General features: G+C 33.6%; 1 protein-coding gene across 1 annotated transcript; it reads left to right on the top strand.

The window, feature by feature from the left end:
- The first annotated feature begins 36097 nt into the window (after nt 1-36097).
- On the top strand, nt 36098-129750 carry LOC133327798 (aquaporin). Its single transcript, XM_061536335.1, has 5 exons — nt 36098-36132; nt 100389-100582; nt 129020-129163; nt 129236-129448; nt 129524-129750. Exons 1-5 carry the CDS (start codon nt 36117-36119, stop codon nt 129710-129712), a joined length of 756 nt encoding a protein of 251 aa, XP_061392319.1. The 5' UTR covers nt 36098-36116; the 3' UTR covers nt 129713-129750.
- The last annotated feature ends 14429 nt before the right edge of the window (nt 129751-144179 follow it).

The following is a 144179-nucleotide window of genomic DNA, read 5'->3' as shown; positions in this document are numbered from 1 at the left end:
AAAGTGAACCTGGATTTTTTTTTTTGTTTTGTTCGTTCCCACGCCTTGAACACGTTCCCTCCCCTGCCGACCCAGGGGGCTACCTCCCTATTCGGAGGGAGCACGTTCACACCAAAGACCGGACTAAGGCGGGTTAGTAGTGGTTGCTCATATGCCAGGGTTTACTGTTTCCAAGCCCAGCATAGAATTTATACCATGCAATGGACTACATAGGCATATGCCATTACTTCTGCTATTATATATTAAACATAAGGACCTCATTGGTTTGTTTAGTTCATAATTAGTCCTCGCGATCGGCAATTTCAGCGGTTCAAAATTCCATGTTCTTCGAGAGGGAACATTACAAACTATTTCTCCCGTAAGAAAAGGTGAAGCAAGCAGGCCACGTATTAATTTAAAATAATGATCTTAACATAAAACGTCTTCTTTCTAGGCATAGCAAACTGAATTAAGTCTAGAATGAAGTTTGAAAAGTTTGTGAAAATCGTTTCCGATTTAGATATAGCTCCCATATATAGCTTCGCCCGATTTAATGTAAATAGTCCACTAAAGTCCCTGGAAATCTTTTGATTTGCACGAAATTTGGCACAGCGTAATGAATAAGATTTAGAATGATGTCTGCCAAGTTTCGTGAAAATCAGTTCAGATTTAGGTTTAGCTCTCATATATATCTTCGTCCGATTTAAGGAAAATTGTGCACCGAAGTCCCTATATATCTTTCGATTTGTACGAAATTTGGCACAGCGTACTAAATTACGTCTAGAATGATGTGTGCAAAGTTTCGTGAATATCGGTTCAGATTTAGATATAGCTCCCATATATAGCTTCGCCCGATTTTAGGTAAATAGTCCACTAAAGTCCCTGGAAATCTTTTGATTTGAACGAAATTTGACATAGTGTACTGAATTAAGTCTAGAATGATGTGTGCAAAGTTTCGTGACAATCGAATTATGTTGCTTAGCTTCGTGAAAAGATCCACAGCTAGGCCGATTGACACAACGTACTGATGCAATATAAATTAGTCTCTGGCAAGTTTCTCTGAAATCGGTTCAGATATAGATATATAACAAGAACGCGTCGTCTGTTAGGATACATATGTAGAATATACCCAAAGTGGTGAAGGGTATCATATAGTCGGCCCAGTCCGACTTTACTACTTTCCTTACTGGTTTCTAATCGCTCTAGATGACACAAATCAGTACATTTTTCGCGGGTCAAATGAACCATGATTTTAGTTCAATCCTGGGAAACAGTATCCGAAAAGTTACATAGATATAAGGTTTTCAGAGCAAGCAAACTGTCTAAACGTGGGGGATGGAAGATGAAATCATACGAAAATCGTTTTTTTTTTTTTGGGCGTTCGAAAATAAGAATTTTGGTACCGTTCCATAGTGTTCTGTACCGTACCAAGGTGGATAGGTACACTAAAATAACGTACTGTACCGGTACACAAACACTAACAATATTTTTAGCGTTACTGTTCCGGAGCACAACGAAAATCTTATCGTACCAGCTGCGGTACACTAAAAAATCGTAGTATACCGGCAGTGGTACACTAAAAATCGTAGTGTACCGACTGCGGTACATTAAAAATCGTTGTGTTCCACCCGTCGGAACACTAAAAATCGTAGTATTCCACTGGTCGAAACAATACAAATCGTAGCGTTCCACTTACTTGAACTGTACTTGTAGCGTACCAGACGTAATAAAAAATAAAAATGAATATAGCTTTATTTGCAATTACAAAAGGTAGGTATTTTGGCCAGTTTTTGTGACAAAATTATACAGCTTTGGATAAAATTTTCATTTATTTACACAACGAACATGATTTTTCCTATAATATCAATTTTTTTCTTAAAAAATATTGAAAATTTGGTGATGTTCACACAATCAACATAATTATTACCTGTTTATTCGTGAAAAGAAGTGTACAAATTAAGCGGATTTTGGGATAAATATATAAATAAATATTACAAAACCACATACAGGTACCATATAAAAAACGTATTTCATATATCCATTATTGGAATATTCTTCTTTTTATGATTTTTGGGCAGGTAGTCTTATGAAAAAGATTTTTCCGACCAGAGCAATCGATTATCAGCAAAAATGCAATCCAATGGGATTTTCATGTTAAACTGTTGATGCTAATATAATATTACTAATTTCCGCCCTCTAATGTGGTAATGGGATACTTAATAATATTTGAATACGTAAGCACCAGTAAATATTTGAGTGTAACTTCCAGATCCGAGTAGATACATAACTGTAGTTGGTATCAATTTAAAGACCAACCACTCCTCTTGGATATGCTATCAACTCCTCGGGTCTATATCCTTCAAGAGTAAATATATACGCTATAGAATACAAATTTTGTAATTTTTCACACAAAAGTCAGGGTCCATTTGACCCTCAAAATATTGACCGATCTTTATCAAAAACGGCCTTGCTTATTCTTTGGGCCGACCCCCTCCTCCATGCAAAATTTCGCGATGTTCGGGTAATAATTACGGCCTCTGGTGCGACCAGAAAAACCGACAAAAATTAAGTATTTGGTCCATTTCATCCCCTAAATATTAACCGATCTTTATCAAAAACAATAGGGGTCTTCATTGGGCATAACGCATGCTACATGCAAAATTTCATGTCCATAACTGTGGCCTGTATAGTGTTTACAAATTATAATGGACAGACGGACGGACGGACACACATGTCTAGATCGACACAGCTAGTCGAGATATGACGATCGGTATACTTAAAGGTATACCGATCTAGGACCCATATTTCGCGGCGTTACAAACTCTTGGGACTGCACAAAGCTATAATACCCTGACAACATAGTTGTGTAGGGTATAATTATCATAATTAACAGGCTTTAAAAAATAGAAGACCTTCCACGGAAAACATAATTTTATGAGAGTATAGTCGTTCTGTTTAGAAAAGACTTCTGGCAGATCTGCTATAGACATAAGGTATTTAATAGCCCTTCTATAAATTGAATAGGCAGATTTCCCATTGAAAATGTTTCAATACATATTTTTTAATAGTTAATTTTCCCTCGCAATATTTACATGTAATAATGATAATTTATTTACCTGCCTGGCGTTTATTTATTTTTAGATTTTCCGCATGGCTGTAATTATTTGTCATTGTATGTGTGTGTTTTTTTTTTCATTTCTGTTGGTTTTGTAAAACTACCGTTTAACTCGAGCATCTAAATGCTCGTTAATATATGAAAAAAAAAAAACAACAACAACACAAATGTTATATATAATTATAATAAATGTATTGTTTACACACTACTTTAAGTACTATTAACTTTTAATGTTTAATTAATTGCCAACAATTTATTCATATTTTTTTTGGTCTATACTCGTACTGGATGTTTTGTTTTTTGTTTTACTGTTGCTGCTGCTTGTCAATAACGACTCGCTTTAGCAAACAACAAAGCATCCTCGAAAATACGTTCGGTAACATTAATCATTTACTGTTTTCATTTCGAGATGTAGCCTAATTAGGTGAAGTATTAAGCGTTGGCTATTAATTGGATAGTTTTTTATACCCTCCACCATAGTATGGAGGGTATATTAATTTTATTTTTCCGTTTGTAACTCATCGAAATAATCATTTCCGATCCTATAAAGTATATATATTCTTGATCAGGGTAAAATTCTAATTCTAAAAATCTAGCCATGCCGTCTGTCTGTCTGTCCGTCTGTTGTAATCACTCTAGCGTCTAAACGAATTGAGATAGATCGCCAAAATTTTGCATAGAGTCAAGTTCGAAGAAGGGCTTTATTGGTCCACGTTTAGGCATAGCTCCCATATAAGGTTCCCCCAATTTTCGGTATTTTGAGGTTCTCTCCACTTGAAATTATGAATATGGGTCCATATTTTCGGATATCCCCCATATAAGGGTACCCCCAATTTTGCGGTATTTTGGGGGGTTTGATCGCATTTTTCGAAAATCGGTATTTTGAGTTCTTATTGGGTAGCAAATCTCTATACTAAAAATTATAAATGCAGGTCAATTTTTTCGGGTAGCTCCCCCAATTTTCGGTATTTTGGGTTTCTTGAGCGCGTTTTTCAGCCCAATTCGCCGAAATTTGCTACATTGGGTCCTAAATGTCTCCACAAAAAATTATAAATATAGGTCCACTTTTTCTGGTAGCCCCCATATAATGGTACCTCCCAATTTTCAGTATTTTGGAGGTTTTGATCGTATTTTTCCGGCGAATTAGCTGTAATTTAGTATTTTGAGTTGTTAATCTCTCCACAAAAAATTATGAATATAGGTCCATTTTTTCGAATAGCATCCATATAAGGGTACCCTAAATTTTCGGTATTTTGGGGTTCTTGAGCACGGTTTCAACCGAATTTGCTGCAATTTGGTATTTTGTAGTCGTATATGGTAACAAATCGTTCTACCAAAAATTATTAATATTTGGGGTAGTCCCCATATAACCCCCTTTTTATATTAAAATAGTTATCTGATTTGTTCCGCGTTTTGAGTTTGGTTCTAAGACTCTATGGTAATCATTTCACCAGCGGAGGATAGCGAGATAAAAAATTAGAACGTAAGGGTCGATAATGAACTATAGCCACAGTTAGACCTATTCCCATCTTCGAATTTGAATTATCAATAAAAATTTTTGAAATTTTTATTATGGTTTACATAATCCGTTTTTAGACATGTCGGTATAGGTCCACTTTTTGGTATGTTCCCTATATTTTCATTTCTAGTACCTGTCAGTATATCTATGGTGGAGGGTATCCAAAGTTCGGCCCGGCCGAACTTAACGCTTTTTCACTTGTTTTTTATGTCGTCCGCTATAAGGTGGAGGGTATATTAAATTTGTCATTCCGTTTGCAATATTTCGAAATGGAGGCCGAATAGAGAACATTGAAATAGCGGAACACTAGTTAGAACCGGGTACCAAAATTTTTCTTCGCCTTATAGATCACAGCACGATCCTACAAAAATTTTATTTAGTTTTTCAAATCTACACTAATACAAGAATGTCCCTACAAAATTTCGAATGAAAATATCAAGAACTCTTGAAGATGTAGCCGATTAATTGTGTTAGCATCAAGTGATGGCAAGAGGGCTTCTTAAACTTTAAACGCATTTTTCTCGAAGCAGTGCTTTACGAATGGCGGGCACTATAATTCAAAAACTAATAATCCAATAGGTTCCAAATTTTGACACGTTTCTCTGGGAGTGTATAGGATAATGAACTAGGATAATGCCAATCGGCGAAGAACTTCCTTATTTTGTAACTTAGTTCGTGGTCAAGAATAGGCGAATTAAAAAAAAATTGGAAAGGTCCGCCATTCTGTTATTTTTTTAGCGAAGTCAATAATCCTGGTTCATTCGAGAGCCAGACATGTACTCTTTCTAACACCCTTGGAATTTCCGGATTGCGATGTTCCATTGAGGAGTTATCATGCCCGCTATCAAAAATAAGAACTTTTCTTTAATCACCAAAAACAACAACAAAACCAAATTTTGCAAATTATTTTTTCTCTTTTAAATCTACAATTATATTTGTGTAATGAAAATGAAAATCTTGAAAAATTAAAATCGAGAATGGGGGAATGGAAAATACAACAAATATAATTACGGATAGCAAACAAGCTATAAATGGAATATCCTCCAAAACACCTAAAACCTAAACTGTACTGGAATGTATACATACCATTAATAATTTTTCACAACAAAGGTCTGTACGAATAATATGGGTACCGAGTCACGCAGGAGTCACAGGCAACGAGATAGCCAACCAACTAGCTAGAAGTGCCACTGTATACCCACAATGGATGTGAATACTGCCAAATCCTTCAGCGTAACAAGCCAAGAAATGAGAGCATGGGCGAATGAGACACACAAACTCTTTGGGATAATGAGGGGACAACAAAGATCACAAACATTTTATGGGGTCAACAAAATGAAGACAAAACTAAGCAAATCCTTACGCTAAAAAAACAAGCAGACTCAGCCTCAATGCACATCTACTTAAGATTGGATGCGAGGGTATCAGCAGGTGCAGAGCGTGTGGGTAGACAGTGAAATGCAGGAACATTTCCAGTGCCACTGCCCAGCATTTACATACCTTTGAAAACAATTCTTGGGATATGACCTATTCACGGACCAACCGATCTGAATGGGTGTGAATGGAGAAGATTGAAGAAATTCTCTAAAAACACAAAATTCCTAGAATCATAGGGAGATCAAACCCAAGATGCTTTATATAATTTTTTTTTTTCTAATTCTAACTTTCTTTTCAGTTCTAGAGCGCACAACAGGCCTTAACTGCTTTTAAGGGTATGTCCTTCTTATGGTGGTGATATCTAATATTTTTTCCATAAGCTATCTATAGGATTCAAATGCGGAGACTGAGAAGGTGTTTGAATCACTTTTCGAAAATTATAAAAATCTATTCTCGAACGATCTGAGACTTGTTTTTTGGGTTATTATCTTGATAAAATTGAAGTGTTGTCCCCAATCCGAATATTCCCCACTACATTTTAAATTATCTTTTAGAATGTTTAAATAATAAATCTTATCTGTAATTCCTTTAATAAAACTACTACCTACTCCGAAGTAAAGTCTTTTTTTCGTTCTCTTGATCGAACTCCAATCGGATTTTAAGGTTTTTGGGGTTTATGAATGACTTTTCCAGTGCAACTCTACCATTAAAATCATGCTTATGCAAATTCTTCGAATTGTTTCTGAGTTAGATTTAATTTCAACATATTTTTCTGCGTATTAATATTGCTTCTCTCTATTTAAAATATTTTAATCCCTGGTTTTCGGCTTGTTGCAAATTAGATTCTCGATTTTTGCCTCAATATAATTTTTGGGCAGCAGTTCGAGTAATATTAAGTATTTTCGGTTTCGGAGTATATTCGTTCCATTTGCATATTTTTATACCCTCCACCATAGTATGGAGGGTATATTAATTTTGTTTTTCCGTTTGTAACTCATCGAAATAGTCATCTCCGACCCTATAAAGTATATATATTCTTGATCAGCGTAATTCTATGACGATATAGCCATGTCCGTCTGTCTGTTGTAATCACTCTAGCGTCTAAACGAATGGAGATAGATCGCCAAAATTTTGCATAGAGTCGTCTTTTGTCTGCAGGCAGGTCAAGTTCGAAGATGGGATTTATCGGTCCATGTTTAGGCATAGCTCCCATATAACAGTACCCCCAATTTTCGGTATTTTGGGGTTCTTGAGCGTGGTTTTCAACCGAATACGCTGAAATTTGGTACATTGAGTTCTTATTAGGTACTAAGTGTCTCCACAAAAAAATTATAAATATAGGTCCACTTTTTCTTGTAGCCCCCATATAACGGTACCTCCTAATTTTCAGTATGTTGGGGATTTTAATCGTGCTTTTCTGCAGATTTAGCTGTAATTTAGTATTTTGAGTTCTTAATAGGTCCCTAAACTCTCCACAAAAAATTATGAATATAGGTCAATTTTTTCGGATAGCCCCCATATAAGGGTACCCCCAATTTTCGGTATTTTGGGTTTCTTGAGCGCGTTTTCAACCGAATTTGTTGCAAATTGGTATTTTGTAGTCGTATATGGTACCAAATCTCCAAATTTAGTATTTTGAGTTCTTAATAGGTCCCTAAACTCTCCACAAAAAATTATGAATATAGGTCCAATTTTCCCCAATTTTCGGTATTTTGGGGTTCTTGAGCGCGTTTTTCAACCGAATTTGTTGCAAATTGGTATTTTGTAGTCGTATATGGTACCAAATCTCCCTACCAAAAAATATTAATATTCGCCCCCATTTTGGGGTACTCCCCATATAACCCCCTTTTTTATATTAAAATGGTTATCTGATTTGTTCTGCGTTTTGAGTTTAGTTCTAAGACTCTGATGTAATCATTTCACCTGCGGAGGATATCGAGATAAGAAAAGTAGAACGTAAGGTTCGATAATGAACTATAACCCGCATTAAGACCTAGTCCCTGTATGGAGGTTCCAGACAAAGTAGACCGATATTCCCCATCTTCGAATTTGAACTAAGATTGGAAGAAATAATAAGATGGACAAAGTTTGGATGAAATCTAAATTTTTTGAAGCGCATTTGATCCAAAGATACATGGGGTCTAGAATCGATATTTCAATTAGCCACAGTGTATAATTATCCATTAAAAATTACTGAATTTTTATTATGGTTTACATAATCCCTTTTTAGAAATGTCGGTATAGGTCCACTTTTTGGTATGTTCCCATTATTTTCATTTCTAGTACCTGTCAGTATATCTATGGTGGAGGGTATCCAAAGTTCGGCCCGGCCGAACTTAACGCTTTTTCACTTGTTAAAGTTATAGAAGCATTTTCCCACTGAGGTTACTGTAATTGGAGAAATATATTTGCGGAATATTTCATTGGCCATCTTTCGACATAACCTCTATATAAAGTGGGACCTAATCCATTTTCGGTACATTGACTGTACAATGACTGTAATTTCAGGATTTAAAAATATGTTTGCCTAATATTTTCGTTGTCCATACAGCGTGACCGTTGCGCCACTAATGTAGCAATTTTGATACTTTTTTGTGGCCTTGCCACTCTTGTGCCACTTTTTTATTTTGATACCAAATGTGACACTTTTTGAAATTTTGTGCAACTTCTTCCTACCATTTGCCACTTTGTTTTAAAATGCTCGTACACGAAGATATTTCATGTGGTCCTCTTTTCAATTGGTTTATTGAAATCGTCTATTAGAATTTTTACATTCTGTGGTACTGGGAATTGTTATTGTGCATTTGATGACATACGGAAAGTATTTTTGTAACCCAAATGAAGGTAACATTAATTATCCGAATAAGATGCAATTTAGTACGTCTCGTTTCTTTAGCCTATCCAAATTGTTGAGAAGCGGTTAAGATATAGGTATAGCTCCCGTATACAAGATGACGCGCCTAAGACCCGACTTTTTCCCAATTGAGGCGAAGTTTTTCCATTGGGTATCGAATAGAGTCTACAATGACTTTTCATGGGATACAGGCTTGGGATGAAAAAAATGTGAATTTTGTTAAAATCGTCTCAAATATTGAAATATTTGAATAAAAGCCTTAGCTTTTGTCTGATTTTAAAATTTGTAAAATTGTAAATGTGCCACTTTTTTTAAAAATGATACTTTCTGTAATACTTTTCGAAAAATGTCAGCGGTCACGCTGTGTCCATATTTTGACATAAACTGTATAGAAAGTGGGACAATTATCGGTTCACAAACGTGATTCTAATTTCCGGATTTCTGGTAAATAAAAAACTTCTTTCCAAAAAGTTTTCAAAATCGCTCCCATATAGCGAGACGCCTAATTTTCGGTAAATTGCTTATTTAATTCAAAAGTATGCAAAAATAATTTTTTTGTAATGAATAAAAAAAAGAAAATCTGGAAGTTCCTGGGAAATCTGGGTCCCCCTTTGGTACGGTAAATCCAGCACAGACCTTTTTTTGGCTCTTTTTGAAAATCAATAAGGATTTAAATAAAGCTCCCATTTAAGTTTTGTCCGATTTTACAAAATTACACCACAGTCCCAATATATGTTCGATTGAGATTGAGATTGTTGTATTGGTTCTGGAATGATGTGTGTTAAGTTTCGTTCATATTTAGATATAGCTCCCATAAGTATTTTTGTCCGATGTTATTTAAATGGTGCCCCATATTTTTGATTTATATGGAATTCTACAATAGTGTGGAATTAAGAATCCATCGTTGTAGTCGGTTCAGATTGAGATATATACGAGTTCTTTTAAAAATTGAACCATGTAACTGAAAATTACATTCAAATGGTCCAATTGACATGAAATATTACGTAGATTTCGGAATGACATGTAGAGATGATACGTCTTGGCGTAAATTGGTATATACAAAAAGAATCATAGGACCCATGGTGGTGAAGGGTGTTATAGTATCGACCATGTCCGACTTTTGAACTTTCCTTACTGGTTGTGTTTGTTTTTCTATTCAGGACATTGACCTCAAATAATAACGATTTTTTTTTAACAAATGTAAGTATATATTTAAAAATCATTGTATTTTTATACAAACTATAATCACAACAAAAGGTTTTCACAGAATCTCTTCATAATACAGACATTAGCAGCAACAAAAACAACTATTAATTAATTAGCTACTGAATACATTTTCAATTTACACTTGACGAGCAAATTGGTATTCAAAAACGTTTTTTTCTAATTTCCAACAAAAAGTTGTAGGCGCAAAAAAGTTGCCACTACTTAAAATGTTTTTTTTTATTTGTTAATTTGTTTCTCTTTGTTAGATATTAATTTCTTTTTAATTGTGTAAATAGTTTTGTTTACTTTATTTGTTTTTTTTTTTCAAGAGTGATAATATATTGATTAAATGAATAAATATGTGTTAATTTTATGGAGTGTTTATTTTTTGAAAGGTATGTTAAAAAATAAAATAGTTTTAGATTTCTTGCGACAAAGATTTTAATTTCAATAATAATTACAAAAAATTATATCATTGTTGGAAACATTTTTTCTTCTTGTGATTTTGATAATTGATTAATTAAAGCATATCATATAATACAAGCCCTTGTCGAGTATATCAACAACCCGGAAGAAGAACCCTAAATTGTCGTACAGTTTTACTCTGATTAAGATAGGGACTAAACTTTAATTTATGTGTACTAGGGTGCAAGCTATAAACAATTATATGTATGTTAACCTGATACCACAACTTAATAATTTGAACAAATTTGTTTGAAAAGCGTTTCTAAAGTTCTCAAAATACCAAGATTTAGATTTATTTTATACCAGGAAAATATATATTTGCTAATATAGGTTTGATCAAAAAAAGTAAAATGGTTGTCAATGTAATCAGTCACCATGATTGAACAGCTACTATCAGAAGTGTTCAGAGTAGATGAATTACTGTGCGCTTTAAACCAAAACCTTTTAACCGATCAAAAGGTGGAATTGGTAGGTCATCTGCTATACAGCCCTAAAAGATCATCTTATCTTTATTCATTTCGTGGCCAGAAGATACTGCTGACGTTTCCGAATCCCACGTCAGAATAAATTTCGCAATATCTATGACAATTGACAATGGATGTATCGGTCGACATTTTATGTAGCCGTCATATAACCGTTTCGCCCAATTTTCATATCAATTTTGCAGTAAATTTATATTTTTGCCTCAATATCGATCAAACTTTACCGCCTCATTAAAGGTATTTTGATGAAGCGAATTTTCCAATATTTAACATTACGTGTTCTTGGTGGTACAATTTTTCGAAGAATATTTTCAATTAAGTTCCACTTGTTGCTATAGTCTTTATGGCAGTACTGTCCCATTTTGATGGCTTAATTTCATTTTCCAATCGAAGGGGATGTAATTTGGCATAGCTAATTCCTTTATGTTGAAAGATTTGTATGCAGAATTCTTTCTTTTTTGATGGGATAGCGTGCTCACAAGGTTGTCAGAGGTTGGGTGTAGGGAGATCGCTCTTTGGGAAAGTTATTTCCGGGATAGGAAGGCTTGTGTCGTGGGAGCCAGTACTTCGGTCTGGAGGGATGTGCAGTGGGGTTGCCCACAGGGTTTCATTTGTGGTCCATGCATATGGAATCTTATGATGGATCCCCTGTTGCGGGAGCTAGCCTTCAAGGTCTGTGCGTATGCGAATGACTTGCTCTTCATGATTGAAGGGGATAGTCGCCTTGAACTGGAAAATCGTGGTGAGCAAGCTATGCAGATTGTGCAGGCTTGGAGTGACCGATGCTGCTGAAAGGCAGATTGGCACGCAGTCGTCCTCCCTGCATTCGAGCTGGTGAACGCGCCATAAGGTATTCGTGTACTGTTAAATATCTCGGAAAAACGGTGTCAGAGCGTTTTCTTCCGCACTTCGATCGGTTGAAGGAGAAGCTGACAATGGTCGCTGGGACCATCAGGCGTGTTTTGCGGACTGATTGGGGCTTGAGTAGGCGTTCTGTGCGTATCATATATGGTGGGCTTTTTGTTGCTTGTGCAAGATATGGTGCATCTATATGGTACAGGACTGCCTGTTCTGTCTTTGGGCAGAAGAAGCTCCTTTCGTGTCAGCGGGTAGTCATGTTAGCGTACTTGCCAGTGTGCCGCACTGTTTCAACAGAGACGTTGCAGGTGCTGCTTGGTACCGCGCCGCTTGATCTTGAAGTGAGATGTAGGGCTATCATGTATAAGCTTAAGCGTGGTTTGCAGTTGGATGAGGATGATTGGCTCAGGCCTTCTGATTTGGTGGATGGGGTGAGTAGGCGGTACAGAACTATCCTTCGGGATTGTGTTGTTGATAGGTGGAGGACAAGGTGGACGAACAGTGACAAAGGGAGGGTGACGTACGAATGTATTCGTGACGCAACGTTCGTAGTGGACCGGCCAGACTTTCGCTTCGGCTTCAGTACTGGTTTCTTACTGACGGGGCATGGCTCTCTCAATGCTTTTCTGCATAAAAGAGGCCTGTCCCAGACGGATTTATGTGGGTGCGGGATGACTGAGGACTGGAAGCAATACTGACGGAATGTTGTTGCTATGATGGCATTAGAGATTTAGCAAGTATGGGTTATAGCGAATGGAGGGGCGGGGTGGGATTTCAGTAGGGCACTTGAAGACGATCGGACCTTTAGTTGTAGTTTTGCTCGTGAAGCATTTAGGAGAAGGTCAGTACTTAGTGGAGGTGGTCCTCGTACATAGCCCCCATGCAGTTCGGTTTGATCGGTTGCACCGAGTGGTGGTGGGTAGGTGCACCGGGTGGCGGTGCAGGTCTTGGTGCGGTTTCGGCGGTTGTTGGCAGTTGTAGGTGGTGTAGGTGCTGCCGTTTGTCTGTGCATCGTGGGTGGTTCGTGGTTTCCACTTCATGTGCTTCGCTCGTCCTGTGGATGTAGTGTAGGCTGGCAGTTTTGTTCATTGTTTGTGTTGTGATGTCCGATGCCGCGGTCCTTTGGGCCCTTGGGTCCGTGAGGACAGCATGTTAATTGTATGTGATTGGTGTATTTGTCACTGCTTGTGGCCGGGTTTTTCCTTGCCACTTGCGGTTATCGCCGTTGCTTATTGTTGTTTTGGGATACCAGCCCGTACGTGGGGAGCCCGGGAGAGGCTTCGGTCTCGAGCCTGAGCGGAGGTTTTCCGTACCGCGGGTGTCAGGTGCCCCTGGATCTATCTACATACCTCAATTCTACACTCCATCAGTAATCTTAATTTCAAATTTGCCAGCTCTAAATCCAAATTTAGTACCATTTAGTACCCACGAGTACATATTTCTAAAACTACATCCATACCCCCCATTCCTACACTCCAACAATAATCTTATTTGCAAATTTCAGTATACCAGCTCTATCGGTTTACCTAAAACCACATTGACCAGAGTTTGTACCATTTTGTACACATTAGTAGATATTTCCAAAACTTTCCTACATACCTCAAACGTGAACACCAACTGTGATCCTAACTCCCAAATCCAAAATCATTTTTGTACTACATTTTGTACACATAAGTACGTATTTCCCAAACATGTCTCTATTCTACAATGCAGTATTAAGCTTACTTCAAAATTTCAGTGTTACAGCTCTATCGGTTCACCCAATTCCAAATTGTACCAAATATAGTACAATTTTCAAATTGTACCAAATTTAGTAAAGTTTAGTACTTTTCGTATACATGAGTACACTTTTTTAAAACCATATTCTATTAATATAACCTATATATCAACATTAATTCGCATTCCAAATTTCAAAATTTTTAGCTCTATCCATTCATATGCTACAAGATTGATAAGTCTAAATGTTCGCCAAATACAAATGGTACCACATTTAGTACTTTTCATGCCGTTTCGTCTGGGCGTTGATGAACTGTATATTAATTTTGTCATTTCGTTTGTAATTTATCGAAATATTCATTTCCGTACCATTTCCGCGTTTTTCAGCCGAATATGCTGAAATTTGGTACATTGAGTTCTTATTGGGTACTAAATTTCTCCACAAAAAAATATTGGTCCACTTTTTCTGGTTTGCCCCATATAACGGTACCTCCTAATTTTTAGTATTTTGGGGGTTTTAATCGTATGTTTTCACCGAATTGGCTGTAATTTAGTATTTTGAGTTCTTAATAGGTACTAAATCTCTCAACAAAAAAAAATATATATAAATATATGTCAATTTTTTCGGATAGCCCCCATAAAAGGTACCCCTAATTTTCAGTATTTTGGGGTTCTTAAGCGCGTTTTTGGTAACAAATCTACCTACCAAATTTTTTTAATATTCGCTCCATTTCCCCATATATCGCCCCATTTTATATCCTTCACCACTCTGTGGTATAGGGTATTATGTCTTTGTGCATATGTTTGTAACAGGCAAAATGAATCGAGATAGACACATGGTTCCTTTTGAGAATATGCTTAGAATCACTTTCTGAGTCGATTTATGCATGTCCGTCAGTTGATGTTAAATTGTAAACAAAGTACAGGTCGCATTTATAATCCGATTGGGATGAAATTTGGCACAGCTCATTTGTTTGGCCCACTGACGGTCCCTATCGAAATTGGGAAAAATCGGCTCAGATTTAGATATAGCTCCCATATATATTTTCGTCCGATTTAAGGTAAAGGGTGTACCAAAGTCCCTATATATCTTTCGATTTGCACGAAATTTGGCACAGCGTAATGAATTAGGTCTAGAATGATGTGTGTTAAGTTTCGTGAAAATCCGTTCAGATTTGGATATAGCTCCCATATATATTTTCGTCCGATTTAAGGTAAATGGTGTACCAAAGTCTCTATATATACTTCGATTTGCACGAAATTTGGCATAGAATACTGAATTAAGTCTAGAACGATGTGAGTTAAATTTTGTAAAAATCGGTTCAGATTTAGATATAGCTCCCATATATATTTTCGTCCGATTTTATGTAAATGGAGCACCAATGTCCCTATATATCTTTCGATTTGCACGAAATTTAGTATAGCCCACTGAATTAAGTTTAGAATGATATGTGCTAAGTTTCGTGAAGATCGGTTCAGCTTTAGATATAGCTCCCATATATATTTTCGTCCGATTTTTTGTAAATGGTGCACCAAAGTCCCTGAAAATCATTCGATTTGCACTAATTTTGGCATAGCGTACTGAATTGAGTCTAAGATCATATGTGGTAAGTTTCGTGAAAATCGGTTCAGATTTACATATAGCTTCCATATATGTTTTCGTCCGATTTAAGGTAATAGTTGCACCAAAGACCATATATATCTTTCGATTTGGTATAGCGTACTGATTTAACTCGAGAATGATGTGTGTTAAGTTTGCTGAAAATCGGTTCAGATTTACATACACCTCCTATATATATTTACATACACCTCCTAAATATATTCGTCTGTTAGGATATTTAGGTAGAATGTACCCAAAGTGGTGAAGGGTATCATATAGTCGGCCCAGTCCGACTTTACTACTTTCCTTATTGTTTTATATTAAAATAGTTATATGATTTTTTCTGTGTTTGGTTTGGTTCTAAGACTCTGTTGTAATCATTTCATCTGCGGAAGAAAACTAAAACATAAGGTTCGATAATTAACATGTGTGGGAGGTACCAGAAGGAGTGTACCGATATTCCCCATGTTCTAACTTGAACTAATTTTAGTAGAAATAATAAGATGTGCAAAGTTTGGCTGAAATCAAAATTTTTTGAAACAAATTTGGTCCAAATAAACATCGGTTTGTAGAAATGTCGGTATAGGTACTCTTTTTGGTATGTTCCCATCTTTTTATTTCAAGAACTTAACGCTTTTTCACTTGTTTTTTTAATTGGTGCAGATGCCGACATAGCTTCCATATATTTATATTCGACCGACTTCATGTTAATTGTGCACCAACGGGTGTCTGGTTGAGATTAAATTTTGTATAGTGCAGCATACCGAATAGCGTGTGTCATGTTCGATTTGAACCGATTTACACAAATTTGTCACAATGACTCAAAATCTGTCCAATTGAAATAAAATTTGGCATAAATTGCAGAATGCTATGTGCATGGATTGATGTTAGTCGGTTCACATATAGATAAATATCACATATTTAACCAAAGTGGCGAAGGGTATCATATCGTCGGCCCTGTCCGACTTTACTACCTTCTTTTCTGTTGGACTTCTTCGATTCGCATTTAAATTTATTATTTAAATGCGAATTATAATATTTATTAAAATCGAATCAGGTTTAGGCTGAGATGTGTCATATTTGTTTCACACGACAGTAAGTGTAGAAATATAGGAAAATATACATATATAAAAATGTTCTGTATACATACATACATAACTCAATCAATTTATCGGCATGCCACGAAGCAACATTTATTTTATTATTTTACAACATTTAAACAGTTTTGTTAAGAATTTCTTATTATTTAAAGTATTTAATCTAAATAATTTATTTGCGTAGGAAGATTTTGCAAACAGAAAAAATTTAAAGGCGTCACAAAATATGTAAAAACTATTTATGAATTTTTTACACATTTGAACACGCCAGTGGACGGACGTGACGTGTTAGTAAATTATAGCAATTTCGATAAAAATGCAAACAACAATTACAACAACGACAACAACAATTGCTGTAAATTCTAATTACATTAACGTCGAATCCATTACAGGCGTGTTATATGGCCAACTTATCGTCCGAGATTATTACAAATGGTTCGGATGAATGGTTGTCGTCCACTCCTTGTGTGTGTGTTAGCTAATCGACAATAAAATTAAATACTCGACTCAAACTCAATTAAATAAAATATTTGCAATTAATTAAATGCTTCTGCACTGGCACAGACCATAAATCAATCACGAATTGTATCGAAGCACGGGATTCAAGTGGGAATAGATGAACGAAAAAAAAACATTGGTCTAATGAGTTCCTTGATGCAATGACAATGTGACCGACCAGCTTTGCTGGTTGTTGTGAAAGGATAATGAACTGTTTTATGCAATCAGGGAATTTAGAAAAAAAAAATCCCGCATGACAAATACCATGGAACATTGAAGCTAAACCAAAGGATTCGTCTGTTTTGTTGTTGTTTCTGGCTTACTTGACAGGTGATTTGTTACATTGTCTCTGGAAAGCAGTAAAATTTGTTTTCAACTGTTGCGTGCGGATAACGTTTATTCGTATTTGTGTTACGTGCAATGTCATTTCATGATGTATTCTGTGGTGGAATTTTAATTCTGTGGTTAATTAGTAAGCTCATTTTTTAAACCTTTCACAGCACTGTAGTTTAGGATATTATGCTATTGTGCATAGGTATGTAACAGGCAAAAGGAATCAAGATAGACCCATGGTTCCTTTTGAGAATATGTATAGAATCTCTTTCTTAGTTGATTTATACATGTCCGCCCGTCCGTCTGTCCATGTTAAATTTTAAACAAAGTACAGGTCGCATTTATGATCCGAATTGGATGAAATTTTGCACAGCTGAAAGTACAGGTCGCATTTATGATCCGAATTGGATGAAATTTGGCACAGCCCATCTATTTGGCCCAAGGACGAACCCTATTGAAGTTGGGAAAAATCTGCTCCGATTTACATATAGCTCCAATATATATTTTCCTCCGATTTAATGTAAATGGTGCCCAAAGTCCTCATATATCTTTCGAATTGAACAAAATTTGGCATTGCGTATTGAATTAAGTCTAGAATGATGTGTGTAACATTTCTTGAAAATCGGTTCAGATTTAGATATAGCTCCCAAGTCTAGAATGATGGGTGCTAAGTTTCGTGAAAATCGGCTCTGATTTAGATATAGCTGTCATATATACTTTCGTCCGATTTAAGTTAAATAGTGTACCAAAGTCCCTGTATATCTTTCGATGTGTACGAAATTTGGGACAGCGTACTGAATTAAGTCTAGAATGATGTGTGTTAAATTTCGTGAAAATCGGTTCAGATTTAGATACAGCTCCCATATATATTTTCGTTCTATTTATTGTAAATGGTGTACCGAAGTCCCTGTATATCTTTCGATGTGCGCGAAATTTGGCACAGCGTATTGAATTAAGTCCAGAATGAAGTGTGCTAAGTTTCGTGAATATCGGTTTTGATTTGGATATAGCTCCCATATATATTTTCTTCGGATTTTATATAAATTGTGCACTAAAGACCTAAAGTTTGTCCGATTGACACACAATTTTGTACAGTGTACTGAAGTTGATATAGATTGATTTGGTTGGCAAGTTTCGCTGAAATCGGTTCAGATTTAGATGTAGCTCTCACATATATATTTTCGTTTGATTTAATGTAAATGGTGTACCGTATATATCTTTCGATTTGCACCAAATTTGGCATAGCGTACGGAATTAAGACTAGAATGATCTGTGTTAATTTTCGGTTCAGATTTTGATATAGCTCCCATATATTTTTTCTTCCGATTTTATGTTATTTTATGCTTCCTTGGTAGGAAAACTGATATGAAATTGTTAGGATACATATGTAGAATATACCCAAAGTGGTGAAGGGTATCACATAGTCGGCCCAGTCCGACTTTACTACTTTCCTTACTTGTTTTTGTTTGAGGAAGGACATTTGCTGTAAAAACAGTTGAAACAAATGTTTCATGTTAATGTTTTCAAGTTTGGGAAATAATTTGAATGTTTGTTTTTGAATTAAAATTGAGGATTTATATCTCACATGAGATTCTTAATTTCCAAAGGGATTGAATGATATTTTAATACGATAGATGGAAAAAAAAACAAATTTATAAAAATAAAATTGAAAGCTTTTTGTGCGAAATGTAAAATCGGGTTAATATCAATATTAGTTATTGTTGTTGCCCTTCATTATTAACACAATGGACTACTGTGACATTCGTTGTTCAAGATAGACGCGGTTTGTTTCGGGTAGTAAATCCCACTGTCGTGGAAACAATACATATTATTAAATTGGTTTGATGGACGAAGTCATAATGATTTAGCTTTGCATCATTAGGTGAAGCAAAAACATAAAAATATATAAAGGGGTGTACTACGATTCTCACATGGTTCTATCAGAATTATACATTATTAAAAACTTCAAGGTAAGTAAACTAATCTAAAGAACAACATACGAAATAAGACAAGGGGAAATTTTCACATTGGAAACATGTTGGAAGCTATATACAGGGTTATTCTTTTCGTGGTTTTGAAAGTAAACGTAAGTAAAACACACCTGACCAATGAAGACCCCAATTTTTATTTTTATTGGTAATGACAGGAGATCAAATATTTATGGGATCAAATGGCAATTTTTGTCAGTTTTTCTGACCGATGAAGCCCCAAATTTTTATTGGTAATGATAGGAAATCAAATATTTATGGAATCAAATGGACCAAAACTTTATTTTCGTCTGTTTTGTCTCACCGCTCTACACGCCACAATTTTATGACGAAAACATCATGGAATTTTAGGCAGAGAAAGACCCCTTTCTCCATAGAATAAGCATGACTCTTCTGATGAGGATCAGTCAATATTTAGGAGGTCTATTGCACCAAATCTCTTCTGTGAAAACTGACAACATTTGTGTTCTATGGCGTATAAATTTACTCTTGAATGACATAGACCCAAGAAGTTGATCGTATATCAAAGAGGAGTGGTTGACCTTTAATTTGATACCAATAATAGTAATTTATCTACTTGGATGTGACCGTTATACTCAAATATTTAATAGAGGGCGGGAATATAGCGCTGATGACTTTGAATTTTTCCATAAAATTCCGGTTATGGTCAAGGAAAACGCCTATAATTTTCGGTGATGACCGGATAATCCTTTTTAAATGAAATGGACCGAAAAATTATTATACTCTTCACCATCAGGGTATTATGGCTTTATGCATATATTTGTAACAGGCAAAAAGAAACGAGATGGGCACATGATTCCTTTCCAGAATATACATAGAATCACTTTGTCACACTTTGAATTTGGCACATCTCATTTAGTTGGACCAAGGACGAACCATATTGAAATGAGAAAAATCGGTTCAGATTTAGATATAGCTTAAATATATATTTTCGTCCGATTTAATGTAAATAGTGTACCAAAATCCCTATATATCTTTCGATTTGCATTCAATTTGGCATAGCGCACTGAAATAAGTTTAGATTGATGTGTGTTAAGTTTCGTGAAAATCGGTTCAGATATAAATATAGCTCCCATATATATTTTCTTCCGATTTAATGTAAATAGTGTACTAAAGCCCCTACATTTCTTTTGATTTGCACGAAATTTCGCATAACGTCCTGAATTAAGTCTAGAATGATGTGTGCTAAGTTTCGTGAAAATTGGGATTGAATTTTGAACAGTGCTTTACATCGATTTTCATAAATATGTTGTACTCTAAATCTGCCCGAATGAAATTTTTTTAAGTTCGTTCAATTTAATGACAGTGTCCCTTTAAAAAGGCGGTGTCTGTTAGTATACATACACCATAGTGGAGAAGGGTATCATATAGTCGTCCCAGTCCGACTTTATAGGCCACATTTATAAGCCGAATTTTACTGTGGGTATGGAATCTTGCCAACTAATTACAAGGGATTTTGTAATCAAGTCAAATCAAACCCACTATGCAGTGGGTCAAGTTTACCAATACCTTTCAGTGTAAAATGAAATAAGTTGCATTTTATGGTATTAATGTTCACACCGAAAAAAGGATTCCTAAAATAGTGCATTGAAGAAGTGCTGTTGACCTCTAATTGGTGGGCAGTATCATATGGTCGGCCCCGTCCGACTATACTGCTCCGGTCACTGCTTTTTGTCTATTATTATTACTTTTTTATTTTTTGTATATAATTACTTTACATCCGTCTGATTTGATTTTATTAGACCTCGACAATGGTCATGGTCTGGGGTGGAATATTCTTATGGGGGATAAAAGACCTTAGTGAGTATATATAAACCCCAGACGGGGTTATAGCGCGATCGATCATTCCAATTATCACAAGATGCGTTTTTTCGTCCTCGCAATATTCTACAAAAATTTTGCTTATTCGATTTTTGGTGGGGTCATCAAAGACGAGAAATCAATATTTTAACGTTTTATTGGTTCTCAATTTTACCCGTTTCATGTAACTAAACCCCTATGTATTTCAATAAATTCTATATACATTCCCTATTATGTAGAACTGTCAAATTCGTCGAATGAGCTAAACAGTCAAAAAAATATATAGTAATACCGAATAGGTAAAAAAGGAATGAAGAACAATTTTCTAAATTTTATAACCGGATATTCAATAAATTTTAGAAGATTTGTTTACTATTTTGCTAATGATATGCATAGAAGGTATTGAACCCGTTACACACATTTAGAAAAGTATAGCTTTGAACTTTGACGTACGGCGAAATTTCATATACTCACCAAGATCAGAGATGGTCCGTCAGACACAGTGAAGTAAATGACCTACATATCCGACGTATAATACATACGTCAGAAACGTTGCAAACCTAATCAAAACCATTAGGCTTTTGACAAAATAGCTGTTTCCTTTAATAAAGTATCAAATTACGTATGCTTTACTCAAATCCATATCAAATTTCAAAATTTTCATCTCCAAAAAGTTTGGAATTGTTTATCAGTTCCAGTAAGGAATAGTTAGATATATATATATATATATATATAAATGATATATATTCTACAAAATACCTATATATGGTAATGATATTCAAATAAATAACGTTTACTACATTTTATACAGGTATATGACGTTTTCGACGTTTACACCTTTTTGACAGTCGAAAACCTAAAAATTCGTCGCACGGACCATCCCTGACCAAGATCCTTCATTCCCAATAGGAATTTTCTGCGCAGGTAAGTTAGAGAATTTTCGTTAGGAAAATGAGGCTAAAATCCTAAAAATAACGAACATTTGGGGGTAACTTCATTTATACCCCTTTTACAATACCAAACATCCTAAGAATAATATTAATGCAATATAATATTAATGCAATATATCCTAAGAGTCCATAAATCTCTATCTAAAATACGGCTATCTCTATAGTGATTGCATAGCTAAATCGACATAGAATTTTATTCTGATCATACATACGTATTAACACTAAATGGGATCTCCGACGAATCTTTGTAAACTGAATGACCAATTTGATATGCATTTCACCTTATGGCGGAGAATATAACTATAGCCACCCTATAAAAGTCAGTTATTAAAGGTTGGACCTGGGCACGTTTTGGTATTGTATGTCCTCTTATTACAATTACTTCCTGTAGTTTGGTATTACTGGTCCAAGCAGGAAAATACTACAATCATTTCACAGTGTTGTCTGTGAAATGATTGGCGCTTTGTTCTTTGGCGCGATATTCAAAATAATGTGTAATATATTTTATATTTCCTGTTTTATCTCAATATTCAATCAATTTAATTGGAATAGGGTTTTTTTCGAGCAATACCTTAATAGCTGTCTCAAGTAACATTGATAATAATTATGTATTCTACCAATGCCTTAGTTAAGTACTTTCCAGATAGATAAATAAAGGCAAATAAAATTAAAATAACAAAATCTACATGTCGACTAATCGAATTACAGATGAGCTCATCAATAGAACTCAAAATTAATCTATGACTACTTTCAAAGGCTGGCTTTATTTGTAGGTTAGTTTTGTATAACCCACATAATTATGGTCGTAGACACACCTTTAAATATGCCGATCATATTTAAACCAACGGGACTGATGCCGCTATGCCTGTACATCCGTCTCTTCATTTGGGAATCAATCCATATTTTGAATACAGGTTCGCTTCCGTCCAGTGATGACTTCTATAATATTTGTAAATGATATATTTAGGGGGTTGTTTTTCTAGTCCTAGTCCATATTTTGAATACAGGTTCGCTTCCGTCCAGTGATGACTTCTATAATATTTGTAAATGATATATTTAGGGGGTTGTTTTTCTAGTCCTTACAAACCCATCGACAAACTAATCACATTCTCTATAATATTCGCAGTGAGTGATACAATAATAAAAAGCAAATCTTTATTCGAAAATAAAAATATCACTTTTAAATAAAAATACCCAACAACAACAACAATGGGCAGTGATAGGAATTATTAAGTTAAAACGCGATGACATAACATTACGTTGAGCCGTTAGTCGCCGCCAGCCTTAGAAACCTTCATTGCACAAACAAAGAAAACCCACAGCAGAGGCAACAACAACGTCGCAAAAAAACATGTCAAAGGAGTGGTATCCTGTGTCAAGATTAATTCATTTAAAAATATCATCACCGTCATCATCATTCTCGTCATCGTCGTTATGTGAGCCAAGGAAAAGCCCAAGTGAAAAATGATTATGAATATAGAATAAAAAAAAAATGAAAAAAAACAAATGAATACAATGAAACAAACGAACAACGGGTGATGAAAGTCAAGAACAAAGAAAGTGGGAACAGGCAAATGAAAAGGCTTTAGCTTGAGTGTGTCACACTGCTGCAGTTGTTTTTTTATTTTTCTTCATAGACATTGACTGTGTGTCCTGCCCTGAATAATGAAATGATTTCACACTTTTTTTCTTGAAGTGAAGTTATTAAATCATCCTGACGGAATACTTCTGTCATTGGGTGATGGAAATTGAATTGACATTGACATGAGGTGTAGAATATGGAAACAAATGGTTATGGGAGTGTGTGTGTGTGAGGAAGTTTAGAAAATAATTGGAATTGTATTTGTGGGGATCAATATTTTAATCATTTAAAATGAAAGCAATTTGTATGTTGAGGAAAAATGTCATTTGATATCTGAAAGCAAAATGAAAACTCGAAAAGAGATGGACGTTTTGTTGTTTTCTGTAATTAAAATTAATGAAGTAATTAAGTTCTGAAACTGAAAAATCCAATGGGATTAAAGAGTTTATGTCTGACTCAGGTATGAAAAGGGAACGGTGAAATGTATATTAAATTTGTCATTCCGTTTGCAACGCCTCGAAATAATCACCGGACACCCCATAAAGTGTACATATTATTGATCGGAATAAAATTCTATGTCGATTTATGCGTGTTCATCACCTGAAATCACAATAGAGATCACAATATTTAAGATACACATTGCTAGTGCAACTAGGATGTCTATTCGTCAGCTGAAATCACGATAAAGATCGCAATATTTAAAATAGACATTGCTAGTGCATCTAGGATGTTTGGTACTGCAAATGGGATATATCGGTCCACGTTTTGGTGTTGACCCCATATAACGGTAGCCATCAATATTCGGTATAGTGTCTTTGGCAATATTACTGTAAAAATATCGAGGAATATTTTAGTATCAACTTTAACCCTCAACCGACTCATTGAAGTTTTCTTTTCGGTCCCCTTTTCCAGAAGTGATTGAAAACTCATTCATAATTCGAAAATTTTCAAAATTCTTGAAAAGGGAGAATATTGCCCCCCTTTTTAGGTTACCTCCCGACGTAAACTTTCAAAACGCCGATAAACGTGTCTCTTTTTTTAATCCCTCTTTCATAATCTGTTGGAATTTCCCGGTAATTATTTTTTGTGTTGCACAATGTTATTAATACTCATACGGACTCATGTTTTAGGTTAAACCCCATATAACGGTAGTCCCCAATATTCGGTATTTTAGGGATTTTGGACACATTTTTAAATCAAATTGGCTGTAGTTTTAAATTTTCAGTTCTCATATAACGATGTATGTACTGTACTGAAAATGATTTCTCTAACCAAAAGGATCAATATTGATCCACATTTTGATATAGCCCCATAAAATTGTAGCCCTCCCTATTAGGTAATCATTTCTATCTCACTTCTTTTTTTTCGGTATATTCAAATTCCTATCACAATATGAGTTTTCTCCTAGGAAGTCCCCATTAATTTCACATACATATTTTCAATTTCGTCCGCATGGTGAAAGGTATAAAAAGTTCGGCTGGATCGAACTTAACATTGGTTTAACTTTTTAATATATATAATTACTAGCGGGCCCGGCAAACGTTGTCTTGCCTAACAATATTGTTGATGTATAATTTTCGCCATTTTAGATTTGTTTTTATAACCTACACCATAAGGCGGAGTGTAAAGATCTTTGCAATATTTTTGCCTTCTAAAGTCTCGGTGGATATTAGTTTATTAATATTTTATATCTTGAAAAAAATAATTTAATAAATTTATATATTTATATATTTAAAAATTTTATAAATGCGGAGCTTTGAAATTTGCATACATGACTACTACTTCAAGGATATTTGGTATTGAAAATACTCAATATTAGTTCACTTTTTGGGGTAGCCCTCATATAACGGTACTTCGTAACATGAGGAACTTTTACGACCAATTTTACAGAATTGGTTGTAATTTTATATTTTGAATTTGTATTGAGCAGAAAGTCTCCGTACAAATAATTATTAATATTGGCCCATGTTTCGAGGTACCGCCCATATAATGGTAGCCCTCAATATTCGGAATTTGGAGAACTTGAGCACAGCCATCAACAGAATTGCTTCTAATTTAATTAATATTAATATAAGGGATACTTATTGTGCAGAAAATATCTCTACTCAAAAATATCAATATTGGCCCAAGTAACCGGTATCCCTCTAATAACGACATGCCTTAATATCCGGTATTTTACTGTAATTTTATATTTTGGATGATCATTGAGTAGAAAATGTTCTTAAAAATGTTGCTTAGGCTTCCCTCCACATTATACGATCCCTTGGGGATTTGGTACGCTTTCCAACCTAATCAGCTGTAGTTGGTTTTTTTTTTTTTTTGTATTTTTCGGTATTTGAAAAAAGACAAAATTTTCTCATAGTGTTGGCTATAATTAAGCATAAGGGATTCCTGCGAATAAATAACATTATCCCAAAAATTATGCACTATAGCTTAACGTTTTAAAAAATCGCCATAAATATTTCCCGACACGAATACGTAACATCATGAGAATCTTTGTTATAATAAATTTGGAGAGATTTTGATATAAAATTCACATTACATATTATGCCTTGGCTATGTAAAAATACTGGTTTTTTGTTAGTTGTTCTCTTTCCAGTTTAGCTTAATGATATATTTTTGCGAATAATATATCTCGTATATTAGTTTTCTCTTTGATGCACATTTTTGATATCGGATATATGCAGAACAGATCGCATATATACGATTATAAGTTCAAATATATTGACAAACGATTATACATCATCATGATTTGGTACTTTAAGGAACACCATGTTCCTATGGAAATATTATTATTACATATTTTCAAATATAATAATCCAGGGAATGAATCTTAGAATCAGAATTACCTGAATGTCTTCTGATTTTCCATCCTTGCATTTGCCCCAAATTTTACGTGCATTCTATGGAAAACGTGTGCATGCAATGATCACTTGTACATACTTTTCAATTCTTTTTTGTATTTTCACATAACATAGTTTCAATACAATGTCAATCTAATTGAAAAAAAATATTTTGAAATTTCTTTCAATAATTGGCAAATGTAGTCCTAAAGGAATGATTCGCTACCAATTTTCGCCCAAAATAACAACGACATGGTGCAATCTATTTTGATTACTAATTTCGTGGAAATGCAAATATGCTGCGTAATAATTTTTGCAATTTTTCCGCGATTTGCGATTTTTTAGCAATTCATTTTTATATACATATGTATGTATATTGAAGAATATGTGTAGATAGTTTTTCAAGGCAATGACAATCCAATTAATTGTAGAAAATAAACATACATATTTTGAGAATTTTACATAATTGACAATTACTTACAGATATACGCTGCCCATTTTCGCCCAAAATATGTCCAAAAAGAACTACGAAGAGATGACACCATAAAGGTTCGATATAAAATGTGTGGTAATGCTAATATCTTTGAAAATATATTTTGCAACATTTTCGCGGATTTTTCTCAAAATGTTCTTTCATTAAAACCTTTCCACTTCAATTACTGACTACTAACAGAACATTTAAGTCAAATCGGTCCATCCGTTTCTTTAAAATAATTTTCGAAAGATTTTCGCGGATTTTTCTCAAAATTTAGAAATTTCTAATAGAGATTTAAAGTTTTGATTTTTTTGGGATATATTGATTCACATGTTAGTTTGGTTCAAATCGCACATGTTATTCGCCTAATATTTAATTTATAAACATTGAAAATTCTGAATCTTTGTGGCTCAGGTACCAGAAGGAGTGGTCCAATTAGTCCCATCTTCGCACTTGATTTACGCTTTGTAAAGATAATACGTTGTACAAAGTCAGTTTCAATTGTCTGTTCGCATGATATAAGAAAATTATTTTTGGCACAATTTTGACCATTTTGTTGGGGAGGTACCAGAAGAAGTGGACCGATATTGCTACTTTTAAAGTTTGAATTAATTCGGGTTATAGAGCGCTCTAGTCAAACAGATGGATATTTGGAAATCTACTCTAAATTGTCTGAAGCGGACTTGGTCCAATGAAACATGGTTCTAAAATCAATATTTCGATAGGCACAAATCCTTCGGTCCATTTGCCCGAAAAATATTGACCAATTATAATCTAAGCAAGTGAAAAAGGCTTAAGTTCGGCCGGGCCCAACTTTGGATACCCTCCACCATAGGTATACTGACAGATACTTGAAATGACAATATAGGGAACAAACAAGTGATCCTATACCAATAATTCTACAAACCGGTGTATGTAAACCATTATGTACACCAAATACAAATTTCAGCAAATTGTAATGAAAACCCCAAAGTGTGGACTGATAATTTTAACGCATGTTAGAATATACAATCCTGAAACGACTGCAAAATCGGTCCAGATTTAGATATAGCTCCCATATATAGATTCGTCCGTTTCATGTAAATTGTGCACCAAAGTCCCTATATATCTTTCGATTTGCATAACGTACTTAATTGAGCCTAGAGTGATGTCTGCCAAGTTTCGTGAAAATCGGTCCCTATTCAGATATAGCTCCCATATATAGTTTCGTCCGATTTCATGTAAAATGTGCACCAAAGTCCCTATATATCTTTCGATTTGCACGAAATTTGGCATAACGTACTGAATTGAGCCTAGAGTGATGTCTGCCAAGTTTCGTGAAAATCGGTCCAGATTTAGATATAGCTTCCATATATATATTTTCGTCCGATTTCATGTAAATGGTGCACCAAAGTCCCATATATCTTTCGATTTGCACGAAATTTGGCATAACATACTGAATTGATGCTGGAATTATGTGTGCTGAGTTTCGTGAAAATCGATTCAGATTATGATATATATATATATATATATATATATATATTTTCGTCCGATTTAATCTAAATAATGTACCAAGTTCTTATGTTGCATAGCGTTTTGAATTTAATCCAGAATAATGTGTGCCAAGTTTAGTGAAAATCGGTTGAGATTTAGCTCCATTATATTATAGATTGATTTTAAGTAATTGACGCACCAAGGAACCAATATATGTCTGATAAGAACAAGACGTACTGAAATCAGTATAGCCTTACCTGTCACAAGTTTCGTTGAAATCGGTTCATATTTGGATATAGCATCTATATATAAGTATATTGTGCATCAAACTCCTCATATTTGTTAGATTGACATCAAATTTTGCACAACGTACAAAATTTAGTATAGAATAACGTAGTTGGGTTTTCTAGAAGTACAGACCTAGCCCAACGGATGACCTTTTTATATTTGTTTGAAGTCGATTTACATAATTTTGTCCCATTGTAACAAACGAATGACATGTTTATTTCATATTTATTTCATTTATTTATTTCATGATAATAGTCCTGTTTAATATACTCATAGTGGTGAAGGGTATCATATAGTCGGCCCCGTCCGACTTTACTACTTTCCTTACTGGTTTTACCATGATTTCCTTAGAAAGCGGAATAATTACAACCGATGGCTAAATCGTCTTAGAATTCCATAATTTGAAGGGGGTTACAAGGGAACTGCCTCTTAATGGGGTGAATACTAATCATTTTTAGTAGGAATATTTGTTACCAAATGCGGCTACAAAATACCAAATTACAACGAATTCGGTTGAAAAATGCGATTAAAACCCACAAAATACAGTAAACTGGGTGGGGGTACCGTTAAAAGGGGGCTACCAGAAAAAGTGTACCGATATATATAGTTTTTAGTGGAGACATTGGGTACCCAAAAAGAACCCATTGTACCAAATTTCAGCGAATTCGGTTGAAAACGCGCTCAAGAACCCCAATATATCGAAAATTGGGCGGTACCCTTATATGGGGACTATGCCTAAACATGGAACGATATAGCCCATCTTCGAACTTATCCTGCCTGCAGACAAAAGACTTTATGCAAAATGTTGGACATCTATCTTAATTTCTTCAGAAGGTAACGTGATTAAACAGACGGACGGATGGACGGACATGGATAGATCGTCTTAGAATTTTACCCTGATCTTTATAGGGTCGGAAATGAATATTTCGATGAGCTACAAACGGAATGACGAAATTAATATACCCTCCATACTATGGTGGAGGGTATAACAAGATATGTTTTTTTTTTGTTGGCAATTGCCGATATATCATTATTCCATGGCCTGATTAGATCCTCTTCTTCGTGTAAAATTGCCCAGAGTGCAAAATAAAAATCTATTTTTTTAACTGAGAATGAGGAGTCGCCCTAATTTCGGTTCTTAACTTTTTATATCATCCGTCATATATTTAAGACCAGAGAGCGGAGCAGTCTAGACGGACGGGACCGACCAAAGGTCCCCTAATTTTGGATCCGGTCGATCTTTTTATAGCATCCGTCATAAGGTCTGCATTTTAGATCAGTGAGCGGAGTTTTTTCCTGGAGAAAAAAATATTTCATAGGATTCAAATGTTTTGTTTTATACATTAACGCTAAATATTGGCCGTTTATGACAGCCATTTTGTCGATTTCATACCCAAAATATCATTTGATTGTCATCGACAATTATAGGTGTCGTCCTTGACTGGAACCTCATGCTAAATTCCATAGCCATCAGTTCGAAATTTATGATCTCTAATGTTGTAATGGTAATACTAAACAATATCAGAATACATAAAGACATGTAAATATTTTAGAAAAACTCCCACATCCGAGTAATTCAATTGGTATAAAATTAAAGTTTAACCTCTCCTCTTTGATATACAATCAACATATAGGGTTGATGTCCTTCAGGAGTAAGTATAGAATACAAATTTTGTAATTTTTCACACAAAAGTCTGAGTTCATTTGACCCGTTAAATATTGATCGATCTACATCTAAACTGCCTATACTGTGGTCATTGTCCTTTCTCTGTGAGATATTTCGTGATGTACAGAAAAACCGTAAAAAATCAAGTTTTTGGTCCATTTTATCCAAATAAAAACAATAAGGGTCTTCTTTGTCCAGAACCCGTCCTACATGAAATATTTCGTGATGATTGGTCCATTATTGTGGTCTGTATTGTGTTTACTGATTATAACGGACATACAGGTAGACACACAAGTCTAGATCGACTCAGCTGTTACTAAATATAGATGTATTGCAATTATAGACCTCTGTAATCCTTGTGCCGGCAGATAAATACAACAGCGACATTAACTTTTTTAGTTATGACACTAAACATAGATGCAGAGTAAATATCAATTACAATTAAGTTGGTTATTTTGAAAGTGGTTTATGTCCATTTTTTCTTATATTGAGATATTTGTCTGTGTGATAAATATCTAATGTAATATGTTTTTTAAACTTTAATAAAAAACAAAAATAAACGACTCATTTGTCTTTCTCTGTTAACTCCCCCACAAATTATTATAATTTTTATAATTATAAATCTTTTAAAATTGGAAATGAGTTCCCGGTCCCGACAAATGAACTCTGAACACCTAGATCTGCAAAAATTTGTTTAAAGAAATATCGAAATAGAAGTATGCTACATATATCACAAGTTGTGGGTTTATTTCTATCGGCAACCTTGACTGATACTTTGTAATTAGTTTTATTAACACTTCCAACACCGTGATGCAATAGCGTGCTATAAAAATACCACACTTGTGGCCATTGTATGCGAGTAACCCATATATTAGTGTGCAACAACTCGTCTTAAGCTCTTAAAAAATTGATTCCGTAACCGTAGTTAGGAACTATACAATAAACACTACAATACAAAAATAATAAGAATATTAATTTCCTTTTTCCGCACATGCTAGCAGTAAATCTTATCCTAAAACAGAAAGACCTTGTCCTAGCCCTAGGTATTTTGTATAGAACGTGGAATAAGCGGCAAGTACACTTTAAGGCGATACTGAAACAAACGAATAGGCAATGTGTATTGTAAATTGAAACTAAGTATAGGTGAAATAAATACAATACCGAAAAAGACTCCGCCTACCAAACCAGCTTTGCAATACTGTAAACAAATAAAAGATATCTGTGTTGCAAGGAGTTGTTAATGGACAATCATCGGACACTTGTTATACAGTGAGGTTAACAGATAAAATAAGGTAAACAGATGAAATACACATACTAAAATAAATAATTTATATTTTGGAAAATTAATATTGTATGCGAGCTCAGTCTATTACGTTTTTGGTCTATTTCATCTCCGAAATATAATCTGATCATCATCGACAATTATAGGCGTCGTCCCACATTTTCGTCCCCTGGTGTGGTAATGGTAACACTAAACAATACGAGGTGAATACGTATTGTTTTTCACACAATCCATTTGACCCGCTAAATAGGACCGATCTTCATCAAGACTGTTATTCTTTAACTATGGCCAGATTGCCTTCCCAATGTAAAATTTCGTGATGATCGGGCCATAATTGACCAGAAAAAAACAGAAAAAAAATTATTTTTTTGGCCCATTTCATGCCCTAAATATTAACTAAAATATGGGTCTTCTTTGGCCAGAACCCACATTACATGAAAAATTTTGTGACGATTGGTCCATAACTGTGGCCTGTATCTTGTGATTATAAAAATTAACTCTATTCTGAAGACATTCCACAATATTGGCCCCGCGGCCTTTATCTCACGAATAAATTTTGTCTTCTAAGGCGTCTATTGAAGTGAGTTTGACATAGCCCCACAAAAAGTTTAAAGGCGTATTTTGGGCAGTTACGAATCGCTGCATCTTTAAAGAATTACGGTCCAATGATGATAAGGGCATATAAACTACAAAAGAAACATATTTTTAAACTAAGGTTCCAAAAAATAAAAAATATAAGGAAAGTAGTAAAGTCGGACGGGGCCGACTATATTATACCCTTCACCACTATGGGTATATTAAATAGGACTATTAACATGAAATTGGAAGAAATAAAATATGCGATATTTATCTAAATGTGAATCTAGCAGATATATTCATAAAGTATGTAAATCGACTTCTAACAAATATAAATAGGTCATGCGTTTATGTCTTTACTTCTAGAAAACGCAACTACGTAATTCTATGCTCAATTTTGTACGTTGTGCAAAATTTGATGTCAATCTGTCTATGTCTGTACTTCTAGAAAACGCAACTACGTAATTCTATGCTCAATTTTGTACGTTGTGCAAAATTTGATGTCAATCTGACTAACACGAAGAGTATGATGCCCAATTTACTTGAAATCGGGCGAAAATATATATGGAAACTCTATCCAAATATTAAGCGATTTCAAACAAACTTGTCACAGGTTAGGTTGTACTAATTTCAGAACGTTTTGTTGCTATTGGTTCCTTGGTGCGTCAATTACTTAAAATCAATCTATAATAAAAGGGAGCTATATGTAAATCTGGACAGATTTTCACGAAACAAGGCAGACATCACTCTAGGCTCAATTCAGTACGTTATGCCAAATTTCGTGCAAATCGGAAGATATATAGTGACTTTGGTGCACCATTTACATGAAATCGGACGAACTATGTAGAAATCTGGACCGATTTTCTCGAAACTTGGCAGACATCACTCTATTCTCAATTCAGTACGTTATGCCAAGTTTCGTGCAAATCGAAGGATATATAGGGACTTTGGTGCACCATTTACATGAAATCGGACGAAACTATATATGGGAGCTATATCTAAATCTGGACCGATTTTCTCGAAACTGGGCAGACATCATTCTAGGCTCAGTTCAGTACGTTATGCCAAATTTCCTGCAAATCGAAAGATATATAGAGGACTTTGGGGCAACATTTACATGAAATCTGACGACACTATATATGGGAGCTATATCTGAATCTGGACCGATTTTCTCGAAACTTGGCACATATCACTCCAGGCTTAATTCAGTAGGTTGTGCCAAATTTCGTGCAAATCAAAAGATATATAGAGACTTTGGGGCACCATTTACATGAAATCGGACGAAAATGTATAGCTATATCTAAATCTGGACCGATTTTCACGAAACTTGGCAGACATCATTCTAGACCTAAATGATTAGGCTGTACCAAATTTCGTGCAAATCGAAAGTTATATAGGGACCGTTTACATTAAATCGGTTAAATATATTTATGGGAGCTATATCTAAATCTGAACCGATTTTTCCCAATTTCAATAGGGTTCGTCCTTGGGCCGAATAAGTGACCTATGCCAAATTTCATCCAATTCGGATCATAAATGCGACCTGTAGTTTGTTTACAATTTAACATGGACAGACAGACGGACGGACGCACATGCATAAATCGACTCAGAAAGTGATTCTATACATATTCTCAAAAGGAACCATGGGTCTATCTCGATTCCTTTTGCCTGTTACAAACATATGCACGAAGATATAATACCCTCTACCACAGTGTGGTGAAGGGTATAAAAATCAAAATCACTTACCCTTATCACAATTTTTTTATATAACAAGTAACCACGTCGTTAAGTTGCATTATATTAAGAATACTTAAAAACGTTCAGTTCATTTATATAGGGTCTATGGATCTTTAAGGGGAGGATCTTTATGTTACACCAACTCAGATTGGAAAATAAAATTGTTTAACTACCGAAAATGGTTTCATGTTTTTCATGAACACAGAATGTCCAATGACAGTCCCTTCGTTTCGTTTGGTTTATTCGCTTATGACCTAAAATCATAATATGCGGGCTATGAAAAGCATCGCCATATATTAACCTGTAAGGAAAGTAGTAATGTTTGACGGGTCTGACTATATGATACCCTTCACCAATTTGGGTATATTCAACAGATGTATTCTAACAGACATCGCATTTTCGAAGGACCATTGACATAAAATTAGATGAACTAAAATATTTGATCTGTATATAAATGTGAACCGGCTTAAATCAATCCATAAACATATCATTCTGTAAACTATACTCATTTGGATAGATAGAGAATGACACAAAATTATGCAAATCGATTTAAAGCAAATCTCAATCGGACACTCGTTGATTATTTGAAACCCAATAAACATGAAGTCGTTCGAATATATATGCCTGTATTTCTAAAAAAAGGAATTATTTCATTCCCTACTCAATTTTGTACGTTGTGCAAAAATTCCCGTCAATCTGACAAAACTTAGGAGTTTGGTCGTTATATCGACCCTTCTTCTCAACCTTAAATCGTATTCCAAATTTCAAGTTTTTAGGTCATCCATGCACATGTACTAAATTTGGTATAATTTCCCAAATTTAGTACATTTTAGTACTTTTCGGATACTTATAGTTCGAATTTCCAAAAAAAGATATTTTCCTACATCTATTCGACTATCCATCAGTAACCCTCGTTTCAAATTTGAGAGTTCGAGCTCTACCGATTCGCCAAAAATTTAGTACTTTTCGTACCGTTATAGTAAGAATTTCCAAAAATCCAGCATTATCTGACACCTTTGGACCAAGAGTGACCCTCACCTAAAATTTCAAGATTCTAGCTTCAGCCGTTTCGTCTGGGCGTTGATGAATCGTTAAATCAGTCAGTCAGTCAATCACTTTACTCATTTTTTAGTATAGATTACATTACGTTGGTAATGTCAGAACATAGAGCTACCATTCAAGACATTTTTAAGAGTTTATTAAAAAATTAAAACACATTTTCAGCTATTCCATTTGGAAATTGTCTTACATTTACTTTTGACACTCACTGTATAACTTACACTTTTGGCTAAAACAAACACATTTTTCTCGTACTTGTAGATCGTAACTTAAGTTACTAACATATAGCAGCCGTGGCCGTAACCGTACAAAATAAATGTCCACATACATACAAACAAACAGACAACCAGACATGTAAGTGTATACCAGTCAGACACAAGCAGACTGTGTGCCGGCTACTGAGACGTTGTATACAACGCTGATGTACAACACCTGCGTATTTATTTCGGTTAAACTTTAGCGCAGCAGGTGAATACGAACGTGTACGACAACGTCAGCAGCGCGACGCAAACAGCGAATTTATATCTCATCGCCAAAGGGGGGGAAATTTCGTTTGTTGTGGCGCTAAACAACATTAACAGCGCTGGCACAGCTCCGATAACGCTTGAACTTGGCAGTCAACGTCCAATGGCGTCAGGTATGCAGGCTGGCTGGATGGCTGGCAGTCAGACGGTATAGCTCTGTTTACGTTCGTTCGTATGAACGTACGTAGATTTGTAAAGTATTGTGTTTTTTTGCACACATTTCATATATCACCGCTTGTTGGTAGTAGGTTCATATCTAAGTTTCGGTTCAGACATAACTAACGTTTATTTACGCTCGAACACTGCAAGTGTTAGCAACAACTTGGCTAAAACGTCGCGAAATCAAACAACCAACCAACCAGCCGTCTAACTCGTGTCTAAGTGTCTGCGATTTTTTTCTTGAATTTTTTATTCGGTGAAAATTTGAATTTCTTCGTCTTCGTCTTTGCGTTGAATACAATACGGGAGTTCTTAAAGTGCGAAACTTTAAGTGAAGTTCAATTTTATTTCAAATAATATTTTTTTGAAGTACATAAGAAAAAAATCGAATTACAGGTGTGTGTTAATGTTTAAAGAAAAAAAAACATAAAGAAACCATGAAAATATGAATGACAACTTCTGTTAAATATTTAAAAAAGAAAAAATAATAAATTTTGTATAAATTTAAAAAAAATCCAACTTAAGTGTTATTTTGTTTCTCTATTTCAATTTTTTTAAGCCTTTACAAATACAGATAAATTTATCTAAATAAAAATGGTGGAAAAACTCGGTGAGTTTCGAAAAAATCTACAGATTTCGATACCTGCACTAACACCAGCTTCTTTCACTCAAACTTCCAAACTAATTGCATGCAAAACAATGTCCTATGCTTGAAAATATATTTTTTTGTAGTCCTGCTTTGTGTATAGAAAATGAAAAAAATTAATCATATGCATGCATATTTAAAAAAGTACCTTATTTTTTGTGACATTTTAGAAAATAAAAAAATTTCGGACTTAATTTTCTTAAAAAAAATAAATAATAAAAAAAATTTGAAGGCAAAATTGATTTTAATATCTATGTTTTTATTTTTGAACACCACAAGAATATCAAGAATGGGATTTTGTACACAACATCACCTGTTAAAATAGTTTAAAGAAAAAACTTAGCTTCCTGCTGATTCTGAAACAGGGAAAAGTGTTATTTAAAAATTTCGATATTTTTTCTGAAATTACACATATATTTTAAGTAAATATTCCTGGCCAAATATGGCTTAGATATTTGTTCATCATGTTTTGAAATCGGAATTTATAACATTAAATCTGAAATTAATTTGCAAAATTCGAATATACATAAAGTGAATTAATAACCGTGAAGATACATACAAATCTGCGTGTTTCAATATCAATTTATATTTTCACAATAAGATTTTTGTTTTAATTTTTAATAACTGTATTCAAGCGTTTCGTTGGTTATTCTCAAACACTTCAATTAAGATGTGAGATTTACATATTTATTTAAAATCAAATTATTTTGTAAATTAATTCAATATTTATTATTTAAATTTCTTATTTAAATTTAAATTAATTAATTTGAAATTCAAATTTTTGCAACTGTAATTCAATTAATCCGATACGTAAAAACAAATATTAACTATTGCGAATTTCAAATCAGGTAATTAATTAATTTGAATAACAAATATAATAGTTTTATTGCAAATGAACTAATTTATATTACAAATAATTTGCTTTTAATTAAAAATGTTAAATTCAAGTATTTATTGAAATGTTTGAGAATAACAAATGAAACTCTTAAATAAAATTATTATTTTAAAACAAAACTTTTATTCTCAAAATATAAATTAAAATTTAAACACACAGACTTGTATGTATTTCTATTTTTTATTTATAACTATTATTTATAATTTTAATTAATTGTTTTCCAAAATAATTCATTTGAAATTTATATTATTTCACTTGTAATACATCTAATTTCATCTGAAATTCAAAACATTTAATTCAAAATTAAATATATTATGTTTTAAAATAGGGTTGTAATAATAAAAATTAGAAATGGATTTATTTGAAATACAAATTGAATATTTTAATGATTCAAATTTCAAATAGAATATTTTGCAACACAAATGGAATACTCGAAATAATACTATTGCAATTAAAAACAAATTCAGTTGCAATTCCAATTACATTTGATTTGTAATTTGAGAATTCCAATCGACAATCAAATTGTTTCTGTTGAAATCTGAGGATTTCATTTGTAATTTTTAAAAATTCAACTGTTATTAAAATTCAATTTGTAATTCTATCAATTTTTCAATAATCAAATTATTTCAGTTTTAATTCGAAGGACTCCATGTAAAATTCCAAATTTGTAATTATTTGAATTACTATTGGAATTAGTTGAAATGCAAATTGAATTCATTTTAAATGAGATGATTTCAAATAGAATGTTATAAATCATGAATGGTTACTCGAAATACTAAAAATGTACTTCAAAATATTTCATTTGTAATTTCAATTACATTTGATTTGTACTTCAAGCATTCCATTTGAAGTTCAAATTGTTTTCTATTGAATTCAATTGTTATTAAAATTGCATTTGTAATTTAATTATTATTTTTTTATATTCAAATTATTTCATTTGTAATTCAAAGGAATTCAAATAGAATTCATTTCAAATAGAATAATTTAAATCACAAATGAAATAATCAAAATAATATTAAAATGTAGTGGAATTCAAATGAAATTCCCGAAATTATTTATGGTAAATTCCAATTGGAATTATTAAATTGGTTTGGGATTATTTTTTCGTCCAAAATGTCGATAAAACGGAGAGATAATCGATATTGACCGTCATGTTAACAGTTGTAACATTGCCGAGTAGCTAAAAATCGACAATATAACTGTTTTAAATCATTTAACCAAAGCTGGATTCAAAAAGAAGCTCGATTTTTGGTGCCCAACCAATTAACAAAAAAAAAGGATGGATCCAATTTCTATCTGCGAAGCCTTGGTAAACGCAATGAGATAGGCCCGTTTTTTTAAACGGATGGTGACTAGAGATGAGTAATGGATCACATACGATAACCCAACAAATGATCGGGGTCAAAGAGCGCTGAAGCACCTCAAACCAGGATTAATGGCCAAGTAGGTTCTGCTATGTATTTGGTGGGACTGGAAGGGGATTATTTATTATGAGTTGCTTCTATATGGCCAAAGGTAAATTCTGTGCCGTTTGAAGATAGTAATTGACCAGAAACGGCCAGAATTGGCCGAGAGGAGAGGTGTCGTGGTCCACCAGGACAACGCTAGGCCACACACATCTACAGTGACTCGCCAGAAACTTCGGGAGCTTGGTTGGGAAGTTTTAATGCATGCGCCATACTGTCCGGACTTGGCACCAAGTGATTATCATATTTTTCTTGCATTGCAAAATTTCTTTAATGATAATAAACTGGTATCTAGGGAGGATTGTGAAAATCGACTACTAGAGTTTTTTTGCAAATAGAGAGCAGGACTTCAATGAAAGAGGCATTATGAAGTTACCTTTAAATTGGCAACAAAATCGTAAATTCCGAAGCATGTTAAATAAAGTACTATAGTTCATATAAAAATAATGAATTTATTTTTCCCCAACCTAATATATTTGGGTATGCGAGGGCTACTATAAATATGTGTGGCCTAATTTGTTATTCTGCTTTATGTGCAGGAATAGAAATAAGTCATCCTGACTTTTTACGAATCCTCTACGAAAATTTCCCAATAAAATTGCCGCCAAATGTTCTGCTAAAATTTGGGGGGGGGGGGGGTGGAATATGACCTTGACCTAGTTCCTTTCTAGGTTAATACTTAACAGCATTTTCTTTCAAGTCTTTATAATTGTATCTAAAAAATGATTAAAAACGTCGTTTAGAATAATCGGATGGGATTTTTTCTAACATCCAGTATTGAGGTGGATATTAAATTGTAGAAACATTTATTGGTGGTCCGATCATGTAAAATTACAGCCATTTCGTAATGCTAATGCTACTTTGGCTGAAAAATACCGCTAGGCCCATAGTCTTCTTTATGTGGGGCTACATCGAAATTTCTTGTTAAGAAGATTTGCTATCCATGGAGAACATATAAGTTCCTTTCCAGAACGTAAAAGAATCTACTAATCTAACAAGTTTTGCAACTTTTTACTCGAAAACCGTTCCTGAACCCACAAAACTTTGAAAATTTAAATCAAATTTAAGAGAGCACAAAACAAAATGACTTTCTCTTTGTAAACTTTTTTACTCGAGAAATTTGGCCGAGTAAAAATGGTAAACAGGAATGCCTAATTCTGATTGGCTGTTATGTTGATTTTGAAGTATTGTCATCTAATTTTGGCATATTTATTAGATTTGCGTTCCCGAACTTTTCAAATTTTTTGTTTGTACTCTGAGAGCGATTTTGAAATGTTTCCCTTTTACTAGCTTTACTATAGTTACTAAAAATTATAAATATAGGTACATTTTTTCGTGTAGCTCCCATATAAGGGTACCCCCCATTTCGATATTTTGTCCACTTTTTCTGTTAGCCCCCATATTTGAGCGGTTTTGAGCGTATTTTCCGACCGAATTGACTGTATTTTAGTACTTTGACTTCTTATTACGTAGCAAATCTCTCTATTAAAAATTATAAATATAGGTCATTTTTTTCGGGTAGTCCTCAATTTTTGGCATTTTAGGGTTCTTGAATACATTTTTCATCGCAATTCGCTGTAATTTGATATTTTGTAGTCGTATTTGGTAACAAATCACCCTCCCAAAAATTTTTAATATTCGCACCTTGTTAGAGGTAGTCCCCATATAACCCCATTTTTATATTAAAATAGTTATCTGAATTGTTCCGCGTTAAACTTTCTCACTTGTTTATTCGGCAAATGCAATGTCATCAATGTACGGTATAGCTAACACCTTATAATGGAAGTTATAACAAGCTTTTCCAAAAAGTTTAATTTTTTCAGAACACTGTATCACTTTATTATTTGTTTATATATTATTAATAATTTCATAATTAGTTTATATTAATGTGCAATAAAATGTTTTGAGGTTAGTGTTCATAAAACACGAGTTTCAAACGTTTCCCCCTACTGTTTACTTATATATTTATTTATGTTAATTTCAATGCTAAAATATTATATATGTATAAATATACATAAATATACAAAAAAACCAGTGAGCGGAGCAGTATAGTCGGACGGGGCCGACCATACGATACCCTACACAACTACCACGAACTCTAACTTTCTGAGGATGTTTATTCCGAAAATGAGTAATATTTCGTGATATTTGCCCCCTCTTGTCCGATTAGAGGTTAACAACACCTCTTCCTTACTATTTTCGAATATTCAGTACAGTCCTTCTAATTACTTGTCCAGATTACCTTCACGGTGGGTTGTGTTGTGATTTTTGGATTATACTCTACTCGAAAACACACAAAAAATTATATTCTCCGTCCATTTCATCCCAAAATTTTAATCTGATCATCACCGAAAATTATAGGCGTTGTTCTTGACCATAACTGGAACCTCATGAACAATTTCAAAGCCATCACCGCGATATTTCTCCCTTTAATGTGGTAATGGATTACTATACAATATTTGAATACGTAAGCACATGTAAATATTTGACTGTAACTCCCACATCTGAGTAGATACATCACTATATTTGGTATCAATTTAAAGGCCAACCACTCCTCTTGGATATGCTATCAACTCCTGGGGTCTACATCCTCCAGGAGTAAATATATATGTCATAGAATACAAATTTTGTCGTTTTTCACACAAAAGTCAGGGTCCATTTGACCCGCTAAATATTGACCGATCTTTATCAAAACATGCATGCTTATTCTCTGGCCCGATCCCCTTCTCCGTGCAAAAATTCGCGGTGTTTGGGCCATAATTGCGGCCTCTGGAGCGACCAGAAAAACCGACAAAAATTAAGTATTTGGTCCATTTCATCCCCTAAATATTAACCGATCTTTTCCAAAAACAATAGGGGTCTTCATTGGCCAGAACCCATCCTACATGCAAAATTTCGTGAAGATTGGTCCATAACTGTGGCCTGTATCGTGTTTACAAATTATAATGGACAGACGGACGGACGGACGGACGGACGGACACACATGTCTAGATCGACTCAGCTAGTCGAGATATGACGATCGGTATACTTAAAGGTGGGTCTAGGACCAATATTTCGCGGCGTTACAAACATTTGGGGCTGCACAAAGCTATAATACCCTGACAACATAGTTGTGTAGGGTATAAAAACATGTGCTGCATTAAGTGAGACGGCGTACCTTTAAAGAATTTGCTACAAACTAAAAAAAACTGAACAAAATAAAATTGTTTAAGAAAAAAAAATAAATAAATGAAGATCTCAAAAATATATTATTAATCTCATAATTAACAATAATATTCGATATTAATTATTGTATTTTATGCCATCATATAAAGTAATTAAACTGCATTTAAGGAAAAAAACAAGAAAAAAATAAAACAACAAACAAATACCGCATTGTAAAATAATTTTAATTTTTATTTCTTCATTTTATCATAATTATAGTCACGACAACTGCTACCCACCCCGTACCTATCAATGTGACTAATTCAAAACATTTCTTCAATAGCTTCTTTATAGTCATGTATCAGCTGTCCGTCAGCTAATCCATTGTTTGGTCACAAATGTCTGTCCGTCTGTCTTAGCCAGAGTCTAAGTCTAAACTGGTTTGCATGAAATGCGATTTTGCACTTCCTCATTCATCGCTGATGATTATTCCGTTCGCTCGTCTTCGTTTGTCTCTTGTCTTATTAAAGCTTAGAGCAACACCATTGCTACCACCGATTTGCATAAATTCAGCACATGGTCCATTCAAGACTAATGTCAAGGGAATTCTAGGTGTATGACCGCCCCTCAACAACAAATGACAATAATTTTTTTTATTGTTAATAATTTATTATCAATAAAATTTGATTTCAAATTGGCCATAAGATGTGAAGCTGTCATCCTGAGAATGTCAACAATGGGGTTTAGTATCCCCCAGCAGCAAACAAACATCTGCCAAATAAAAGAATTACACGTGATGACAATATTTGTTATGTATATATACTTGTACATACATATATACAAATATTGTTGGTTTTGAGGTGTTAACTGTTGTTGGCTTTTTAGGCAATATTTTTTGTAGTTAAAATTAAAATAATTTTTTTTCTTGACCACTCCCAGAGTGGGCCGTTATTCAATGCCATTTCTGACGATGCTGATGATAAAGTCATTAAATTATGAATTGTTTGTTTTATTTTTAGTCTTGTTTTTATTGGTTAGTTAGTTAGTTTTCGATATTTAGCTGCAAATTGAATGTGACATCTTTATTGAAATAAGAATGATGTTAACTAATAAGGTTATTTATAATTGACGGAGTGTGTAAATAAAACAAATATTTACATATATACACAATGGACTGAAATATTTTGGACCTCCAACATACTGATTGCACATATAAATACCTTTGTTATTTTTTGTTTTCGATTTGATAAGAATCAATAAAATTGTTTTAAGAAGACCCCTACATTCCCAAATTTTCTATTTACTTCGAAAAGAAACTCAAGAATGTCTTAAAATTTCAAATTAGTGAAGATCTCCCTTATCTTTGACATGATGTGTGACTGAAAAATTCGATTTTTAAAAACTCAAATCATTGATCCGCTTTTTCGTACAAATTTAATGTATCTAATTCATACAATTGTCAAAAATTTTAAATATCGATAGGGAGGTCTCCATAAGTTCCAACAGACACGTTTATTCCTCAGAAATAATTCAAAATACCAGATATTGTAAAAACGTCGTTTGGATGGGTCCGTGTTAAATTGAAGCCAGCAAACATGGAAATGCCAGGCTACAGACCTCCAATTTGGAAGATTGAGCTAGTACCTTGAACATATCGTGAACATGTCGCGTGACTTTTGTATGGGCCGCTATATGGAATCATAGACTTAGATATATTAAAAATTTTCTGTGGAGAAGTTTTTTAAAATATTTTTCAAAATATCTATTTTATTTGCTGATTTGATCGTAGAGCGTACCCATACTTCCCAAAATGCCGAAGTACTGAAATTTAGGCAATTAGTTTGGTAAAAAAGAAATCCACATAAAAACTATAGGACATTATTTAAAATGCTTCGGAATGTCCGATTTGGGTCAAATATGTACTATATGATTTGTTGCCATTTTTTGAAGGTAACTTCATAAAGCCTGCTAAAGGGCTGCTATGAAAGCCCTGCTCTCTATTTGCGAAAAAAACTCCAGTAGTCGATTTTAACAATCCTCCCTGGATACCAATTTTTTGTCATTAAAGAAATTTTGCAATGCCCTTTGTACAGGGTATTATGTCTTTGTGCATATGTTTGTAACAGGCAAAATGAATCGAGATAGACCCATGGTTCCTTTTGAGAATATGTATAGAATCACTTTCTGAGTCGATTTACGCATGTCCGTCTGTCCATCCGTCCATGTATTTTTGTGAACAAAGTACAGGTCGCATTTATAATCCGATTTGGATGAAATTTGGCACAGTTCACTTATTTCGTCCAAGGACCGATTTAATGTGAATGATGCACGAAACTCCCAATATTTATCTGATTGGGACAAATTTAGCACAGAGTACAGACTGATGTCTGCGAAGTTTTTTTAAAATCGGTTCATATTTAGGTATAGCTCCCATATATAGTTTCGTCCGATTTTTTGTAAATTATACACCAAACTCCCAATATTTGTCCGATTGAGACAAAATTTTGCACAGAGTAGTAATTAGGTCCAGATTGATGTCTGCGAAGTTTTTTTAAAATTGGTTCAGATTTAGATATAGCTCCCATATATAGTTTCGTCCGATTTTATGCGAATGATGCACGAATCTCCCAATATTTATCTGATTGGGACAAAATTTAGCACAGAGTTCTGAATTAGGTTCAGACTGATGTCTGCGAAGTTTTGTTAAAATCGGTTCATATTTAGGTATAGCTCCTATATATAGTTTCGTCCGATTTTTTGTGAACTATGCAAACTCCCAATATTTGTCCGATTGAGACAAAATTTTGCACAGAGTAGTGATGTCTGCAAAGCTTTGTTAAAATCGGTTCATTTTTAGATATAGCTCAAATATATACTTTCGCCCGATTTTGTGTGAATGATGCACCAAGCTCCCAATATTTGTCCGATTGAACAAAATTTTGCATAGCGAATGCAATTGAGGAAAAAATTATGTGTAATATGGTTTGTTGAAATCGGTTCAGATTTTGATGTAGGTCTAATATATATTTACGTTCGATTGTATGTAAATGGTGCACCGAAGGGCCTATGTTTGTTCGATTTACACCAAATTTGGCACAGAATATTAAATTGAATATAGAGTGATAACAAAAAACAAATGGTGTATGCAACGTTTGCTCAATTAGGTCAATGTGTTTATGTATAGCCCTCATACATAACTTTACTCGATTTCATAAATAAAATGGTACACCAAAGAATCCAAGTCAGCCCGTTTGACATGCAATTTTTTATTTGATTTTAGAATGATACAATCGGTTCAAATATTAACATAACTTGTATGTACCCAAAGTGGTGAAGGGTATCATAGAGTCGACCCCGTCCGACTTTTGAACTTTCCTTACTAGTTTTTTTGTACGTCGATGTTCTAATCAATGAGGACCGAAACTACCAAATTACAGCCAATTTGATTGAAAAACGTGTCCGAAATCCCCAAAATACCGAATTCTGGGGGGGGGGGGGGGGGGGTATCGTTATATGGTGGCTACCCTGAAACTTAGGTCAATATAAATAATTATTGGTACGGATATGTGTTATTCAATGAGAACCCAAAATACCAAATTACATCCAATATGTCTAAACTATACCATGAGAACCCAAAATGCCAAATTACTGCCAATTCTGTTAGAAAACATTCCAAAATCCTCACAGGCCGAATATTGAGGAAATCCCCAAAGAAAGCGAGTATTTGGTGTACCGTTATATGGGGGCTATTCTGAAACTTGGGTCAATATTAATAATTTTTGGTACGGATATGTAATATAAGATGAGAACTCAAAATGCCAAACAATTCGGTTAGGAAACGTGTCCAAAATCCCCAAAATATCGAATATTGGCGCGTACCGTTATATGGGGGTTAAACTAAAACGTCGGCCGATATATGCCATTTGCAACAGCAAACATCCTAGGAGTACTACCCACGCCTGTGCAAAATTTCAGAGCTCTATCTTAAATATTGCGATCTCTATCTTGATTTCAACAGACATACGGACATGATAAATTTTATGTCGTATTTTTTTTATTTTTGACTCTAGAGCGGATCCTCTTCAAATTTGTGATAATCGATGCAGATATAAATATATCTCTCACATACATATATTCGATTTCGATACAGATCCTTTATATAATTTCACCAAAAATTAGCCTAATTGTCAGTATAATAACTGGTTGCAGTTCTAATATTTTTTATTTAATTCATTAACATCTTCCAAATTCCCACAAATTATCTAAAATACTTTCCTACTACCGCTAATTTTCTAATTTTTTCACTTTAAATTATAGATTTATATTTTCTGTTGACAAAATTAACACTCTCAAAATGTAACGAATTCATAAAAAATGCATTTTTAATTTTTTTAAAATAACAAATAGCTGTCATTTGTATGAATTAATTATTATTTTCAAAAAATACCTTTGACTTTGATGTTACACTAAGCGTTTTTTTTTTTTTTTTTTGGTTCTGATATGATTATTCATCGCCGGCATAACAATAGTAATTTGCATTTGATATTTAAATTCATTGTCGATTTGTAGGCATTTTGGGTCGCTAGCGAACTACAACAAAAACGAAATAAATTTTGCTTTTGTTTTTATTTTGAATTTATAATTTTGTGATGACAACTTGTTTTTTGTTGTTGTTGTATACTATCAATATTTATCAATATTTTTTAACAGAAATTTGTTTTTGTTTTTTAACAAGATATTTTAAATTCGGAACTAGCCATAAAATAAAAAAAACAAAACGTTTCAATTCGTAGCAACTGTTTTTGGAGTTTTTTTTTTTTCAATGAGACCAATTCAAAATATAACGGATTTTTATGAGGGTTTCTCGGTTACGTCTACAAATTAAATAATATTCTGCATTAATTATTAAATTAAATGTGGTGGATTTTAAATTGCCAGACATCCTCAAATTACCGCCTTCAATTGGTCGTTTAGACAGCGTCAAGTATGTGAAATGTTCTAAAAATATTGAGTGCAATGATACTTGTAATGTAAAGTGTTAAGCGCCAATATTTGAAGTGGTTTATTAAAGTGGCTGTTAATGCGGACTGGTGTAATTGACAATAAATTTTAAATCTCTGAAAATTGTCTAGTAGTATTTTTAAAATGTATGTCTATAAATATACCAATAAAAGTGTGGTTACAATTCCATTATCCCGGAATGACATATTACAGCCACTACAATTTAAAACTGCTGCTAAAACCTTCAAAATACTGTGCCGGTACCGTTAACGATTGAAAATCATGCTCAAAACCTCCAAATATGTCCCCATTATATGTCCCTAAAAGTCCTCAAAAAGTGGACCAATATTGATAATTTTTAATAGGTACATCTTATATTAATATTAGGTTGAAATACGCTTAAAAATACCAAGTAAAAATAATATTATGTTCGGCCCGGCCCAACATTTTATACCCTCCACCATGACAATTAAAATATTTGAAATTAATATGGGTTCCTAGGAGAAAACTCATGTTATGATAGGACCTTGAACATAACGAAAAATACATGAGTAAACGATGATTGCAATTCTCAAAATATCTAATAGTGGGGCAACCGTTATATGGGGCTATAATAAAATGGAGATCAATATTGTTACTTTTTTGTAGTGAGATTTCACAGCCAATGAGAATACAGAAAAGACGAAATTATAGCAAATTTACTTGAAAAACGTGTCCAAAATTCTCAAAATACCGACTTGGGTCAATATTAATAATTTTTAGTTCGGAGATGTGGTGATACCGTTATGAGAAACCATAATACCAAATTATAGGCATATTGTGGGGTGCCATATTACGGGGGCTAACATTTAACGTGGGTCATTTTTATAATGCAGATGTGTCCTACAATGAGAACCCAAAATACTAAATTACAGCCAGTTCGGATGGAAAACGTGTCCAACATACCGAATATTGGGAGGAACCGTTATATGGGGGGATACCTTGAAACATCGGAAAATGTTATTAATTTTTGTTACGGTTGTGAATTATTCAACGAAAACCCAACACCCAATGCAGTTGAAAAACGTGTCCAAAATCCCGAATGCTGTGGGGTACCATCATATAGGATCTGCCCTGAAATTTGCGTCAATATTATTAATTTTTGGTACGAAGATATGATATGCAATGAGAACCCCAAATGCCAAATTACAGGCAATTCGTTGAAATACATGTCCAAAATCCCCAATAATCGGGGGTAACATCATATGGGGTCTGCCCTGTAATTTTTAGTACGGTTGTGAGATATTTAATGATAACCCAAAGTACCTAATTACAGCAAATTCGGTTGGAAAACATCTCCAAAATCCCCAACATACCGAATATGGAGAATTACCGTTATATGGCGGCTACCCTGAAGCTTGGGTCAATATATCTCATTTACAATACCCAACGCCCTAGGAGTACTAGCAATGTCTGTGCAAAATTTCTCAGCTCTACTTTAAATATTGCGATATCTATGACGTGACGGACATACTTAAATCACCAAGAGTTGTATTCTGATCAAGACTATATATACTTTATGGGGTCTCTGATGAATATTTCGGAATGACAACTTTAAAAAGTGGTCCGATGTTACCCTTTAAATATCACCCTAGTAGTAGCAATGTATGGGCAACATGTTAATGCTCTCTCTTAAATATGACGATTTCTAACATGATTTCAACAGACAGATATACTTTATGTGGTCTCGGGTGTGGTTGTATCAACGGAATGTCAAAATTGTGGAAGGTGCAATTAACACTTTCTCCGTCCTTAATGTCCAGTTTCTTTAAACTCAATGCCCAGCTTTTTACGAAACGGAATCTGACAACCCTACATGGTTTCCATTCAGGGTTCTTGATGGGTATAAAATGTATTCGTATATAATTTTTAACGAGCTTCTATATAATTCCCGCACCATTTTAAGTATTTTGATGGCTGTAGCCTGATTCCATAATCTTTGAACATAAATAGGGGTTTTCTGGTCAAACTTGCGTCTGAATTAGGGTATTTCGTTTTCTCATTGCCTCCAAATAAAGGTCATTGCCTCCAAATACAGGTTCTCTCCAAATTTTAGGTATTTTCAATACCTCTATAAGTTGTTGAGCCTATAAATCTAAACCTCTAAATCTAAAACCTAAATCAATTCAAATAAATTTTGACACCATTCTGGACTCTTTTTACTATAACAAAATTTCTTGTCAATTCGACAAACGTGTGATCTTTGATTCCCCACTCTTTCGACAGCCAATGTAAAATTCGACTGGGTCTTTCGGTACCATTTTTAGACATTAGCAACATTAGACTCTACCAATTTCTGTTGGAACATTTTTCATCATAATTGTACTCAGTACTTAGAAAATACATCGACTAAAACCAAGGCCTTTTTGACCTAAAATATTTTGTCTAAAATGTGAGTTTAATGGGTCATCCCCCATACAGCCCTGACTTGGCAGCCAATGACCTCTTTTTATTGTCACATATTAAGAAAAAAGTGTCAAAGATTTTTGTCGCTAAAAGATGCTGAAGGGTTCAAAGCCATGATTTTTATACCCTACACAACTAAGTTGTCCGGGTATTATAGCTTTGTGCAGCCCCAAAAGTTTGTAACCCCGCGAAATATTGGTCCTAGACCCACCTTTAAGTATACCGATCATCATATCTCGACTAGTTGAGTCGATCTAGACATGTGTGTCCGTCCGTCCGTCTGTCCATTATAATTTGTAAACACGATACAGGTCACAGTTATGGACAAATCTTCACGTAATTTTGCATGTAGAATGGGTTCTGGCCAATGAGGGGATGAAATGGACCAAATACTAAATTTTTGTCGGTTTTTCTGGTCGCTCCAGAGGCCGCAATAATGGCCCAAACATCGTGAAATCCATGGAATCCATGGAGAAGGGGATCAGGCCAAAGAATAAACATGCCTGTTTTCATAAAGATCGGTCAATATTTAGCGGGTCAAATGGACCCTGACTTTTGTGTGAAAAATTACAAAATTTGTATTCTATAGCGTATATATTTAGCCCTGAAGGACATAGACCCGAGAAGTTTATATTATATCCAAGAGGAGTGGTTGACCTCTAAATTAATACTAATTATATTGTTGTATGTGCTCGGATGTGGGAGTTACGCCTAAATATTTACAGGTATCTCCGTATTCGTATATTATTTAGTAACCCATTATCACTCTAAAGAGCGGAACTATAGCGCTGATCGCTTTGAAATGTTCCATGAGGTTCCAGTTATGGTCAAGGACAACGCCTATAATTTTCAGTGATGATCAGATAATAATTTTGGAATGAAGTGGACCGCTGGAATGAAGAGGTGCTGTTTACCACTAATCGGGCAAGAGGATGCAAATATCACGAAATATTGCCCAGGCTCGGAATATACATCCGCAGAAAATTTGAGTTCCGTGGTTTTTTATAAATATAGTAGTCCCGTTTTGTCATTTTTCGGGGATTATTCTATTTCGTGTGCAACATGTTGGGCATGCCTATGTATTTTGAAAAAAAAACCATGTTTGTATTTTTTTAAGAACAAAATATTTTCAAATCAGTTATGGGTTATAAATTATTTTAATACAGTATATAATTTTATTTATGACCAGGAAATATCTGAAATATGCAATTATCTAATTGATAATTAAGTTAAAGGAAAGAAAATACAATTTTGAAATTTTTGATAAAAAAGTAACTGTAAATATCAAACTGAAACATATGATAATTTATTATCCCCAACAACGCCTGAAAACAAAGTTTGTTAATTTTGAACTGGCACAATCTATATGACACATGTTTTGTTTTGAAAATAAGCAGAACAAAAGTTATAGATTCTCCAACACCGAGCGCAATGCGATGACATGTTTATTTTTATTTTAGACGCCATGTTTAAATTTTGGTAATTTGATAATCACTGAAAAAATGTTTTAATCTATAAATTGTCAAGAGGTCATAAATTATATTAATACAGTGAATTAACTGAACTTGAAATTTATTTATAATATAACCTATGGGGTAATAAAAAAAATTTACAACATGTTTTCAAGTGGCTATTGCGGAACTACTAGAAAAATATTTTTTCAAACGACACGTGAAAAGAAAAATAACGATAAAAAATTAAATGAAATATGGTGGACGAGCTGCAGGCCAAACCTAAGAAAATTTGAAACCATTAAAAAATAATGACACCTCTTTATAATAACTAATTTATTTCAAACCTACGAAAAAAATTTAGTCTAAATTAATTATTTTTTATGATTTTAAAATATATATAGAAAAGTGTATGTATCTATATGTTATTATTTATCAATTGTCCTTTTAAGAAAGTCATATCTTATATTTTTCTAAACTATGTTAAAATACTACAAATTAAAATTGTTACGAAAAATCATTCACCCCATTCACCTAACATTCATTTTTTGTATAATCAATTAATTTATAATAAATTAAAATCTTCAACATTTAAATTACAATAAATTACAAAACTTCCCACAATCGTTCACACAACTAAAACCGCACAACGCAGTACCTTCCTCATTGCTTTACCTCCAACCATTAACAATTATCAAATGCGAATCTACTTGAAATTGTTTCCTTTGAAAAATTAATAGTATTAATTTGAACAAAAAACGCTCGCTTGGTTTTCCCTTTTTCCCACTGAATATATATTTAAATGCCATTAGGTATTTTTTCTTTATCTGTCATAAATAATTGAAATGTAATCTGACATAAAAAAGTTGATGTAATTTTACTAAATATGTACGTCATACGACGAATAGGTGAATCAACGATGTGATTAAAGGGTTATTGTGTGTTTTCTTTTTGCCTTAACCATTTTCAGAATTTACATGGTTTTTTTTTGCGTCTGGGAGAAATAAATTAAACTATTTTTTATTTTTAAGATTTTAAATGGGCTGGTAAATAATACCATGCTTGTTAAGGTTTGTAACTTGGCACATATATATTTGAAGATGTAAAAAGGAAGAAAAATAATTTACCAAAATTTGTTGTTGTTGTTTTGTTGTTGTTTTTTGGGTTCAAAGAAAAGTCCATATTTTCGATGGCGGGCATGATAACTCCTCACTGGAACATCGGAATCCGAAATTCCAACTGTGTTAGAAAGAGTACATGTCTGGCTCTCGTATGAACTAGGATTATTGACTTCGCACAACAATTAACAAAATGGCGGAACTTTTTTTTTTTTTTTTTTTTTTTTTGGAAAATCGCCTATTTTTTACCACAAACTAAGTTAAAAAATAAGGAAGATCTTCACCGATTGGCTTTATCCTAATAAATTACACACTCCCAGAGAAACGTGTCAAAATTTGAAACTGATTGGATTATTAGTTTCTGAGTTATCGTGCCCGCCATTCGCAATTTGAGAAGCCCTTTAGCCGTCACTTGATGCTGACACAATAAATCGGCTATATCTTCAAGAGTTCTTGAGATTTTCACTTGAAATTTTGTAGGGACATTCTTGAATTAGTGTAGATTCGAATTAAATCAAAAAAATTTTTGACACCGAGAATGGGGGGGGTCCCCTTAAACTAATTTGATGTTAAATTGCCTCAATTGTAGCGAGGTTTGGATATTTGTTAAGTAGTGAGGAAGGTTGCCATTATTTGGGTTGATTTTTGTTTTTCCGACCAAAAATTGCGGAATGTCTTGAAAAAAATGTTAAGTACAGCAATTTTAACTTACCTGCACAATGTTGAGTAAAAAAATTGCGACTGTTTTTAATTTGATATTCCCTGTGCAGCTAAATGCAAATGTACGACATCGATAATTTTTGGTAGGTTATTTTCTACCCAGTGAGAATTCCAAATACAAAATTTCATCCATTTTGGTTGAAAGACGTGGCCAAACACGTCGGTGTACCTTTATATAAGGCATATGCAAAGGATCAATATTATTTTTATACCCTACACAACTATGTTGTCAGGGTATTATAGCTTTGTGCAGCCCCAAAAGTTTGTAACGCCGCGAAATATTGGTCCTAGACCCACTTTTAAGTATACTGATCGTCATATCTCGACTAGCTGAGTCGATCTACACATGTGTCCGTCCGTCAGTCCGTCCATTATAATTTGTAAACACGATACAGGCCACAGTTATGGACCAATCTTCACGAAATTTTGCATGTAGGATGGGTTCTGGCCAATGAAGATCCCTATTGTTTTTGGTAAAGATCGGTTAATATTTAGGGGATCAAATGGACCAAATACTAAATTTTTGTTGGTTTTTCTAGTCGTTCCAGATGCCGCAATTATGGCCCGAACGTCGTGAAATTTTACATGGACCAAAGAATGAGCATGCCTTTTTTGATAAAGATTGGTCAATATTTAGCAGGTCAAATGGACTCTTACTTTTGTGAGAAAAATGACAAAATTTGTATTCTGTGGCGTATATATTTACTCCTGAAGAACATAGACCCGAGAAGGTGATAATATATCCAAAAGGAGTGGATGACCTTTAAATTGATACCAATTATGTGGTCGTATGTACTCAGATGTGGAAGTTACACTTAAATATTTATACACTTAAATATTTAAAATTTTCCATGATATTCCAGTTATGGTCAAGGACAATGCCTATAATTTTCGGTGACGATCAGATAATTATATTGTGATGAAGTGTACCGAAAACTTAATTTTTTGTGTTTTCGAGTCGATCTATAGGCTCCAATGGGAATAAGAAGATCACAACAAAAGGGAAGGGAATATGGACATGTAATTAGAAGGGCTGTACTGAACATTAGTTATAATTGTTGGTCTCTAGTTGGTCCAGATGGTTCAAATATCGCGAAATATTGCCCAAACTCAGAATATAGATCCACAGAAAGTTAGTTTTTCGTTGAAGTTGTGTAGGGTATCATATGGTCCTCACTGGTTTTTAATGTAGAAAGTAGTAGAAATCTTCATGCGCAATTTCAAAACATTATCTTATGTCGATATAGCCGTATTTAAGACATACCTTTGAAATTTTGCACAGACTTCTACAAAGCATAGAGCTTTCACAATACATCGCCACCTTATTCGATTGGTATTTGTGTTACTTTCTTTATAATCACTGTTATTTCTGTAAGTAGAGGATTTGTTTGCTGTAACCTGTTCTAGGTGACCAGACTGCCATCTATCGTTGCCTAGAAAAAGTCCTAGTTGAATTTTGCAGTGGTTGTTATCCTTGCTAATTTAGTGCTGCAATATTCATGAGGATGGCGCAATATCCTTCCATTTCAATGTTTGTGCTATCCTCTTTTGTTGATGTTGATGCCGCGGTTGGTTATTAGAATGTCAGGGGACTTCGGTTGTATTTTATCTAAATAGATTATTGGTTTGCTGTAACTTGGCATAGGAGACGGCGCTGCTATCTATCGATACCTAGAAACAAAGTATTCTTCAATTTTGTGCAGTGGTTGGGATCTTTGCTTATTTAGCACTGTCATTTCCCTCTGGGTGAAAGTATCTCCTGGCATTTCAATTTGTGTCCTATCCTAATGTGTTGATGTTTCATCTAAGTAGATAATTGGTCTGTTGTAACATGTTCGAGGTGATGGGACTGACATCTGTCGCTGTCTAGAAACAACGACTCCTTGAATTGTGTGCAGTAGTTACGGTCCTTGCTTATTTAGTGCTTCCATTTTTCGCTGGGTGTCGTTATCTCTAGTCATTCTCATGTGTGCGATGTCCTCATTTGTTAATCTGCATGCCGGGGTTGGTTATTGGACTGTCAGGGTTCTTTGTCTGTATTTGAACTAACAAGATGATGATTTAGTCTGCTGCAACAAAACCTTATTTTTTTTTTGTGCAGTGATTAGGGTCCCTAAGTAATATCAATTTTTGTGCTATGCTCATGTGTTGAGGTTGGTTATAGGAATGTCAGGAAGCATTGAATGTATTTCATCTAAATATATGATTGGTTTGCTGTAACCTGTCCTAGATTACGGTACTGCCATCTATCGCTGTCTAGAAAAAAAACACCTTGAATATATGTAGTGGTTGGAATTCTTGATATCATATCATTTTGTATTGTCATTTGTCCTCGATTCCATTTCTATTTTTATTATTCTCTTGTGGTGGTATTGGTGCGGCGTTTGGGTATTAGAATGTCGGAAGACATCGGGTGCATATAAATAGGGGGACTTCTTGCCTCTGTTTAAAAATTTGAAACCAACATTAAAAACATATTTCCTCCTGCGCTGGTATTTGAGCCTGGGTTTCATCGCTTTATAGTTATGTACTCTACCTACGGAACTATTTGAGTATATTTTCGGTACTTTGAGTTTTGCATTGCGAGTTCTTGGAGTGTGAAACATATTTTGGTGAATGTAATTTTTTCATGCTGGCTTCTTGTTAATATATGTTATGGGTCCATGTTTTGACATAATACCCATAAAAAAATGGTCCCGTCCCATTTTCAGCATTTTGAAGGCAAAAACATCTTAATAGAAAATGTTGAAAATAGGTACATGTTTTATACTCCGATACTACGGTCCCAAGTGGACCCCAGTTTTCCAACGGTCTAATATTTTGTATTTAATTTTCTTAAAACACAAACTACCTTCTAGACTATTTAGAATAACAAAGTAGACATATAATGGACCCCACCTTTTTAAGATATTTTAAATGCACACCACATTATTGGAACATTCATGGTCACAGTTTGCAACGGAATTGGCTGTAATTTCTTTTTAGTTTGTACAAAACTTATTTTTACTAAATATCCAAAACAATTCCATGTGTATTAATAGGGCCCCTTATAAAAGTGACGCCTCATTTTCCAATACATAATGCTGTAATGAGGCATTTCATTTTGAAGCATTTTCTCAAACCCTATTTTTTCAAGCTAGGTATTTATATTTTTGAATTTCACAATCCCTCAAATCTGTTATGTCAACCCTTAAATCTATTATAACATTCTGCTCGTCTCGTGTTTGTTTCATTTCATATATGTGTGGTTTGTTTGAATTGAATTGGCTGTTATAAAATATTTAACATTTCACACAGAATAAAAAAAAATATTTCCATTCCTGAAACTGGAAACAGTCATTCATCAATTCTGATTAAAGCATTAGCACGTAAGGGTACTTAAATAAAATGAGAAAAATAAATTAAAAATGTTATGAACAAAAAAAAAAAAAAAAACAATAACAATAAAACGCTAACAACCCTTTTTCTATTAGGAAATGTAGTTTATTTAGTGTAAAGAACAAAAAAAAAAATAATATTAACAACAATTGCCTGCCTAGATGTTCGAAGATTAATGGGTTCCAGTTTTCTCACAACTGTTGTAACATGAAATATTTTTACAAGTCATATTTATACGTAAAAAAACCTAGTTAATTATTTGTGTGGTTTTTTAGGTTTTATTATATCACTTTCTTTACAAAGTCATAGAGAGAGAAAATTTTAGAAAACAAATTGGTATAATTATTTTGCCAATATACATATCTTCTCATGTATTCCTCACTTTAAAATCCTCATATCGTATGACTTTACAAATAATACAAGTTATGATTTTTTTCAAAAACGCCCGTAGTTTTAAAGTAGATTTAATCTCTCCTGAGTATTTCGAATTTAAACCAAATTTTTACAAAAAAAAAAAATAAATAAAAAATAATGATAATATTAATTATAATAATTTGTATTGACTTGGGTATTTACTAAAAATGAATACCGGAAATTCTATTAAAGCTTCACGAAAAAAAATCCTTTTTCGTTCTTGAACTATATTTCAGCGATAAGCAATCAACAAAACGGCAGGATATTATTTTCCATCCTATTATTATATCGCATGTTTCAATGTCACGATAGCAAAACACAATAATTAGCATACCCAACATTTGCAAAAAAAAAAAAACAATATATAAATAAACAAATATGTACACAAAGGATTTGCATTTGTTTGAAATTATTACTATTTCCGCTTATAAATATTATAATTGGCAAAGAATATAGGAAATGAGGGAGTTATAGATAGATAGACTAATTTAATTACGAGTTTAGTGGGTACAGTGTTCCTTAATTATTGTGTAATTAAAAATAACTAAAATCGTGTCAAATAAGCCAATAAATGTTAATAACCTGATTCGAAGACTTCGATATATAGTCCTACTGCATATGTTTGTAACAGGCAAAAGGAAACGAGATAGATCCATTGTCCCTTTTGAGAATATACATAGAATCGCTTTCTGATTCGATTTATGTATGTTCGTCCGTTTGCATTTGCCCCAAGGATGAACCCAATTGTTCAGATTTTGATAGAGCTCCCATATATAATTTCGCCCGATTTAATGTAAATTGTGCATCAAAGACCCTATATATCTTTCGAAATTTGGTACGGCGTATTGTATTAAATTTGGTACGGCGTATTGTATTATGTCTATAATGATGTGTGCTAAGTTTCGTGGAAATCGGTTCAGATTTAGATATAGCTCCCATATATATTTTCGTCCAATTCCAGCAAATGGTGCACCAAAGAGCATCAAATTTAGGCCTATTGACAGAAAGTTTTGCAAAACGTACTGAAGTTAGTACAGCCAAACGTGTCTTATTAAAATCAGTTCAGATTTAGGTATAGCTTACATATATATTTTGTCCTATTTTTAGTAAATGGTACTACTTAGAGTGAAATTTAGTACGATTGACACTACGTTATGCTGGTAAGTTTCGATGAAATCGGTTCAAATTTGGATATATCTCACATATGCGAGTATATCTTCATGCGATTTTATATAAATGGTGCATCAAGTACCTAATGTTTCTCCGATTACGACGAATGTTTGTACAAGGTATTAAAATGAATCTAAAATATTGCAGGATGCATCTCTTGAATATACCCATAGAAGTAAAGGGTATCATATAGTAGGTTCCGCCAAACTTTACTACTTTCCTTTGGAAATTAGGCCAAAAACTTCAAAACGTCGACAAGACATGGACAGGGATATGACAGCCTCAAAAACCTCGAAATGTCAAATTATTTGGGGGCTATTTTAAAACACGGACCCCAAACGCTTCAAGATACCGAAAATTAGAGGAAGGATAAACCTATAATGATAATTTACTGCGCAGATTTATACCAGTCTCCAAAGCCCCGAAATGAAAAATAAAAGCCTTTGTGGGCTGGGTTATGCGACAAAAACCTTCAAACACCTCGAAAATTGGCGGGACCTTTATATGGATATTGGATCTATAATGATTATTTTCTGCTTAGGTGATTGTCAGTCTGCAAAAATCCGGAATGCCAAATTACAGGTAGGAAAACCTCAAAAAATACTGAAAATTGGCGGTACCATTATATGGGAATTTTACAAAAACCTGGACCGATATAACCTATTTGCAAGGAGTACTTACAATGTCAGTACCGAATTTAATTGCTCTATTTTAATTCAAAATGAAATATCCTGTGTGCAAAATTTCATAACGATCTCTATCGTGATTTGAAACACAAATTTTTACGCGTGTAATTTCAATAAATTGAAAGTAAGTGCTAAACGCACAAAATGAGGCGGGAACAGATGCATATATGGGCTAAAGGGGATACTCGCCGACACCTTTCTGCGACTACAACTGCTCACATATCGGTTCAGATTTACATATCAATATCATATATATTATTTCTGATTTCAAATAAATATTACATGAAAGTCTCTATGTTTGTGCGATTGCATAGGTTAGCGAATGTCGGTTATATACCTTTCTTCCATTATAAAATTTACCATAAAAAATCTCAAAATTTTCTTCTAAAAAAAAATTTCTGCAATTTTTGTCGAGACTAGTATTTTTGGTGAAAAAAATTGAAAAAAATGCGTTTAATACATTTATTCCATTTTATACAGGTATATGACGTTTTCGACGTTTCAAACTGGGTATTATGTACATGACAAAGTGCGATTTTGTTCCATTCATCCTGACTTCTTGATCGAATACTGAATATCGATTTTGCTTTGGTTCTTTGAAGTGCTATATTCTAAAAAAATCTACAGCAAATTTTTCCAAATTTTAAATTTATTTCACCCTCTAACTTCGTTCTTCATTGGTTGACATTAATTTTTAATTGTAAGCCTTTCAAAACAGCAAAAACAAAAAAGTCATAGGCATATCCCACCATTCGCTCATGATTTATGATACTCTGATGTTACTTGTCATAGGTTCTTGTTGTGTTGTATTTTTTTTTTCTTTTTGTCATAATTCATCAGCCGTTTACTAGCTAGCTCACAAAGCCATCACCATCATTATTTGAGGTGTGTTCTAGGTGAACAAATCAAGGCTGTCTTTTAGCTGTTGTTGTTTTTTATTTGGAATGTCAAACTCATTTTGCGGCAAACATTTCTTTTCTTAAAAATAACCAACAATATGTATTTTTGCTAAATGGTTGTTGCTTTAGATTGTTTACAATCAGGTAATGGAATAGCTTATAAATGGCAAACTGAAAAAAGGGTATACGCACTCTGCAAGACAGTGGCTACAAGCAATAAAAATAAAAACTTAAAAATATTGGCATTCCTTAAAATATTTAACAAAATATATATGAAATTTGACGGGGCCATTCCCCGAATCTAGCCAAACGATGTGGCTATAAGGTATTTTATATTTGGAAATATTTTGACACCAGGTATAAGGCACACCCCATGTTCGAAATACCTAAGGTGTTAGACGAATTTTTATAATCTAAGTGATTGTTATAAATAGTTTGTTTTCTCAGGGAATATCACCTGGCGAAGTATTTGCTTCGACTTTCCCCCCATGAAAATGTTCCGACCTATTTTAAGCATTTTGAATTGGGTGCGCATTCATTGGTGAAGGGTGTAAAATGTTCGGACCAGCCAAACTAATGGATGTTCTTGTTTAATTTAATACTACCGTTGCCACAAATCATGTTGAGCCACTGTATGTTAATAAATAATTAAGAAAAAAAGAATAAAAAACAAATTATGACGATGTTGTTTCATTTATTAGGTCGGCTTGTTTTTTGTATTCTTCTTTCTTTTTCGCTATAGGACATAAGCGTGTGATTGTGATGTTTTTTTTTTTCGTATATATGTCAATGTCAAACTTTATAACAAGAAAAAATAGGGTTGGGTTTGAAAGTATCTGACATCTTATACATACATGTTTGCATGTATGTTCTTCATTCTAGGCTAAATGGGTATAATGATTTCGTAGAAACTCCTTTTATTTATTTATTAAAATACGATACTTGTTAAACACACACCAACAACAACGACATCGGTGATGTTGTCGTTATCATAATAATCTCCACCCTCTTCAAATGGGAAATAGTTTTCGTTTTTGTGGATGTTGTTGTTGCGGTGTGGTTTTGATTAAAATCTTTAGGGAAACAAAAAACTATAACTAAACAATGCCAAATGCAGCAGGGTTCACACATGATTAGTAATTTTGAAGGATAGACATCAAAAGTGACATTTGATGAATTGATATGGTGTGCGAAAGGGCGAAGGGTGTGAGGAAGGAAGGGTACTCAACTGACGACCATAAATGTGTCATTTAGGCTTTTAGGCAGTTTTTTTATTAAGGCTTGAAGCAAAAAAGGAGTGGTTTGCCAAAAATCCAATCATTTTAAAAGGTTTCGGGTTTTTTTGTAGTCTAGAAAATGAGGGAAGTTTTAATAAATTCGATTATAATGTGGTAATGGAGAAGTTTTATTTCAATTATTTTATTTCAATTATTTATTTATTTTATTTCAATTAATAGATTAAGTAGATTTAAATTGGTATATAATTTGTAATATGTGGAATCGTAGTATTTAACCTTCCACAATGAGTTGGACATTCAAAACACATACATCAATAGATACTTATATACGAATGAAGACAATACCATTGGAAATTTTTTTGGTAGGAACATTTGCAACGCCAAGAAAATCTAAAATATGTCAATTTTTTTTTTTAAAAAAAGTACCGGAAATCCCCATAATACCGATTAATGGAGGGCACCGTTATATAGTATATAAAACTTAAATCAATGAGTATTCAAATAAAAAATTACATCCAATTTGTTTGAAAAGTGTGACCAATCTCCCCAAATACCGAAATAACCTTATACCCTTATATGGATGTTATATCATCCACCAACCTACACCTGGACCGGTATTAACCATTTCCAATACCAAACATTCTAGCAAACTTAAGTATTATGATACCTATCGTGATTTAAACAGAAGAACAGACATGTCAATATTTTATTCCGATCAAGTATATACTTAATAAGGTCTCAGGTCAGTTTTAAGGGGACATAACAAAAAAGAGAAAACCTACATTTTTCCAAGAAAATGTTGTAACCCTTTGAGCGCCACTTTTTTCGAAAAACTCTAACCAGGAACCTATTTTGATAGTTTTCTATGAAGAAATTCGCCACCCCATGGAATCCAAAGCCGGTCGGAAAATTCTCAAAATCCAACATACATACATTTGGAAGATTTGCCACCCAAATCAGAAAGAACAAATATCAAACTAAAAATTAATGTGTCACAAGATATGGAAATTAGGAAGATGCCTAATATAGAATATAATAATATTTTACAAATACTTTTCCGAAGCAGCAAGGACTGCAAAAGCTACCTTTCGGACAATCCATTTGGAAAATGTGTCAAATATATTCCAAGTGCCGATAATCAATCCCTTTGGAGTTTTGTGTGGCTTCGAATTGTTTTCGGTTGATTTCTGAACATTAAGACCTATGTACTATATGTACTATACCGATAATTGTACCGCGCTGTTGTGTAAACCATATGGTGCACCAATACAATTTTAAATGTAGATTTTTTCTAAAATTTATAAACGTGGACCGATATTGACAAGACATGTGTATAGAATCCTCAAAATACTGTAATTTAGATGTCCACGTTATATGAGACCATCACCAACGTATACAGAAATTTTTTCGGGGTGGGGCTGTTGAATGTATAAATTTACACCCAATAAGAACACAATGTTCCAAATTTCAGCTAATTTGATTGAAAAACGCTCTCAAGAATCCAAAGATTGGGGGTAATCATATATTGGAACTATGGTCCAGTTTAGTGTTCGTTATGACGAAGTTTCTAGCATATTTTTGCCACCTGAGTGTCTACAATTTACAAAGAAACAGTCCCCAAATCAGGGTACCGACTGATTTAAGGATCTAATTTTGAAGGCACACTACATGGCGAAGGGGAAAATCCCTAATTTAACAAATAAACAACTTCATATATGTTATCAAGAAATATTTGTACGCTTTCCAATACTTCGAAAAATTAAAAAAAAAGAATTGATAAATTTCAAATTTAATTTTGTATACCACCCGAATTTCAAAACTGCATTAAATGTCTATGATATTTAAATCTTGGAAACTTCCCTCTCCCATATTACACAATACGACAAAAGGAAAACATAGTATTCAATCTGTCGCCTAATGTCAATGCAACAAACACTTCTGGAAAAAATCTACATACATATCTACAATTTGTGTTCAAATTGTGTATTTCATTCAAACTGTCTGCCAGAGTTAAAGAGTAACACATTTCAATACCAAGAGAAAAAAACCTCTTCAACATTGTGCACTCATCCAAACATCCATCCATCAGTCTCCAGTTAATTAACAATGTTATCGTGATGTTTAAGTGTCTGTCTATCTGTTTGATGTCCTGAAAATAAAAGAAATGAAAATAAAAACGAAAAATACGCCCCAAAAAACAAACAAACAAAAAAAAAAAATGAAATCGAAACATGAAACGCCTAGAACATCATTGTGAAATCGTGATAAGAAACCAAGTAACGAAGGTATGATGAAAATTTTAACGATACTGATATGCCTGCTCATGTGGCGCGCAAACGAACACAGGAAATAGAAATTCCAATTATGTTTTGTTGTTCTTGTTGCTGCTGTTTTGTCGTATCTAACATCTGTGTAAATGTTTTGTAGAAAAAAATCAAGCGTCTAATGTCTTTCAGATGTTTTCTGTTTTGTCGATTTCTCCATATTCACGAAGGTACATCGATCGAAGTTGGGTTTCAGTCAGGTTGTCATTCAGTCAGTCAGTCAGGTGATAATTTCAATAAGCCTCAACGCCTCAAGAGGTGAAATAAAACAAATTGTAGTTATCAATATTTAAAATAAGCAAATATTGGGTAATTATGATATTTCCCAACTGGGGAATTGCTAGAATTTGTGTCAATATTAGCGTCGTTTCATAAGAACATGTGGTTAAGTAATGTAAGGTTTTATGATTTTTACGTCACAGGCGTGGGGAATCACCCCAAAATATTTTACCAAATATTTTATTAGATTGACGTAGACAAGTACTTATAATTGCCAAACCTTTTTTATAGCCTCTCCATTAAAATTTAGAACATATAAAATTATCTTTGTTTTATTAATTAATAAAATATTATTGGTTGATAGTTATATATTTTTGTTATTGACATACATACATATGTCATATGACGACGAACTAGAAGCGAAGTACAATTGTAAAAATGATACACCCTTTTTTATGATAATAAATAAACAGGTGTTAAATTTGTATTCTCTAAAAATCATATCAAAAACTGTCAGAAGAAAATGGGTGTAGAACAAGAAAAAACGCCGTTAAGATTGAACGAGGCAAATCCCACAAATGAGGTGCATATTCAAATTCGATCGGGATATTTATATGAAGGCTATTGTCTGTTATGACATTTGGAAAAAAAATAAAAGTCAAATTACGGACGGTTCGTATGGAAAATTTCAACAATTATGCCGGACCTTTACATGGGGACCTACAATGAAAATTTCTGCGATTTTTTTTCTAATAATCAAGAGTCTATAAAATGTGACTAAAAGCTTTAAAATATAGAATATGGGACTGAGAAATCCTTCAAAAATGCCGAAAATGTGAGCAATTTCTGCGAATTTTTTTTCAATAATCAAGAACATTTTAAAATATACAATATGCCCTTCAAAAATGCCAAAAATGTGAGCAATCAATATCGAACATTTTCGCCAACAAATCCAGGAACTTGGAATGTCAAATTACTATCATTTCGGTGAGGGTAAAACCTTCAAAATTTCACCTATATCGAAAAATTTCTGCAAAAAATGGTGTCCACTTTCCATATAACAGGAATACCAAATAAAGGCCAAAATAACGTTAAAAAACCTTGAAATTAAAAAAGAACGGAACCTAATCTAAATCTAAAATCTAAATCTTCCAAGAATCCAAAATGCCACGTTGGTGATGGAATTCGACTAAAACGAAACAAAACATCGAAAGGTCCTTTATTTATATGGAGGCTATGTAAAAATATGGGCATAAATCGAAGCATTTTTGAAAATATGTTCTTCACCCCGTACAAAATCCGGAATGCTAAATTCCAGCCGCGGCTAACAATTTCAAAATGCCTAAAATTAGAGGGTATTAAAATTTACTTTTTAGGCTTCAAGAACTCGGAACGTCCAATTACAGCAACTTCAGTGAAAAACCAGTAAGGAAAGTAGTAGAGTCGGACTGGGCCGACTATATGATACCCTTCACCACTTTGGGTATATTTTACATATGTATCCTAACAGACGAAGCGTTTTTGTAATATATATCTATATCTGAACCGATTTCAGAGAAACTTGCCAAAGACTAATTCATACTACATCAGTACGTTGTGTCAATCGGCCTAGCTATGGATCTTTTAGCAACATAATTCTAGACTTAATTCAGTACCCTCTACCAAAATTTGTGCAAACCGAAAGATATATATGGACTTTTTAGTGCACTAATTACATAAAATCGGACGAAAATATATATGGGAGCTATATCTATGTCAAAATTCGTTCAAATCAAAAGATTTCCAGTGACTTTAGTGGATTTTAGGTAAATAAAATCGGACGAAGCTATATATGGTAGCTATATCTAAATCTGAACCGATTTTAAAGAAATTCCACACACATCATTCTAGAGTTAATTTAGTACACTGTGCCAAATTTCCTGCAAATCGAAAGATATATAGTGGACTATTTACCTAAAATTGGGCGAAGCTATATATGGGAGCTATAGCTAAATCTGGACCGATTTTCACGAAACGTGGCAGACTTCATTCTAGACCTTATTCATTACACTATGCCAAAATTCGTGCAAATGAAAAGATTTCCAGGGACTTTGGTGCACCAATTGCCTAAAATCGGACGAAAATATATATGGGGGCTATATCTATATCTGAACCGATTTTTCCCAATTTCAATAGGGTTCGTCCCTGGCCTAAATAAATGAGCTGTGCCAAATTTCATCCAATTCGGATAATAAATGCGACCTGCACTTTGTTTACAATTTAACATGGACAGACGGACGGACAGACGGACATGCATAAATCGACTCAGAAAGTGATTCTATGCAGATTCTCAAAAGGTACCATGGGTCTATCTCGATTATTTTTGCCTCTTACAAACATATGCACAAAGACATAATACCCTGTACCACAGTGTGGTGAAGGGTATAAAAATCGACTAAACCCAAAAAATATAGTTATGGGACCTATTTTAAAATATCAGTCTACATTGATAATTTTCGGCATATTCGGACTAGAACTAGACTTGGTAAAGTTAATAGGCTGTGCAAAATTTGTTTTAAACCAGTCAATCCAGTTGGCTGGTTTAAACAGCCAAACAGTTGTGGGGATGAATAAGAAGGAGTGAACCAATAGGTCTCATCTTCAGACTTGATCTGGGCTTGGTAAACATAATAGGCTGTGCAATGTTTGAATCAAATCGGACATTCCATTAGATTAATATAGAATTTATAAATATTGAAAATATTGACCCTTTGCGGGGAAGGTACTAAAAGGAGTGGACCAATTCCAACATAGAATTTGATCTAGGCTTGGTAAAGATAATCGGATAGACCCCTTTGGAAATTAATTTTTTGCACAGTTTTGATCGTTTTGTGGGGGTGGAGTGAACCGATATTCCCCATCTTCAAACTTGAACTAAGTTTGGAAGAAATATTACGATTTGCAAAGTTTAGATTAAATCGCCCACCCCCTTATGAGAGTTATCATGCGTATCAGCCGGCCAGATAGGCAGACAAACGGACGGACATTTGTAAACCGACTCCAAATTGTCTGAAACGGATTTGGTCCAAAGAAACATAGGATCTTAAACAAATATTTCGATGAGACACATTTTTGCCAGAGCAATGTATATATGTCCTCATTAGTCATAAGACTGAGGGTATGAAAATCGACGCCAATGGTTCTTTGAAAAATGTTTAGAAAAACCCACAGATATGGTTGTGAAAATCTTTGACAAATATTCTTAAAAAATCCAGCCCTTGAAGAATACTCTTAAATAAATCCGCACCTATGGCTGTGGTAATCTTAAAAAAATATTCTTTAAGAAATCCAGGCTCTGAAGAATACTCTTAAATAAATCCGCACATATGGCTGTGGTAATCTTAAAAAAATATTCTTTAAGAAATCCGGGCTCTGAAGAATACTCTTAAATAAATCCGCAGCTATGTCTGTGGTAATCTTATAAAAATAATCTTTAAGAAATCCACGCCTCTAATAATCTTAAAAAAATAATCTTTAAGAAATCCACGCCTCTAATAATCTTAAAAAAATATTCTTTAAGAAATCCACGCCTCTAATAATCTTAAAAAATATTCTTTAAGAAATCCACGCCTCTAGTAAACTTAAAATAATATTTTTTTAAGAATTCACCCCTCTTAAAAAATATTCTTTATGAAAATATTTTTTTAAAGATCCTTTAAGGCATTACTTAAAATATTCTTCAAAAAATGTACGCCTCTGATATTATTCTTCAAGAAATCCACGCCTCTGACAATCCACGCATATAGTAGTGATAATACTTGAAAAAATTGTTTATCAAATTCAAGCCTATTGCTCCGATAATAATATGAATTTCATATTTCGATTTTTTTTTTTTGGAAACTATGATTCACCTTAAAACTTCTGGATTTTTTCACATATAGACATATAAACATTTAACCGATCAAAAAATATTGTTGATAATATTTTCAAAATTACAAAAAGTACCTTAACGAAAATGTCTAGCAAGCATTGAATTATTTAAGGTATTTCTTGCGTCATAGTTTGAGGCTATTTTTGGAAACCGATGGCTATTTTTAATTTTGTTATCGCAATAATTTTTTATTATAATCCCACCATTTATCATAAAATAAGTATAATGTCAATATACTAACTTAACTTTCCTTAGGAATAGATTTTTTAAATTACGTATACGAATTATATTTCTATTATAAAGTCATTCCATATGATCCCGAAAGAGCCTTTCAAAGACTGCATAATTCATAAAAAATACGTTATTTTAATTCTGGTTTCTTCCAGACGCGGAGTATGTACAGACGTATGTATGTGCGGTGCTTCGAACATTGTTTGCACTTCATTCATCTTAATGGCACAATCATGTGTGGTTGGCTGGTAGATAGGTGTTATCTGAATTGGAATTTAAAAAAATTTGTTTATTTTTTTTTTTAATTTAATATTTACACAAAACGAAATATTTCATGGCATTTTATTGTGGCATTCTGGTTCTTCGTTTTGTATTGCTTCTTTTTTATTGAAGTCGTATTGCTTGCAATATGTGATGAGTATTTTCAGGCAGCTATATCTTTTGTTTGTTTTTTTAAAGTGTTGTTAATTTTAACAGCTTTTTTGTTTTTATGTAGAAGCTATCATCTCACCCAAACTTTCCCGAAAAAAATCCACAATTAATGTTTGGTATAATGACTTTAGTTTTATAAAAAAACGAATAATTCTTGATCTTACCTCCACGTCACATTGCTTTCATGGAAATTGAGAAAAACACATTTTCGGTTATCTGCTAAATATAGGTTAAGTTGTTATTTTGTTTACATTTTATGGTAAGCGATTAAGATAACCAACATGATGGGATATTAATAAAATAAATACAATAACAATAATGTATATATGCATGAATAATGTTGTAATCGTTGTTGGCAATTATTGACGTTCTTTGTTTGAACAGTTTGGGTGTTTATTATTTGAGATGTAAATGTGGAGATTATATTGTTTACGATTTTTATCTCATTGAATTTAATTTAATTTGAAGGAAAAGATGCAAAGAGTACAGCATAAATTTTATTAACAAAATTAATTAATAAACCATTCAAAACAGCAAAGCTACGATAATACAAAAATTAACCATTTTGGACCTAAATTGTTATCTGATATTGGATTAAAAGATATTGGAATTGTTTACACTCTGTGGGGGATCTACCAGAAGGAGTGGGCCGATATTTCCCATCTTCAAACTTAAACTAAGTTTGGAAGAAATATTAAGAAGTGCAAAGTTGGATGAAATAGATTATCCCCTTCGAGAGTTATCGTGTGCACCAGCCACACAGACGGACAAAGGATGGACGAATGGACATGTGTAAATCGACTCCAAATTTTCTGAAACGGATTTGGTCCAAAGAAACATGGCGTCTAAAAAGTCAGGCGCCAACGAAAGGAGAATATCCAAAAAAAAAACTAAGGGAACTGATGAGGATCAGTGGCGAGATCCGAAACTATAGTCTTCCCTGCCTTACCCCTCGACGACAATGCCATACATTCCCCACTAATAAATAGTTGTTTTTTTATAAAAACAACAAACTTGGATTAAGCCTGACTATTTTGCAAAAACATCAATATAAAATCTATTTTCTTTATTTTCTCTTGGTTGCAATTGACCATAGTGTAAGCTCCATATAAAAGTCTCCATCGATTTTAACTAGTCTGAATGTCTGATTTATGGTGTAAGGTATACAAATTTAGACCCGGCCGAACTTAACGACAATATTAATTGTGATTTGATATTGAAAAAATATCACCTTACAAATGACCACCAATGGGGCAGAATCCATTTAAAGGCATATGCCAAAATAAAAAGACAGAATATACAATTCAAGGCATTTTGTTGGGAAGATGTGTCTTCAAAATAATGAAAATGGGACGTGGCGTTTATATGGGGCTGTCTCAAAGCATGGTCCTATATCTAAATGTATATTAATTCTTCAGCCTTTGAAATAACATGTGGACATATGATCATGATTTTCTACATATATCTATTTCGACCTTCAACAATTCGAAATACACCGTTATATGGGGTCCATACCAAAACTTGGACATATAGTGATAATTTCTATATATATGCCAGCCTGTAAAAATCCCAATGTCGAATTACTTTATGGTCTCCAGTGATAATCTAGACGTGTTCTAAAAAAATTATAATTCTTGTGAAAATTATTTTTTAAAAAATCCAGGCTTATTTATGGTTCTTATAATATTAAAAACAAATATTCTTAAAAATCCAGGCTTATGGTTCTGATAATCCTTGGAAAAATATTCTTTAAAAATCCGCGCTTATAGATCTGATAATATTAAAAAAAATATTCTTTAAAAATCTACGCTCATGGCTATATATATATATATATTAAAATCCAGGCTTTAGGTATTTGAAAAATATTATTTTAAAAATCCAGGCTAATGGGTATTTAAAAAATATCCATTAAAAACTCCACGCTTATGGGTATTTAAAGAAATATTCTTTAAAAATCCATGCTTGTGGGTCTTAGAATATTTAAAAAAAAATTCTTTAAAAAATCCACGCTTCAGGGCCTGATAAGTTTTCAAAAATATTCTTTAAAAATCCACGTTTCTGGGACTGATAATATTTAAAAAATAATCTAAAAAAAATTAACAACTATGGGTCTGACACTATTAAAGAATATTCTTAACGCTTATAGTTCAGATAATATTTCATAAAAAATCTAAAATTTTGGTCTGATACTATTTAAAAAATAAATAAATCTTGAATATAAATAAATAAATAGTTGTGGAAAATATCTTCTAAAAAAGCTCCGATAATATTCATTAAAAGAGCAAAGCATGAAGACGCGAAAATTTTTGTCAATACATGTTTTAAAAACTCCACGCTTAATGTCCTGATAATGAATATAAAATATTATTTGAAAAATTAGCGCTCTGAATAATCCCCGATTAAGGCTGAGAACATTTTGATAATTGTAGCTATTCCTCAAAAACCGAGTTTGAGTCTTTGACAATTTTGAAAAAATATTCTTTCAAAAGAAATTTACTCTTAATGTGTACTGCAGATTGAATATGTCAATCACAATGCATTTGCAAAAAAAATATAATAACAACAATAATAATAAATGTTGCCAAAAGGCAAACAAATTTGGTTTAATGGCCTTAATTTGTGCCAAATTAAGTAAAATTTAATGACCATTTCCATTAAATATTTAATACTAATTAATTTTTTTGTTTGTTCACATGAAATGTTTAACTTAGGACGATGAGGAGGTTTCACCGCAACGCCTACATCATTGAGTTTGCCAATAATAATTAGAAATGTTGTTGTTTTTGTATTCGAATTTATAAGGTAATTTGGCCAAGGGTGTTTTATTGCTTTTGGAAAGCAAACAAGGAAGAAGGCAAATTTGATTTATTTATTTTATTTCCTATTATTTTTTTTTTCAAAAAAAAAAAAAAAAATAAATAAAAATTTGTTTAACAAAAAATTTTAATTTTTTAAAGAAATTTAAAAAAATGCAATGCCTGTAATGAAGTCTATCTATAAGATTCTAAAATATAAATACAATTTGTTTTATTCCCATTAAATTTTCTTAATCACAACTGAAGGTCATTTGCCATGGCGCCCCCACCCGCACAACAATCTTATCATTTTAATTAATTTGAAGATAAATGGATTTTGGCGCCAGCCCATGAGGCCACGGAATTTATCTTTGAACACAATCACATGCATATTTACTCAGTTGTCTATGATATCCATTGATAATTTCTTCTCTGGCAAATATTAACAGAACGGTAATTTTAAAAACAAATATGCACCCACATTCATATCTGCATAGCAAATATTATCTCTCAATTAAAAAATAAATCACATAAATATTTTTTAATTAATGTGAACAACAATTAGTGGTTCCATGTGGGGTTCGGTAAATACCATATGCCAAAATATGTATGTATGTCTGTAGATTTGTGTTGTGATTGGTAATCGAATTGTAGCAGGGAAAAGTATGTTATCTTGTCAATTGTCATGTTTATAGTGCTCTTCAAACATGACAATTTAGAGTGCAAAAAACCAAAATTATGTCTTATTTTGACATTATTATCGAAACATAAAATTATTAATTGCTGGGTTTTTTTTTATCACCAATTCGAGTAATTTCTATTTGTACTTTCTTTTTTCTTAAATGATAAATGCAATAATTATTTAATAAAAATATTTTATATTGCGCTATTTTAGACACAGGTGTGGAGTTTATATGAATGTCTTTCCTAGTAATAATTACAGTTTTTTTTATCAAGATGCTTGAACATTTTTAAACCCTTGTTAAAACGGCATTGAAAATAAATTGAACATTAAACATATTTTTTCAAATTTAAAAAAAATATATATTTTTTGACATATTATCAGATCAATAAACTAAGGTTTTTAAATAATATATTTTTAAATATTATCAGACCTATAAACGTGGATTGTTTAAAGAATATTTTTTTATAATATTAGCGTGGATTTTTTAAAGACATTTGTTTATATTATCAGACCTATAAGCGTGGTTTTTTTAAAGATTGTGGCTTAAAAAATATATTTTTAATATTATCAGACCTAGATTTTTAAAGATTAAGGCGTAGATTTTTAAAGATTGTGGCTTAAAGAATTTTTTAAAGTATCATCGGACACGTAAAAGTCGATTTTTATACCCTTCACCACACTGTGGTACAGGGTATTATGTCTTTGTGCATATTTATGTAACAGACAAAAGGAATCGATATAGACCCATGGTTAAAAGGACGAACCCACTTGAAATTGGAGAAAATCGCTTTAGATATAGCTCCCATTTATACAGGGTGAGATAAAAAATCTGCATCAAAGTCAAGCGCCATAATTTTCATATTTGTTTTTATTTTATTGAATGAAAGCACAAATGTCGCAAATAGCGTTAAATTTTAGAATAAGTTTAGATTTGTTCGAATAGGTCACCATTGGCGCGAATTATTGCCTTCAAACGGCCAATGAAACCATCACACGCTGCCCGATTGTTGCTCTGCGGTATTTTGGCGAGGAACCTCATTTTGTAACCATTTTTGTGTGACACGTCCACCATCGCACTCAGGATGTTCCTGTTGGAATGTCCATGGTATGCGGCCAAAATATTTGCGTGCCCAAGGCTTTAATACACCCTCCAGAATATTATCGCAATAATATTCAGAATTTATTCTGATGATATTCGATTAATACGAGCGAAGAGCTACCATCGGCTGTTATGACGGCCCACACCATCACCATGGCCGGCGCGTGAATTTTGGTGGCCAACCGAAGGTTCACATTTTCAGCTGACCTCTTTGGCAAGTAAACACGATCAGTTTGTTTGTTTACAAACTGCTGGACAATGAATGTTTTCTCATCGAAGAAAGCCAAATTCGGCAGTTCACCACTTTCGGTCATGCTCTTTATGTCTTTTCAGTCTATTTTCTGTCTGTTCCATCACGAATAACTTTTTTTCTGGAAAATTCATACCAAAATGCTTTTGTACGCTTGTAAATAATACAATGAGCTGTCCAAAACAGCTTTCGGACGAGTGGCTTAGAAATGGCAGCAGTCTGAAGTTGGTTGCAGTTTTTGCATCACACCCTGTAGTTTCATAGTTTCCAATATTGGTCCGATTGAGACAAAATTTTGTACAGATTACTGAATTAGGCCTAGATTGATAAAAATTTTGTTGAAATCGGTTCAAATTTAGATATAGCTCTCATATACAGTTTCGTCTGATTTTATGTAAATGGAGCACCAGAGTCAATTTTAGGCCGATTGGCACAAAATTTTGAATATCGTTCTGAATTAATTCCGAGTTTATGTATGCGAAGTATTGTTGGAATCGGTTCAGATTTCGATATAGCTCCCATATATAGTTTCCTCCGATTTTATGTAAATGGTGAACCATACTGCCCATGTTTGTCCGATTGGGACAAAATTTTGCTTAGCGTATTGAAGTTACTACAGTTTGACGTATGTGAAGTTTTGTTGAAATCGGTTCAGATTTATATATAGCACCCATATATATATTTTCGTCCGATTTTATATAAATGGAGCACCATACCGCAAATATTTGTGCGATTGCGACAGAAATTTGCACAGCGTACTGAGTTATGTTTGGATTGATGTATGCGAAGTTTTGTTTGGAATCGGTTCAGATTTAGATATAGCTCCCATATATAGCTTCGTCCGATTTTATGTAAATGGAACACCAAACAATCAATGTATTCCGATTGAGACAAAATATTGAAGTTACAGCAGGTTGACATCCGTGAAGTTTTGTTGTATATATTTTCGTCAGATTGTTTGTAAATGGCACACCGAAGAGACTATGTTCGCTCTGTATTCACGAAATTAAGCAGCTGAAATAGACTTTAGTCTAGAAGGCATTTTGTTAAGTTTGAAATCGGTTCAGATTTAAATATAGCTCACATATTTACTTTTATTCGAATGGTACCCCATAGATCCTGTTGAATTTGCACGATATTTTGTTGTTGAAATCGGTTTAGATGTACCTCCCACCAGAGATGGTCCGTCAGAAATAGTGACGTAAATGACATACATTTCCGACGTATAATACATACGTCAGAAACGTCGGAAACCCACCAAAAACCATTAGGTTTTTGACAAAATAGCTATTTCCATTAATCAATTTGGAAATTACGTATGCTCTACTCAAATCCATATCAAATTTCAAAATTTTCTTCTCCAAAAAGTTTAGATTTTTTTATCAGTTCTAGTAAGGAATAGTCAGATATATGTAAAAATAATATATATTCATGAAAATAACAGTGTATTGTAATAATATTCAAATAAATGACGTTAACTACATTTTATACAGGTATATGACGTTCCCGACGTTTACACCTTTTTGACAGTCGAAAACCGAAAAATTCGGCACAACGACCATCCCCGGCTCCCATATTTTTTTTCAATTTTATGCAAATGGTGCAAATGGAGGAGCCTATGTCTGTTTTCTTTACAAGAAATATTAAATATTGGATTTGAAGACGTTTCAGGTTTAGATATAGCTTTCATATATCATATAATTCACGCAGTTAATTTCGTCCGATTCCATTTCAATGGTCCTCCAAATATGCTATGTCTATTCTATCTGAAGGATATTGTGCATATGAGCATATCTTGTATGTACCTAAAGTGGTGAAGGGTATTATATAGTCGGGCCCGCCCGACTTTTGATCTTTCTTTACTATTGGATCCATATTTGAAAATTTAAAGCACAGGCTTTGAAGTACTACCAGAGCCGCAAAGAGGAAGAAGTGAAGAAATCAAAACATAATCCTAAAAAGTTATTTAAAAAATATATAAATCACAATTCGTATACTTCTTGTACTTGAAAAAAAAGAATATCATTTAAACCCCCCTGTTAATATGACTCCACATACTTACTGATTGCTGACCCAGACGTTAGACACGTGCCAACTACAATTTGCGACAAAAGCATTTCAAGTAATCCTATTTTTAAATTGGTGTAATTTTTAGACACTTTGTAGAGGCCCAAACATATTATTTTTATATTTTTTAGTAACAATTTAAATTATCTACTTATTATTGACTTCAACAATCTTATCTTATCAGAAAATAGAACACTACACCATGCCTCCACCCTACGAAAACTATGCACTTTCCCTACACATTACATTTAAATAGCAATTGAAACAATTTATTTTCATAATTCTTTCAACATCCGACATTTGACCATGAACAAACATGACCTTGCCTGTCTTTCAATGCAAAACTTCTAGCTATCTTCTTATCATCTCAGGAGATCTTTTTGCTGTATTTGGAACAGACCAACTAACATGGTGGCCATGTCTGGCGGTCATTTTTTGTGTTTTACTATATAAAAAAGAAGTGTTGTTCCGCCTTCGGGTAACATATTATCAATAATATCATCAGAAAGTGTGTAGCATTGACATATACTACATACATATTTACATCTATTGTTTATTAGTTGGTATTTAGGGTAAAAATGTTATCGTGATGATACCTTTCGTTTGTAAAACAACTTCAGCCATACAAAGAAAAGGTAGTGTCTGCAAAGAGGGTTGTGAAAAAGGAATATAATTTTTTTGAAATTAATTAAAAAAATAAAAAAATAGGCTGATAATATTAAAATAATAAATTATTTATATATTTTTAAGAACTCAGATAATCCCTGTAGACATGGGATCGGTGAAATTCTGCAAATTCTATAGTTTTCGATTTTTTGAATATATTTAAAATTGAATATATTTAAATATTTAAAAGCATCGATTTCTAATTATGTACTATGATTTTTGGTATAAAAATTAATGCGAATTTTATTTTTAATAAAAATTTTAAATTTAATAAAAAATCTCATTACCCATTACCATTTTAACACATTTTTATCTTTCGGGATTCCATCTTTCTGGATCCCCTAGAAAAGATTATGCTTACATTTTTTATTACTATGATTTATGTTATAAAAAATATAACAATTTTTCTATTTAAAATAATTCCAAATTACCAAAATCTCTTTCTAATTTAATAACCCTTTACGACTGTTTTTTTTTTCAATTCTTCTTCACTAAACCGTTTATATTGAGTTAATACTTCAAGTAGTGATATGGTCATTTATCGTGACACTTTGACAAACTAATGGTACTTATTTCTTCGACTCTCACACACACTCACATGTACATGTATTCTCATAGAAATATAAACATGTAATTTATGACTTGTGTTCTATATACATACATCCATGCACACTTCTACAACAATTTTTGGCCAATACTTTTACTTGCAAAAAGACGACAAACCGCAAAGCAAAAAAAAAATGGAAATAGTCAGTCATCCACAAAAATATATTGTACTTCAGTCAGTCACATTTTCTGTTACCACTTTTGAACTCTTTCTTTCTTTTTTTTTGTATTCTTTCGTTGACGTCTAATGTTTGTATTGTCGACAAGTTTTAAGAGACCCATGAATGTACGTACTTCCACACATACTTAGACATACAATATTAGGCTCTATGTCTAACATAAAAAAATCGGCTATGACTATTATAAAATGGTACAAAGAAAAAAGTAACACATTTTGTTGCAATGTCATAAATACCCCGTGGCGGGTTATGCATTCATATACAGTGGGTCAAGGGAAGAAATTGTGTTTCTTTTTATAATTAATATAATATAAAAATATATTTGTACTACGGCTACTACATATATATATATATAAATACTTTTTGCCTTTACTACGGTCTGACGTACGAACATGTGCTGTGTCTTGAAAGTTAAAAAGGAAGATCTTCACCGATTGGCTTTATCCTAGTTCATACGATAGCTATACACTCACAGGGAAACGTGTAAAAATTTTGAATCGATTGGGTTATTAGTTTTTGAGTTATCGTGCCCGCCATTCGCAAAAGAGAAAAACGAGTTTAAAGTTTGAGAAGCCCTTTAGCCGTCACATGATGCTGACACAATAAATCGGCTATATCTCCAAGACTTCTTGAGATTTTCACATAAAATTTTGTAGGGAATTAGTGTAGATTCGAATTAAATAAAAAAAATTGACCCCGAGAATGGGGGTCCCCTTAAATCAAAAAAATTTTTGACCCCGAGAATGGGGGGGTCCCCTTAATACACAACGTACAAAATCGAACCTTGAACAACGTGTATTGGATTGTGTGTCGAGATAAATTTTGGTGGATGCCACAGTTGCTCAAATATATTGATATTATATATATATATATATATATACATATTTTGCTCGATGAATGACATTCAATTTTTTATACAATTTCAGATTGGTATGAGTATGGGTTGTTTTAATTTAGTTCAAATATCTATGTAAATCACACAGTTCATTTCGTCCCATTCCATTTCAATGGTCCTCCAAAGATGCTATTGGTATTCTATCCAAAGGATATTGTATATATGAGCATCTCTTGTATGTACCCAAAGTGGTGAAGGGTATTATATAGTCGGCCCCGTCCGACTTTTGATCTTTCCTTATTGGTTTACTATAACTTCATTGTAATGAAGTATTAAATTAATTTTCCTAATATTGGGCCACCTGGAGGTATCATTAATATTAATAGGTGCCACTTATCGTATTATTAACATAAATACGAAAAAGTCGTGTATACGTCATGTGGAACTGCAAGAAATATTTATGAGCATATTTTATCTAAAATATTAATATTTAGATTATAGATTGAATAATATTTTTTATTTAGTTTTGTTCTTATATTTTGTCATCAATAGAAAATGTTTTATTCAACAATTACCACACCTTGAACCACTGTCACTTTTATTTCTTTCTACAAGAAACCCATTTTTTCTTTACACACCAAAAAAAAAGAAAGTATTTGGTCATACGTGTGTATTTGATTTTTAGGTACATTTCATTGTATAGTTTTCTATTTCATATTCTTGTTTTTCGTGTTTTTTATTTCGGTTAACAAATTCTCACTCACTTTCACTAGAATGATATGATGAATGGAATAGAACATGAAACAAGCAAAAAAACTGGACACAAAAAACTGAACTACATTACATGGCGAAAAAATTCTGAAATAATAAAATTTTACGAGCAATTTTTGACGTTGGTTGACCTTCAAACCAAACGAATGAACGAACGAACGAAACAAATAGTGAAACACCACTAAAATACAAAGTGTCCTCTTTTATGTACGGACAACTAACTAACACATAATAGACACTTTGGTGAAATGTCAAAGTTTAAGTGAAACATTACAAGACATTCGAGTTTAAGGTCAATGATGAAAAATAGCCAGAGGTCTAATTTTTTATGTGCGAAAAGGATTTGTCATAAATAAAGTAAAATTCTATTTTTGTTTTTTATTTTCCATTAAGCAATTTTCTCATTGTAAAAAATGTTACTTATCCCATAAGCTATTATATTTGTCAAGTAATGAAACTCATATAGGTATTAAATATAGGTTATTAAGCAGTGCATTGACCATAACACCCACACATTATTATTATTATTTTTTGTTTTCATAAATTATCATTTGCAAATAAATTAATATCACGATGATATTTCCATCATAACACAATGACAGACTACTTTTGATGACTGCCGTTGACTTTAACTGTGACAAATATTAAAATTGTATATTCGATTAACTATTTTATTTGTAACACTGCATAGTAATAGGGATATACGTATTTTATGGAACTATAGAAAATTCTCTTGATTTTTTTCATGGTCAGACCAGGACTAGGTTTTATAAAAAACATTTGGAAATGCAAAGTTCGGATATGGGACAACCCATTCGACTGTTCACGTATGAAATTTATAAATTTTCAACCCTCCTGGCTAACCAGGACCAGTAGGCCCCACATTTAGAGTGATTTGATATAAACATATTTGGATCATATGGGATCAAGATCGTAAATTGGGTAAGGACATCCAGCATACCACAAATGGCACATGACCTGTGTATGGAGGCTATGTATAAACATGGACTGATATTGAAAATGTTCTGCGAACATGCTGTTTACCCAACAAAGCCCTGAAGGAACATTGACCTTTATGAGGCCCAATACGCAAAGTTCAACAGATTTTTATAATTATTGATATAGAGATTTGCCACCTAATGAGAACGAAAATTTTTCAAATTAAACCAAAGCATTTAAAACAGTAAGGAAAGTAGAAAAGTCGGGCTGGGCCGACTATATGATACCCTTCACCAATTTGTGTATATTCTACATATTGAAATTTTCAATTTTCTTTTAAATTTCATTAAAAAAATTAATTTGATTTTTATCAATAAATGAACCGACTAACATCAATCCATACACATGCCTTTCTGCAACCTATGCTAAATTTCAATGGGAAAAATTTATGTAAATCTATTTATAGCACACTTGATGCACACTATTCGGTAATATGAATTAAACACCCGTTCGAAATATATATGGAAGCCATGTTTGCATCTGCACCCATTAAAAAAAATTACGTAAAAATAACGTAATTCTAGTCTCAGTTGGACAAACTTCACACACATCATTCTAGACCTAATTCATTACACTATGCAAAATTTCGTGCAAATCGGAAAATATATAGGGACTTTGTACAGCATTTACATTAAATCGGACGAAAATATATATAGGAGCTATATCTAAATCTGAATAGATTTTCACGGAACTTAGCACACATAATTCTATGCTTAATTCAGAACACTAAGCCAAATTTCGTGCAAATCGAAAGATATCTAGGGACTTTGGTACACCATATACATAAAATCGGACGAAAATGTATATGGGAGCTATATCTGAATCTGAACCGATTTTCATAAAACTCAGCACACATCACTTTAGACATAATTCCGTACGCTGTGCCAAATTTCGTGCAAATTGAAAGATATATAGGATCTTTGGGCACGATTTACCTATAATCGGACGAAAAAATATATGGGAGCTATGTCTAAATCGAAACTTAGCACACATCACTCTAGACATAATTCCGTACGCTGTGCCAAATTTCGTGCAAATTGAAAGATATATAGGATCTTTGGGGCACAATTTACCTAAAATCGGACGAAAAAATAAATGGGAGCTATATCAAAATCTGAATCGATTTTCACGAAACTTAGCACACATTATTCTGTGCTTAATTCAGAACGCTAATCCAAATTTCATGCACATCGAAAGATATCTAGGGACTTTGTACAGCATTTACATCAAATCGGACGAAAATATATATAGGAGCTAAATCTGAACCGATTTTCATAAAACTTAGCACACATCACTCTAGACATAATTCCGTACGCTGTGCCAAATTTCGTGCAAATCGAAAGATATATAGGGACTTTGGGGCACTATTTACCTAAAATCGGACGAACCGATTTTCACGAAACTTAGCACACATTACTCTAGTCTTAATTCCGTACTATGTGCTAAATTTCGTGCAAATCGAATGATATATAGAGACTTTGGGGCACTATTTACTTATATGAGATGTATATCTAAATCTGAACCGTTTTTTCCCTGATTTCATCGAATTCGAAACAAAAATGTGACTGTACTTTGTTTACAATTTAACATCGACAGACGGACATACGGGTGGACGGGCGGACGGACATGCAAAATCCGAATAAAAAGGGATTCTATGCATATTGTCAAAAGGAACCATGTGTCTATCTTGTCTCGCCTGTTACGAACATACGTACAACGACATAATACCCTATACCACAGTGTGGTGAAGGGTATAAAAATTCACGTCTTTTATAGTGTTCCAAAGAATTTAATAAAAAAGTCCATGCCTTTAAAGTCTTTGATAGACCTTAAAAAAATATTTTAAAAATCGATGATTTATTAAATCATTAAGAAACATGTTTAAAAATCAACATATTTCACACCACACTGTGGTACACGGTATTATGTCTTTGTGCATATGATGTGTGCAAAGTTTCGTGAAAATCAGTTCAGATTTAGATATAGCTCCCATATATAGTATCGCCCGATTTTAGGTAAATAGCAGGGTTTCGTGAAAATCGGTTCAGATTTAGATATAGCTACCATATATATATTTGTCCGATTTAAGGTAAATGGTGTACCAAAGTCCCTATATATCTTTCGATTTGCGCGAAATTTGGCATAGCGTACTGCATTAAGTGTAGAATGATGTGTGCAGGGTTTCGTGAAAATCGGTTCAGATTTAGATATAGCTCACATATATTCATCCGATTTAAGGTAATTTGTGCATCAAAGACCCTATATATCTTTCGATTTGCACGAAATTTGGCAAAGCGTACCGAATTCCGTCGATTTCATGAAAATCGGTTAAGATTTAGATGTAGTTCTTATATATATTTTCGTCCGATTTTATGTAATTGGTGCACCAAAGTCCCTATATATGTTTCGATTTACACGAATTTTAGTATAGGGTACTGAATTAAGTAAGAATTAAGTAATATAAATTAGTGTCTGGCAAGTTTCCCTGAAATCGGTTCAGATATAGATATATAACAAACACGTACGTCTGCTATGAAAAATATGTAGAATATACCCAAAGTTGTGAAGGGTATCATATAGTCGGCCCAGTCCGACTTTACTACTTTCCTTACTGGTTTCATATTGCTCATGTAAAAATATTTTTAAAATAACCAGGCTTCTAATAGTCCTTCAAAATGTGTTATTAAATTACACCTCCTATAGTTTAAAAAAAAATCCACGCTTCGTATAGCCCTAAAACATTTAAAAACGTAAATAATTCAAACTTCATATAATACCCCAACAATATTTTTAAGAAATCCACATCTTATTTAGTCCTCGTAAAAATATTTTTAAAGGATAGTCATCGATTTAGTTATAGAAAAAAATTAAAAAAAATCCACGCATTTTATAGACCTCTGAAAAAAATTAAAAACAACGACGCCTCTTATAACCGTCCAAAAATGTTTAAACCATCCAAGCTTAGTATAGTCCTCGAAAAACTTTTTTAAGAAATCACGTCTCTTATGGTCCTCGAAATAGATCTTTAAACAAATTTCTACCGTGTAAACATATTGTTAAAACCCGATGCTAAAAAAAGTCCTTGAAAACATATTTTGTAAAAATCCACTCCCCTTATAATCCGCATAAAAATATACTGTTAAAAAAATCTAATTCTATATTACGCCTTAAAAAAACTATATTTCTAGGGTACATTCGATTCGTTCAATAAGAAAATCCTACCTCCTGAGTTAATTGTTTATTTTGATTTTATTCGACATTACGACTGTTTGCTTGTTCGAAAAAAAAAAAACAGTAAACAAAATGCTCATTAAAAATAAATGCAAGCCTGCAAAAAAAATCACAACAAATACAAGCTCAGCAATTATACGCTCAATTATGAATTGGCTGAAAGCATTTTGACATGATACAACAACTACAACAGCTGCATCAAGAACAGCAACAACAAAATACACTAATAATATATGAAACAAATTTAAAGTGTAATTTGTATGAATAACGAATTTAAGAACTGGCAATAATTTGTTTAATGCAAACATTTTTTTTAATAATTTGAAGATACAAATAAATGATAATTATTTACGTATTTTAACTGTAGATAATTACGATAAATTTGTATAACATTAAACTTCTTCAAATATGAACACTTAAAATTTTTCTAAAAATAACTTCGGGAGTCTTTGTTTATTTACAAAGGAATATTAAAAACCGGCTATAATTATTTTCAATTTTATGGATTAATATTGATAATTATGGCAATGTTTTGATAAGTTTCAATATAATCGAAATTAAACCCAGTAAGGAAAGTAGTAAAGTCGGACGGGGCCGACTATAAGATACCCTTCACCACTTTAGGTATATTCAACAGATGAATCCTAACGGACGTCGCATTATTGAAGGACCAGTAAAATGACGTTGAATCCATAAACATGCCATTCTGCAACCTACACTAAATTTTTTCATTTTTTTCATTTGGTCAGATATAGAGTTGCTCCTTACAATAGAACAAAATTATGTAAATTAATTTAAAGCAAATATCAATTGGACACCCGCCGATTATATGGATAAACATCCGATAAAAATGAGGAGTTTGGTGCAACTATATCTAAAACTGAATCGATTTCAACGAGACTTGCCAGAAATTAATTTATATTAACTACAGTTCATTATACAGAATCGTGTGGCAATCGGGCAAACCTTGGGTCTTTAGTGCACAATTTACATAAAATCGGAAAAAATAATATATAGGAGCTATATCAAAATCTGAACCGATTTCCAACTTAAAAAACATCATTCTAGACGTAATTCAGCACGCCATGCCCAATATTGTGCAAATCGAAAGATACATAGGGTCTTTGGTGCACCATTTATCATAAAATCGATGCAGGTTGGAACAAAAAATATATATGCAAGCTATATCTAAATCTAAACCGATTTTTCCGTCATCATTGTAGACCAAATTCAGTACACCATGCCAAATTTCGTGAAAATCGGAGGATATATAGGGACTTTGGTGCACAATTTACCATAAAATTGAACGATCGTCCTTGTACAAAATAAGTGACCTGTGCCAAATTTCATCCAATTCGGATCATAAATGCGACCTGTACATTGTTTACAATTTAACATGGACAGACAGACAGACGGACGGACAGACGAATGGACAGACGGACGGACGTACATGCATAAATCGACTCAGAAAGAGATTCTATGCATATTCTCAAAAGGAACTATGTGTCTATCTCGTTTCCTTTTGCCTGTTACAAACACATGCACAAAGACATAATACCCTGTACCACAGTGTGGTGAAGGGTATAAAAAAATAATTCTCCAAATTTTAACAAAAAAAAAATCACATTGTATATCTGCTATTGTGGAAACATGAAAAATCCAACTTCATACAATTCCCTCTGTATTCTGTAACATCATCACATTACCTACTCCATTCATTCAAAATATCCCTCAATTAATATGTAAACTAAGAGTAACGGGAAATTTCATTGTAACATCATTGGCATTATATTCAAATCCAATAGCTCATCAAATGCAAAGGAAAATTGTGCATAAAATTACACAAATCTTACCGGTACCGGCAAATGGTGGCGTATACTAATGCCAACTTAATAAATATGATTGACATGCGATCCGAAGCGATGCTGCCAACTACCTTCATAATTTCAAATCTAAATGTCTGCTTACCGTTATGTATTACAACATTGCACGGCCATAATCAATACAAGTTGAAATTTAAGCGCATCTAATAAATATGCATTCGTTTGGTCTATTCGTTTATATGTCTGTTTGAGACTGTGATCGGAGCTTGATTCATTCACACTGGAAGTAGCAGTGCAAAGCGGTTATCAGATTCCCGCCACAACTAAGCAATAGTTGGTTGGTGTGGTTGCTGCTGCTGTTTAACCATTCATAGCCCACCCAAACGTGTATAATCAATCCACCAACAACAACAGAAAAAAATCATTACTCAGTTCATCCATCGGAAAACAATCCAATCAGCAGCACCCCCCAATCGCCGGAATGAATGACACTAGCTAGCATGGGGTAATAGTAACACGGATTGGTATTAAATTGTTTGCACAGGGGGTTTTGAAAATATAAATACGGTAGACCTTCAAAAAATAGTTTTAAACCAGTGAGCGGAGCAGTATAGTGGGACGGGATGATCATATGATACCCTACACAACTACCACGAAAAGCCAACTTTCTGCGCTTCTATATTCTGAGCCTGGGCAATATTTCGTGATATTTTCACCCTTTTTACCGATTATAGATCATCAACTCCTCCATGGCATATTTTCCAAATTTGTATACCCTTCACCGCACTGCGGTACGGGGTATTATGTCTTTGTGCATATGTTTGTAACAGGCAGGAAACGAGATAGGCCCATAGTTCCTTTTGAGAAAATGCATAGAATCACTTTCTGAGTCGATTTATGCATGTCCGTCCGTCTGTCCGTCTGTTGGTGTTAAATTGTAAACAAAGTACAGGTCGCATTTATAAACCGATTTGGATGAATTTGGCACAGCTCATTTGTTTGGCCCAAGGACGAACCCTATTGAAATTGAGAAAAATCGGTTCAGATTTAGATTTAGCTCCCATATATATTTTTGTCTGATTTAATGTAAATAGTGACCAAAGTCCCTATATGTACTTCTATTGGCACGATATTTGGTATTTAGACCAAAGTCCCTATATATCCTTCGATTTTCACGAAATTTGGGATAACGTACTGAATTGAACCTAGAGTGATGTCTGCCAAGATTCATGAAAATCGGTCCAGATTTAGATATACCTTCCATATATAGTTTCGTCCGATTTCATGTAAATGGTTCACCAAAGCCCCTATATAATTTTCGATTTTCACGGAATTTGGCATAACGTACTGAATTGAGCCTAGAGTGATGTCTGCCAAGTTTCATGAAAATCGATCCAGATTTACATATAGATCCCATATATAGTTTCGTCTGATTTCAGTTAATGGTTCACCAAAATCCCTATATATCTTTCGATTTTCACGAAATTTGGCATAACGTACTGAATTGAACCTAGAGTGATTTCTGTAAAGATTCATGAAAATCGGTCCACATTTAGATATAGCTCCCATATATAGTTTCGTCCGATTTCATGTACATGGTACACCAAAGTCCCTACACATTTTTCGATTTTCACGGAATTTGACATGGAGTACTGAATTGAGCATAGAGTGATGTTTGCGAAGTTTCGTGAAAATCGGTCCAGATTTAGATATAGCTCCCATATATAGTTTCGTCCGATTTCATGTAAATGGTGCCCCAAAGTCCCTACTGAATTAAGTCTAGAATGATGTGTGTTAAGTTTCCTGAAAATTGATTCAGATTTAGATATAGCTCCCATATATAGTTCCTTCGATTTCATGTAGATGGTGGAACAAAGTCCCTATATATCTTTCGATTTACACGAAATTTGACATAACGTACTGAATTGAGCCTTGAATGATGTCTGCCAAGTTTCGTGAATATCGGTCGAGATTTAGATATAGCTCCCATATATAGTTTCGTCCGATTTCATGTAAATGGTACACCAATGTCCCTATATATCATTCGATTTGCACGAAATTTGACATAACGTACTGAATTGAGCCTAGAATGATGTCTGCCAAGCTTCGTGAAAATCGGTCAAGATTTAGGGAGCTATAGCTCCCATATATAGTTTCGTCCGATTTTAAGTAAATTGGGTATCATATAGTCGGCCCCGTCCGACTTTACTACTTTCCTTACTGGTTGCTTTTTTTCTTGAAGTTAATTTTTACGCCATAAAAAAATTGGTCGCTTTAGGTTTTGGTTGATTTGACCCTCGGAATATTGACCGATCATCATCTAAACAGCCGCTCTAAGTATTTGGTCAGATCCCTTTCACCTTGTAAAATATATGATATTCTGCACAAAATTAAAGTTTTCGGTTCATTGCACCCGTTGAAAGAAATCTAAACTTCACCGAAAACTTTAGGCGTCATTCTTGACCATAATCGGAACTTTATGTCACCTTTTCTTAATTACGTATAACTCCCACATCAGAGTACATACAGCCATACAATTGGTATCAATTTGAAGGTTAACAACTCCTCTTGGGTATACTATCAACTTCTCGGGTATATGTCCTTCAGGAACAAGTATATATGCCCCAGAATAAACATTTTTTAATTTTTCTCACAAAAGTCAGAGTCCATTTGACCGATCTATATCATCTTCATGTAAAATTTCACGATGTTCGAACCATAACTCAGCCTCTGGAGCGACCAGAAAAACTGACAAAAATTACGTATTTGGTCCATTTCTTCCCCTAAATATTACCCGATCTTTACCAAAAACAGTAGGGGTCTTCATAGGCCATAACCCATCCTGCAGGCAAATTTTCGTGAAGATTGGCCCATAACTGTGGCCTGTATCGTGTTTACAAATTATAATGGACGGACGGACACACATGTCTAGATCAACTCGGCTAGTCGAGATATGACGATCGGTATACTTGAAGGTGGGTCTAGGGCCAATATTTCGCGGGGTTATAAACTCTTGGGGCTGCACAAAACTATAATACCCTGACAACATAGTTGTGTAGGTTATAAAAATCCACGCCTTATGTTAGGGCTTGAAAACAGATATATTTTTTTAAATCGACGGCCTAATTTTTTCCACAATAAATTTTATAAAAATCCACGCCGTATGTTAGTGCTTGAAAACATGGTCCTCGATTTTTTATTTTATGTCAATCTTCCTTATATTTCTGAAAAAAAATATTTTTTAAAAATCTGTTTCTTCGAACCCACTGTATTTTTCACCATAGCATCATTACTGGCCACACCAGCTCATATTCATAATAACAGACCAAGCGTGCGAGCCAGACGAACGACCGACAGACCATCATCTAACCATCGGCACAGCCACACCATGTCATTATTATTTTGTTACTAATGATGATGTTGTTATTGTTGTTGCTGCCGTTGAATTTATAAACAATTTGAGTGCAAATAACAAATCCGCAAAAGACGAACAGCAACAATAACAAAAACAACAAAGAAAAAACGTGAGATTTCATTGAACTTGAATATTAGTTTACACATCTTTGTTTATATCCGACCGCAAGCTTCGTTCGTTTCGCCGATTTTTTTTTTTCCAATTTACTTGGCTTGTTTTGTGGATTTAACATCACTTAAAAAAAAAACAACAACAACTAATTATAATAAAAACAACAAAATAATAATCATAATAATTAAGTTATTATTACCTGTTTATTGTTTGGTGGCCACACAACAACAACCCATAACTATCGATAATATACGTTTAAATAACACTTCCCACTTATAAAGAAGCTACAGCTATAGCAACAGCAACAACAACATCATTAATGCCGACACCTTATTGAGTAATTCACATAATCGTTCAATGCTGCTGAACAATTTTCACATGAAAACGATAATGTGTAACAGTTGTTGTTGTTTTTGCTACTTTTTTTCAATTTCCACTTGTCGTCCGTCGCATATCGATTTCAATGTTTGTTTTTCCCCATTTTTGATGGGCAAATAGTAACCGCTGGCTGTTTCTTCTATTTGTTTATTTATTTTTAATTTTGTTTCAATGTTTAATATTTTCTCATTGTTTTGAATTTTGTTTTTTTTTTTTTTTTTTTTTTGTTAATAAATGTTTGTGTATTTTGTTAATCGTGTATCAAATGCAAATAATGTGGTTGTGACTTCAAGGACAATGCCATTTGAAATTGATGAGATATTAGATAATGATTATAACGGTTATTAGCAATAATAGTTTAGGTGAGAGTGTGTGTGGATTGTTTCCGTTTGTATGATGATGGGGGTTATTATGAAGAAAATCGTCAATATAATAGAAGACCTATAGAAAGTCTTATATATAGAAGATCTTCTATACATAAAAGACTATAGAAAAGCCTCTATCCACAGAAGACCTTCTATGTATAGGTAACCTCTAAAAGCTCTTCGAAAAGATTTTCTATTCACAGAAGACCAAAAGAGGATTTTCAATTCATAGAAACTCCAAATAAAGTCTTCTTTCTATTAAAGACCTATAGAGGATCCTCTATCAATATATGACCTATCGAGGGTTTTCTACCTATGGAGAATCTTCTATATCTATACTAATAAAAAAGTAAAGTGATTGACTGACTGACTGATTTAACGATTCATCAACGCCCAGACGAAACGGCTGAAGCTAGAATCTTGAAATTTTGGGTGAGGGTCACTCTTGGCCCAAATGTGACAGATAAGGCTGGGTTTTTGGGAAATTCGTACTAGAAGGGTACGAAAAGTACTAAATATGATATCATTTGTATTTGGCGAACCAGTAGAGCTAGAACTCTGAAATTTGGATTGAGGGTCACTGATGGAGTTCAGAATAGATGTAGCAAAGAGCTTTTTGGAAATTCGAACTATAAGTATCCGAAAAGTACTGAAATGTACTAAATTTGGTACAATTTCGTAGCATGTGAATGGATTGAGCTAAAAACTTGAAATTTGGAATGCAAATTAAGGTTGATAAGTAGGGTCGATATGAGAAGAGTTTGGAAAGAGTGTACTTATGTGTACGAAAGGTACTATATGACACTATATTTGGTACAAATTTGATTTGGAGTTACAAATCGAGCTGGAATCCTGAAAATTTAAAGTACATTACCGTCGGAGTGTAGGATTGGGATATGTACGTAGTTTTGAAAATATTTTATTTATGTGTACGAAAAGTACTAAATCGTACTACAATTGGTACATCTAGGATTTAGGTGAACCGATAGAGCTGGAACAATGAAATTTGGAGTTAGGATCATTGTAGGAATGCAGGATTAGGGTCAGGATCCAGTTTAACAAATTAATACTTATGGGTACCAAATGGTACTAAATTTGGTACAATTGAATTTTAGATGAACCAATAGAGCTAGAATCATGAAATTTGTAGTCAGGATCGCTGTGGATGTGTAAGATTGAAATATGTAGGAAGTTTCAGAAATTTGTACTAAGTTTCAGAAATTTGTACTAAATTTGGTGCATTTTAAATTGTGGATTTTGTGCATTTTAAATGGTAATAAATTTTAATTTATGGTCGATATTAATGTGTGGATTGGATTGACATATGCAGTGTGCTGTGAAAATAAAATAATATGTTAATACATATTTAAATATTTTCTACATTCGCTAAATATATATATTGTAGAGAATTATCTATCTATAGAAGTCCTATGGAGGATACATAATATTTAGAAGACCTATATAAGATATTTTGTCTATAAAAGACACGCAGGGGCTCATCTATCAATAGAAGGCCTGTCGAGGGTCAAAACCCAACTTCAGACTGTTGGCATCTCTAAACCACTCGTCCGACAGGAAGTGGATGGAAGAAAACAGCAACATCAACAGAAATGGTTCCAAAAGTAAATATGGTTCCATTCGGCAAATATTGAAAAATGAGCTCGGGGTAAAGCCACTGAAATTCCAAAAAGTGCTAGAACTTACGCGGCACCGAAAAAAATAAACTCAAAAGCGCTAAAGAGTTGCTCCGCTTGACCGAAAGTGGTGAACTTCCGAATTTGGTTTTCTCCGATGATAAAACATTCGTTGTGTAGCAGTTTGTAAATAAACAAAATGAAAATGTGTACCTTCGGTTGGCCACCAGAACTCAAGCTCCAGCCATGGTGATGGTGTGGGCCGCCATAACAGCGATGGTCGCTCTCCGCTCGTATTAATCCACCGTGGCATCAGAATAAATGCCGAATATTATCGCGAAAATATTCTGGAGGTTGTATTAAATCTTTGTGCACGCAAACATTTTGGCCGCAGACCTTGGACATTCCAACAGGACTCAGCAACATAGCACTCACCATGCGCCACCCAAGAATGGTTACAAAATGAGGTTCCTCACAAAATACCGCAGAGCAACATTCGGGCAGCGTGTGACGGTTTCATTGGCCGTTTGAAGGCCATAATTCGTACCAAAGTCGACCAATTCGAACAAATCTAAACTTATTCTAAAATTTTATGCTATTTTCGACATTTGTTGCTTTCATTCAATAAAATTTAAAAACCAGTGAGTGGAGCAGTATAGTCGGACGGGGCCGACCATACAATACCCTACACAACTACCACGTTGCAGTTTTTATTCCGAGCTTATTTCTGCACCCTGTGTGAGGTCAAAAGCACCTCTTCCTTAGACTGACATATTTTCCAAATATTACTAATGTTCAGTATAGTCCTTCTAATTACTTGTCCATATTCCCTTCACCGTGGGTTGTGTTGTGATATTCGGCTTATAGATCGACTCGGAAAAAAACACAAAAAAAAAAACATAAAATCTTCGGTCCAGTTCATCCCAAAATTATTGTCTGATCATCACCGAAAATTATAAGCGTTGTCCTTGACCATACATGGGTCCTCATGGGACATTTCAAAGCGATCAGCTCTATATTTTCGACCTCTAGTGTGGTAATGGGTTACTAAACAATATATGAATACATAAGCACCTGTAAATATTTAAGTGTAACTCCTACATCCGAGTACATACGACAATATAATAAGAGTCAATTTAAAGGCTAACCACTCCTCTTGGATACATGAACATCTTCTAGGGTCTATGTCCTTCAAGAGTAAATATATACGCTATAGAATACAAATTTTGTCATTTTTCACACAAAAGTCAGGGTCCATTTGACCCGCTAAATATTGACAGATCTTTATCAAAACAGGCATACTTATTCTTTGGACCACTCCCCTTTTTAATTAAAAATTAGCGATTTTTGGGCCATAATTGCGGCCACTGGAGCGACCAGAAAAAGTGACAAAAATTAAGTATTTGGACCATTTCATTCCCTAAATGTTAGCCTATCTTCATTGGGCAGAACCCATCCTACATGCAGAATTTCGTGAAGATTGGTCCATAACTGTGGCCTGTATCGTGTCTACAAATTATAATGGACAGACGGACAGTCGGACGCACATGTCTAGATCGACTCAGCTAGACGAGATATGACGATCGGTATACATAAAAGTGGGTCTAGGACCAATATTTCTCGGCGTTACAAACTTTTTGGACTACACAAAGCTATAATACCCTGACAACATAGTTGTGGTAATTATGACGTTTGACTTTGTTTGCAGTTTTTTATCTCACCCTGTGTGGAAGGGCTTCTATTTATAAAATACCTCTAGAGGGTTCTATATCTATGGAATAATTGTAGAGGACCTTATATATAGAACACCGATAATAGGCCGTCCATGTATAATAGAACTATAGGGGGTCATCTATCCATAGAAGATCTTTAGAGGGTCAAATTTTAAAGCAACTAGACTTATTTTACAAAACTAAAAACCCTCCATATAAATTTCTCGCACTATTTCCGATGTTGTTATGGTCCAACCAATGTTTCGGTATGAAAACCCTCCTTAGCCCTTTGTGGCCCAATGTTGCGCACAGGAAACAAAATGTTTTAGAGCTTATATTTAATATGCAGCTGGTAGATATATATTGTTTGGATGTCATTTGTTAAGACAAAGAAAAATCAAAAAAATTCGAAATGTTGGTAAAGTTAAATGCTTTTCAATATAGAGAAGATGGTAAATTTGTATAAATCGCTTCGTATTGAAATTGTATGAATACTGTCATTAGAATTATTTATGATTATTGTAAAAACTGATATAGAGAATAATTTAAAGTGGTTTTTCGATTTTGCATTTGGTTTTCTTGATATTGGACTTTAATTTTTCAGAAAGAATGTACTGTATCTCCCGAATACAAGGGTGTAGCGATGTCAAATTTCGTGCATATCCTATTTAGGAAAGTTGCATTGCACTAAATCTGGTAACAGAAATTTGTTCAAAGATTGCGGAAAAATTCGGGGCTCAAAGGGTTAGGGAAAGTGTTCAATGTAGGCCTTTGTTTTCTAGCCAAGATGCTGTATTTTGGTATTTCATTTGCCCCGAAGATAAACGGCTACCTTAAAAAGATATATGTAAAAATCCTTTTATAGAGTTTTAATTGCATTTTCCATATATTTTGATTCCGAATCTACTCAAATTGACAAAATTTTCAAGAAATTATACTTGTATATACTGCCATATTCCTTTGCCATCTCCACCCAACAAAAATTACCAAAAAATATTAATAACCCAAATTATTTGTTATACTGGACCTACCAACACCAACAAAAACAATTTATCATACTTCAAAATATATGTTTTTATAATAAGTCCCCACTTGTCATTTAATTGACATATATAAAAATAGATGGTGGTGTGCTAGGCGATCAAAAATTTGTTCGATAACATTTCACTTTCACATAACTGTCGATCTGAGTCAGCAACACCACTAGTGGTCGGCCCGGTTATTATGTCAAAGTCAGTATAAAAAAAAATAAATAATTATGGTTGCTGCTGAAACATGTTAGCCAAACGTCAAGTGTAATCTTAAATTATTGTGTGTTGAACATCAATATCAATATGCTGTCATTGGCTTCAATTTATTTATTAATTTTTTTTTATCAAATGTGGTTTGTTTGAGGGTGAATTTGAATTTTTGGTGGTCTTTTTGTTTTTGTTTTTTTTTTTTAATTCCCTACATTTTTGCTTTCGATATGGGTTAATAAGTTGATGGATGGAGTTGATGGATGATCATTGTGTATAATATTTCCAAAAGCGGAGCCTATATATGTATATAGAATGTATACATTTATTGAAGTCCTACCTCTTGGGTCCTTCCAGTGGTCCAGTTATTTGTTAATACTGCCTCAGAGCAATATCTCTCCTTTTATGATATATCTATATGGCAATTGCATTAATGTTTGTTTTCTTTAAAATCTCAATTTTATAATTTGTTAATGAAAGTTTCAATAAACTGCTGAAAACAAAACCACACCTACATACCTACATACACATATGTTCAAGGGAACACTTGTTTAAATAAAGAGATAACCAAACATGTATTCTTTGTGGCAATTCCATAACAATGGCCCAATTTTCAATAATGATTTATTAATGGATCCAATAAACGTTTTGTTCATGTGTAACTATTTTGGCTATTGATTTCGAAAACAAAAGCAAAGAATTAAAAAAATGTTTCTTTTTTCAAAATTTGCTTACTTGAAGTTTATTGTTTTTCTGTTAAAATAACATTGCAAAAAATCACACACTCGCAAGCGTTTGGCATTTCCTAACTAGGTTATCTAAAATCTTGACGCTGTATGTTTGTGTCTTAAGTGTTTTTTTTTAAGTTGAAAGTGTCATATTGTAAAATGTATTTTCAAAACGCACATTATTCATTATTATTAATACATTCATTCAATTGTTGTTATGGTCCTAGCCACTCTGCATACATATATGGTCAATTGCAGAGTCCGCCACACAACAAAAATAATAAATTTGGAATCGTTTGTCAAGGCAAATGTTGGCTTTAGCTATGACGTTGACGTCAAACACACTAATTTGTTTATGACAGTTCATTAATTTGAGATGCTTTGTTTATCCAGACATTAACTGTTTTTTCCGATGAATTTAGAAGTGTCGTTGGCCATGTCAAACGAAATTATTTCCAATAATAGAATATTGTCACTGAAAAGGTGTGTGGGCTTAAGATTGGAAAAGGTGAACATTAAGCAAAAAATCTACTCTGTGATACTCTACACAACTTAATAGTTTCCAAGAACTAAATACGATTTTATGCTTAAGGCGTGTTCTTTCAAAACACCGAAATTTGTGACGGAACCTTATATGGCGCCCAACCTAAAGAGTACGTCAATCATTTTTAGTGGAAGATTTGCTACCTAATCAACTTAAAATTATAAATTGCAATTGATTGGGGATAAAATGGGTTTAAAATATCGAATTTTTGGGGTACCGTCGAAACAGGCTACCGCCGAAACATTGACCAATATGAACTATTTTTGTAGGCAGCTTTCGTGCTCAATAGGGTAGAATCCTTAAAGTTCCTTAAAAGTGATCATGATTTTTTTTAAAATCTTCAAAATACCGAACTTTGTGACGGATCCCTTTATGGCTCCTAACCTAAACAGTACGCCAATCATTTTTAGTGGAAGATTTTATACCTAATCAGAACTTAGGATGATAAATTGCGGTTGATTGGGTTTAAAAATGTGTTTAAAATATCGGTACGTTGTTTGGAGGCTACCCCAAAACATTGACCAATATACACTTTTTTGGTAGACAGCTTTCGAGGTAGAATCCAAAATATTTAATATTTATGGTAAAATATGTTTAAAACTTTACCCAAAAAGGACCCCAAATACCCAATAAACAAATGTGGATGCCTTTTACAGACCCAAAAACCTATTCTTTAAAATCCTATGCCTACTACAGACCTAAACCAGTAAGGAAAGTAGTAAAGTTGGACGGGGCCGAGAATATGATACCCTTCACCACTATGGGTATATTAAATAGGACTATTAACATGAAATTGAATAAACTAAAATATGTGAATCGACTCTGATCAATCCATAAACATGTCATTCGTCGGGGACAAAAGTATGTAAATCGCAAAATTGCATGTCAATATGACAAACATTAGGAGTTTGATGCACCATTTACTTAAAATCCGACGAAAATATATACGGAAGCTATATCCAAATATGAACCGATTTCAACGAAACTTATCACAGGTTAGTTTATACTGATTTCAGTACGTTTTGTTCCTATCAACCATATATTTGTTCTTTGGTGCGTCAATTACTTAAAATCAATCGATAATATATAAGGATAATATAAATCTCAACCGATTTTCACGAAACTTGGCAGACATTATTCTACGTTCAATTCAGTATGTTATGCCAATTTTCGTGCAAATCGAAAGATATATAGGTATTTTGGTGCACCATTTACCTTAAATCGGATGAAAATATATATGGAAGCTACATCTAAATCTGAACCGATTTTCACGAAACTTGGCACACGTCATTCTAGACTCAATTCAGTACCCTATGTCAAATTTCGTACAAATAGAAAGGTATAGATGGACTTTCGTGCCCTATTTACCTAAAATCGGACGAAAATATATATGGGAGCTATATTACTCTGGGCCAAATTTCGTGCAAATAGAAATATATATAGGGACTTTAGTGGACAATTTACCTAAACTCGGGCGAAACTATATATGGGAGCCAGGGACGTACGCAGGGGGGAGCACTGGGGGCACCGACTCCCCCCCCCACAGTAAATTTATGTTTGCAACAGCGAATTTTTTCATTTTGTAAAACCAATCGGTGAAGATCTTCCTTATTTTTTAACTTGGTTTTTGGTAAAAAATCGGCGATTTTCCAAAGGTCCACCATTTTGCTAATTTTAGAGCAAAGTCAATAATCCTAGTTCATACGAGAGCCAGACATGTACTCTTTCTAACACCGTTGGAATTTTCGGATTCCGATGTTCCAGTGAGGAGATATCATGCCGCCATCAAAAATAAGGAGTTTTCTTTAATTACAAAAAACAACAACAAAACAATAACAAAAATTTTTTGTAAATTATTTTTCTTCTCTTTTAAATCTTCAATTATGTATGTGCAAAGTTACAAACCTTAACAAGCATTTGTATTAATTTACCAGCCCATTGAAAATCTTGAAACATTAAAATCGGGAAGGGGGTTCCCTTAAAAATCCACGCCCATAATTGACCCTGAAAAAGATATTCTTTAAAAACCCACGACTATTATTGTCCTCTATTTTTTAAAACTCCACGCCCATCCATCCAGGCCTTAAGAAAATATTCTTTAAAAATCCACGCTTACAAAAGATCATAACACATATTCTTTAAAAAAAATGTCTACTCTTTGTTCCCTTGGATTGGCATGATTCACCTTAGCTTGATTGTATTACGTAGCTGTTAGATATAAGTGACTCTAATGTCCATCCATCTAAAGTTTATCGACAAATTTATTTGTATTCGAAATGATAGAATAGATTATAAAATAAAAATGCCGGAAGATTTATTACATTTATATCACATCAAATGTTTAAAATATGTAAATTTTATGGAGAGTAAAAAACAATTTTCTACCAAATAGGAATATATAGGTGATTCCAACATAAGTTTACAATGCTTCAAAATATTAATCATAAATCCTATTGTCTCATATCGACTAAAGAATCGATCTATGGATTTTTAAGTTCACCCATTCCATTTTGTCCCTATAGTTTTGCTACTGACATCTTTATTTTTATAGGTATATATAGAAATACCGATATGTTCATATTCCCCCAAAGGCGATATGTAATTATTATTAGTCTACACGGTTTTGTAAACCATACGTAAATCCATTCGTTGTTGAAGATACAACATTTTGATTTGAGTTTAGTGTAGTTGTTGTTATTGGTATTCTAGGCAATAGTACATTTCCACGTCAATTACCATTAAGTTAGTATTCGATAATAAATTTAAATAATATTTGCTTGTTAAATTTTAATTAGAATTAAACAAAAGAAGAGCTCTAATTAAGTAGTCCGGTATAACAATTGTGTTAGACAATTACATGAGAGCACTATGACATGCAGTTATTACAAGAGAGTAATAATAGTAGTATTGAAATAAAAGCATTGTTTATTGTAATTTGTACATACATTGTAATTGTAATATGGAGAGGCCCTAAAGGCTTTTTAATATAAATTTATTTACTATATATGAATTTAAAATTGAGCCACTCACAATTTGCTCTAAATATAAAAATTCCATAAAAAAATAATCCTCTGATCATTGTTATCAACAAATGGCTCCTACATATCTACATAGTCGTATGTACTTGAGTTAAATACCATGATTTATTTTTTATTTGATTGGCAATCAAATTGAGTCTGAAATTCTTAAACAGTCTTAACGGCCTTTGCCAATTATAAGTCATTTTATTGCCCGGTCTAATTATGGACAACATTGTTTAGTTATTGTTGGTTGATTGCTATAGTTTTTTATATTTCTTTTTATTATCAAAACATTTAGCGATTGCAGTATAAAAGCTGGGTTATCTATTGAATGTTTCGTTTACTGAATGGCGACTGACTACCTAAGAAGATATGTTTATTTCAGATCGTAAACACAATTTACTATTGCATTTAGATAAAGAAATTACGGTCAGTTGTATAGCACAAATGTTGTGAATAATCTAGAAAGGAACCAATTTCATTAGCTATCAACCAAATTTTATTAATAAAATTTGTGAGGTAACTTAAAAAGTTTGAAGCAAACGGTTTAAATTTTGGAGAAAAAAATGTTTCGATGATAATTAAACTAGTCAAATTATTCCTAGAAACTAAAATCAAATAGTTATCGAATAAATCCAAATCATCGAATAAACCCAAAAATGCCCTAGACTTAAAAATATTTTTAAAAAATTTAAATCCCCGTCCTCCAAGCAGTCATAAAAACATTTAAAAAACCCCTCTGCCCTCTAATTAGTGCTTCAAAAGACCTTAAAAAGATTTCTGGCCCCATATCTAAATCTCAAACGATTCCAATAAAATTCCGGCCTCCAGACCTAAAAATATCCCTTAAAAAGGCCAGCCTCCAAATTGTGGTAAAAAACCAGCCCTTAAAATTATCCAAAAAATCCAGCCTCAAAATTGTCCAAATAATCCAGGCCTGCAAATAGTCATAAAAATCCAGGCCTCCAACAAATTTAAGTCTTTAAGTAGTCCTTAAAAAATCCTTTAAAAATACATGCCTTCATGTAGTCCTTAACAATTCCTGGAAAAATCCACTCATATTACATATCTCAAAAAATATTTTCTTAAAAAATTCATGCCTTCAAGAAGTCCCTGAAAAATCCACGCCTTCAAGTAGTCCTTAAAAAAAATCCATGCCAATTACATATCTCAAAAAATATATTATTAAATAATCCACGCCTTCAAGAAGTCCCTGAAAAATCCACGCCTTCAAGAAGTCCCTGAAAAATCCACGCCTTCAAGTCTTTAAAAATAATTTGAAAAATCCACGCCTTCAAAAGTCCTTGAAAAATCCACGCCTTCAAGAAGTCCTTGAAAAATCCACGCCTTCAAGAAGTACTTGAAAAATCCACGCCTTCAAGAAGTCCTTGAAAAATCCACGCCTTCAAGAAGTCCTTGAAAAATCCACGCCTGCAAGAAGTCCTCGAAAAATCCACGCCTTCAAGTCTTTAAAAATACCTTGAAAAATCCACGCCTTCAAGTCTTTAAAAATACCTTGAAAAATCCACGCCTTCAAGTCTTTAAAAATACCATGAAAACCCCACGCCTTCAAGTCTTTAAAAATTCCTTGAAAAACTCACGCCTATTATAGATCATAAAAAAATGCTTTCAAAATCCACGCCTAGTATAGATTTTAAAAAAATGCTTTAAAAATCCACGCTTTCCGCAGACCTGGAAAAAATCCACCCGAAAAAATATTCTTTAAAAATCTTCGCATATTTCTGAAAAACACCCCCTGTTGCAGATCTTAAAAATATATACTTTAAAAATCTACGCCTCGGAAGGGTCTCAAAATATATACTTTAAAAATCTACGCCTCGGAAGGATCTCAAAATATATACTTTAAAAATCCACGCCTATTACAGATCTTAAAAATATATACTTTAAAAATCCACGCCTATTACAGATCTTAAAAATATATACTTTAAAAATCCACGCCTATTACAGATCTTAAAAATATACACTTTAAAAATCCACGCCTATTACAGACCTTAAAAAACTATACCTTAAGAAGTCCACGCCTATCAGACACTTTATGACAGACTCAAAAAATAATATTCTTTAAAATCCACGTCTACTATATATTTAATCCTGACTATTTTACAAAAACAAAATCAAAAATTATACTTAAAAAAATAAATGACAATTGCCGACCCAGAAAAAATATTCTTTAAAAATCTAAAAAAAATCTAAAAATATTTATTTATTTTTTTAGGAATAGTTTTTCAATGGCCATTCGTATGTGTGAATTTTTACGAATATTTTTTCTGTGACCATTATAAGATGCGGATTTTTAAGTATGTTTTACCAAGACCAAGGCTTTGATTTTTAAAATATTTTTTCAACGCCAATTAACAACTGTGGTTGCCTTTAAAATAGTTTTCAATCCCTGAATTTTTCAAGAATAATATTTTTTCCACAGCCCTTAACATTTTTGCATTTTTTATTAATCCCCCTAAGATAAAATCACTTGCAAGCCCGCACAATATTTTTTAGCTCTGCTTCTTTTTTTTAAACATCCGCAATTAACAGTAGTTCTGCTTCATTACATTTTTAATTTGGCTTATCAAATAAACGAAAGACAACAATGTTTATTTAACTTTTTTTTCAAATTTTATCACCTTCATTCACGCAATCATAAGCGTTAATTCAATAAACAGAAAAACAAGAAGAAGAAAAAACTAAAAAAAATAAATATATGTCAGCGTGCCATATATGTGCATGTGTATGTTTTTAATCGCTGATAATAACGTGTTTACATTGTCCGCTTGTTGTCAGACAGACGACATTCGTATAACGTGTTAATGGTCTAAACGCTTTATCTTGACACAATATCAGTAATAATTTACACTTTTTTCGAAAGTGAAATTTCTTTTTCGGAAGTTATTCTTCTATGTTTTTTACTAAGCAGGAGAAAAAGGAAGATTAAAGAATAAAGTAGGGTGTGAGATATTTTTAGAAAATAAATGAACAAATAGGACTTTTAATAATGAATAGTAATGAGGGCAAGGGACGTGAATGGAGAATGGAGACGAGCTGAAGGGTGTCTTTCATAGACGAGCTGAAGGGAGACTTTCATAGACGAGCTGAAGGGAGTCTTTCATAGACGAGCTGAAGGGAGTCTTTCATAGACGAGCTGAAGGGAGTCTTTCATAGACGAGCTGAAGGGAGTCTTTCATAGATGAGCTGAAGGGAGTCTTTCATAGACGAGCTGAAGGGAGTCTTTCATAGACGAGCTGAAGGGAGTCTTTCATAGACGAGCTGAAGGGAGTCTTTCATAGACGAGCTGAAGGGAGTCTTTCATAGACGAGCTGAAGGGAGTCTTTCATAGACGAGCTGAAGGGAGTCTTTCACAGACGAGCTGAAGGGATTCTTTCATAGACGAGCTGAAGGGAGTCTTTCATAGACGAGCTGAAGGGAGTCCTTCATAGACGAGCTGAAACAGGGAGTCCTTCATAGACGGGCTGAAACGGGGAGTCCTTCAGCAGATACAAAGAATTTTTCATAGACGAGCTGAAGGTAGTCTTTCACAGATGAGCTGAAGGGAGTATTTCATAAACTGGCTGCATAAAGTCTTTATAAACGAGCTGAAGCTAAAGGTATCGAGCTGAATATCAGGAGACTATATAGAAGAAGTGAAGACTATTTTATAGACATGCTGAACGTTGAAGGAATTTTTTTTATAGGTGGTCTCGAACTCTTTTGACGATATATTTTTGATGCTTTGAAATATACCGGATGGAATTTTATATGTAGCATGAATATGTTGAATGCAGCATGCTTTTAATTTTTCCCAAATATACCCCTAGCACTGCTTGCTTCCTCCCTCCCTTATGCTTATAATTTAATCAAATTTATCGGTTCTCTTATTTATAATTTATATTTATTTATTTTTTTATAATTTCAGACATGTCAGCCGTAGTTGGTGTTAAGGATATCACAGACAACAAAAAGATCTGGCGACAATTGTTGGCCGAATTAATCGGTACCTTCTTTTTGGTGGTAATTGGTGTTGGCAGTTGTACTGGTGGTTCAGAATGGAGTCCATCTATACCACAAATCGCCTTCACTTTCGGTTTGACAGTGGCAACATTGGCTCAGGTATGTACCATACAAAAAAAAATAACCTTTACAAAATCTGACAAAACGATGGGTGAGAACCTATGGAAATAAATCCTCTTTTTTGTTAGGTTGAGGAACGTCACATGTCTTCTCTATGATCCCATAAACATTTTATTTTTTGGAATTAAAAAAAAATCAAATTTTCATTAAATGATAAAAACCATTTATTGTTCGAAATAAATTTATCAAAAACAAAAATATACTTAAAACAATATATAATTAACTTGTCATCGTCGTTATTTTAAATGTCATCCATTTGCAAGACCCCCAAAGAGTTCAAATTGACAGTTGGCTGGTCGACTGGTTCTCTGGTTGATTGTTTAGGTGATTTAGATTTAATCAGTAAATTTTGAGTTGAGTTGGTTTTGATTTGTTTCATTCATGCAGTGAAGTTAATTTATTGATCGTCGCCGTTGTTGTTGTCGTTGTTGTTGTTTTCTTAATTTTAGAATTGTTTATTTTGCCACTAAACACCATCATCAACATTATTGTTCTGTTAATTATACCTCGGCCAACCGGTTCGGCCTATAGGCTTTTCAAATTTGCCATTGTTGTTGTGATTGTGTTTTTGTTTTGGGTTTTTCACAATTCGTTCTAGAATTTGGCGTAAAGTTGTGCATTCCTTTTCGAAGTAGCAGTCGAATGCCGTAACTAGTATTAAGAATGCGTATGTTTTTTTATGCTCAACAGATACATTCTGTTCTTATGAGAATAGGGTTACCGGATCAATTTATGGACGACCAGAAGGGAGCTTAATAGGCGACATGGAGTGCGTCTCTTTATCGACGAGCTGACGGGAGTCCTTATAGACGAGCTGAAGGGAGTGTTTATAGACGAGCTGAAGGGAGTCTTTATAGACGAGCTGAAGGGAGTGTTTATAGACGAGCTGAAGGGAGTCTTTATAGACGAGCTGAAGGGAGTCTTTATATACGAGCTGAAGGGAGTCTTTATAGACGAGCTGAAGGGAGTCTTTATAGACGAGCTGAAGGGAGTCTTTATAGACGAGCTGAAGGGAGTCTTTATAGACGAGCTGAAGGGAGTCTTTATAGACGAGCTGAAGGGAGTCTTTATAGACGAGCTGAAGGGAGTCTTTATAGACGAGCTGAAGGGAGTCTTTATAGACGAGCTGAAGGGAGTCTTTATAGACGAGCTGAAGGGAGTCTTTATAGACGAGCTGAAGGGAGTCTTTATAGACGAGCTGCAGGAAACTTTTGTAGACGAGCCAAAGAGTGTCTTTATAGACCAGCTGAAATTTGGCTTTATGGACGAGCTGAAATTAGTCCACACAGATGTGCTTTAAAGACTAGATAAACATTCGTCTGTCATTATAGGTAAGCTCCAGGTTAAGAATCTATATCGGTGGTGTGAAACCGGGTGAGTGCTCAGAGCATTTTCTAAAGGATTTGATTTAACTTCAAATCAAATCCTTTAGAAAAAGCTCTGAGCACTCACCCGGAGGATTCTTTGAAGACAAGCTTAAGGTCAAGGATTGATATAGAGATGATTATTGACGAGATGACAATCAGGAACCCGGGAATTTTTATAGATGTATCAAGGATCTGGGATTCTTTACAGACCAGCTGCATTACAAAGAATTTTTACAGACGAAGTGAGGGAGTCAATCTGAATATAAGAGAGTTTTTACAGAGTAGTTAAATCTGAGGGAATTTTTATAGACGATCTGGAGATCAAGGACGCTTTTTAGATGAAGATGAAGCTTAGGCAGTATTTACAGATCAGCTGAAGGCTAGCGATTTCTTAGAATCCTCAAGACCAACGAGTTTGTATGGATGAAAAGGCCAGAAGGATCATAATATATCCGAGCTGAGGCCCAAATAATTATGGCCAGCTGAATACTACTCATTTGTTGCTGACGAGATAAAGACCGTGGAGTGTTTGGAGAAGGTCAGAATGCCAAGGAGTCTTAGTCCTACCCAGATGACTAAAATTTATTATTTCAAGATTTTTCAAAACAAAATATTTCTGGGCAAAAGAAAGTTTCAATTTAGATCCATATATAAGACTTATATTTTGGTTTTGCTTTCATGTAATAGTTCCGATTGAGTCTAGAAAGGTTCTGGACCCATTTTCCTAACGATGTGCCTGTAATTGGGCATTTCGATTCCCCAGAGCATAAAAGACATCTTAACAGAAAATTTTACATTTTTAAAATGTTTGTATGTCTTGGACACTTCGGAGCATTTCGGTTTCGTTTTTTTAGAAAATTTCCTGCAAAGGTCCAATCCCATATGTCCGGGCTGATACACATATTTTGAAGTTTTTGCACCCACTCTCTAACCGAAGTAGCTATAACAAAGCAGTTCAGTTTCTCAGAGAATAAAGAAACGCCTTGGCAAAACAAACGTCTTGGCATACATGTTCGAACCGTTTATTAATATTTTAAAGATCCTGGCATAAGTGTCGAAACAAGGAATCTATTCTTTGATCTGATATATATACCGCGATTAGGGATTCGTACTGATTTTAGATATTTCAAGGTCCTGACGTCAATTTCCCGATGCATTTTCCATATTTTAATGGCGCCTTTATCAAATCTAATTTTCCGAACTATGGGTTCTCGAAGATTTTATTCTCCTAGCAGAAATTTGTAGATAACTTTGCAAAAAAGTGCCGACTTATTATCCGCGTACAGGGATCCCAATTGATTTTAGGTATTTTGAAGTTCCTAAAATCAATTTCCAATCAAAGTGACTCTAAAAGGCCCTTCCTGTCCAATATTTCCAATCACAGTTACTCTAAAATGTCCTTCTCAGAAATAAAAGACCTGCAGACCAAAAATATAGGGATTCCGACGAACAACAGATTTCGAAAAAAAATTGAAATGAAGATAAATTTTCGATATTTTAAGGGTACTAGCATCATTATCCAAAAATCCCGACATATTATCGCCGTTTTAAAGATACTATCCACATTTTCTCAGAGGATAACAACCTCTTGGTAGAAAATTGTTAACATATTTATCATATAATCCGGGTATAGGAATCCCGATAGATTTTAAGTATTTTCAAGGACATGACCTCAATTTCCAAACACAGTGACCTTAATATTTCATTCAGGCTTCTTAGAGTATAACAAACCTCCAGACAAAAATATGAGGATCCCGACTGATTTTAGGAATTTTAACGTCCTGACCTTAATTTCTAATTGCAGGGACTCTAGTATGTCCTTTAGGCTTTTCAGAGTACAAATTTGTCGATAAATATTGAAACAAATCTCCCGACCAATTGTCGGTATTTTAATGACACTAGCCTTAATTTTTTAGAGGATAAAAATTTCCTGGAAGAAATTTGCATGTTGTGACATAGCCTACACCTAGCCATTTCATGTAGCTGCCAGTATACCTTTGATGTAATATATAAAAATCAGGCACCAAATTAACGTCGTTTACATTAATTTCTTTTTGTTGGTCGAACAAATAAAACCTCTCAACTCTGGCAACCCTCTCAACAACTATGCACTGCGCATATGCGTAGAACAAATGTCAGGCAAACGACGCATTTATGCAATTAGTGCAAATGTTCGATTTTTCCACTCAATTTTCGTTCTACGTGTAGTTGTTGTAATTGTTATGCTGTGGTTCCTAACATTTTCTTAAGAATTGTTTTGCTTTTGTAAAAATAAAGTCTGTTAAGATTTTAATTTATACGATTCATTTGTAATACGAGTTTAATTTGAGATTTGACAGATATAATTTTAACGCTTAATTATGTGTATCCGTCCGTTAATTTTTGCGTTGCTCTATTCTCTTTGGAAATTCTTTTGGCCACCGGTTGCTGTTTGTGCGTGTGTTGGTGTGTGTTCGTTTTTAACCAATCACTTATTTGGTCGATACGATCGCGTTCAATCTAAGCCATTCATGTGAATTACCTACCTCATTGACCGTCGAACATCTATGTACTTACAAACAGCGATACATGTGCATGAATGTATGTATGTGGTTGGTGCGTACGGCATGTGCTGCTGTGATTAGATTTCTTAGCAAATTGTTTCACTTTTGTGCGTAAATCCGTTTCTTTCTTTTTTTGCCTTTCTGCTCTCATAGCTCTTAACGAGTTAGTTTTTTGTTTTGTCGGTCTCAATGTTGCATTTTGGCATTATGTTTTTTTGTTTTTGCTACAATGAGACCTTGAAGTTTTTTCTTGAGTTTGGTTGTTGTTGTTGCTGTATTTTTAAGAGTGGATTATGTGGGTTAAGCTTAAGGGTTTTTGATATTTACCAATATCAAATTTTGTTGTTAATTACGCAAAGTAATTGTTGAATTGTATGATTGAGTTGATTTGTCAAGTGTTTCAAACTCTTTATACCCTACACAACTATGTTGTCAGGGTATTATAGCTTTGTGCAGCCCCAAATGTTTGTAACGCCGCGAAATATTGGTCCTAGACCCACCTTTAAGTATACCGATCGTCATATCTCGACTAGCTGAGTCGATCTAGACATGTGTGTCCGTCCGTCCGTCCGTCCGTCCGTCTGTCCATTATAATTTGTAAACACGATACAGGCCACAGTTATGGACCAATCTTCACGAAATTTTGCATGTAGGATGGGTTCTGGCCAATGAAGACCCCTATTGTTTTTGGAAAAGATCGGTTAATATTTAGGGGGTGAAATGGACCAAATACTAAATTTTTGTCGGGTTTTCTGGTCGCTCCAGAGGCCGCAATTATGGCCCAAATACCGCGAATTTTTGCATGGAGAAGGGGATCGGGCCAGAGAATAAGCATGCATGTTTTGATAAAGATCGGTCTATATTTAGCGGGTCAAATGGACCCTGACTTTTGTGTGAAAAATGACAAAATGTGTATTCTATGGCATATATATTTACTCCTGGAGGATGTAGACCCCAGGAGTTGATAGCATATCCAAGAGGAGTGGTTGGCCTTTAAATTGATACCAAATATAGTGATGTATCTACTCAGATGTGGGAGTTACAGTCAAATATTTACAGGTGCTTACGTATTCAGATATTATTTAGTAACCCATTACCACATTAGAGGGAGAAATATCGCGCTGATGGCTTTGAAATTGTTCATGAGGTTCCAGTTATGGTCAAGAACAACGCCTATAATTTTCGGTGATGATCAGATTAAAATTTTGGGATGAAATGGACGGAGAATATAATTTTTTGTGTGTTTTCGAAAATCACAACACAATCCACCGTGAAGGTAATCTGGACAAGTAATTAGAAGGACTGTACTGAATATTCGAAAATAGTAAGGAAGAGGTGTTGTTAACCTCTAATCGGACAAGAGGGGGCAAATATCACGAAATATTACTCAGACTCGGAATAAACATCCTCAGAAAGTTAGAGTTCGTGGTAGTTGTGTAGGGTATCGTATGGTCGGCCCCGTCCGACTATACTGCTCCGCTCACTGGTTTTTGTTTGTAATAGTTTAAAAATAATAATTACTGCTGATGAAATCGATTATTATCAATCAAACATAATAGTAATATTAGGTTAGATTGATAAAGTAGCAATATTTTTTTTTATAAACGTAAAAGTGGAAGATATTGTAGGACAATCCAACAATACGTATTTGGACTGGGCCGAGTATATGATACCGTTCACCACTTTGGGTATTTTGTACATATGTATCCTTACAATTGTATGTCAATGTTCCCTCGAAGGAACATGAAATTAAATATAGCATAGGGTGCAGAAAGGCATCCCCATGCTAAATTTAATTCTGAAACGATTTTCACGAAACATAGCACACATCATTCAAGGCTTAAATCAGTACGCTGTGCCAAATTTCGTGCAAATCGAAAGATATATAGGGACTTTGGTGCACCATTTACAGTAAATCGGACGAAAATATATATGGGAGCTATATCTAAATTTGAACCGGTTTTCACGAAACTTGGCACACATCATTTTAGGCTTAATTCAGTACGCTGTGCCAAGTTTCGTGCAAATCGGAGGATATATAGGGACATAGGTACTCCATTTACCTTAAATCGGACTAAAATATATATGGGAGCAATATCTAAATCTGAACAGATTTTCACGAAACTTAGCACACATCAATCAAGGCTTAAATCAGTACGCTGTGCCAAATTTCGTGGAAATCGAAAGTTATATAGGGACTTTGGTGCACCATTTACATAAAATCGGACGAAACTATATATGGGAGCTATATCTAAATATCAACCGATTTTACCCAATTTCAATAGGGTCCATCCTTGGGCCAAACAAATGAGCTGTGCCAAATTTCATCCAATTCGAATCATAAATGCAACCTGTACTTTGATTACAATTTAACATGGGCAGACAGTCGGACGGACGGACATGCATAAATCGACTTAGAAAGTGATTCTATGCATATTCTCAAAAGGAAGCATGTGTCTATGTCGTTTCCTTTTGCCTGTTACAAATATATGCACAAAGACATAATACCCTGTACCACATTGTCGTGAAGGGTATAAAAACATATCTACATTATGAAGAACTGTCGGATTCGTCTGAAATATTTTACATACCAACATTTCACTATGAATTTGACATTGGTAAAATTTATTCGCGAGGAAAATATCCGGATTCTCAAATGTTTACACCCGATTTTCTGATCAGGGACTTTCATCCCAAAATAGTATTTTTTCACACCCTATTGGAATTAAAATAAGTTGTGTGCAGGCCGAAACTTTTCATGTGGCGTGCATTCAAAATTCAACATGGACCGTACCTTTTATACAAACTATGTTATTGTCACTTTCCAAAATTTGGATAGGCACTTCAATGTACCGAAAATTAAGCGAAGATTTTAATGTGAGCCATGTATCAAGCAAAAGTTTCTGAAAAACCTTTTAAATACCGGAAATGGTTTGGGTTCTTAATAATATTTGGGCTATGTTTCAATGTGGACATACATCGAAAATCTTCTAGAAAGATATTTTCACTCCCGTATAACCCGGAATGCCATGATAATACCATTGAAGTAGCGAAAATATGTCGGTTCCTTTTTTATATGTGCTCTATGCCAAAAGGTTACTCTACATTGTATATATTCAGCACTCGGAATGCCAAATTACAGCCATTGCTATTGGTAAGTGGGATTGACACTTTCAAAATATCAAAAATAAGGTGGGGATCTTAATATTGGGGCTATGTCAAATCATGGACGCTCATCGAAAATTTTCGAGCGGATTCTTTATATGGATGCTTAGTATATTTCTGTTATAGCTCCACATATGAGTTCAATTGGCCCTCCGACTACCTACCGTCCTTAGAGAGGTCCACAACCGGCCAATCAGCATTGAGCCTGACAATAACTTCATTTGAAATGTTCAAATACAACACATAATTTTTACAACAACACACACGGAGAATCATTATGATGATTCTGGGTCTTTGGTGGCCAGACTCTTACCCAGTCATACCTTCCTTTTTCCATAGCCCTTCAGAAGCATTTATATGGACATATATGGAAAATTTTTGACAAATTATAGCCACATTGATGGGAAATTATAGCCACATAGAATGCCCCGATCTTTATATGGGGCTACTCAATCAATGATCTCATATCACTAAATGCTACTAAAAACCTTAACAATACAGTAAAAAGTTGGAACCTTTATAGCGAGGTTTAGACAATTTCTGCTACGGTCCCACATGATTTGGATTGGCTTCGAACTAACTATCGGCGGCAGGGAGGTCTACAACCCGCCAATCAACTAACCAAACGTATTTTTGAACACAAAAATTAAGGCTACACACACGGAGAATTATTGTGATGGTTATGGGTTCTTGGTGCCCAGACTCTTACCCAGTCATCCCTTCTGGTGTACAGGCACTGTGAAGCATTTATATGGACATTAGAAGGTCGGAAACTTTAGATGGGGGCTATATCCAAGTTTGATCCTATATTGAGTCAATTTTGTTGAAAACTGCAGATAAAACCATCAAAATATTTAAAATGGAGTGGTACCATTATAGTCTATTATTGATCAATTTTGGTAGAAAGATTTCACACCCCGTGAAAACCCATGAAACATTAATGTAGAGTCAATACACACTAATAACGAAAAATGGGGACGTACCGTTGTGTGGGGGATACCCTGAAACTGTAGAGAACCACAACACATTACAGTCATTTCTATTGAAAATATGCCCAAAAAAGCGTACATTGTTGTACCGTTATATGGGGCTTATACCATAACTTGTACCGATATATCCCATTCTAGGCGTATTAGCATTCTACAAAAATTCTATGTGTAGAAGCAATCGACATTGAATATTATTCTGATCAATCAATGTTGGTACAATCACTTCTATTGATGTACTTTTTTAGCTTAAATCCATATATATCATATCGCCAAATTTTGGAATTTTTAGTCATATGGGGAGCTACAAAAATTTCTGACCCAATAATGAAAATTCGAATTTTTATCTTTTTCAACGGATTTTCAACCTACTACAGCAACTTCTGACGAAGAAAACTACTGACTACGGAATTGTTTCGATGTATGTGTGAATAAAACGTCTACGGTGTAATACTCCGAATTGACCTCCTATGTTGCTCAAACGAAATAGTGCTTCGATGTGATTCTTTCACGAACAACATTTGTTCTAATTTATTCCACTTGGAAGGCCCACACGGTCGAATGCTGTTTTGCTTTGGGCTCATATACATGCATCTATGCTACCTGTTATGATCTTAACAATATTTTATTAAAGCAACGAGATCGAATTTTTCACTCTAAAGAACACAACAAATGGTCGTACGCTATATCGCAGTGAATATGTTTATCCTAAAAATATGCCATATTTTCTAAGGTAACTGTCGGACGTATATACGTACTATGCTAAAACATGGTCCTACATAGAACATTTCAACACAAATGATTTGTATGTCCTTCAATTTCTTAGAATTTTTTAACCTACAAGTAAAAAAGTGTCAGTCGGTGTTGCCGACAGATATATACCCCCAGCCTATGGTTTGCGGAGGTCTTCGGAATAAGGCACAGATTTTATTATTAGCTTTATATAAGAAATATTTTATCAAAGAGGCTTCGGATTTAATGTTGATAAAATTTTATTAAAATTTTGGCCATTTCTTAGGGAGGTACCGGAAGGAGTGGACTACTAGGTCCCATCTTCGGACTTCATCTAGACTTCGTAATGATAATGGGTTGTGCAAAGTTTGGTTCAAAACGGACATTCCATTAGATTGATATTGGTATTACAAATATTGAAATTTTTGACCCTCTGTGGAGGAGGTACCAGAAAGAGTGGACCAGTGGGTCCCATCTTCAAACTTGATCTAGGCTTGGTAAAGATAATAGGCTGTACAAAGTTTCCTAAAAATCGGATAGTCCGTTAACATGATATTATAAAATTAATTTTTAGCACAATTTTGACCATTTTGTGGGGGAGGTACCCAAAGGAGTGGACCGATATTCACCATCTTCGAACTTAAACTAAGTTTGGACGAAATATTAAGATTGACAAAGTTTGAATAAAATTGGTTGCTGCCTTCGAGAGTTATCGTGCGCACCAGCCAGACAGACGGACAACACACGAACGGAAGGACATGGCTAAATCGACTCAAATTTTCTCAAAGGGATTTGGTCCAAAGAAACATGGGGTCTAAAACCAATATTTCGATGAGCCATATTTTCACCGTATCAAAGTGTATAGGAAGAGGAACCTTTATATGAGGCTATGTCCAAACATGGGCCTACATTGATTATTCAAGCCCGAATTGTCTTAACGATTGAAAAATGAATGTATATTGAAAATGTCCCGCAAATACATTTATAAACTTCAATAACCCGAAATGCCACATAAACGATTCGATATATCTGCTTGCAGGTATCAAGAGGTTGTTTTCAAAATCCCTCTGAATTATGGGAACGAATCGAGTAAAATAATAACCATAAGATTATTGGAAAACAATGTCTTTTCAAATAGTCGATATCTTCATCTTGGACCTCATATAATATAAATTGTGTTTGCATTTTCAAATCACCACAGACCATTGAAGTTGGAACTTTTTTATATGGTTTTCAATTTAAAAAATGTCCTGACATATCGAATAATAAATCGGACACCTTTCGTAGAAAACCCTTCAAAAACCAATATTTATAAAATCATTTAATTCCCCTGTGACTTTCATTTTCTCATAAAAACAACCACCACAAAAAAATCAACTTTGCAACTAAATGTCTTGGCACAGACACAGGGACTTTAGACAAAATTGTTGCATTTAATGGAAAACGTGCAAAAATGCTAATGATAGGATTAATTATGCTATTCTTCTAGATTTCTACACATGTGTGTATTGCAATTTAATACAGATAAGTAGAGTTCTATGCCTATGCCAACAAACTGCATTGTATCCGATTTACACAAAATAAATACCAGAATCAATGGCCAAACTCGATCGATGCATTATTGTGTTCGATGGAAATGTAGTTTAACAGACAAACTGTAAACGGATGTTACACGACGACTAGGCTGCATAACAATTTTGCTAACGCACAAATATACAATGTATTTATGTATGTGCGTATGGATTGGATATTGAAAGGCCCAAACGCCAAATAACCGATGGAATAGACTCAAAAGTTTGCACTTGTCTGTGATTTGTAGATGATTGTTTGTATGCATTTGTGCCTACATCAAACGCATTCGTGGAAAACTGTTTAAATATGTAGAGAGTTCGAGCTATATGCGTTGACTTTCTAGAATATTTTGTTCTGGGATTATTACTGTTATAGACGTGATTTTCCCCAAAAATTATCGCATACACTGGCGTGGAATTTTGTAATACGGTGGAGTATATGTTTCCATTTGCAACATCTCGAGATATTCGTCGCAGACCCCTCATTTTTAGTCAGAATATAATCTATGCTGATTACGCCTTGTTTGACCATCTATCGAGATTTCAACAGAGAAATCTCGATAGTGATCGCAATATTTACCACTGTGGAAATTCTAAAGGTTGGTATTAATAATGGGATATACCTGTCCACATTTTGGTATAAAACCCATTTACGAGGGCTGCCATATATATTTCAGGCCTAATAATAGTAATGGTACACATTTCCATGTGTTAATACCAATTGTCGAACTCCGATTGAGACCCGTCCAAAACAAAATTTTGTTATTGCTTCTTTTGGCGATGAAAATCATTGACATCGATTTTCCCTTCATGCCGGGAATAATGAGAAGTCATTGGGTGACAAGACAAAACGTGTGAGACAGATGACCCATCAATTCCACACATTGATCGGTCAAGAGGATCTAGTTTAAGTCGATATACGGGATTTGGAATTTCCGGGAGAATAATTATTTCTTTTCTCTTGTCTCTTTTTTTGTGAATTTCTTCGAAAACTTTAATCAAACAAATTGTGGTGTACTGCTCAAAAACGAACTCCCTATGTTGCTCAAACGGACAAATCGCAAAATTATCAGTTGTTCCCTATAATTTGGGAATCATCTTCATCTACGAATAACTGTTGTGGTATTAGGCTTGTCATTGAAGCGTATACTTACATACAATTTTGGGGTGATATGACTCCATATTTAAAGGTCTTGCCACATTTTCGGTCTTTAGAAGCTTCTAACCACCGAAGTGGGTGTAATTAAGCATTCCGGGTTCGATGTAGGTCCATGTTTTGGCATTGTCCCCATATAAAGATATCGCCCTCTTTACGGTATGATTGATGATCCTATGCACATTTTCCAACTGAATTTTGAATTTCAGGTTTATGGTGGGTAATAACATTCGCAAAAAAAGAGGTCAATATAGGGTCAGGCAATGATTCCTTACAGAATATTTTTGAGGGACCTACAAGGCGTAGATTTTTTAAAGGCATAATTTTTTTAAAGAATATTTTTTGAGGGGCTATTAAGGCGAAGATTTTCCTTAAAATATGATTATAATTATTTTTGGAGGTACTCTCAAGTTGTAGATTTTTACAGAATATTGTTTAAATATTGTATTGTTTACAGAGGCCTTTCTGAGGCCTGGCTTTTTTACAGAATATTTTTTGAGGCCTTAACAAGGTATTTTTGGAAGACCAATAAGGCGTAGATTATTTACAGAACAAAGAATATTTTTTGAGGTACCCTCAGGCGAAGATTTTCCTAAGAATTTTCTTGACGTACTTTTAAGGAGTAGATTTTCCTAAGAATATTATTGACGTACTCTCAAGGCGTAGATTTTCCAAAGAATATTTTCTGAGGTACTCTCAAGGCGTAGATTTTCCTAAGAATATTTTTGACGTACTCTCAAGGCGTAGATTTTCCAAAGAATATTTTCTGAGGTACTCTCAAGGCGTAGATTTTCAAAAAATATTTTCTGAGGTACTCTCGAGGCGTAGATTTTACAAAGAATTTTTTTCTAAAGTACTCTCGAGGCGTAGATTTTACAAAGAATTTTTTTCTGAGGTACTCTCGAGGCGTAGATTTTACAAAGAATATTTTCTGAGGTACTCTCGAGGACGTAGATTTTCCAAAAAATACTTTCTGAGGTACTCTCAAGGCATAGATTTTTCCAATAATATTTTCTGAGGTTCTCTCGAGGACGTAGATTTTTCAAATAATATTTTCCGAGGTACTCTCGAAGACGTAGATTTTCCAAAGAATATTTTTTAGATTTTTAAGCATAAATTTTAAAACTATTGTTGAGCCTACATTCTTCATCACCAATCTGATCTTTATTTGCCTTTTTATTTTTTTATTCTTCAGTTTTTTTCTCACGCTAACTAAATAAAGTGTTAATTATTTAACGACTTGAAATAATCCTCCATATATCGATATTTTCTGCAAATTGTTAATAATTTTTTGTTCAAATAGACGAGACAACATTGTCACGTCTAATTTGATGAGTTCCACCTACAACTTCGACTATTCATTTGTAACGAACTAATAATACGCCTCTGATGACGACGACGACGCTGACAACAACAAATACAAATAACACTTTAACAAGCACTTGTGATATTGGCTTACATGCTTATGATACCACCAACCAAAGTACAATAACAACAACTCCAAATTGCCAACAAAATAGTAATAGCAACAACAACAACAAGAGCAACAAACATTTGAACAGTAGCACAAGTTCATTATTAAAAATAAATGACCAGAGCAGATCCGAGCCGAGTTGAAAAACCATGGCAATGGCAAGAGGCAACATTGATGATTGTGATCTCAGGCAACAACAGCTACAACAACAACAACCTGGGAGGCACTTTTGTGCGAATGGCTAGCCACGAAAACCCCCTCAACACAAAATAGGCCCATACATATCTGCATATATGTAGGTATGTATGGTGGGGGTAAATATGTGCGTCATTCCATTCAGACACATTAGCGGTAAGCTCAGACAAATAGCCATTACCGACCGGTATCTGTCACATCGCTGTCCGATATTAATGCGCAGCTTTACTGCTCAGCTAGCTCGCCAGCAAAGCTAAGCTAATGTCGACGCGAAGCTAGCGATTTTTTTTGGTGGTGCTTGGTTGGTTTGTTTTGTTTTCGGTTTTCAGAAAATGTGGGCCAAAAATTTTTGTTTTAGCCAAACGTGTGAATTTGAATGTTTGTTGGCTTTTGTTTTGTTGGGGCTGCTGTTGTTGGTGGTTGTGGTGTTCTTCGAAGTACATACGATCAATAGCTTAAGATACGCGCTAAATTTTTGCTCTTGAACGGCGACAGCCGTCAGACAGATTTGTGAGTCTGTGCGTCGTTTAACGTTTTTAGATTGTTGTTGTGGGTTTATTGTTGGTGTTGTTGTTGTTGCTATTAGCTAGACAAAATACATTCATTCATTGATGCGGGTTGAAAGCAACATGGGTAAATTTTTTTGCAAAGCACAACAATAACAAACACAGAAGTATGAAGGTGCGTAAGTTTGAAATGTTTCAATACAGTGACTTTAAAACTGTAATAAGATTTTGTAAAGAACATATTTTTAAAAAAATAATTTTTGAGGTGCTCTCAAGGCGTACATTTTTTTAAAGAATATTTTTTGAGATGCTCTCAAGGTGTAGATTTTTTAAAAAATATTTTTTGAGGTGATTTCAAGGAATAGATTTTTTTAAAGATTATTTTTGAGGTGCTCTCGAGGGTTACATTTTTTAAAGAAGATTTTTATAGGTACCAACAAGGCGTAGATTTTTATACCCTTCACCACACTGTGGTACAGGGTATTATATCTTTGTACATATGTTTGTAACAGGCAAAAGGAAACGAGATAGACACATGGTTCCTTTTGAGAATATGCATAAAATCACTTTTTAAGTCGATTTATGCATGTCCGTCCGTCCGCCTGTCCGTTTGTAGATGTTAAATTGTAAACAATGTACAGGTGGCATTTATGATCCGATTTGGATGAAATTTGGCACAGCTTACTTAATTGGCCCAAGGACGTGCCCTATTGAAATTGGGAAAAATCGGGTTAGATGTAGATATAGCTCCCATATATATTTTCGTCCGATTTAATGTAAATGGGGCACAAAAGTCCTTATATATCTATCGATTTGGACGAAATTTGTCACAGAGTACTGAGTTAGGTCCAGAATGATGTGTGCTAAGTTTCGTGAAAATCGGTTCAGATTTAGATATAGCTCCCATATATAGTTTTATCCGATTTTGTATAAATGGTGCACCAAAGTCCGTATATATCACTCGATTTGCACGAAATTTGGTACAGGATACTGAAATGAGTCTAGAACGACGTGTGCCAAATTTCGAGAAAATCGTGTCAGATTTATATATATATATAGCCCCCATATATATTTTCGTCCGATTTAAGGTAAACGGGGCACCAAAGTCCCTACATATCTTTCGATTTGCATGAAATTCGGCACAGCGTAATAAATTAGGTATAGAATGATGTGTGTTAAGTTTCCTGAAAATCGGGTCAGAGTTAGACATAGCTCCCCTATATATTTTCGTTCGATTTAATGTAAATGGTCCACCAAAGTCAATTAATATCTTTCGATTTGCACGACATTTGGCACAGCGTAATGAATTAGGTCCAGAATGATTTGTGTTAAGTTTCAAGAAAATCGGTTCAGATTTAGATATATCTCCCATATATAGCATTTCCAGATTAAATGAAACCTTTTCCAAATTAAATGAAACCTTTTCCAAATTAAATGAAACCTTTTCCAAATTAAATGAAACCTTTTCCAAATTAAATTAAACCTTTTCCAAATTAAATGAAACCTTTTCCACTTGAAATTAAACCTTTTACAAATAGAATGAAACCTTTTCCAATTGAAATGAAACCTTTTACAAATAGAATGAAACTTTTTCCAAATTAAATGAAACCTTTATTCTTATCTAAGGAAATATAATATTTGCAGTAATTTTAAATCAATATTTGAAAATTAAATCAAAGAATATTAACAAATATAGTTGTATGGCTATGTAATTAACTTAAATATTCTTTAATTCGGTGTGATTTCATTTAATATCTTAACTACATAAAACTAAATAAATAGTAATACAAACTGGGATATTTCTTGACGTTTTAATAAATAAATATTTAAGAACAAGAATTGAATACCCGGTCCTAAATGCGAAATACATATTTGACTTAATAAATTGTTGATGATAAGGTAACTGCTTATCTTAATGAAGGGGTTCCCGACTTGCAGCTTGTGGGATTTTCAAAACCATGTCTATAACGTAGTTAGAACAATCTTGCCGAGTAAGCTTTTGGATACTTCGCTCGATTACATCAACAATGTTATGTTCCATTGAAACGTCACCCAGCTCATCTCTTGCACATATTTTTATTTTTGAAAATGCATTTTCGATTGGATTTAGCATTGGAGAATAAGGCGGTAGGAATTTAAGGTTGCATCTTTTGGATTCGATCAAATTTTTTATGTCATGTCGCTTGTTTTTTTGAGCGTTATCCATTATCAAGAACGAATTTTCCAACTCTAAATTGATTTTCTCCAAAAGACTTTCTATAAATAATTTAAATCTGTCTGCATTGACACTGGAATTAGAAACTATTGTGTGATGTACAACTCCCGCGTTGTTTATTGATGCAATTAGAGTGACATTACGACCTCTGACCGTAGGCAACACAATGTGTGCTCCTGTTCCTTGTCTTGAACGGGCTTGGGTTCTTCGTATGTGAAGATTAAATCCACACTCATCAATGAATATTAATTTTTCTCCTTTTTGGGGTATCCATTTTGTAAAGTCTTGAGCATATTTTTGTCTCAAGCCTAATGTTCTGGAGCCATTCATTAGTTCTATTTCAATAGAGGCCATCTTCAACGTAATTTTTAATTTCCGTAATCCATTTTCTATGCAGCCTGTGGAAATATTTATATCATTTTCTCTCAACAGTTTAGTTTTTATGGCTTTGAGGGTAATTCCAGGTTGACTTTCTATATAGAACTCGATCAGACTTAAAACTTGTGGTGTCAACAACTTAGTTCTATTTCCTCCACGCTTATTTTCCTTCAATGTCCCAAACTGTTTTGGATGTTCACATTATCGAGAGTTCACTGTATTTAAAAATAGCAACGATTAAAATAAATGCGAACCTGATTTTAGCTCGGGAAGCTCTGATAATTGGGCAAGTCGGGAACCCCTTCATTAAGATAAGCAGTTACCTTATCATCAACAATTTATTAAGTCAAATATGTATTTCGCATTTAGGACCGGGTATTCAATTCTTGTTCTTAAATATTTATTTATTAAAATGTCAAGAAATATCCCAGTTTGTATTACTATTTATTTAGTTTTATGTAGTAAAGATATTAAATGAAATCACACCGAATTAAAGAATATTTATGTTAATTACATAGCCATACAACTATATTTGTTAATATTCTTTGATTTAATTTTCAAATATTGGTTTAAAATTACTGCAAATATTATATTTCCTTAGATAAGAATAAAGGTTTCATTTAATTTAGAAAAGGTTTCATTTAATTTGTAAAAGGTTTCATTTAATCTGGAAATGCTATATATTTTCGTCCGATTTAAGTAAATGGTGTACCAAAGTCCCTTAATATCTTTCGGTTTGCACGAAATTTGGCACAGCGTAATTAATTAGGTCTAGAATGATGTGTGTTAAGTTTCCTGAAATCGGTTTCGTCTGTTGAATATACCCGAAGTGGTGAAGGGTATCATATAGTCGGTCCTTTCCTTACTGGTTTAAAGAAGATTTTTTGATGAACCCACAAGGCGTAGATTTTTTAAGAAGATTTTTTGATGAACCCACAAGGCGTAGATTTTTTAAAGAAGATTTTTTGATGAACCCACAGGGCGTAGATTTTTAAATGAAGATTTTTCGATGAACCCACAAGGCGTAGAGTTTTCGATGAACCCACAAGGCGTAGAGTTTTTGAAGAACCCACAAGGCGTAGATTTTTTTAAAGAATATTATTTAAGGTGCTCTCAAGGCATAGATTTTTTAAAAAAGATTTCAAGGCGTAGATTTTTTAAAGCTCCATAAAATTTCCCCTACAACCCCACTGTTTTATTTCCATTACTTATCTAAATCATACATACACTGCAAGTAACCAAGAATTTATGTATGATTTGTGGCGTTCGTTTGTCTGGCAGCGTTAATATATACAACCACACAAGAATAGCAAAAACACGCTGAAAAACATTCAACTTGTTCGCTTGTAATGCGTAAAATATGTAAACATTGTCAATAAACTGGTCTTGTTTTTTATATTTGGTCAATACGGTTTTTGTTCACAGTCGTCAATATATTTTTTTCTCTACAAATGTTTATTTCTTCGCTTTTTAATGGTTGGGGGTTAGTTGGTTGACCAGGCTGCGTCGTAGTTCAACTAACTATCCAACCAAACGCAATGTTGCGACTCTTTTTGCAAACCCGTTTATCTGGCCATAGCAGCTCCGCTTCTATCTACGCTTGCAATGCATCAAAGTTTTGTTTATATTTTGTTCGTCTTTCTCTATTTTTTTTTTTTTTGTTTACATTCTGCTGGTGTGTTTTTTTTTTAATATTATTTTGTTGTATTTTTTATTTAGTTACTAAATGGTTGCTCGCTCTAATGCCAAGCTAAATAACTAACTAACTATGTGTGTACGCAGCTCATCAAGATGGTTTAGTTTTAATTAGTTACAATTAGAATATTTAGTTTTGGAATAAAAAAAACAAAATGCCAAGAACAGGGGGACGTCAAATGGGGAGTGATAGATTTTTTCTGCAAATTTCAACAAGAGTACCTTTTTAAATAATCGATTTTTTCGTGGGACCAACAAGTCGTAGGTTTCTTACAAATATATATGTTAGGGATCGACGAGTCTTAGATTATTTAAAAAATATTTTTTGGGACCAACAAGGCGTTGATTTTTAGAGAATATTTTTGTAGTATCAAAAAGTACCAAAAATCGAAATCGCTCGATTCCGGTTTTTTGGCCACACTACAATTTTATTTCTTGATAGCTTTGATTTCTTATCCATATGTTCTGCTTGGTTCAAAATTCACTCACATTTGGTAGATTCCACTTTTGGCTTTTTCTAGATTTGAATGAATAATATTGTACATAAAAAATTTTCAAAATTTTGTGTCGTGTATTTTTGGTTGGTTGTTTTTTCGTGAAATTGAAAGAAAGTTTTGAATGTTTATTTATTTTTTTTTTAATTAAATTCTAAAACGAATTTCAAGGTCGTAATCAGTGACCTGTAATCTTTTACGTACACCACTTAATTACAAGGCAATAAAATGTGAAAATATATTACAAATTTTACTTGAATAAGAATAACATTTGAATTTTTGTAAATTACAAATTAAAACAATTAACATTCATACATGTATTTGAATTTGTTGTTATTATAATATTTCAAACTGGTTGCCGTAATAAATGTAAAGTAATTCATTATAAGAACTTTCATTCTCAATTTTGTTTGCGTAAAACATTTTATGGGTGGGGTTTATGAACGTTCTAAATTAATTCCAAATATCAAATTCTAAGAAAATTCTGACGCAAAACATTAGCCAGTTAAAATTGCGTTGTACAAAAAAAACTTTTAAAAGCATTTATAAAAAATATCTGCACCCTGAAAACATTTATTTGAAAAAATCTACAACTGTATGGCCCCTTCATTTTTTTTATACCCTTCACCACTCTGTGGTACAGGGTATTATGTATTTGTATATATGTTTGTAACAGGCAAAAGGAAACGAGATAGACACATGGTTCCTTTTGAGAATATGCATAGAATCAATTTCTGAGTCGATTTACGAATTTCCGTCGGTCCGTCCATGTATTTTTGTGAACAAAGTACAGGTCGCATGTATGATCCGATTTGGATGAAATTTAGCATAGGTCACTTATTTGGCCCAAGGGCGAACCCTATTGAAATTAAGAAAAATAGGTTCAGATTTAGATATAGCTCCCATATATATTTTCGTCCGATTTAATGTAAATGGTGCACCAAAGTCCCTATATATATTTCGATTTTCACGAAATTTGGCAAAGGGTAATGAATTAGGTCTAGAATGATGTGTGTTAAGTTTCCTGAAAATCGGTTCAGATATAGTTATAGCTCCCATATATATTCGTCCGATTTAATGTAAATGGTGCACCAAAGTTGAATTGACCCAAAGTGGTGAAGGGTATCATATAGTCGGCCCCGTCCGACTTTACTACTTACTGGTTTAAAAATATACGCCTCAAAAAAAAATCTTCACCTTCAAAAAATATTCTTTAAATAATTTAGGCCTTGAGAGTCTCTCAAAAAATATTTTTTAAAAAATATATGGGAAATTACAAAATTCTTTTAAAATGCCATAAAAAACTGAAAAAAAAATTTTGCGAGCACATACATTATTTTTGGTACATAGGTTAAGGAAAATATGCTGTTTCGAAATTAGTTCGCGTTCGCAAATTCGGATGCTGCGCACAAAAGTTATAGCGGTTTTAAATCTTGTATTTCAAACATAAAAAAACCAGTGAGCGGAGCAGTATAGTAGGACGGGGCCGACCATACGATACCCTACACAACTTCCATGAAAATCTAACTTTCTGTGGTTCTATATTCTGAGATTGGGCAATATTTCACGATATTTGCACACTTTTGACTGGCTAGAGGTCAGAAAATGTTACAATAATCAGTACAGCCCCTCTAATTATTTGTCCAGATTTCCTTCACCGTGGGTTGTGTTGTGATGTTCCGCTTTCGACACGAAAAGTACACATAATTAAGTTTTCGGTCCATTTCATCCGAAAAATTATTATCTGATCATCACCTAACAGTGTAGGCGTTGTCCTTGACCATGACTGGAACCTCATGGAACATTTCAAAGCGATCAGAGCTATATTTCCGCCATCCAGTGTGGTAATAGGTTACTAAATAATATATGAATACGTAAGCACCTGTAAATATTTAAGTGTAACTCCCGCATCCGAGTACCTACGACTATATAATTGGTATCAATTTAAAGGTCAACCACTCCTCTTGGATATACTATAAACTTCTCGGGTCTATGTCTTTCAGTGGTAAATATATACGCTATAGAATACAAATTTTGTCATTTTTCACACAAAAGTTAGGGTCTATTTGACCCGCTAAATATTGACCGATCATTATCAAAACAGGCATGCTTATTCTTTGGCCCGATCCCCTTTTCCATGCAAAAATTCGCGGTGTTTGGGCCATAATAGCGGCCTCTGAGCGACCAGAAAAACCGACAAAAATAAAGTTTTTGGTCCATTTCATCCCCTAAATATTAACCGATCTTTTCCAAAAACAATAGGGGTCTTCATTGGACTAAACCCATCCTACATGCAAAATTTTGTGAAGATTGGTCCATAACTGTGGCCTGTATCGTGTTTACAAATTATAATGGACAGACGGACGGACGGACACACATGTCTAGATCGACTAGATCGAGATATTATGATCGGTATACTTAAAGGTAGGTCTAGGACCAATATTTCGCGGCGTTACAAACTTTTGGGGCTGCACAAAGCTATAATACCCTGACAACATAGTTGTGTATGGTATAAAAATTAAAATTAATTTTTTGAATTAAAACAAAACGTTTTTTTTTCGACGCTTTGTTCTTCAAATTCTTTTAAGTGATTGTTAAATATGTGTAGATTCCTCTGTTAAGAGTTTTGACTTTAAAATTTACCAAATATATAGCAGTTAAAGTATATGAAAATGATCAACATTAAAAAGGATATATCCGCCGTTTTATTGGGCGGTATTGAACATATCTGGGCTCATTAGATTCGGCTCGTAAAAAAACTAAAATCACGCGGGGTTCCCCGGTATTTGAATGGACTTTCTTAAATTTAGACTCAAAAATATGTTTTTTATTTCAAATGTACGCACCAAATTGTTGTCTTTGGAACCCGTTTGCAACGAAGCTACGGTGAGCATATTCATCACGAGTTCTACAATCATATAATCAGTTTAGTCCATTATCTAGATGGGCGTCTCAATTATAAGAAAATTAAAAAAACACCGAAAATCCGGCTTCAAAATGTCAGCATCCTTTTTGGGTGGATGCAATGATTATATAGAAAAATCATATATTAGAACCATATTGTCCATCGGTGTATTCTGCAACTTAGACACTGATCACATATGCGTGCGTTGTGTAGTTTAGCCACAAATCAGGAAGGACACATAAAAACTTGTTGGCTTCAATCCATTTTTACCCATTTTTCTACATTACCACCATCACAGCGTCCACCCAACTTATTATTTATTACCAATATTTAAAGATTTTGACAAGAACACTTCACTTTATAGAAATTAATTTAAATTATATGCAATATGTTCATATTTCGTGAGTAAACCGCAGTTTCACGGAATTTAAAAGATTTTTGTAATTTCCCATATGTCTTTTCGGTCGTTCAAAAAATATTCTTTAAAAAATCTACGCGTTGTTGGTACCTCAAAAAATATTTTAAAAAAGTTCAGGCCTTTAAATCTCCAACCCCATTTCCCACCACATAATTTTCTTGCAAATAACATATCCTTGTTTGGTGTTCGTTCACCTTGACCAAAAAAAAAAAAAGAAAACAACCACAACAAAATTGCTCTACGTCAACATGTCTCTTAAAGGTGAAGGAATCAATGCATTAGACCCCATGGCAATGTTCATGTTTGACTATTTTGGTCCATAAGACAGGGTTAGCCAGGTATGTTGCAGTCGTATGTTTGCTCCAATTGTTGGTATTTCTTTTGTTGTTGCGTGTGTAAACACATATCCTCTGACACGACGTCGAATGGCTACTAGAAATCATAGCCAACATGCAACAAGTGGTCCAATCTATATAATAATGTCATTCGTACTATCTCTTCGTCAGCATAGCACGACGACCAAACCTTAAGCTTGAGCGACTGGCTAGCTCTCGATTTAATCTCCGACTTTTGCAAATACCCCAACAAACCAAAAATTCAATGAATCTAAAAATCGACATGCAATGCACGTTTCTGTTAAGATCAACGGCGACAAAACAACCGAGTTGGTCAAAACGCTTTCGGTTAGTAGTCAGTTAGTCGGTCGCACTTTTAACACACGTTTATGGCAGAATGACAGCCATTCATTCCCATATTTATGTGAAATGTGTAATGCGTTTGTAGGCAGGCTATGATAACCGTCCAAAGACAAACGTTCAATGAACTTGTCATTTCAAGCTGAACATGAACACAAAAACTACAACAAAAACGCAAAAAAAAACGAAAGCTGTAACAGTCACGGGTATGGGATTGCCAATTTTTTATTTTGCCAACTAAGTAAATTAGATGGTTGGTTTTATTGCAACTACATTTCGTATGAATATGAATACTGTTTGAAAGTCTTTAAATGGAAAACTGTCATACTAGGTTTTTCAAAAAGAAGCGTATTTTTTGAGGGACCCGCAAAGGTAATATTTTTTACAAAGGCGAATATTTTTTGAAAGATCAAAAAGGCGTAGTTTTTTATACCCTTCACCACACTGTGGTACAGGGTATTATGTCTGTGTGCATATGTTTGTAACAGGCAAAAGGAAACGAGATAGACCCATGGTTCCTTTTGAGAATATGTATAGAATCACTTTCTGAGTCGATTTATGTATGTCCGTCCGTCCGTCTGTTGATGTTAAATTATAAACAAGGTACAGGTCGCATTTATAATCCGATTTGGATGAAATTTGGCACAGCTCATTTGATTGGCCCAAGGACGAACTCTATTGAAATTGGGAAAAATCGGTTCAGATTTAAATACAGCTCCCATATATATTTTCATCCGATTTAAGGTAAATGGTGCACCAAAGACCCTATATATCTGTCGATTTGCACGAAATTTAGTATAACGTACTTAATTGATCCTAGAATGATGTCTGCCAATTTTCGTGAAAATCGGTCCAGATTTAGGTATAGCTCCCATATATAGTTTTGTTCGATTTCATGTAAATGGTGCACCAAAGTCCCTATATATCTTTCGATTTGCACCAAATTTGGCATAACGTACTGAATTGAGCCTAGAGTGATGTCTGCCAAGTTTCGAGAAAATCGGTCCAGATTTAGATATAGCTCCCATATATAGTTTCGTCCGATATAGTGTAAATTTAGTCCAGAATGATGTGTGCCAAGTTTCGTGAAAATCGGTTGAGATGTAGATATAGCTTCCTTTTATTATAGATTGATTTTAAGTAATTGACGCACTAAGAAATCAATAGGCTGATAGGAAGAAAACGTACTGAAATTAGTATAACCTCACCTGTGACAAAATTCGTTGAAATCGCATCATATTTGGATATAGCTTCCGTATATATTTTCACCCGATTTTAAGTAAATTGGGCATCAAACTCCTCATGTTAATCAGATTGACATCAAATTTTGCACAACGTACAAAATTGAGCATAGAATTACGTAGTTGCGTTTTCTAGAAGTACAGACATAGCCCAACGGTAACCTATTTATATTTGTTTGAAGTCGATTTACACACTTGTGTCCCATTGTAACAAACGAATGATATGTTTATGGATATATCTAGGTAGATTTACATTTAGATAAATATCACATATTTTATTTCATCCAATTTCATGTTAATAGTCTTCTTTAATATACCCATAGTGGTGAAGGGTATCATATAGTCGGCCCCGTTCGACTTTACTACTTTACTTACTGGTTTAAAGATTATTTTTTTATCTACCAACAATGCGTAGAATTTTTAAAGAATATTTTTGAGCTACCAACAAGGCTTAGATTCTCTAAAGAATATTTTTTGAGGTATCAACAAGGCGTGGAATTTTTAAAGAATATTTTTGGAGGTATCAACAAGGCGTAAATTTTTTAAAGAATATTTTGACTTTAAAAAGTAACTTATATTACTGACATTGGCAGGGATGCATATTAAAGGTTAATTATAAATTGTTCATAACTAACAATTGATCGGCGTATTGTTTGTTCTTGCCTACTTCTCATTTATTTTTCGTACATTTCTTTAATGATTTATGCAGATTTATAAAAAGTAAAACAAAATAAATTATAATTCTTGGAACGCATAAATTTTTGACCCACATTCAATGAGTAAAAATACCTTGTGTTCGTTGTTGTCACTGATCCAGTACTCGAATATTTTTTCGAACAATGCGCAAAGTGCATGAATTTGAATTTTTATGTACCGCCTCACAGTTCTGGTTCATTACGTATGCAAACAACATTTACTTTTAACGCGCCTCTTCGCAAAAAAATTCTTAAGTGCCGATCGTCCATTCACCCTCTCCCCCTCTTCGGTTGTTTTGTCAAGCAAAAAAATGTTTTTGAATGTAAACAAAATTAAAAAATATCACCAATTCGGAATGAATGTTAATTTTAGTGTACGGTTATGTTTTTTTTTTCGTTTTTGGATTTGGTTTGGAGGTGGAATTCCGTAGCGGTGGGTGTGAGTAATTTATTTTGGGGTATTTTTGCGTCAAAATATTTTTTGCTCTGTTCTATTTTTTGCAACCAATTAGCGTCAGTGTGGTTTTAAAACTTTCTTATTTTTCCGCTATAAATTATTTAGTTATATATATGGAGTTAATTTTAGTTATTTGTTTATAAATATTTACTCAGATGTTTAGTTTATTAAATAAAAAGTGTATTCCCATTGTTTTGTATGATGTTAATATACAAAAAAAAACACTTTTTAAGTATCTGAGACAAAAGTTTATTATTTTGGGTAAAACCAAAAATACGTCAATGGTGTGGAGTATGGAATAAATTTCAATTTATATATATATATATATATATATATATATTATAGTCATTATATTATTAATCTCGAAAGCATTTTATTAAATTTTATAATTATTTAAAACTGAAATATCTTAAAAATATAATAATAATTTTACAATGGATACTTGATCCGAAATCTTCTCCTCATGTTGGAATACCTCAAGTAATTAGTCTAAAAAAAAATGATTCATAAATTCATGACCAATATTTTTTTAAACACACTCCCCACATAGTTGATTGAAAAAAAAAACATATTATAAGTTATTTGTAAACCAAAATATCCCATTAATTATAAATTGAAATTTTAATTCAAATTAACATCGAAATAAAAAAGGTGTAAATCTTTTCACAAAAATACCATAGCTAATTGATAAATACGAAATTCAAAATTCATTGACCTGCATAAACAATCTTAATTTGTGAATATTTCTTAAAATATGATTTATAAGCAAAAAAAATGGAAATTAATATTGAATATTATATTTTAATTAATATTGAAATTTGTTGAAAATATGATGAATTTGGTTTGTATTGATAATTTAGCATCTTAAATACTGAATTTGTTATTGATGTCGAAAAAAATACAGTGGCGCCAAGTCAATCGTAGGAAACCCTTATAAAATGTATGTCATATAGAAAAAAAGCCAGAAAGCGAATAAAATTCAATAAACATCTTTATTAAAATGCGTTTATAGAAAATAGTTATTCTAAAAATATATATTGACCCCTTAATCTTATAACAAATTTTCAAGTTCAAGGTATTTTATGTACCCTGGTTAACATAAAATTTGTATGTTCGACTATTTATTATCTATAATAATTAATGTTTTTATATACACGATGCTAATTAATTAATGGCTTACAAGAGGTTTTTGAATGATACCTTCACTAAGACTATGTTTTCATCAATCAAAATATTGTTGACTTTTATTTCAAACATTTATGTACATAAATTTCTAGATTAGCATAGCAGCTATAAAAAATATTCTTTCATTAAAAATTCTTAGCCTTAAAAGTACCTCACAAATATTATTTAAAAAAATCGAAGCCTTCAAACAAAATCTAAGCCTCAAAAAATATTCTTAAAGAAATCTAATGCTTAAAAGTACTTACACTTTTATGGACCCTCAAAGAATATATTTTAAAACTAATGAGCGGAGCAGTAGAGTCAGACGGAATTTTACTAATGTTTAGTACAGTCCTTCTAATTACTTGTCCATATTATATTCACCGTGGCTTGTCTTGTGATGTTCGGCTTATAATTGTGGCATATAGATCGACTCGAAAAAAAAAAACAAAAAATAAGTTTTCGGTCCACTTTATCCTAATATTATTATCTGATCATCGACGAAAATTATGGGCATTGACCTTGACCATAACTGGAACTTCATGGAACAGTTCAAAGCGATCAGCGCTATATTTCCGCCCTCTAGTGTGGTAATGGGTTACTAAATATTATATGAATACGTAAGCACCTATAAATATTTACGTGTAACTCCCGCATCCGAGTACATACGACAATATAATTGGTATCAATTTAAAGGACAACCACTCCTCTTGGATATACTACTTCTCGACTTCTCGGGTCTTTGTCCTTCAGGGGTAAACATATACGATATAGAATACAAATTTTATAATATTTCAGACAAAAGTCAGGGCCCATTTGACCCGCTAAATATTGGGCCGATCACCTTCTCCATGTAAAAATTTGCGATATTTGGGCCAAAATTGCGGCCTCTGAAACGACCAGAAAATCAGACAAAAATAAAGTTTTAGGTCCATTTCATCTCCTAAATATTAACCGATCACTACCATAAACAATAGGGGTCTTAATTGGCCATAACCCATCCTACATGCAAAATTTCGTGATGATTGGTCCATAACTGTGGCCTGTATCGTGTTTACAAATTATAATGTACAGACGGACGGACGGACGGACACACATGTCTAGATCGACTCAGCTAGTCGAGATATGACGATCGGTATACTTAAAGGTGGGTCTAGGAGCAATATTTCGCGGCGTTACAAACTCTTGGGGCTGCACAAAGCTATAATACCCTGACCACATAATTGTGTAGGGTATAAAAATCTACACCTTAATGGACCATCAAAAAAATTTAAAAATCCACTCCTTGAGAGTGCCTCAAAAAATATTCCTTAAAAAAATTTACACCTTAAAAAATCTTCGACTTTTTAAGGGTTCCTCAAAAATATTTATTCAAAAAAATACGAATTCTTGAGAGTACCTCAAAAAATATTCCTTAAAAAAATTTACACCTTAAAAAATCTTCGACTTTTTAAGGGTTCCTCAAAAATATTTATTCAAAAAAATACGAATTCTTGAGAGTACCTCAAAAAAATATTCTTTGAAAAATCTACGACTTATTAAGAAGCCTCAAAAAATATTCTTTAAAAAATCCACGCCTTGAGAGTGCCTCAAAAAATATTCTTTAAAAATCCACGCCTTGAGAGTGCCTCAAAAATATTCTTTAAAAAATCCACGCCTTGAGAGTGCCTCAATAAATATTCTTTAAAAAATCCACGCTTTGAGAGTGCCTCAAAAAATATTCTTTAAAAAATTCCACGCCTTGATAGGCCTCAATAAATATTCTTTAAAAAATTCCACGCCTTGATTGGCCTCAAAAATATTCTTTAAAAAATCCACGCCTTGAGAGGCCTCAATAAATATTCTTTAAAAAATCCACGCCTTGAGAGTGCCTCAAAAAATATTCTTTAAAAAATCCACACCTTGAGAGGCCTCAAAAAATATTCTTTAAAAAATCCACGCCTTGAGAGGCCTCAAAAAATATTCTTTAACAAATCCACGCCTTGAGAGTGCCTCAAAAAATATTCTTTAAAAAATCCACACCTTGAGAGGCCTCAAAAAATATTCTTTAAAAAATCCACGCCTTGTTGGTCTCTCTAAAAATGTATTCTTTAAAAAATTCACGCCTTGAAAGTGCATACAAAAATATTCATTTAAAAATCTACGCCTTGAGAGTGCCTCAAAAATATTCTTTAAACAATCTTCAAAAAATATTTTTTTATAAAATTTTCACCTTTGATAATTTCTCAAAAAAAATATTTTTTTAATTTTTTCTTTAAATAAAAAATGTACTCCTCCTCTATTGGACATTGAACAAATAATACAAAAAATATATTTTTAATTGTTTAGACATCTAAATAATAACTTTTCTCTTCTTCTTTCCAGGCCATCGGACACATTAGTGGTTGCCACATTAATCCCGCTGTTACCCTTGGCTTCCTGATTGTTGGTGAAATGAGCATTCTGAAGAGTGTCCTCTATATGGCTGTACAATGTGTGGGAGCTATTGCCGGTGCTGCTGTTATTAAGGTAATTAATTATTCATTCAAAAAATACAAAATAACAAATATTGGAAAAATACAAAATGTCCGTCCTTTACAGGTTGGTGTATCTGAAGTTGTTTCCGGTGCTAGCTTGGGTGTTTCTGGCTACTCCGCCACCTTGACCGTTGGCCAGGCAGTATTAATTGAAGCTTTGATTACCTTCATTTTGGTCATTGTTGTCAAGGGTGTTTCTGATCCCGGTCGCAGTGATATCAAGGGTTCGGCTCCCTTGGCGGTGGGTCTGTCCATTGCTGCTGGTCATTTGTGTGCTGTAAGTGAAAAGGAGGATTTTTGATTTTTTAATAAAAAATAAAAATTGATTTAATTTTTTGTTTTATTATTTTAGATTAATCTAACCGGTGCCAGCATGAATCCAGCCCGTTCCTTCGGCCCCGCCGTTGTCCAAAACATCTGGACCGATCACTGGGTCTATTGGGTGGGACCATTTGTCGGTGCCATTGTTGCCGCTGTTATATACAAACTCGTTTTCAAAGTCCGCAAGGGTGACGATGAAGCCAATTCTTACGACTTCTAAACGAATTTAGTGAATTTTTCAGTGGCAACAAAAAATAACATCCGTTCGATATTTGAAAAAAAAAACAACCGGCAATTTCAAACACCAAATTATCCTCAATGTTATTTATTCGCTTTCTTTATAAGAAAACCCAAATTCCAAAGCTACAAAAAATACAATTCTAAAAAAATTTTAATTTCATATGAGACCGATAATGTATTGCCAGCTAAATTTTCAATTATTGTTTTACGAAAAAAATGTTATTTCATTGAAAAAAGAAACATCACATTACAACATGTTTATTATATGCAGTGCAAAAAACGGTTATAAGGAACTAGGATTTGGAATATTAATTCCAGGTATGTTATAAAATTATGAGGATGTACAAAAACATTCCGAACCCTGGGTTAAAATATAAAGGGAATAAATTGACATTGTTTCTTATAACCGAATAAGACGGTTATATGAAACTGCCAACAAAAAATTTTTTATATATTTTCTCCCACACCAATAAACTTCCAAAATCCCCCCGTTCACAATTCATAGTTTCTTATAAGCATAGTTCCCTATAACCGTTTTTTCTTCAACTGTACACACACACAAAAATTGTTTGTAATTTTGTCATTAAACGTCGTTGTCGTTATTTATTGTTAAATTTATTTAGTTTTAAAACGAAAACATAAAATACAAAAGCAAAAAACATAACTTTCTTTCCTACCAATTCTCCTAACCCCTTCCACAAACACACACACACATTGTATTAATAAAATTTGCTTTTATGAATTATATGTTTAAGATATATAACAAATTGTAAAATTTAATTATATAGAAAAAAATATTAAAAATAAAATTGTTATTTGAAATTTTATTGAAAATGGTGAAGAATTTAAAATTCTCGAAAACGAAATATATATTTTGCTAAGAATATTTGCTTTAATGAAAAATTAAATGTTTAACCTCCGTATGGTATTTAAATAAAGATGATAATCACTAAGGAATAATATAAAAATAAATGTGTTAATTATTTTCGAAAAAAGTTCAGGGGTTATTGAAAAAAATAATTATATATATTTATTCTTTCAAAAATCCGCGCCTCATAGGGCCCATGAAAAAATATTCTTTAAAAAAAATATTCTTTAAAAAATCCACGCCTTATATAGGTCGCTGAAAAAATATTCTTTAAAAAATCCACGCCTTATATAGGTCGCTGAAAAAATATTCTTTAAAAAATCCACGCCTTATATAGGTCGCTGAAAAAATATTCTTTAAAAAATCCACGCCTTATATAGGTCGCTGAAAAAATATTCTTTAAAAAATCCACGCCTTATATAGGTCGCTGAAAAAATATTCTTTAAAAAATCCACGCCTTATATAGGTCGCTGAAAAAATATTCTTTAAAAAATCCACGCCTTATATAGGTCGCTGAAAAAATATTCTTTAAAAAATCCACGCCTTATATAGGTCGCTGAAAAAATATTCCCTTAAAAATCCACGCCTTATATAGGTCGCTGAAAAAATATTCTTTAAAAAATCCACGCCTTATATAGGTCGCTGAAAAAATATTCTTTAAAAAATCCACGCCTTATATAGGTCGCTGAAAAAATATTCTTTAAAAAATCCACGCCTTATATAGGTCGCTGAAAAAATATTCTTTAAAAAATCCACGCCTTATATAGGTCGCTGAAAAAATATTCTTTAAAAAATCCACGCCTTATATAGGTCGCTGAAAAAATATTCTTTAAAAAATCCACGCCTTATATAGGTCGCTGAAAAAATATTCTTTAAAAAATCCACGCCTTATATAGGTCGCTGAAAAAATATTCTTTAAAAAATCCACGCCTTATATAGGTCGCTGAAAAAATATTCTTTAAAAAATCCACGCCTTATATAGGTCGCTGAAAAAATATTCTTTAAAAAATCCACGCCTTATATAGGTCGCTGAAAAAAATATTTCAAAAAATCCACGCCTTATAGGTCGCTGAAAAAATATTCTTTAAAAAATCCACGCCTTATATAGGTCGCTGAAAAAATATTCTTTAAAAAATCCACGCCTTATATAGGTCGCGGAAAATTTAAAAATTAAAAAAAATATTCAGACACCCGTTCGAAATACATCGACATCAATTTCAACCAAACGCAATAATGTCATTCAAGTCTTAATCGATTTTCCTGAAACGTGCCACACAGCAAGTACGAAAGTATATATGGGAGCTATACCGAAATATCTCAATTCAGTGCGCTGTGCCAAATTTCGTACAACTCGAAAGATATATAGAGGCTTTGATGTACCATTTACATTAAATGGGACGAAAATATATATGGGAACTATATTTAAATCTGAACCGATTTTCAGGAAATGTAACACACATCATTCTAGACCTAATTCATTACGCTGTGCCAAATTTCGTGCAAATCGAGAGATATTCAGGGACATTTGTGCACCATTTACCTTAAATCGGACAAAAATATATATGGGAGCTATATCAAAATCTGACCCGATTTTCAGGAAACTTAACACACATCATTCTAGACCTAATACATTACGCTGTACCAAATTTGGTGGAAATCGAAAGATATATTGGGACTTTGGTGCACCATTTACATATCTAAATCTGAACCGATTTTCAGGAAACTTAACACACATCATTGTAGACCTAAATCATTACGCTGTGCCAAATTTCGTGCAAATCGAGAGATATGTAGGGATTTTGGTGCTCCATTTATATTAAATCGGACGAAAATATATATGGTAGCTTTGTCTAAATCTGAACCGATTTTTCCCAATTTCAATAGGGTTCGTCCGTGGGCCAAATAAGTGACCTATGCCGAATTTCATCCAAATCGGATCCCAAATGCGACCTTATTTTGTTCACAAAAATACATGGACGGACGGACATGCGTAAATCAACTCAGAAAGTGATTCTATGTATATTCTCAAAAGTAACAATGTATCTATCTCGTTTAATTTTGCCTGTTACAAACATATACATAAAGACATAATACCCTGTACCACAGTGTGGTGAAGGGTATAAATATTCTCCAATATATATTCTTAGAAAATCCCCTATTAATGCGGTTAATCTACAATAGAAATCCCGGCATAGATGGTAAATTGATAAATACGGCATCATTACATTTCAGTAGTTTGTTCATTTTAGTTATTTGACTGTTCATCCCTAAAGTATGCTACAGTTTTTCATTAATTGTGTAATAACGGCTACTGTTTTGTAGAAGGCAAACAATATGCTCTTCAATAAATTAGAATTTTAAATAAATCGCTAAAATTCGTTCAGTTTAAAGAATTTAAGCTTCGTTTACATGGACTTATTGGATTTAATGTAAATATTTGGTACTAGTCCGCTAAAGAAATTCGAATTATCGCAATATTTAGGATAGATGGAGAGCAGTATGGCTTAGATGGACATGCCTGTTATTTTCTTAACTGCTGATGATTGTGAAATAATTAATATGTTTACTACCAGATAGTGAAAAGAAAATAACAACAGTCTGTCCTGGTCATGGTCAAGCAGACGTGAACTGCACAACAACAATAATAATCTGCAAGGCTTTGTATTAATTAATAGTAAAAAGAAGAGCTCCAATGCGATAAAGAATAAATAAAAAATTAAAGGAATCAATATATTGCGAAATCCTGGAATATATTGAAAATACAGGGAAATTATTTTCCCAATGAATAAATGTCTATGTATTTCCCTACGGGTTTCTATGCAAAGAGACATTTACATAGAAACCCGTAGCGTCTTTAATTCATGGTTTATATTTGCGAGTGATTCAATTTCACAGCTGTTTGTATTTTAATATACACATTTTGTTTGAAAATAAATATTCAGTCATGAATAATAATAATAAATATTTTGGAATACGACGTCACAGGAAATTGCCATTATTGAGTCATCATTTGAACTCAGCTAGAAATTGAAAATACAATTGTGGAAGCTTGCCTTTTTCATTTTTTTCAAACTGCTAACAACGACTTCTATGAATATTCGTCATAATATTTACACTTTCGTTTTAAAAAGTCTGTATTAAACTGATAATAATTTGTTTGTATTATTTATTTAATTATACAATTTATTCGCAGAATACTAATCTCTATTCGTAGTCGGTGTATTTTTTCTTAACTGATAAGAGAATGAAGTGTAACATTCTGACGTATTTATTATTTTAGAATTTTTGTCACAAGTCATCATTTGGTATATATATATATATATATTGGATTTCTAAAGAATATTTTCTCACGGGTCAACATAGGCGTGAATTTTTTAAAGCGTATTTTTTAAAGGGTCAACATAGGCGTGAATTTTTTAAAAATTTTTTTTTCAAGGGTCAACATAGGCGTGGATTTTTTTAAGATTTTTTTCAAGGGTCAACATAGGCGATGGCCGTGCATTTTTTAAAAAATATTTTTTCAAGGGCCAACATATGTGTGCATTTTTTAAAGAAAATTTTTCAAGGCCAATTGGAGACGTAGATTTTATAAGAATAATTATTCAAGGGAAATTATAGAATTCGATTTTTAAATAATAGTTTTTGAGGTCTAATTTTAAATAATTTGTTGACGTACAGATTTTTAAATACTTTTTGTCTAAGTCCATATAAGGCGAGGATTTTTTAAAGAATAATTATTCTAGGTCTATATAAAGCGGGATTTTTTAAAGAATATTTTCTAGGTCCATATAAATATTTTTTCTATTTATTTTTATACCGTTCACCACACTGTGGTGCATATGTTTGTAACAGGCAAAAATAAACGAGATAGACACATGGTTCCTCTTGAGAATATGCATAGAATCACTTATTAAGTCGATTTATGCATGTCCGTCCGTCTGTCCATGTTAAATCGTAAACAAAGTACAGGTCGCATTTTTGATTCGAATTGGATGAAATTTTGCACAGCTCATTTATTTGGCCCAAGGACGAACCCTATTGAAATTGAGAAAAATCGGTTTAGATTTAGATATAGTTCCCATATATATTTTTATCCGATTTAAAGTAAATGGTGCACCAAAGTCCCTATATATCCTTCGATTAGCACGAAATTTGGCATAGCGCACTGAATTAAGTCTAGAAAGATGTGTGTTAAATTTCGTGAAAATGGTTAATATTTAGATACAGCTCCCATATATATTTTCGTCCGGTATAATGTTAATGGTGTAGCAAAGTCCCAATATATATTTCGATTTGCACGAAATTTGGCATAGCGTACTGATTTGAGACTAGAATGATGTGGGCAAAGTTTCATGAAAATCGGTTTAGATTTAGATATAGCTCCCATAGATATTTTCTTCCGATTTAAAGTAAATGGCGCACCAAAGTACCTATGTATTTTTCGATTTGCACGAAATTTAGCATATCGTACTGTATTAAGTAAAGAAAGAGTGTAAAATTTCGAAAAAAAATCGGTTAAGATTTAGATATACCTCCCATATATATTTTCGTCCGATTTTTGTAAATGGTGCACCAAAGTCCCTATATATCCAAAACAAATTTAGTCTAGAATCTGTCGACAAAATTAAAAAAAAAATGTGTAAATATTATAATTGAAGTCCGTATTCTTTATGGCGATTTTCAATGTAAAAATAAACAGACAATAAACGGATTGTCACGCATTTACATAAATATCACGGATATGGCAAATGAACCTGAATTTAACCGGTAAGGAAAGCCATGCACGAATCGTCAAACAAATAAAATTAAAAATCTTGACTTTGTTCAACTACAAAAAAATGGTATTATTTTGTTTAAACAAAATAAAAAACAAACAATCGATGACACCCCAAAAACAAAGCGAAACAACAAAAACAATTAAACTGATCAACGTCGTCACATGCACAAGTGACACACGCCCGTTCATTCATTCAATAAATCGATTCGAGAAGGAGAATCATGAGGGTCGTTGTCTATGAAAGTAAAAGCATAAGCATTTTTTGTGGGACCGCTTTGTTTCAAGTCGAGCATTACATATGAACAATGTTTCATTATCACACCACTGTGTGTAGAGATGATCCCCAATTCATACAATGGGGATTCTCCTACAACAATCCAGGGCTATATGGTTCACCTAAAAAAGAGGTTATCAGTAATTCGATGTGTAAAGTTTCAAAAAAATGTGAAATAGTAATTTTTTTAATGTTTTACATGTGTTGTATTTTTATTTTGCACTCTGAGCGATTAGTTTTTTATGTGTTTCGTTTTTATTTATTTTCTTTAGAAAACAGCGACGTCATTGATGATGCAAAGCGAAATTCGTAATGCCACCATAATTGTCAATACCTGCAGCAAATATAGCCGGCACAAGCACCGGTACCGCCACCATCATCGGCATGGTCGAGTGCTTGGTGATCAGCGTTTTTTCTGGTATTTAATGTTTTTCGGGTTTCACTACAATGTTATCAGCTTGCATAATTAGAGCCAATTGTTGAGGGGTGGAGTAAATTTTTTTTTCAAGGACCAGCTATAAACGTGGATTTTGAAGTAATATTTGTTTCAAGCATTACAATTATCGTTTAGAATATTTCTTCTATGTCCATATTTTTAAAGAATATTTTTCTAGGTACACATAAGGCGTGGATTTTTTAAAGAATATTTTTCTATGTTCATATAAGGCGTGGATTTTTTAAAGAATATTTTTCTAGGTCCATATAAGGCGTGGATTTTTTTAAAGAATATTTTTCCTAGGCCCATATAAGGCGTGGATTTTTTAAAGAATATTTTTTCTAGGTCCATATAAGGCGTGGATTTTTTAAAGAATATTTTTTCTAGGTCCATATAAGGCGTGGATTTTTTAAAGAATATTTTTTCTAGGTCCATATAAGGCGTGGATTTTTTAAAGAATATTTTTTCTAGGTCCATATAAGGCGTGGATTTTTTAAAGAATATTTTTTCTAGGTCCATATAAGGCGTGGATTTTTTAAAGAATATTTTTTCTAGGTCCATATAAGGCGTGGATTTTTTAAAGAATATTTTTTCTAGGTCCATATAAAATCATTTCTGAGTCGATTTATGCATGTCCGTCCGTCTGTCCCTGTTAAATTGTAAACAAAGTACAGGTCGCATTTATGATTCGAATTGGATGAAATTTGGCACATCTCATTGGTTCGGCCCAAGGATGAAAAATAGGTTCAGATTCAGATATAGCTCCCATATATATTTTCGTCCGATTTTATGTAAATGATGCACCAAAGTCCCTATATATATCCTTCGATTTGCACTAAATTTAGCAACGCGTTCTGAATTAAGTCTAGAACGATGTGTGTTAAATTTCATGGAAATCGGTTCAGATTTAGATGTAGCTCCCATATATATTTTCGTCCTATTTAAAGTAAATGGTGCACCAAAGTCCATATATCTCCTTCGATTTCCAAGAAATTTGGCACAGCTTACTGAATAAAGTCCAGAAAGATGTGTGTTAAATTTCGTGAAAACCGCTTCAGATTTAGATGTAGCTCCCATATATATTTTGGTCCGATTTTATGTAAATGATGCACTAAATTCCCGAAATTCGAAGTATATATACTTCGATTTGCACGAAATTTGGTTTTATAAGTAAATGAAGAACTCAAAATATGGTCGAATGCACAAAACATATTGTAACCATATTGTAACCTAACATGTGACAAGTATCGATTAAATCGGTTTAGATTTCGATATTTTGCTTTAAATTTATTTACATAATTTAGTACCATTGTAAGAAACAACTCTATCTTCTTCTTAGCTGGCTTGTTACAGAACGGTTGTTCCATAAGCCGAGCTTAAAAAAGATTTCCAAGCGCGTCGGTCTTGTGCGCAAGTCCACCAATTTGGAAGACCACGATCCAAGATGTTGTTTTCTACTTGGTCTTTCCATTTAATTCGTGGCCTTTCCCTTCTACGGGAACCATATCAGTAGGCTCATTTTTATATGCCTTTTGAGCTGGGGCATTTTCATTCATCCGCACAACATGGCCTAGCCACCGTAGTCGCTGCAGCTCAATACGACTGACTATGTCGATGTCCCCGTATAAATTGTAAAGCTCGTGGTTCATTCGACGCCGATATTCATCGTTGACGCAGATCGGCCCGTAGATCTTTCAGAGAATTTTTCTCTCAAACACCCCAAGAGCTGCCTCATCTGCTTGCGCAAGTACCCATGCTTCTGATCCATATAATAGCACGGGTAGTATCAGCGTCTTGTAAAGTGTGAGTTTGGTCTGGCGGGAGGTGGCCTTGTTTCTAAACTGCTTACTTAGACCATAGTAGCATCTGTTGGCCATCACAATCCTTCTCCGAATTTCAAAACTGATGTCATTCGTTTTATTTATGGCGGTACCAAGGTATATAAAGCCTTTAACTACCTCGATGCTGTAGTTCTCAAGTTCCACAGTTGGTCCGAGTCTACTGGACGTCTTGCGCGTTGTTACCATCAGCTTGGTCTTCCCGCCGTTTACTGCCAGACCCACTTTGGCAGACTCATTTTCAATTTGTTCAAAGGTGGCTGTTACCGCTCGCAATGTTCAACCCATTATATAGATGTCATCGGCGTAGGCGAGTAACATGTGTTGTTTGGTGTACAGAGTGCCATTTCTGTTCACCTTTGCGTCTCGTATGACCTTTTCCAGTAGGATTTTAAAAAGATCACACGACAAACTGTCACCTTGTCTGAATCCTCGTTCGGTGTTGAAGGGCTCCGATAGGTCCTTTCCTACTTTAACTGCTGACCTTGTGCCACTTAAAGTTATCCTGCATAGCCGTATTAATTTTGCAGAATTTTAATGTCATGGAAGCAACTCTATATCTGACATTTAGTATACGTTGCAGAATGGCATGTTCAATTTCATATTAATGGTCCCTAAAAATGCGACGTCTGTTAGGATTTCATCTGTTGAATATACCCAAAATGGTGAAGGGTATCATATAGTCGGCACCATCCAACTTTACTACTTTCATTACTTTTTTTATACCCTACACAACTATGTTGTCATGGTATTATAGCTTTGTGCAGCCCCAAAAGTTTGTAACGCCGCGAAATATTGGTCCTAGACCCACCTTTAAGTATACCGATCGTCATATCTCGACTAGCTGAATCGATCTACACATGTGTGTCCGTCCGTCTGTCCATTATAATTTGTAAACACGATACAGGCCACAGTTATGGACCATTCTTCACGAAATTTTGCATGTAGGATGGGTTCTGGCCAATGAAGACCCCTATTGTTTTTGGTAAAGATCAGTTAATATTTAGGGGATGAAATGGACCAAATACTAAATTTTTATCGGTTTTTCTGGTCGCTCCAGAGGCCGCAATTATGGCGCGAACATCGCGAAATTTTACATGGAGAAGGGGATCGGGCCAAAGAATAAGCATGTCTGTTTTGATAAGGATCGGTCACTATTTAGCTGGTCAAATGGACCCCGACTTTTGTGTGAAAAATTACAAATTGTGTATTCTATTGCCTATATATTTGCCCCTGAAGGTCATAGACCCGAGAAGTTGATTGTATATCCAAGAGGAGTGGTTGACCTTTAAATTGATACCAATTATATGGTCGTAAGTACTCAGATGTGGGAGTTACACTTAAATATTTACAGGTGCTTACGTACTGAGATATTAGTTAGTAACCCATTACCACACTAGAAGGTGGAAATATGGCGCTGGTCGCTCTATTATTTTCGCTGGTCGCCTATAATTTTCGGCGATGTTCAGATAATAATTTTGGGATGTAGTGGACCGAAGACTTATTTTTTGTGTTTTTTTTTCGAGTCGATCTATAGGCCACAATTATAAACCGAACATCACAACACAACTCACGGTGAAGGGAATCTAAACAAGTAATTAGAAGGGATGTACTGAATATTATTAATATTCGAAACGAATGTCAGTGTAAGGTAGAGGTGCTGTTGACCTCTAATCGGGCAAGAGGGTGCAAATATTACGACATATTGCCCAGGCTCAGAATAAACATCCGCAGAAAGTTAGACTTCCGTGGAAGTTGTGTAGGGTATCGTATGGTCGGCCCCGTCCGACTATACTGCTCCGCTCACTGGTTTTAAATTAGCCTTGATCTTAGAAAAATTTCCAAAAACTTAATGTTGAAAAATCTTAATTTTTTTAAGTATATCATCCCAACCTCAATTACAGCTTGTGTCGCTTACTGTGATTGCTTTCCAAATTTAAATCAATTCATTGCAAACAATTTTCATTTTCAATTGACATGTGTTATAAATATTAGTTTATTGTTTTTTATTAAATCTACACACAACCACAACAATTATAGATACATTTCATATTAATTAAACAGTGTAGTTGTGTTGTTGTTGTTGTTGGTCGAGATGTTCCAGCTCGTTGACATTAACAGATTAAACAACAAGAACAATAATAGCAACATTTGTTCGACCAGCTATCATTTTACAATATAGAAACAAAAATGTCAATTAAATGACATTTGCAATGCATTTCGGAATTGTTAATAATAATTCATAAAGCTAATCACAAATTGTTATTGTTTGAACAACAATAAATTAAGAGGGTAAGGTGAGGGTCAATATTTGGTGTTCTATTGGATATTAAAAAGAATACTAATTAACTGAGTTTAATCGAAAATAAATTAATATTAATTAGAGGGGGATGATAAGTACTAAACTGTGTTAAGTTCTAATAAGAAAATCCCCCCAGTTGGAAAATCAGGTTTAGGTTAGATAATGTGACGTACCATACTGGTCGAATTGATTAACAATTCATGGGGGATTACTGGCAATCATTTAAATCAACACCTATTTAGATTATCAAAAAAGTTCTGCCCTTTATTGGATATCGCTCATAACGACTTTAGGCGATGTAGGTGATTTTGACTTTATATGGTAAGTTAATAACTACTATTTTTATTTTCTAAAAATCATACCCAATAAAAAATTCTCAATATATTATAGAATAACATTTGTTGTTGTTGTTGTTTTTTTATTTCTACAGCAGTGTAGTTTATCGGTAGACTGCACTAATCAGAGATTAACTCGAGCGTTTTTCATTAACACCTATAGTTCACACTAATGTTTGTCGTTCCAGCTCGTTGAGATTAAAATAATTAATAAATATTGTTATTAACAACACGAAATAATAAAAAAACAGTAAATTGTTAAAATATGTACGGTACAATTTAATGTTTTTTTTTAATCGTACTAAATTGCATTATAAATCCGTTAATTTTGGCGAGCCGAACCTTTTACACCTTCCACCTAGATGAGCACATTCAAAATACCGAAAATCGATCGAGACTTTTATTTAGCTAATTCATGGTCAATTGCTGTCAGGAAGAAACAAAATATTAAAACATTGGACTGGGACCTTCAACACACCGAACAAATGGTTTGATGTAATTTTAAGGAAACTATAACAAAACGAGGGAAGATAATGAACATTTGTATAAGGAATATTTGACTGCCAATGAGAACCTAAAATATTATACCAATTTAGAAATAATTCAATTGAAAAACGCACCCAATACCCAATAATGGAGGGTACCTTTATATGGGGCTATTCTAAAACTTGTGACAATTTTGTAATTTCTTAAGGAAATTTTTTTCGTAATGAGAATCCAAAATATAAAATTAAAATATGGAAATTTACAAGCCACCTTTCCGATTGAGAGTACCGTTTAAAAACATAATAAACGATAAAGAATAATTATTTAAAAAAAAAACAGTAAGGAAAGTAGTAAAGTCTGGCGGGGCCGACTATATGATACCCTTCATCACTTTGGGTATATCCAACAGATGAATTCTAACAGACGTCGAATTTTTTAAAGGACCAGGAACAAAATAAGCTTTATCGAAATCTAAATCGATTTCAACTAAACTTGCCACACGTTATGTTATAGTAATTACAGTACGAAGTGCAAAATTTTATGACGATTGGACCCACCTTGGTGAAGGATTTATATCCAACTTCTAGGTTATACTAACTCCAGTACGTTGTGCAAAATTTGTGTGAATTTTGTGTAAAATCGGACGAAAATATATATGTAGAAGCAATGTAAAATCTGAACCGATTAAATGATACTTGCCAGAAATTAACTTTTATTAACTACAGTTCATTGTACAAAATTGTGTTGCAATCGGACAAACGTTGGGTCTTTAGTGCAAAATTTACATAAAATCGGAAGAAAAAAATATAGAGGAGCTATATCTAAACCTTAACCGATTTTTACGCGACACATCATTCTAGACTTAATTTATTACGCTATGCCAAATTTCGTGCAAATCGAATGATATATAGGGACTTTGGTACAAAATTAACATTGAATCGGACTAAAATATATATGGGAGCTATATCTAAATCTGAGCTGAATTTTCAGGAAACTTAACACACATCATTCTAGACCTAATTCAGTACGCTGTGCCAAATGTCGTGCAAAATTTCAGGAAACTTAACACACATCATTTTAGACCATATTCAGTACGCTGCGCCAAATGTCGTGCAAATTTAAGGATATATAAGGACCTTGGTACACCATTTACCTGAAATCGGCTATATCTAAATCTGAACCGATTGTCTCCCATTTCAATAGGGTTCGTTCTTGAGCCAAATAAGTGACTTGTGCCAATTTTATTCACATCGGATTATAAATGTGATCTGTACTTTGTTTGCAAATTAACTTGGACAGACAGACGGACGGACATGCATAAATCGACTCAGAAAGTGATTCTATGCATATTCTCAAAAGAAACCATGGGTCTATATCGATTCCTTTTGCCTGTTAAAAACATATGCACAAAGACATATTAGCTGTACCACAGGGTGGTGAAGGGTATAAACATTTTCTTTAAAAAATCCACGCCTACAACAATCCTCAAAAAGTGCTCTTTAAAAAATCCACGCCTACAACAATCCTCAAAAAGTGCTCTTTAAAAAATCCACGCCTACAACAATCCTCAAAAAGTGCTCTTTAAAAAATCCACGCCTACAACAATCCTCAAAAAGTGCTCTTTAAAAAATCCACGCCTACAACAATCCTCAAAAAGTGCTCTTTAAAAAATCCACGCCTACAACAATCCTCAAAAAGTGCTCTTTAAAAAATCCACGCCTACAACAATCCTCAAAAAGTGCTCTTTAAAAAATCCACGCCTACAACAATCCTCAAAAAGTGCTCTTTAAAAAATCCACGCCTACAACAATCCTCAAAAAGTGCTCTTTAAAAAATCCACGCCTACAACAATCCTCAAAAAGTGCTCTTTAAAAAATCCACGCCTACAACAATCCTCAAAAAGTGCTCTTTAAAAAATCCACGCCTACAACAAAAAAGTGCTCTTTAAAAAATCAAAAAGTGCTCTTTAAAAAATCCACGCCTACAACAATCCTCAAAAAGTGCTCTTTAAAAAATCCACGCCTACAACAATCCTCAAAAAGTGCTCTTTAAAAAATCCACGCCTACAACAATCCTCAAAAAGTGCTCTTTAAAAAATCCACGCCTACAACAATCCTCAAAAAGTGCTCTTTAAAAAATCCACGCCTACAACAATCCTCAAAAAGTGCTCTTTAAAAAATCCACGCCTACAACAATCCTCAAAAAGTGCTCTTTAAAAAATCCACGCCTACAACAATCCTCAAAAAGTGCTCTTTAAAAAATCCACGCCTACAACAATCCTCAAAAAGTGCTCTTTAAAAAATCCACGCCTACAACAATCCTCAAAAAGTGCTCTTTAAAAAATCCACGCCTACAACAATCCTCAAAAAGTGCTCTTTAAAAAATCCACGCCTACAACAATCCTCAAAAAGTGCTCTTTAAAAAATCCACGCCTACAACAATCCTCAAAAAGTGCTCTTTAAAAAATCCACGCCTACAACAATCCTCAAAAAGTGCTCTTTAAAAAATCCACGCCTACAACAATCCTCAAAAAGTGCTCTTTAAAAAATCCACGCCTACAACAATCCTCAAAAAGTGCTCTTTAAAAAATCCACGCCTACAACAATCCTCAAAAAGTGCTCTTTAAAAAATCCACGCCTACAACAATCCTCAAAAAGTGCTCTTTAAAAAATCCACGCCTACAACAATCCTCAAAAACTGCTCTTTAAAAAATCCACGCCTACAACAATCCTCAAAAACTGCTCTTTAAAAAATCCACGCCTACAACAATCCTCAAAAAGTGCTCTTTAAAAAATCCACGCCTACAACAATCCTCAAAAAGTGTTCTTTAAAAAATCCACGCCTACAACAATCCTCAAAAAATGTTCTTTAAAAACTCCAAGCCTACGAGAGTCCTTGAAAAAATATTTGATAAGCCATAGGAAAAAACTTTCTTTAAGAATCGACGGCTATGACTGTCCTTAGGAAAAATATTCTTTAAGAATCGACGGCGATGATAGTCCTTAGAAAAAATATTTTTTAAAAAATATTCTTTAAGAATCCACGCCTATGATAGAACAAATATTCTTTAAGAATCCACGCCTATGATAGAAAAAATTAGAAAAAATATTCTTTAAAAATCCACGCCTATG

Source organism: Musca vetustissima, unplaced genomic scaffold (assembly GCF_032173495.1).
Source record: "Musca vetustissima isolate MV318-11 ecotype Yass unplaced genomic scaffold, APGP_CSIRO_Mvet_v1 utg10220, whole genome shotgun sequence".
In the NCBI taxonomy this organism is placed as follows: Eukaryota; Metazoa; Arthropoda; class Insecta; order Diptera; family Muscidae; genus Musca; species Musca vetustissima.
Note: the sequence above shows the minus strand (reverse complement) of the source record. Positions and strands in the feature narration are given on the sequence as shown.

Coding starts and splice junctions, on each gene's coding strand:
- LOC133327798 (XM_061536335.1), top strand. Junction 100,583..129,019: donor CAGTGGCAACATTGGCTCAG/GTATGTACCATA, acceptor TCTTCTTTCCAG/GCCATCGGACACATTAGTGG. Junction 129,164..129,235: donor CCGGTGCTGCTGTTATTAAG/GTAATTAATTAT, acceptor CGTCCTTTACAG/GTTGGTGTATCTGAAGTTGT.